The sequence below is a fragment of the Pecten maximus genome, chromosome 15 (genome assembly GCF_902652985.1).
Source record: "Pecten maximus chromosome 15, xPecMax1.1, whole genome shotgun sequence".
In the NCBI taxonomy this organism is placed as follows: Eukaryota; Metazoa; Mollusca; class Bivalvia; order Pectinida; family Pectinidae; genus Pecten; species Pecten maximus.
Window position 1 is genome coordinate 31,320,079 of NC_047029.1, and position 108,871 is coordinate 31,428,949.

Genomic DNA, 108,871 nt, shown 5'->3' on the forward strand with positions numbered 1-108,871 from the left:
AAAAGTAGTATATTTAACTTAAATCACCTTAATTTGAATAAGGTCCCATTCACTAAAAAAATGACTATATGAGGTGTAATGATTACTTTATAATAAATACATGTTCGCCACACTCCCATTCCATCATACTAACACTGGATGGACCAAATCTGTCTTTTTTTAAATTTCCGTGCGTTTTTCTGTCCCGACATTTGGTGCAAAATGCGGCCAAAACGAGGAAACGCGAAAAATAAGACGACGAGGGAGCGTGGCAGATACGCGAAAACGCGACCGTCGTGATTTCGCATTCCCGCGCAAGGAATCGTGATAGTTCAATCATAAAATTACAAGCCAGGTAGAAAATTTGACTTTTTTTTTTCATCAAGGTTATGTTAAGATAAAATTGCATGTATACTTCTAGTCTGCGGCCGGATACGGGGATATGCTCAGATTTTAGCAGGCATATCACTTTGAAGAGTTACCAAGCTATTTATAAAAAAAAAACTAACTCACCAAACTTTGAAACCAAAATCTGCACATCATTACAAGAGAAATCACAACTCTGGCCAACATTTACTAACTTTTAAGCTGGATGAAGTTGAGGAGTTTAATTACAATGTCTTTCAAAGTAAAAAAAAAATACTAGATGACAATAGCATCACAGTGAGACATGTAAGTATACGATGGACTGACACCAATGGTTGTTGTTGTTGTTGTTGTTGTTTTCAAAACCTACAGATTCCAGACTTTCTCAAAAGCGGAATTGCATACCCAATACTGGAGAAAAGAAAAACATAGAACTGACTCAAATTCATAGGAAAAAATCACTCACAAAATTTGTTAGCAGACTAATGGAAGCGTTTCTACAGGTGGCCGTGGGTTGCTAATTCCACAGGTGCTTGCATAGAAAGTATCACTTTTTTTTTTTTTTTTTTTTATATGACAGCGGTATGTGTAATGTGTAAGAGGGAAGGTTGGCAACTACGCCACGAGCGAAACGGCACCCCATCTCACTTCAATCGACTAAAAAACACATTTATTCAAACTGACACGGCGCACACTATATGCGACCGTCATCAGAAAACATTCATCTTTAACCTACCGTGCCACTCAATACGAATTGTTACATCCAAAACACAATAATCCGTGAAAACATCGCCGAATTCCTCGCTCAGAACGCCATTTCTCAAACGGCTCCCTGAGCCTGTCCAGATTCTTCATTTACATACGGGGTTCAAAGGTCATGCGATTATATGATCGTCAGTCGTCAGGTGTAATTTTGGGGGTCATCTCCGCATGCATTTTGTCCGGAAAATGTTTCGGCTCGCTGAAGAGTTTCGTCTAATTTACGACTAATTGAAGAGTTTCGTCGATGAACGATGATTTATAATCAACGTTAGATTACCATGCACCGTATATGACAGTATACAGCAGGCGCGGAACCAGGAATTGGAAAGGGGGGGGGGGGGGGGGGGGGGAGTCCAGTAATTTAGTGGTAATGTGGTAATGCGTGCACCATAGGCGGGAGCCGAATTTTTTTTGGCGAGGGGTCTGGGGGCCAAAATTTCGGAACAAAATTTCGGAAAAATGAAATGATTAAATGATTATAGCAAATTTTGCAATCTTTCGAGAATAAGATTTTCGATAAGTGGAAAGGGGGGAGGGGGCATAAATTGATTCACACAGAACGTCACTATCGTATCGTTTTCTAAATAATGAAATAATTGTCACAAAGGTAGAACAAAATGCTTATTTATTGATTAACTTTTGTCAGTTTACTGAAATCTGGACGAACAAAAAGAAAAGTGAATCACGAATAAGACGGTCATCAGGTTACTGGAACGTATACATGTGTACCAACATTACTTACTTCAGACCAGTTCATTTATTTCTGCACATTTTACAAATATCGTGTCGTCGTCAAATACGAAAATCATACTTCAGACCTGCCAAACGATTTGTACGTTGTGATCTATGATGCATCATCAATTTATTTACATTTCCCACAATGTTAGATTTAATGTTTGCTAGAAGTTCTTCGAGTTCAATCAAAATTTTATGAGTACATCTATCACTGTATGATTATCGAAATATTGAGTTCCTTCGGTCATTTTGTTTTAAACCCCTTTTTATTCAAATTTTCGAAACAGTATTACTTTCTTACTTGATTTCGGTTTTAATACACTCGATATCAGTTTGCCCCTTAATGTCTACAATCAGGGGCGGACACAGGATTTTAAAATAGGGGGCGTGCGAAATTAAAGGGAGGAGGCGGGGGGGGGGGGGGGGGGGGGGGCGGTGTCTGCGGGTACTCCCCCTGAAAAAAAAATAGCAGGTAAATGCAAAATCCTGCATTCTAGTGTATTTCACGATAGATTCATACCTGGTGTGTTTTATAAAAACAAGTATATGAGAGATGTTTTTTAATGATTTTATATTTTTATTTCGCTGATTGATACGGGAATTCGTTTTTTAAGATACCCTTACTTTGACAACTTTAGGGGGGAGGGGGCTTTAAATCCGCCAGTGACAATGTCAAAGAGTTTAACGCATTGTAAAATGTATTCTTTGTAATACTCATTATCCATTTATTCCACTTTACATCGCTCGCATATATAAAATTTAACTTATTGATGAATTACCTGATTAATTGAGTGTGTAAGCAGCAAACGCTACTCTAATAATAATCAAGCTGGCTGAAGTACTTACAGAATTATGAAACTGAATTAAAATGAGAAAGAAAAGGGAATACTTGAGGGGGAAGTAGTGGTTATTTTGTGTCAACGCCAGACTTTTATAGTATTTTAGGGCTAACGCCAGAATACCCAGAACAACCTCTTATTCTTATCGGTATTGTGTGTGGTATATACATTTTTAACTAGTCATGTAGGGGTCCATTTTTTAAAAATTGAAGATTGGCATAGCCCTAAATAGATGGCAAGTACAATAATAAATCAAAATATCAAACAACTATCAGCTATTACCCCATCAAAATTTTAACTTCGAAAAATTGCAACTGATATTGCTTGTTCATGGTATACGTATAATGTCCCGGCCCTGTCTTGAACAAGTTATTGAGCACCGTTATATGCAATCTTTTTGATTGAAAACGAAGTTCAACAACTACCGAAATGATGCAGTTGAAGAAAAGGAAAGGACGATCTCATCACTGCATGGCATTAAAACATGCTATCTTATTAGTCCGTGATATCGCAAACGACGTCCTGTGCATGCACCTGTAAAATAAAATATGCCGAGATGACCCCAAAAAGTTCACCTGGTGACGGTCGCTTATATAATCGCATGACCTTTGAACCCCGTATGTAAATGAAGAATCTGGACAGGCTCAGGGAGCCGTTTGAGAAATGGCGTTCTGAGCGAGGAATTCGGCGATGTTTTCACGGATTATTGTGTTTTGGATGTAACAATTCGTATTGAGTGGCACGGTAGGTTAAAGATGAATGTTTTCTGATGACGGTCGCATATAGTGTGCGCCGTGTCAGTTTGAATAAATGTGTTTTTTAGTCGATTGAAGTGAGATGGGGTGCCGTTTCGCTCGTGGCGTAGTTGCCAACCTTCCCTCTTACACATTACACATACCGCTGTCATATAAAAAAAAAAAATCAAAAGTGATATTTTCTATGCAAGCACCTGTGGCTAATTCGTGCCGCATATAGCTCTGACGGACGGCAAAATGTTTTTGATGTTCTGTGGCTCATCAACAACTTACTAAAGATATTTGAGAAAAATCCGCTGGGAGCTAATTTGAACATCGATTCAGTTTAAGCAAACAAAAACAGCCATTTGAATCTTGAACGACAAGTAAGGTAACTCCCGGACACTATGGAAAGGAATAGCAGGTGTGGGCAGAGTCTCTCTATCTAACAGTGGCACCACAGATGTTGTCAATAACCGTACATTATTATACACTCTGACGGGCCTACTACAAACATGCGTCGGTCATCCCGTCTCGGGAATGATCTTCAAAATCTTGAAACAACTGCTAATTACTGAAGCAACTACAAATTCGGCCACTCTCCAACTTCTAGGACACCGATATTAACAAAAAGATTATTAAGACATTTTGCAATATGCAATACCATCAGTAATGACTAATCGGTGGAAAGTGACATTGTTATGCGACATCTAGGAATGAAAAGTCCCTGATCAGGGAGCAGGTTCTCAAAGGTTCACCAATCGCTAATCATTTCGGTATTGCTGGGTGTAAATGCAAACAGGATACAATACAATTAATTGCTCACAGCTAGCTATTTTATCGGATATTGATGAAACATGACTAAATGTCGACGTCGTTATTTGTTGCACTGATAACACATTGGGACAAATCCTCCAGAGAGTATTGCTATTCCGCATTGAATTTTACTGTTCGGATTTCATAGTAACATTATCGTCCAGAGTTGATTTCACTCAGAAATAATTCTGTATGTATTTGTACGATATTTAAAGTTCAGCGTTTGGAAATTTGAATGAAACTTCCTGTTATTCTCTCATATAGCAAATGTACAAATTATTTCTAAATTTTTAATTGATTGACATTTTAGGTTGTTTTATCTGCTACAAATGTACGCAGGGATCTGTCTATGTTTGCTGTCATGCATCCCTTTTCTATATCATCATACGTATAATATAATTACTGCTAGTTCAAAGTCATGTGAAAAGTAGCACCATTATTGAAATCATTAACTGGTAGCAGACTATAAAAACGCCGAACCCGAGTACAACATTGCCAGATATAACTCACAAAAGTTATAATACATATAGAGTGATTTTTAATGTGCAAAAAATAATGGAAAATTATATAAATTTTAGCCCCTGTGCTCAAGTAGTGATGATTCATCCGGTTTTTTTGTTTTTTGGTTTTTTTTAATGGTATATTATCACGCTCATACGGAACTGCCCAGAGACGCTGGTCAGGAATTGACGTGTTGATTTTTGGCGAGACACATTGCCTTAATCAGTGGCTATTATCATCGCGGATTAGAGTGATTTTGGAAGAAATGGTTAAACTTCGTTATATTTGGCTTGTTTCTTTAGGATTTTTCTGCATTTCTAAGCATTGTTCTTGTTTAGATAAATATGTGAGAGATTCGAAGGATGTTTTCAACAAGAAATATGGACAAGAGAAGAATCCAGTATTTGACGTTGAAAGGAATTTTCCTCTAACTCGTGTTCATAGATCACCGACCTCAAAGTCAGAGACGGAATGTCCGAAAAAGTAAGATATATTGTCATTCTGGAGGCAAAAATGGAAACTACAAAAAATGCAAACACTAAGAAGGCTGCTAAATTTCGCACCTTTTTTTTATTTTACACCTCAAAATATTTCATATCGAACAAAGAAACATTCTGATATCAATACAAGAAATTGAAATTAATCTGTGTTTCATTATACAGCTGACTATGTACACTTTGCTTTATTTTTTGCATTATGAACATGCATTTCCAGCTACTAAAATTGATAAACATTTTATATGATTTATAAAAACAATTTTTATATCAATATGAAGGAAACTGAAAAGTATAACAAAACGTCACGTTTGCTGAGACGTTTTTCTCTAATGTGATGATAAAAAAAATCTGCCTTTGAGAGTGTACTGCATGGTATTAAGGGCTACTAATATATATCGCATGTCTTTTTCATATGAATGCATGCTATTGTGGTTAATGGTATTTAATTTATGGACGCAGGCTTTATGTTTTTATATCCATATCTGACAATACAGTTATATACATGTACATCATATGTACATACTCCCAATAGCTTTAACATTTACAACTTGACATGGTTTTTGACATCATAGATTATAGATTGAAAGTGTTCGTCCAACAGTTGCTCGAAGTGCCTGAATGAGCTTGCATTTACAATTTGAACCAGAAGATTATTCCAAATATCTATATTTCTAAATGTAAGAGCTTCGCCTTAATAGTTCTGTGTGACATTTATATACGAGGGCTTATTGATATGTTGTGAGCCTCATATTGAAGGATTTGAATTTTGCCGGACATAATGTATTACTTTTCAACATAACCCCTTCAGTATCTATACACTTTTGCCAGCGGCCTCAATACCACTTTTATAGAAATCATTCTCTTGACTGTTCAGAAAGTCATCCACTGCATGTTAGGGTTAGTTTAGGGTTATGGTGCCGGAAATAACTGTTTTCAGTTTTCGAAACAGATAAAAGTCTGATGTAACGAGATCAAGTGAATAAGGCGGATGCTCAACCATTTAAAAGCCACAATCGCGAGTGGCAGCCATGGCTGTGACACACTCTTTCACCCTAACCCTAACCCTAACCCTAACCGATTTTGTCCATTTTGCAAAAGCCGCTTGTCTTGTTTACTTTCAGAGTGCTACCTCGTCGATATAAATTAACCAAAATGAGACCAGTCCTTGGGAACACGGCCCTATGTAGTCAGAGAAGAGTGGGACTTAAAAAGAACATACTTGAGTACCTCCTTCAACACGAGGCTCACAACTTATCAATCAGCCATCGTATTTTGATGTTGTGACCGCGAATTCTTTCTTTAGCATCAAAAGTGAACAACTTTGAGATGACTCTTTAAACGACTTTACCACATGGCCGCTGTTTCCAGTAGTACAGTTATACTCCATATCAGTTATCATTTCCTCTCCATTAGTTAGGACCTGTTTAAGGAATTGTTTACTTTCCTTGACATCTTGATAAAAGTGGTTATCTGTGAGAAGTTGTTTATACCTCATGTAATAAGTCGGGGAGGGGTGTTGTTTATACCTCCTGTAATAAGTCGGGGAGGGGTGTTGTTTATACCTCCTGTAATAAGTCGGGGAGGGGTGTTGTTTATACCTCCTGTAATAAGTCGGGAGGGGTGCTGTTTATACCTCCATAATAAGTCGGGGTGGGGTGTTGTTTATACCTCGTGTAATAAATCGTGGAGGGGGTGTTGTTTATACCCTCTGTAATAAGTCGGGGAGGGGTGTTGTTTATACCCTCTGTAATAAGTCGGGGAGAGGTGTTGTTTATACCTCCTGTAATAAGTCGAGGAGGGGTGTTGTTTATACCTCCTGTAATAAGTCGGGGAGGGGTGTTGTGTATACCTCCTGTAATAAGTCGGGGAGGGGTGTTGTTTATACCTCCTGTAATAAGTCGGGAGGGGTGCTGTTTATACCTCCATAATAAGTCGGGGTGGGGTGTTGTTTATACCTCCTGTAATAAGTCGGGGAGGGGTGTTGTTTATACCCTCTGTAATAAGTCGGGGAGGGGTGTTGTTTATACCCTCTGTAATAAGTCGGGGAGGGGTGTTGTTTATACCTCGTGTAATAAGTCGAGGAGGGGTGTTGTTTATACCTCCTGTAATAAGTCGTGGAGGGGTGTTGTTTATACCTCGTGTAATAAATCGTGGAAGGGTGTTGTTTATACCTCGTGTAATAAGTCGGGAAGGGGTGTTGTTTATACCTCGTGTAATAAATCGGGGAGGGGTGTTGTTTATACCTCGTGTAATAAGTCGGGGAGGGGTGTTGTTTATACCTCGTGTACTAAATCGGGAAGGGGTGTTGTTTATACCTCGTGTAATAAGTCGGGGAGGGGTTTTTGTTTATACCTCCTGTAATAAGTTGAGGAGAGGGTGTTGTTTATACCTCGTGTAATAAGTCGGGGAGGGGGTGTTGTTTATACCTCCTGTAATAAGTCGGGGAGGGGTGTTGTTTATACCTCCTGTAATAAATCGGGGAGGGGTGTTGTGTATACCTCCTGTAATAAGTCGGGGAGGGGTGTTGTTTATACCTCCTGTAATAAGTCGGGAGGGGTGCTGTTTATACCTCCATAATAAGTCGGGTGGGGTGTTGTTTATACCTCCTGTAATAAGTCGGGGAGGGGTGTTGTTTATACCCTCTGTAATAAGTCGGGGAGGGGTGTTGTTTATACCCTCTGTAATAAGTCGGGGAGGGGTGTTGTTTATACCTCCTGTAATAAGTCGGGGAGGGGTGTTGTTTATACCTCCTGTAATAAGTTGAGGAGAGGGTGTTGTTTATACCTCGTGTAATAAATCGGGGAGGGGGTGTTGTTTATACCTCCTGTAATAAGTCGGGGAGGGGTGTTGTTTCTACCTCGTGTAATAAGTCGGGGAGGGAGTGCTGTCTCTACATGCTGCAATAAGGTTGAGATGAATGATGTTTTTACCTCCAGCAATAAGGCCAGTGTTGTTTAAATCGCATGCAAGTCGTAATAAGTTTCTCCGTTTACAGCGACGTCATTTATCGCAATGTCCACATCTCGCCATTAATAATCACGTCATTTATTACCAACCTCTCCATTAGTAGTGACGTTCGTAATCGCAATTCCAATCTCTCCTTTAACAGTGACGTCATTATCACAATTCCTACCTTTCGTCTTTAGTAGTGACGTATGTTATCATAATCATAACCTTTCGCCATTAGTGATGCCATTTTTCTTTTCCTATAGAAAGAGGCAGTAGCCATCCTGAAGAAACGGTTAACTGTCCAAAAACCTTCTGCGAGCATGTGAGTTACAGGTGCAAAGTACAATGTCCAGGATTGCAAAAAGATAGAGGATGTGGTATGCTATGCTAATTTAACAGATGTAGTTATACAATTGACACAATGAATACAGTACAAAAGTATATTAGATTTTTTTCCTTTTGATTTATTACATGGCTTCATTGTCGTCTGCACAAAGTTACTTTTCTTGATAAAATGTCTAAAATATCTTGAATAAATTCCTTTCCTATGAGAAAGTAACTAAAAATTATGAATAGCCATACAACAACCAAGAAAGTAGCGGATAAGATCAGATTTTTGACTAATTTTAGTATCCCTCAACTGTGTGTGTTATTTTGGAGACGTCAGCGAAAGAAAAGGCCAAGCGATACTTAAAAGTATGTTTTAATTAAAACTTTCTACAATAAAATTTTGTGTAAAATGGATGCATGTCAAGTCGGTCTCTGGGCAGACGCCATGATTAAGACGAGATTTTCTGCCTTTTAGAGCTTCACAACTGCACTGGGAGCTACCACTGCACCTCAGCACTCCAACATATCATACCGATTACACAGATTTGTGATGGAACTGACCATTGTCCTGAAGCAGACGACGAATCCACATGTGCCAAATTGTGCCCGCCAATTTGCTCGTGTATTGGTTTAACGATCATCCTTAACGATATCTCCCTGGCTACTTCAAGTTTTTTCAATGACATTTCGAATGTATCCTTCGGCGTCAACAGGAGTGATTTGAAATCTCCGGGTTTTCTCCTATCCCAATACCTTAGTTATCTAGTCATAACTAATTTGAATGCATTGTCTGGTGGATTCCTGAATGAGCTGTACAATCTAAAATCTCTTGATCTTTCTAACAACAGCATATCCTCTCTCTCTGATGAAGTTTTCAGGGGATTGTCAAGTCTTGTATCACTAAACTTAACATTTAATAGACTACAAAATATATCCGTTGATGTGCTTGACGGATTGACAAAATTAGAGAAACTCGACCTTTCCAGCAATCAGTTGACGTTTCTACCAAAGAAGTTGCTCCAAGGATTGTCTTCACTTACGTTTCTTGATCTTTCCTTCAACCAGATATCCGTTCTACCTGATCCTATGTTCCGCGATTTGTGTCGTGTTGTATACATCTCTGTACACTCAAATCAAATTGTGAACCTCCCTGGTAATATATTCAAGGGGCTAGCTGAGCTTACTACACTAGTTCTGTCCAAAAACAAACTAAACCGACTCTCCAGAAAATTATTTGATGGATTATCTCAACTCATTGAACTTGATCTGTCTAAAAATAAAATAAAACGTCTACCGGATGGCGCGTTTAGTGGAATGGCTGAACTTACAAAATTGGATCTGTCTAACAATAGGATTAGGCGTCTTCCAAGGGTCGTTTTCAATGGACTTAATGAACTTTCTGACCTGGTCCTGGCCAATAATCAGTTAAGAAATGTTCCTGTTGTTGTGTTTAGTGAACTTTCTGTTCTTTCTAATCTTGATCTGAGCAGCAACCAAATTGAATTCCTTTCCGAAAACGTTTTTGCTGAACTGTCTGAGTTGACCAAACTTGTTCTATCCAACAACAAAATCCTATCTCTTTCTGATAATGTGTTCCATGGACTATCCAAACTTACAGAACTGGATTTGTCTCATAATAAACTTACTCTTCTCCCAGAGACAATTTTCCGTGAATTGCCTGACCTTAATGAACTAGTTCTTTCGCACAATATGATTGAAATGTTGCCAACTCATGTATTTAGTGGGCTGTCAGTTCTTAATAACCTTGATTTATCTAACAATAAGATAGAAGATCTCAATGATGTCGTATTCAACAGCCTTACTGAACTCACCCATCTCTTATTGGCTGACAACTTAGTTCGGATTCTCTCTGATAACGTGTTTAGAGGCTTGTTGGGGCTTTCGACACTGGATTTGTCGCATAATTCAATAAAACATCTACCCAATGCTTTGTTTAGTGGATTGACTAGACTTACTAAAATAGTACTGTCAAATAATCTGATAAGCTTTCTTCCCGATTCGTTGTATGGATCACGACGTTATGAGCCAGTTTTACCAAACAAGAAACTACGATCGCCTTCCGGTGCTGTGTTCCGTGGGATGCCTGAACTTGCTGAATTAGACTTGTCTTACAATAACATATCAATTCTTTTTGACGATACCTTTAATGAACTGCCCTTAATTACAAAACTTGACTTGTCAAACAATAAATTAACTGTTCTGCCAGATACTCTGTTTCATAACTTATCTAAACTTACTTATTTGTACCTACATGGTAACCGGATTGAATTTCTACACCCGTACGTTTTTAAGGGATCTAAAGTTGAGCTAAAGATACTGGATCTGTCTAATAATAGTTTAAGGGCTATCTATGATCGAACGTTCTCAGACATGTCTAAGCTGACCCACCTCTATCTATACACCAATCAGATCAAAGCTATCGGTAAGTATGCGTTCACAGACTTGTCCAACCTCACCGAACTAAGTTTGTCGAATAATAGGATCAGGCGCCTCTACTATACTTTATTCGACGGTTTTTCTGAACTTACAAAACTCGATCTGTCTAACAATAACATAAAACTCAGGGCTTATTACACATTTAAAGGAATGCCAAACCTTGCCGAATTCAATTTATCGACTAATTGGATATATAAATTCCCTGATAATGGATTTAGTGCGCTGTCAGAGCTCACTAGTTTGGATCTGTCTTCGAACTACATTGGGATTCTCCCCAAAAATGTTTTCAGAGGACTTTCAAAACTTACCAAGCTGTTTTTGTCACACAATAAGATAAGAATTAAACCAAGTATTTTGTTTAATGGATTACCAAAGCTTACCGAGTTGGATCTAAGTAGCAACCGTATAGTACGTTTTCCAGAAACTGTTTCATACTTCATGGGACTGCATGAGCTTTCTCGACTTATTCTTTCGAATAATGGAATAAAACGTCTTCCGAATGTTGTCTTCCGTGAACTGTCTAGACTTAACAAATTGGTTCTCTCAAATAATAAATTATTCATCCTTTCAGATGGTGTTTTTCATGGACTGGCAGAGCTTGTTATACTTGATCTATCATACAACAAAATAACCATTCTGACGAATGACGTATTTCTCGGATTGTCAAAACTGACCAGTCTTTCCCTGCAAAATAATAAGATTAAGACTCTTCCTGAAAATTTGTTTCGTGGATTACCTAACATCTACCAACTCAAATTGTCTTATAATCGTATATCTGCCCTCCCTGTTAGACTCTTCAAAGGCATGAATGTTATTCATCTCCATTTAGAAAACAATTACCTTTCCTTCCTTCCCAATTTGCCATCTAACCTAACATTTCTCGACTTATCGAACAATGATCTTACAAGTTTACCTCCCGGAACATTTATCAATAACAGTGAATTAATTCTTCTAAATATTCTAGGAAACAAAATAGAAGTTTCGAAGAATGTATTTGAAGGTTTGGTAAATCTTGACACATTGTTGACTGATACGCCGTTCATGTGTTGTGTTAAACCGAAATCTGTCGCAACCAATAAATGTTTACGGACATCAGTTAACACCACGGTATCAAAACGTGACGCTATATCATCATGTGACGCCTTGATAAGTTCAAACATATTAAGAGCATTTCTATGGATAATTGGCGTGGCTGCTTTCATCGGAAACTTGGCCGTCATACTCTACCGCACGTTCATTGACAAAGATAACCTTACAAGAAGTTATTCCCTTTTTGTTTTGAATTTGGCTATTTCGGATTTTCTGATGGGAGTATACTTATTGATAATCGGAATTGTTGATGCATATTACAATGATGTTTACGCTTGGAATGAAGAGAAATGGAGAAAAAGTGTCGTGTGTACAACAGCTGGGATTTTCGCCAGTATATCTAGTGAAATGTCGACGTTCCTTATCTTAATGGTAACAATCGACAGAGTAATTGTCGTGGTGTTTCCAATGTCTCGTATCTCCCGCTGGAACATCTCATGGGTACAGGCTACCGTTGTCTCGACTTTCTTATGGATCATTTCTCTTACACTCGCAGTCATCCCTGTTGTTACTGTACCGTCTTATTTCAAAGGAAAATATTACTCTCAATCTGGGGTATGCTTAGCACTTCCACTGCAAAAAGATGCACAGCCAGGCGCGGGATATTCCTTTGCAGTATTTGTTTGCCTAAACAGTTTGGTGTTTATTATCATAGTCATAGGTCAGATTTGTATTTTAACAAGCATGAGGAGACAATGTACCAGCATAACCTCGCCACAGATCCGTCAGCGAGAGATGACTGTAGCAAGAACCCTCTTCCTTGTTGTTCTTACAGACTTCTTTTGCTGGTGTCCAATTGGCGTCATGGGTAAGTATTTCGCTATTTGCATTAATGATTTATTTATTGTTGGGTTTACCGCCTTGAACACGTCGAGATTTCTCCATGTATATGTCTCCAGCACTGAATATTATATTTGAGACTAGTTGCCTATAACCAGGACAATTTGGTTTTGGTTTGGCTTATTTTGTTTAACGTCCTATTAACATCTAAGGTCATTTAAGGACGGCCTCCCGTGCGTGCGACATGTATGAGTGTGGTGAGTGCGTATGTATGTTTTGGGAGGCTGCGGTATGTTCGTGTTAAGTCTCCTTGTGATAGGCCGGAACTTTTGCCGATTTAGAGTGCTATCTCACTGAAGCATACTGCCGAAGACACCCAGCAGCACACCCCGCCCGGTCACATTATACTGACAACGGGCCAACCAGTTGTCCCACTCCAAATATGCTGAGCGCTAAGCAGGAGTAGCAAGGACAATTTGTCAAAGGACTCAAACAAGACAGCACAGCATGGACGGAATGTCGAGGAGGTAGACAATGCAGACAATAAAAAGACTTGTCTCTGAATTGTAAATACCAGTATATCAGGACAAAATATCGTTAACACGAAATTTTTATTTATTTATATTTACATGTATATATTTAAAATTAACATATACGTTAATATATGTAGAATAGGAGTTCTTGATTCGTGTGTATATTCCTGGATAAGCTGTTATTGATTGGTTTGTTCCTTATAGCCATGCAACAGCTTATGTCACAAGGAGAAGAATTTCAAGCAGATTCCTCCCTTTTGAAGTTGATACATGTGTACTTACTTCTTAATAATTTGCATTCACCTACAAAAATCTGTAGGGTGTGACCTTGCGTGGTGTATGGTATTTCAGCGTGATAGCACTATAAAAGCCAATGGCCCTGTCATTCGTCGACACCTTTCCAATTTCGAATATGACGTTGAAGGTTACGAGTATATAACATTGCTAATAACAAGCGAAATCTTAACAACAGTACAATTATCTAATCACATTGACTTAAACTTGAATTATAATGCTAACATTTTAAAATACATGTACATGTATGTCATTAAACCATCCTTTTCAGGTGTTCTGTCAAAATGTGGAACCCAGATTGCAGATCACGCCTACGCGTGGGTAATGGTGTTTGTGCTGCCAGTCAATGCTGCTGTCAATCCGTTCCTGTATACCATTGCAGCGATATGGCGGAAGAAACAGAGAGTGAGTAAATGTAGTCAGTAAATTGTCCTGGAAATTGATAGAGAATATAAACTGAACTGCAGGATTCATTATTGGAATACATTCAGTATAGCTTTAATTAGTGCTAAGGCATCGATGACATTGGAAAAGAAGGAATGAAAAAAATTACCTGATGATATACGTCATCATGCAATAGCGCCGAGTTGGTACCGATTTTATAGTAAACAGCCAATTATATTTTGTTCGGAGATATCGATACGCTGATGAAGGCAGTTGAGTAGTTGAAATAATTTAGAAAAAAAATACATATATTATATTGTTACTGCGATCTGTGTCTGAACACTGATATGTTGATATGTTCTCTTGTTGTCCTTTTAGGATCTAAAGTCTACAGTCATGACATCACCGAAACATACTTTCCAGCTTCGGTCACCATCAAATGACAAACCAGAGACCGCCATTTGACGAAACTCCGGTGTAAAATATAGGAAGAAGACTGTTTTCCCTGGGTTTAGCTTATTGCGGCCATAATGTACCGTACAAGAAATTAAGAAAATTCCATGGTGATCCGTTACGCGAAAGTTTTGTTAGTGAAAATTACAACCCGCTGAATAATTTCCGTTAAAACTTGAGCCAACAAAAATACACTTTTTCGGTACTATACCGAAGATTATATAATATTTGTTTTAAATGTATTGTTGTTGTTAAAGACATTGTGTTATTACTTTGAAATCTAGTTGTGTTGTAAAGTGGTTATTTTCTTACTTTGAAATATATAAGTGTTGTTACGAGACTATTTTCTAACTTTAAGATATACCTATAAATGTTATTAATGATCATATTTTCTAAGTTTGAGATGAGACATATAAGGGTTATTAAAGATATTGTTTTCTAACTTTGAGATCGATCAGTGTTGCTTAAGAGATTATTTTAATACACTTTGAAATTTATAACTGCTGGGATTCTTGTCTTACATTGATGTATCTCAGTGTATTACATTTAGCCTATCAGTGGTTTTAATGAGAACATATTATTAAACTGATATCTATCGATATTGTTTAAGATGTTATGTTATTACTTGGAAATCTAATAGTGTTGCTAAAGAAACTATTTGTACACTGAGATGTATTAGCGTTGTTTAAGAGATTATGATATATTACTTTGAGATCTATAACTGTTGTTTAAGAGATTATGATATATTACTTTGAGATCTATAACTGTTGTTTAAGAGATTATGGTATATTACTTTGAGATCTATAACTGTTGTTATCGACTATTTTCTTACTGTGAGATCTGTCAGTGATGTTAAAGAGAATTTTCTTTTACTTTGAGATTTATCGTTGTTGATGAAGAGGTTATGATATTACCTCTAGACATAGTATTGTGTTAGGAGGCTGTTTTTCCTTTGAGATCTATCATTGCTGTTTAAGAGATTATTTTCTTATTTTAAGATACTGCGCACAGTATGCCAGATATTTATTTCTTTGAGATCTATAAGTGTGGGTTGAGAGATTTGTTTTATTACTTTTAGACCTATCAGTATGGTTTAAGAGATAACGATATTACATTGAGATATATATATGTGTTGTTTATCAGATTTTATTTACTTTGAGATAATTATATAAGTGTTGTTTAAGAGAGTATTTTATAACTTTGAGATCTATCAGTGTTGTTTAAGAGATTATTTTATAACTTTGAGATCTATCAGTTATGTTTCATATTTTTTATTACTTTGAGATCGATCTGTGTTGATGAAGGGATTATGATATTACTTCCAGACCTATTAATGTTTCAAGAGACTTTTTTTGCATTGAGACCTATCATTGTTGGTTAAGAGATTATTTTCTCATTTTAAGATATGTCAGGTTGTTTTTTTTTCTATTGATTTGATATCTTTAAGTGTGGTCTGACAGATGTTTTTTATTACTTGGAGATATATAACTGTTGTTTAAGAGATTATGGTATTACTTTGAGATATATAACTGTTGTAAAGAGAGTATGGTATTACTTGGAGATATATAACTGTTGTTTAAGAGTTTATGGTATTACTTTGATATATATAACTGTTGTTTAAGAGATTATGGTATTACTTTGAGATATATAACTGTTGTAAAGAGATTATGGTATTACTTTGATATATATAACTGTTGTTTAAGAGATTATGGTATTACTTTGAGATTTTTAACTGTTGTTTAGGAGATTATGGTATTACTTTGAGATATATAACTGTTGTTTAAGAGATTATGATATTACTTTGATATATATAACTGTTGTTTAAGAGATTATGATATTACTTTGAGATATATAACTGTTGTTTAAGAGATTATGATATATTACTTTGAGATATATAACTGTTGTTTAAGAGATTATGGTATTACTTTGAGATATATAACTGTTGTTTAAGAGATTATGGTATTACTTTGAGATACAGTATATAACTGTTGTTTAAGAGATTATGGTATTACTTTGATATACTGTATATCAGCGTTGCTTAAGAGAATATCTTCTCACTGAGATCTATCAGTGTTGTTTAAGAAATTATTTTCTTACTTTGAGATATATCAGTGATGTTTAAGAGATTATGTTATAACTCTAAGATATATCAGTGTTATTTAATAGATCATTTTAGTTCTTTAAGATCCATAAGTGTTGTTTAAGGGATGTTTTTATTGCTTTTTCGATGAACTGGTGAGAATATTTTCTAAATGTACTTTACGTGTAAACTGTGGTTTTAAAATGTGATATATGCCAATAAATTGGTTAGACTGGAACTTTATCTTTTGTTTGATGTTCATTCAGAGCCGGTTGTCGTTCAATAAAAGGAAACTAGGAAATTACAGATTTGTTTCTAGATAGATCTTCCTGAAACGATTAGCTTGTTCAAAGTTTCTAGATATTAGCTGGTCGGGGTATCCCCTCACCAAACTGCCTTCTTCACATGGATAAAACTACTCGGATACGGTAGCTTTAATTATAATGTTACGTGTAACTGATCCTGATGTAACTGGACACACATTCGCTTAAGTTAAAAAGAAAAGAAAAGAAAAGAATGTTATTGACTGCAAAACGTGGGTGTTCCATTTAAAATTGTCCGAGACAGAAAGTCCAAGGTAGGGATTTGTTTTCACTTGTTTCAGGATATGTCCATCTAAGGTATATAATTCGCATTGATGTTTATGCTGTAGCATTTCGGTGTTGATATACGGGTCTCCTTGTAGTAGTTGGCTGTCATTGTATTGATTGAATTACCTGTAAAGTAGACAATACTCCCCAAAGAGGCGTACTGTTAAGCTCACATTGCCCGGTCGGTCGTTGATATGGGGCCCTGGTACTGCCTATTGGTATGCTCCAGAATTCACTGGCACTTTTCCTTCGATGTCCTCTCATATGACACTGTGATGTAAAGGAAGGGAGTATTGATCTAGCTTGAGCTTTTAGTGTGGGACAGTATCAAACGCCTTTGAAAAGTCGAGGATATTCCAGGAGATCGTCCATTGTGCCTGGTACAATTTTCATAGTGAATTTTATGAAATTGGTTGTAATATAAACATTATTAGACATTTTACATTTTCCATTATTTTGGATTTCTTCGTCGTCTAATTTCTCTTTGTAAAAATGTTACACTTACAAATTATTTAATTATATCTCAACCAGCTGTCTGTCTTTTGAAAGTGATATGTATAATTCCCCTTTTCTCATTGTTATCGGATTAAACCGCGCAATATGTATGTACATTTACCTTTTGATGTTAATTAGTTAATTAACTGGTCTGGCCAGGTATGACACCTAGCCTCGGACAAAGGTCAATTAAGCTTATTATCTCACCTGTCTGAAATGTGACCATCTGAGTACTAAAATGCCACCTGTCAATCATTTGTATTAACTCTAGCTTAAATACTATGTGTAAGGTTTTGTAAAATTAATTAGAACCTAGAGTTCGGACTGTACTGGTCGATTTTCGGATATTCCGTAAATCGCCTGCCGACTCCTAGAAAGTTTAGTGTAATAAATACTATATCTTGGACCGTATTTTAACATCTTTGGATTTTATATATATTCTACAAAAATATTACAACGACGGGAAAAATCGTTGTGATAAATTGGTGCGAGAAACCGGAGTAACTTGCCACATTAATTTGTGTAAGTCAAGTTACGTACAAGATTCCTGGAACCTCTACTGCCAAGCGATATTCCCCCAAACAAGAGAAGAAACCGATCATCGGAATCACACGGAACTGGAACTACACCAAGACTGTGTTCGTCATATTTTGGAACTTTCCAGAATAACGTTATATCAGTAAGTCAGGATGACATCGTGTTATAGGTGTGGTAGACACTTTAACTCTAACCACCTGATGCACTGTCCTGCAAAAGGATGTTACTGTTTTCTTTGTGGAAATGTTGGACATTTTTCAAGAATGTGTTTTGCACGGAGCAGACAAAACAGCACAAATTGTGTTACAGGATCGTTTTCTTGGACCAGGCAGCGTCCACAAACGTATCGACGTCCTGTTCCTGTCCGCATATCTTCGGACAGCGAGTCTGTGGTGCAGGTAACGCATCAGAAAAGGAACAAATCTTCCTCTAAACGGCGACGAGATTCCGAAAGGCTCAGGAAATTCCGAGACACGAAACAAGTACTTTCTGTTTTACCATTTTATTATATTTCTACCGATGAATTTGACAACGAATTTCCGAAAGAATCTTCCATCACACATCAGATTACCAATCTCCAATCAAAACTTGTACGTGCAAAGTCAACAATTTCGACTATTTCTGTAAAGTGCGCGAAGCTTGAAGAAACAAACAGAATTCTAGAAGAGGAATGTACGCGTTTAAAAAGTGTCACCATCAACAATTACGTGTCCCAAATAAAAGAACTTGAAAAAGCTTTGGATAATAGAAAGAAAATAATGAAGAGCAAGGACGAGACAATAAACAGCCTTCACATAACAGCCAAAGAAAAAGAACAAACAAGTAGACAGTTATCAAATTTAAAATGGAGGATTTCGGAGAAGGACGAGCAAGTCAAACAGAAACAACGGGTGATTTTGAGCCTACAAAATCAGCTTAGTGGATATCATGGTCAAACACAAAATAACAATTCACGACAGCAACGATCGCGCATATCTTTGGAGCAACGAACAGTTAACTTCCGGCCGAACTTTAGACATACAGTAGTGGACAGCTAAGATAGATTTTAAACAAGTCGCGGGACGCGACTTTACAGGAGCCGGAGGGATATTTCATAGTGAATTTTATGAAATTGGTTGTAATATAAACATTATTAGACATTTTACATTTTCCATTATTTTGGATTTCTTCGTCGTCTAATTTCTCTTTGTAAAAATGTTACACTTACAAATTATTTAATTATATCTCAACCAGCTGTCTGTCTTTTGAAAGTGATATGTATAATTCCCCTTTTCTCATTGTTATCGGATTAAACCGCGCAATATGTATGTACATTTACCTTTTGATGTTAATTAGTTAATTAACTGGTCTGGCCAGGTATGACACCTAGCCTCGGACAAAGGTCAATTAAGCTTATTATCTCACCTGTCTGAAATGTGACCATCTGAGTACTAAAATGCCACCTGTCAATCATTTGTATTAACTCTAGCTTAAATACTATGTGTAAGGTTTTGTAAAATTAATTAGAACCTAGAGTTCGGACTGTACTGGTCGATTTTCGGATATTCCGTAAATCGCCTGCCGACTCCTAGAAAGTTTAGTGTAATAAATACTATATCTTGGACCGTATTTTAACATCTTTGGATTTTATATATATTCTACAAAAATATTACAACGACGGGAAAAATCGTTGTGATACAATTATAGCTGTTTCGCTGGAAAACCCGGAACGAAACCCGCGGTTTCAAGACGTTAAAATGTTGTATTTTTTTTTCTATAATGTTCTTGATGCGTTGGGTGTGTTTACGTAGGTTTCATTAGGCCATCTGATGCCCCTATAGCTCCATTTACGGCATTGAATCCAGTTGAAGATTTAACATGTTTCGATTATGTATTTGAATTTCAAATAATCGTCTGCTGCTTTGAGTTATTGTTGTAAGGACATGATTTCAAAATAGCTTGTGCCAAATCCTGTTTCCAATTCATGCTGCGGTAGGGTGCTAGCAAGTTTGTTCAAATGAACGATCTTGACCTAAATTCAAGGTCACGAGAATTATTTAATAGGATAAAACCTTTAAAAGACTTCTTCTTAATAATCGAGAGGCACAGGAACTTGATATTTGGTTTGTAGCATATGTATGTGTTAACCTAGTAAATACTAGCAGCAATATTAATATGTAGCGGAACTGGACCGGGTCAATCATCCGGCTAGTGTTCGGAGGTCCCGGGTTCGAACCCCGGTCTGGCCGTGAATTTTCCCACTCCTACCACAAATATACCGCTCGGCTAGAGAGATCTTCTCTTTAGCTTGATCGGTTGGGCGTTAGACTAGTAAGTCAGAGGTCCCGGGTTCGATCCCTAGCGGAGGCAGTGATTTAAAATTTAATTGAATCATGCGCTCTGTTACATATGAATGAATCAATGACCTTGACCATAATTTAATTTTGAAAGAGTTGAATTGGCCAAAATATTTAAAAGACACGTTTTCTTTCTGGTCTCTGATACACTTGTTCTTAATTATGTTTACATTTTGTACTGTGTATAAAAAGGATCGCTGGATAGCAGGTGAGCGATTCGGGTCCAATGTGCCCAAGTAAATATTTCAAACATACATGTATATATATATTGACGGACCTGTAAATGTTAATACATATATTGGAAGTATTTGCCAAGGCTTGTCTGAAAACAATATAAAATCACCGGGCCAGTCTTTATTTCATACACGAACAACACCGGTCCAACTGGAGAACCTTACTACTACCGGGCGTGACCGATCCATAATTTTTTTTCTGGCCGCAATTATATAACCGCTAGTACCCAATCGCCGAGTGCGTTTTAAAACTCCTCACTTTTAGCCAATCGGCCAACGCGTTTCATAATTACTCAACTACAATGGAGGATGCGATGCACACTAACGAGAGTGGTGGGGGGTTGTTGATATAGATATCGTATTTACTTTCAAACGACAGTCGTATCGTTTCCCCAAAATGAATCCAAGCTGGAGAGGACGTCCCCCGTTCAACAGGCCACCATTTCTACAACGTGACAGGCCAAATTTCCACGGCCCCAGACCAACAAGAGGAGCCCATGCATATGGCTACCACGAATATGAAGCAGGTTTGTACAGTTTATTTGCCACAAATATTTGAGATTTTAACTAATTGACGAACATGCGAGCCAAATAGACACATATATCGATGGCATAAACATAGCCTTTTTTAATGTAAAGATAAATCCTAAATTAAAAGCAGACCATGGACAGTTTTTGTTACTAAAAATATAGCCCGAGTTTCCTTTGGCCCTGTCACCATGGTGTAGGGCCAGAGCGCACTACTATATGAAAACGTGGAATTATCCGACACCGTTTGGTGTCGCTAAGAATTTGGTGCAAATACCATAAAATCGGGTGTGACATGAACTACCTTACATATGTATGGATAAATGAGATATTTATTTACCCCAGAACACCCATTTAGTCCCGTCTAGGTGTTTTATTCCGTCCGTATAGACCCTCGCTTTACGCTAGTCAAAATTTCATACTTGAATCGACACCATATTGCTAACTATGTACAGCGGCGTGCCAAAAGTATTTGCAGAAACGGTTGCGATGTTGTTCAATGTGGCGCTATCGCCGTTGCGTTTTGGGATCATTCTTTGTCAATCCGCGACTGACGTTAATTTTATGAACACCTGCGTTATCGTGGAAGAATGGCACGTGCCGTGACATCAGTTTCTGTCGTCTGTGTGTCATCGCACAGCTGTCATCAGACGTAAATAAACATGGGTCGGAAGTCAGCCGAGTTGTCTCCTGGTAAAAAAACAAGTCATTGTGGATTTAAAACGGGAAGGACATGGAGTAAGTGAAATTGCTAGATTGTTAGGAATACCCGAGTCTACATGTAGGTCAATTTTAAAGAATTTTAATTCAAGGGGAAGCACCAAAAACGCTTGCCGATAGGGAAGACCAAAAAATCTTTCCACGCGTAGTGAATTACGTTTTTTTGCGGATGGTAAAAAATGACCGTCAAAAAGTTTTAAAAGATGTCGCCCTTCAATTTAACATTGGAAATGTTCCAGAAAATGTGAGTAAGAGAACTGTTAAACGTACTCTTCATAAAAATAAGATTTTCTGTCGTGTTGTGCGGAAACGCATGGTCTTAAAAGATGTCAACCGAAAGAAGCGACTGACATGGTGTTTAGAAAAACGGCAATGGACTGTAAATGAACAACGGAAAAAAGTGATATTCAGTGATGAATCCCAGGTGGTGATTGGACAAAACAACCGGGTTTACGTGTGGAGATCGGCAATGAAGCGTACCGTCGTGAGTGAATGAGTGTCGGAAGGGGACGGACGATTTCTGTTATGGTGTGGGGATGCATCAGTTGGTTTGGACCTGGAACTTTGTGTCATGTACATGGAAATATAAATGCTCAAAAATATATAGACATATTAGATGAAACTTTATGGCCAGTTTTAGCCCGTCATTTTGCTAACCAAAGATATATCTTTCAAGATGGCAATGCCCCTGTCCATAGAGCCCATATAGTGGAAAGATGGAAACATGAAAACGGTATCCTCGGCATGTTCTGGCCAGCTCAATCACTGGACATTGATCAATATTATTGAGAATATTTAGCTCAAAATCAAAATGGAACTTCAAAAACAGGCCGCCAAAATCAACACTCCCGATCAGTTGTTCCAATCTATACTCGCTGTATGGCAGAAATTTATCCACGGAATATGTGCAAACTTTATTTAATTCGATTCCCAGGAGAGTAATGGCATGTATACATTCCAAGGGGCACCTGACCAAGTATTGAAGGTGAATTTTTTTTTTTTTTTTTCAAAAAGCGCTTCTTAATTCCAAGCGAGACAACTCGCACTAAAACGGCGGCCATTTTTCTGCGAATACTTTTGGCATGGCGCTGTAGGTCGCGGGCGGCCTAATTACCCTAATCAGTGCGCAATGGCGCGAAAAGGAAAAAAATACAACATTTATTTTTATATATTTTACCCCTTATAATTTATAAATAATTAATTTTTGAATTTAATATAACAAGTTATCTTTGTTGTTTCTACGTGTGTGTAGTGCTGACACATTGACATTTGTCAACTCAAGGTCATATTTACATTTAAACATAAACATAAACACCAAATCTTGGCAAGCTGATACATATACCTAGTTAATTGAACAAACAAACTTGTCTGCCTTTTGTATAGCATGCATGCATGCGACAGTCAGACACTTTTAAAAGTGCTACTACAACCAGTCAAACAAGCGCCTGTGGGACCCTGTTGACTTATAAAATTATCAAGAAAACAATATCAAAGATTAATTCTGGAAAACTGGAAACCACTACGGAAAATTAACTTATCAATTTTTGGATTTTATGATTGATGTCACTAGAAATGTTTAAAATCGATTAATTAGGTCACCTGAGACAAAGTCTCAAGTGACCTATTCTAATTGCCTTTTGTCCGTCGTCGTCGTGCGTCCGTAAACTATTTACATTTTCGACTTCTTCTTCAATTCAATTCAATGAAATTTGGCAGAAAGTTACTATGGCTGAAGGTCAACCAAAATTGTGAATTATATGGTCCCCACCCCCCAGGGGCCTGAGGGGTGGGGCCAAAATGGTTCAAATTGACTAAAACTTCAAAAATCTTCTTCTCTACTCTCAGATATGGTGGAGTCAAACACTCTTAATAGATGGAAAGGTTTTATGGTGCTTTACCAAAACTGTGAATTTAATGACCCTGGGGTCTCATGTTTGCCCCTGGGGAGGGGGTAAACTTTACAATAGTTTATATAGGGAAATCACATTTTTGACTATTATTTGTTGGATTTGTATTGGAACTCATTCTAACCTGGTCAACATTATCAGCATTGGATAACAGTTTGATGGTATGCATATGTTGGCCCTGACTGACCCCCAGGGGCTGATGGGTGGGGCTAAAAAGGGTCAAATCGACTAAAATTTCAAAATTCTTCTCAATACCTATATAAAATAGAATCAAATACTTTTCATAGAAGGAAGGGTTGTATGGTGTTTTACTTAAATTGTGAATTTCATGACCCTGGGGTCTCAAGTTTGCCCCTAGGGACAGGGTAAACTTTGCTATAGTTTATATAGGGAATTCATATTTTATATAGGGAATTCATATTTTTGACAATCATTTGTTTTATTTCTATTGGAATTTATTCTAAATTTCTTAAAATTATTAGCATGGGGTGACAGCTTAATGATATGCACATATTGGCCCTGACTGACCCCAAGGACTGATGGGTGGGGCGAAAATGGGTCAATTAAATATACTGAAATATTTCAAATCTCAGGTGACCGTTAAGGCCCATGGGCCTCTTAAGCTTGTTATTATAATCGATGATCGGCCCACCACTTATGACTAAAGCTATTAAAGTGGAATACCGCTTCTGTATTATAGTGAAATTATATATTCTTTTTATATAATTAGGATTGGACTTCTCTGTGACCTGAATAACACTAGATAGATGGTGTGTGACGTATGCACAAGGTTTTGATTGTAAATTCTGTATCTACGTATCAGTACATACCAAGTTTAGTCGGTAGAAAAGACTTCCAGTAGATCTTTGAGAGTATACGTACCTATTTGAGTCATCAAAATGATATTTGATTCTTGGGGTTGAAGGCACAAAGATATTTAATATTATGCAATCTTTCAGACCCCTGAGAAATGATTACTATTTGACTTCTGAAAACGCTTAAAGTCAAGGTGGAAAAAAAAGTAAACTGCATGCCCTAGTAGAGACTACTAGAAACATGGACTGGCAAACAAAAGGTTATGGGTTTGGTCCTAGGTGGAAGCACACTACTCGTTTTCATTTCCTGTTACAATTTGTGCTGTTGACAACTCCATTTGGAAGCTAGATAATTGGAAAGCTTTTTTTGGAGATAGAAATTTGGTTGTTCAAAGCTCTTGAAATGGGGAAGTAGCTAGATAGATATATAGTGTGGCAGATTTTGAAAATAGTGTACATTGATATAGTTTTAGGGTCACCATAGGGGGAATTTCCTGTAATATTATATAAACTCATTCAGCAGAACAGCAAACCAGCCAGCTGAGGTTCAATGGTCCCATCCTTGCAATTGGTGGAGTTTTGGGCGAAACCAGTTCATATTGTAATCAATTTATCCAGAGCATGTTGTGATTGACTATTCTACCTATAGCTACTCTTTTTCCAGTTGCAGATGATTGTAAGATTGGTTCTAGTTTTATCTTTTAACAAATACACAAACAATGTAACAAATTTTGTTTTGTTTCCTACATGGGAGAATATATGATACCCCTTTGGTCCATATATTGACCTGAGTACTTTCAGTGCAGGTAGGCATTGGATTGAGGGGAATCTTTATATCTTTTCAACCTAAAACCATTTGATACAGCACTAGCATGATCACACAACAATGTCAATTGTCATGGACACATTTTATTATTAATGCAAAACTATGTTTTCTTCATTTGTTTTGATTTGCTGAAATGGAAAAAAGGTAGGCTGTAATATATATAATGTCAGTAAAGAGGGCCATGCTAGTTCAGTAAGTTAGAATGCTGGCCACATAATCTCAGGTGAAAATCCGAAGTATGTAGTTTGCCACTCCCTTACCATGTTGGTCTGTGCTTATTGCTGTCTGGATGGCATGCGATGAGCCACCGGTATATTGTTCAGTGAGGTAGTCACCAACTACTACAAGGATACCACGGCTCAAAATGACCCTGGATGTTTACAGGGTGATAAACCCAGGAAACAAACATTAATGTCAATGTGATGAAATATAATTATGCAACATATTTTCTTGTGTTGATATAGGTGTTGGTCATGAAAGATATAACGAGGGGCCATATGCGATTCCACCCAGAGTTAGAAAATCAAGATGGTCAGATTCCACAGATCAATTGCCAGATTCTTACCAATATGAAAGAACTGAAATGGCCAGAGGTGCACATCTGCGTTATAGAGCACCACGACCATCTCTATTCCCTCCATCTAATTATACAGACCAGGTGACTCGTCAGTACCCAATGTCAGCTCATCGAAGTAATGAATTCATTAATGATGAGATTCCTGAATCCTACCAAGAACAGAATTCAACTGTCGGTCCTTGTGGATATGATCAGCAAGGACACAGTTCAGCAGATGACAAATCGAGCAATCAAGACAAGGCTGAAGAAACAAAGAATTTGGGGCCAGAATCAGACAACAGTAATCAGAAGAAAAGAATGATGGAAGAAGATTCAAATAAAAGCACTGGCAATATGAAAAAAAAAGTCCGTAAATTCTGTGAAGTTTGCAACATGCTATTCATCAGCCCAGAGGTATGTGTTAATGTTAGGTTATGAAAAACATAATTTATTAGACCAACTAGCTCAAAGGGTTTGGCTATGACCTATCGTGCTTCGCCTGTAATTAGATTTGGGTAAACTATTCACATTTCAAACTTTTTCTCAAGTTTCACTCTTGGGATTGATCTGAAACTTACAACAAATGATCCTGACATGATCCTGACATGATGCTGACATGATCCTGACATGATCCTGACATGATGCTGACATGATCCTGACATCCTGACATGATGCTGACCAAGTGTTGTAATTTTTAGGACTGATGTGAAATCCAAGATGGATGCCATGGCAGCCATCATGGAAAAGATTTTTTCTGACTTCTATTTAAGTTCAACTGGTGAGCTCAAAATTTTGATGAGGATATGTTAAGGAAGGGTAGTAGACAAAGCGTTCTTACCTTTTGACCTGAACAAAAGTTAAACATGGTAGTCACACTTCTCATTGTGGTGATTGATCTGAATTTGCCAGGAATTATCCCTCAGATGGTGATGACCAAGTGGTTCTATTACTCTGGCAAGTCCAAACTCCAAATGGCCATGATGTCTGCCATCTTTAAAAACACCCTGTAAACTTTACTAGTTTGGCTTGCGCCACTGAGCTGAAACACTCTGTAAACTTTACTAGTTTGGCTTGCGCCACTGAGCTGAAACACTCTGTAAACTTTACTAGTTTGGCTTGCGCCACTGAGCTGAAAATCAGTGGTAATTTTAAGGTGCTAGTAGTAGAATTACATTAAACCATGATGTTTTGTGGTCAGATGACTGTTGAGGTCCCCTGGGCATCTAATATTGAAAATATGAAGTAAAATTAATTATTGTTTTTTTGGGTCAATTAATAAGTCATTTTATAATGTATGTTCTCAAAAACTAGAAATTGAAATTATGCATATTTCTATATCAGTATATGTGAATAACTTTAATTTAAAAAAAAAAAATTCAATTACTCAATATTTTCCATATTTGAATTTATGAAACATTGTTCTACACTGTATTTCATTTTCAAATGCTTTGTAACTAACTCATTTAAGACACCAATTAAATATAAAAAATATTTAGTTTTTACCAATTTTTCATCTTAAAAAACTGCTACGACTTCCAATGCTTTTTGAAATTTCTCATTTCCAATTTTGCAAAATTTTAAGTGTTATATGTTTCTCAAAGCTTATTTTAAAATTACAAATAACTGCTGATACATTGACGACATGGTTTTAACATTCAGTTTTTGCATATACAGGCATTAGAAAAACATCAAAGTGGTCTAGTACATCAACAAAAATTAAAAGAGATTGAAGAATCTGAGAAAAAAGAAACAGCAAAGAAAGATGATGATGAAGAAGAAGATGATGATGATGATGATGACGAAGATACGTCCTACTGCAAATATTGTAATCAGTCCTTCACTGACGCAACCGTGAGTTACAAATATTGTAATCAGTCCTTCACTGACGCAAGCGTGAGTTACAAATATTGTAATCAATCCTTCACTGATGCAAGCATGAGTTACAAATATTGTAATCAATTCTTCACTGACGCAGGCATGAGTTACAAATATTGTAATCAATTCTTCACTGACGCAAGCGTGAGGTACAAATATCGTAATCAATCCTTCACAAACGCAGGCATGAGTTACAAATATTGTAATCAATTCTTGTCTGACAGCAGCTTTGTAGGTTGTCCTGGTAACGGATAAACATAACTTTGTAGGTTAGATAGGTTGTCCTGGTAACAGATAAACATAACTTTGTAGGTTATAGATAGGTTGTCCTGGTAACAGATAAACATAACTTTGTAGGTTAGATAGGTTGTCCTGGTAACAGATAAACATAACTTTGTAGGTTAGATAGGTTGTCCTGGTAACAGATAAACAAAACTTTGTAGGTTAGATAGGTTGTCCTGGTAACAAAACTTTGTAGGTTAGATAGGTTGTCCTGGTAACAGATAAACATAACTTTGTAGGTTAGATAGGTTGTCCTGGTAACAGATAAACATAACTTTGTAGGTTAGATAGGTTGTCCTGGTAACAGATAAACATAACTTTGTAGGTTAGATAGGTTGTCCTGGTAACAGATAAACATAACTTTGTAGGTAAGATAGGTTGTCCTGGTAACAGATAAACATAACTTTGTAGGTTATAGATAGGTTGTCCTGGTAACAGATAAACATAACTTTGTAGGTTAGATAGGTTGTCCTGGTAACAGATAAACATAACTTTGTAGGTTAGATAGGTTGTCATGGTAATGGATAAACATAACTTTGTAGGTTAGATAGGTTGTCTTGGTAACTGATAAACATAACTTTGTAGGTTAGATAGGTTGTCCTGGTAACTGATAAACATAACTTTGTAGGTTATAGATAGGTTGTCCTGGTAACTGATAAACATAACTTTGTAGGTTATAGATAGGTGCTCTCTCCTTGGCTCCTGCCTTTAGTACTTGGATACATTAGAGGACTGTAGTCTTTGCTCTGGGCTTTTAACACAGCTATTACATACCTTTGATTCTTATTTTTAAAATGGACTTTTTTTCTGAATTCTGGATTGAACTGTGACAAAATTTGTTGGTGTTTTTTTTTGTAGAGTTTTTATAAACATACCAGGGGTATGCTTCACACACAGAATCTCATGGCAGCGGAGAGTAACAAAGAGAGGGAGATTTCAGAGGAACAGGGCCCTTTCACCACTGTCACCACTAAATCAGGTATATATAAGAAAGAACAGACTGAAAAAGTTGGATATAAAGATAAAAAAAATCCTTCAAAACAATGATACAAGTACAGTACAAGTACCAAAAGAATCTGAAAAATTCCATGATTAATTTTTTTACCCCTACTGATCATGTTGGAGTTCCCATGATAAATGAATGGTCGAGTCCGCTTAAGTTTCTTAAGATTGAAAGTGTTGAAAAATAATGATTTATCAGTCCCCTAGCTACCCGTGAAACCCGGAGGACCATAGGTTTTCTCCCAGTTTGTCTATCTGTCTGTCTGTCTGTCTGTCCACTCAGTTTTCAGCACTTTTCTCAGCCATGCTTCAAGGTATGTTGGAGACGTTTATGTTACTTAATTGTGAGTAGCTACATATGAAGTTAGGAGTTCCAGGGTTTTTGCATTAAAGTCAAGGTCACTGTTACTATTTTTAGCTGGGGCCAATAGTGGATATGTAATGCTTTTAATTAGCAATACTGTCATCCATTATCATCTTTTATCTTCCATGATCACCCATTGTCACACATTGTCACACATTATCATCCATCATCACCCATTACCATCCATTATCACACATTATCACCCATTGTCACACATCATCATCCATTACCATCCATTGTCACCCATTATCACACATTATCATCCATTATCATCCATTATCATCCATTATCATCCATTATCGCCCATTATCATCCATCATCATCCATTAGTATCCATTATCATCCATTATCATCCATTATCATCCATCATCATCCATTATCATCCATTATCATCCATTATCACGCATTATCACACATTATCACCCATTATCACCCATTATCACCCATTATCATCCATTATCACCCATTGTCACACATTATCACCCATTATCATCCATTGTCACACATTATCACCCATTGTCACACATTATCACCCATTATCATCCATTATCATCCATTGTCACACATTATCACCCATTGTCACACATTATCATACATTAACATTCAATATCGCCCATTATTATCCATTATAATCCATTATCACATTATCTTCCATTATCATCCATCATCATCCATTATCATCCATTATCACCCATTATCATCCATCTTCATCCATTATCATCCATTATCCATTATCATCCATCATCATCCATTGTCACCCATTGTCACCCATTATCATCCATTATCATCCATTATCATCCATTATCACCCATTATCATCCATTATCATCCATTATCGTCCATTATCATCCATTATCACCCATTGTCACCCATTGTCACCCATTATCACCCATTATCATCCATTGTCACCCATTATCATCCATTATCATCCATCATCATCCATTATCATCCATTATCACCAATTATCGCTCATTATCGCCCATTATCATCCATTATCATTTATTATCATCCATAATCATAATGTCATGGTGTCACATGCATTGTGATTTTACTGAAGAAAGACTCATATGACATGGATGGCCATCTTGTAGGTCAGTTTGTAGGTCAGTTTAATTTACCGATATGTGTTGTCTGTAAACCGAGCACCTGTAATTAAAGATAAATATGTGTGGGTGACTGGGTAGGAAAATAAAAAATATTAAAAACTTTAAAGGAACTTTAGCTTTTCCTTCACATATATATATTGTATTTAATTGGTTTCCAGCTGCTTTGTATAACTTGTGAGCTAACACCTATCTAACACTAATATGATATTATGAGAATGATCTACAATTTGTCTTTTTGTTTGGACCTATTTCAGCTAAAGAGGAAACCAAAGACATCAAGGTTGAACCTGTTCCTCTGCCGGAGAGAGACGATGAAGACAACTGGATGGATTTGGATATAAAAGAAGAGATTCCACTGGAGGAGAGGGATTACACTCCCGAGGACATTGTGTCAAAGACAGATAACTTTTTACATTGCACGGTAAGTTTCTCTCCTGTAACCTGTTAGGAGAAGCATGTTATCTGTTTCCCAAGATGTAAAATTTACCATAGAAAGCCCAAAGATACCGTATTTATTCTAATAAACGCCCCGGGGGCGTGAAATTTTTCCAAGGGGGGGGCGTTTAATGGAGATCAAAATTTCAGAGTCGGTAAGTTGTGAGATATGTTGTATGTACCCATTTCACACCATAAAACATGTGTATATGTATCCAAAACATTGTAAAACTAAGTGACAAACATTTTGTGTATGAAATTGCAAGAAACATAAACTTTGTTATTTATACTTACGGTAGTTGTACATTACGTACAACATATACATTGTTTGAAACACGGGGTCGAGTGTGTTAAATTGCGTCATAAACCGGTCACGATCCAGTTTACTCTCATCACTTGTAGTTTATTATATCTGCTATCAATCATGTCGGGTTTGAAGTGAAGTTATATGAAGTAAGTTTCAAAATGAAAGTTGTAAACTACGCCGAGCAAAAGGGAAAACATGCGGCAGCTACTGTGTTTAAGGTTGACCGGAAACGAGTGCGGGACTGGTGCCAAAACAAACAAAAACTAAAAAACATTTCTAAAACATCAAAACGCTGTAAGGGAGGAGGAAGGTCAGTAAAATTCCAAAATATTGACGTCCAGGAAGCTGAGGATGTACTGGAAAATTTAATGGGAGGTGCAGTTGAACTCGGTGAAAGTGAAAGTGAATCCACCGGAAGTGATGATGACAGCGAGGTCAGTGGCGCGTATGACAGCCCGGGACATTAACGTTTGTTGATACGATATAGTGGTAGTGTGTATATCGTTACTGAAACTTTGTTTTGTGGTTTGTGTTAGTTTTATGTTGGATATCCTTTAAATAATTACCTCTGGACACACGTGGATGTGCCACGGTAAGTTCTTTTTCTCGAATTGAGGAATTTTCTTTCCAAAAAAAGGGTGGGGGGGCGTTTATTAGGGTGGGGGCGTTTATTAGAATAAATACGGTATGTACTGTAAGATGACTAACTAAGATGAGTTGATTTTTTCTTTAAATCTGATGATGTTTTCCAGTGGGACAAAAAATAAGTTAAACTCGGATAGGAAATTATTTTACTTCATTAAAGGAAAGTGGATAATATCAGGCTAAGTTTGACTGCTGCTCTCTATCACAGATTCTAAATACATAACCAAACAGACAACCAATAGATACAACATCAAATTAATATACAATTATAAGATTTTCAGTTTTAAAATCTTTTTATTCATCCTTTTGCATTAAATATACGGTTTTACAGCAGCACAATATCATTTTTTGAGAAGAGCATCAATGGTGACAATGATTTGGTATACATAACAGTAACATTTTGGAAAATGCGTACATGTATTATATTGAAACAATGTTTAATGGCTAATAGAAATAAAGTATGTATTGAACAATTTAGATAAAGATGTAATTATAAGATTTTGGTAAGGTTGATATATCCATGTATAGACTGAAATCAAAATGCTACAATTGCTTAAATTTTTTTTTTATTTCTGATTATTAGTCTTTTACTGTTATCATTACTTTTTTTTTTATTGAAAATTTAAAAAATGGAAACATTCAAACAAAAACAAGATTTATTTTCTTGTTTCTTTAATGTAAAATGCTAAATTGAAACATTATTTTCAAGAATAATTTAATAACGAAACTATTGTAAACATGGAATGATTGAACTGTTCATACATGGTGTGTCATCAAATTGGTTTGAACGATTTTTCGAGGTCAGATACTCCCTTAGTAATTTCACCGATGTCATTGTGGCCCTTTTGTATTGGCTGAATCCGAGTTATCCGATATGGATTTAATTTCCTCTCCTCTGAGCGATGGGAATTGTGATGTTTTTGGTCATTTGTTGCCCCTGCTTCGTCCATTTTGCCAAGGAGCGTCACGTCGTAACTAGGTCTCCAGAGTGCTTGACTCTGATGAACTTGATGCACCATTCAAGCTTCAAAGTGATATACGGCAGGGATTCCCCTTGAGGTCTATTTATAACCATGCAATACACTTTTTTTACCAACTTTTTTGTTTCTATAGGTATCAAGTCACTTTTTACAGACATCCTCGAGATACAGTTCTAACCAGTCAATGGGCTCGAAAAATCAAGAAAAATAATAATAAGAGATGTTGGTTTGGGTGAAGAGTTTATAACAAGAAAATATATTACTAATATATGCAAATTTTTAAAAGAGAAACTTCATTGAAATTGTAAAACAGTATTGAAGAACCATGCATACCTTCCATATGTAAACACATGTACATGTAATGATAATTAGACATATCATCTGTTATGGTTAGATGTGAATGAAACCGATTCACAGCCATACATCTCTATTTACATTTATTCTGAAGAATTAATAAAATGTTTTGTTGATTTCAGGTTTGCAATGTCACCTGTTCTGGGGAAACACCGATGAGGCAGCATTTGGAGGGTGCTAAACACAGAAGTGTGAGTATATAAAGGCATTTAATATCATCTCACATCTAATACACTATCCCCTGGATGTAATGATTTTTTATTTCACACTTATTTTACCTTGTTAAATTACCAAACATGTATTTAAAAATCAGCCTTAATATTTTTCATCTCCATCACAATATTGTGAACATTTTATTCTAGACATGTAAAACTTACATATTCTATATTTTCATTGTGATAAGATTTAAATATCATGGTGTATTTAGATATTTTAGCAGATAATTAATTCTAGAGGAGACTTTTAATTGGTGTTTAAGACAGCCATGTCATATGTTAAGATGCTGCCAGTAGCAGTATACAACAAAGTTTTATATACAGTGTATCAGACTTGACATACGGGTAAGGTTGGGTACCAGTAGTTGTTGGCTGAAAGCTATGAAAATGTGGTTTGGGTTTAAGTACGAAAACTTTGAATTGTTGTCAGTTGTTGAGTGTGTATGTGATTTGATTAAAAGCCTTTGTCAGAATCCTCTCGGGTGCTTTGTATGACCTGTAGGATCTTCAATGTACTTTGTATACATGTACCAAGGTATTTTAATTTTGAGATTTGTTTGAAGTTGATGATTATTTTGTAATTACCTTTTTGATCCTACAATAAGCCACACCTGTTAAATAAAGTTTTAAATTAGGACTAAAACATGCTCCAGATACATGTATTTTATTGTCCAATGCAATGATGAACTCTCTTACCGGTACACCAATTAAAATTCCAGAAAGGCTTTATATAATTGTGATGTCTTGTAGTAAACCAGCCTCTTCTGTCCTACTTTCAAAGATTATATTTTAGCCTCTGAGCTTATTGAAGAATTAGTAGGGTAATTAGAAACATATTTGATTCAGGTGGTAGTAGTTGTCAGACAGACACACAAGAATTGGTCCACTGGAATGTGTTTTAACTGAATGTGTAACAAATGTGTGCATAAGGATGTGTAATGTGTTAGAGTTGGCTAGAGAGTGAGCCAATGTGTTAGAGTTAGCTAGAGAGTGAGCCAATGTGTTAGAGTTGGCTAGAGAGTGAGCCAATGTGTTAGAGTTGGCTAGAGAGTGAGCCAATGTGTTGAGAGAACGAGAAAATAGTGTTACAATGTGTGTACAATTGCTATACTGTATTGAAAATTTATCTGGTGAGTGTGGTACGATAAAAAATAAAAATAAAAAAATAAAACAGTCATCGTCATTCACAGAAGAAATGACAACCACAGAAAAAGGGTCTACAGTAATTATTTTTGTCCAGCAAAATCTGCATTACTTTCCCAAACTGAAAAAAAAAATCCTGATTTGAAAGAAAATATTACTTCCCTTTTCCTTTGAAGCACAGACTGCTGTAAGTTTCTCGTAGAAATGACCTCTGATATAAATGATATATCTATTTTTGAAACAAATAAAAAGAAATAAAAAGTTGAAAACTGATCTATACTATACTTGTTTAAATTATATATGAAGTTTTTTATGAATATGTTTTGCTATATGAATCAACGAAATTCTAAGAATAATAGAGATTTGTCATAAAGTAATTGTCAATGTGTGAAATCTGCCGGCACCGTGAATATACCATGTATTTATTCTCAGTATGTAATTTGTGTATCTTTTTCCTGAACAGCGAGTCAGGGAATCGTACGTATCAAATTACAGAAAAGAGATGCTGCTTTATAATCATAGTACATTCTAATAAACTTGACAGTTTTTACAAATCCAAAAATGATGTTGACTTTCTGCCCATATCCTTGATCTAATTCTCATGCAAGAAATTTTGTTGAAAATAATGATTATTTAATTGATAAGGTTTAAAAATCTTTAATCTATAACTGTTACAGTTAAATCATTTTTATCAGTGGTTTCATCTGAAGAAATTTAAAGATTTTAGTACTGAATCTCGTCGAATATGTCAACAATACTATAAAATTGTGTGTGGTACTTTAAGTCTTGATGGTAGCTCTATATTCATATTAGGTCTTGTGAAAATGGGGTGATATAGCCCTTGGTCTAGTGGACAAATTTCAAAATTGTAAACACCTGTCAGTACTGAAAGAATTAGGTCAAATGTCAAGGTCACTGATATATTTCATTTGTCTCTATATGATCTGACTGACTGCTGCAGGGATGTCAAACCTCATACAAACTAAAGAAAACATTGTTTAAATCACAATGTTCTCAATGACATGTGTTAGCTCAAATTATTAACTGAAATGTTTGCTGTCGAAAAATTGAATATCCTTTTATCACGGTTGAAGTAACACACCACTTTAACCAAATCAGATATTGAATTGGTTAACTTTGATTTAAATCACATCTGCGTTTAACCAAATCAGATATTGAATTGGTTAACTTTGATTTAAATCACATCTGCGTTTAACCAAATCAGATATTGAATTGGTTAACTTTGATTTAAATCACATCTGCGTTTAACCAAATCAGATATTGAATTGGTTAACTTTGATTTAAATCACATCTGCGTTTAACCAAATCAGATATTGAATTGGTTAACTTTGATTTAAATCACATATATACTACATTTAACTAAATCAGAAATTGAATTTGTTAATTTTGATTTAAATCAAATATGCATTTAACCAAATCGGAAATTGAATGGGTTAATGTTGATTTAAATCACATTAGTTTTTAAACAAATCAGAAATTGAATTTATTTTAGAGGATTTGAAATTGATGCGTTAACCAAATCAGAAATTTAGTCTGTTTTCCTGGATTTGTTATAATAAGTTATATGCATTTAACAAAATCTCCAATTGACACCTACAGGTAAAAATAACCATTAGAACATCATGCTGAGTTAAATGTTTATAAAATAAATTGTTGACTCAAAACTGATCTGTTAGCCAAGACTTAAATCACATCTGTGTTACCCAAATCAGAAAATGAATTGGTTACTTTTTATTTAAATCAAATCTATATTTAACCAAATCAGATATTGAATTGGTTAACTTTGATTTAAATCACATCTGTGTTACCCAAATCAGAAAATGAATTGGTTAACTTTGATTTAAATCACATCTGCGTTTAACCAAATCAGATATTGAATTGGTTAACTTTGATTTAAATCACATCTAAGTTTAACCAAATCAGAAATAATTTTGGTTGCAGTAAATTAAATCAGAAAAGCATCAAATCAAACAGGAATTTAATGGGTTTACCAGTACTTAAACCACATATGCATTTAAACCAAATCATAAATTGAATTGGTTTATTACTGTGGTTTAAAGCCATATACGGTAATACATCGCTGGGTAATGAGTTATACATTATATTCCACTGAGGATCTTGATTGAATAAATGAAATTCACTTCCAGGGTATGTTGTTTCTGTTTTGTTTATTAGTTTGTACCTACATATGTTCATTTATCTACCAGTGAAAACAAACATACATTCATTGAGAGTAAAACACATACATATATGTACTTTCATAGATCATACATTTTCTGTACATTCAATAGATCTGTATCCTTGAACACCGAACACAGTATCCTTAAACACTGAACACAGTATCCTTGAACACCGAACACAGTATCCTTAAACACCGAACACAGTATCCAAACAATGAACACAGTATCCTTAAACACTGAACACAGTATCAACACTGAACACAGTATCCTTAAACACTGAACACAGTATCCAAACAATGAACACAGTATCCTTGAACACCGAACACAGTATCCTTAAACACCGAACACAGTATCCAAACAATGAACACAGTATCAACACCGGACACAGTATCCTTAAACACTGAACACAGTATCCTTAAACACTGAACACAGTATCCTTAAACACTGAACACAGTATCCTTAAACACTGAACACAGTATCAACACTGAACACAGTATCCTTAAACACTGAACACAGTATCAACACTGAACACAGTATCAACACTGAACACAGTATCCTTAAACACCGAACACAGTATCCAAACAATGAACACAGTATCCTTAAACACTGAACACAGTATCCTTAAACACTGAACACAGTATCCTTAAACACTGAACACAGTATCCAAACAATGAACACAGTATCCTTAAACACCGAACACAGTATCAACACTGAACACAGTATCCTTAAACACTGAACACAGTATCCCTAAACACTGAACACAGTATCCAAACAATGAACACAGTATCCTTAAACACTGAACACAGTATCCTTAAACACTGAACACAGTATCCTTAAACACTGAACACAGTATCCTTAAACACTGAACACAGTATCATTTAACACTGAACACAGTATCCTGAAATACTGAACACAGTATCCTAAAACACTGAACACAGTATCCTTAAATACTGAACACAGTATCCTTAAACACAGAACACAGTATCAACACCGAACACAGTATCCTTGAACACTGAACACAGTATCCTTGAACACTGAACACAGTATCCTTAAACACTGAACACAGTATCAACACCGAACACAGTATCCTTAAACACTGAACACAGTATCCCTAAACACTGAACACAGTATCAACACCGGACACAGTATCCTTAAACACTAAACACAGTATCCTGAAACACTGAACACAGTATCCTTAAACACTGAACACAGTATCCTTAAACACTGAACACAGTATCCTTAAACACTGAACACAGTATCCTTAAACACTGAACACAGTATCAACACTGAACACAGTATCCTTAAACACTGAACACAGTATCAACACCGGACACAGTATCAACACTGAACACAGTATCCTTAAACACAGAACACAGTATCCTTAAACACTGAACACAGTATCCTTAAACACAGAACACAATATCCTTAAACACTGAACACAGTATCCTTAAACACTGAACACAGTATCCTTAAACACTGAACACATTATCCTTTAACACTGAACACAGTATCAACACTGGACAAGGTATCCTTAAACACCGAACACAGTATCAACACTGAACACAGTATCAACACTGAAAACAGTATCAACACTGAACACAGTATCCTTAAACACTGAACACATTATCCTTTAACACTGAACACAGTATCAACACCGGACACAGTATCCTTAAACACTGAACACAGTATCCTTAAACACTGAACACAGTATCAACACAGAACACAGTATCCTTAAACACTGAACACAGTATCAACACTGAACACAGTATCCTTAAACACTGAACACAGTACCCTTAAACACCAAACACAGTATCCTTAAACACTGAACACAGTATCCTTAAACACTGAACACAGTATCCTTAAACACTGAACACAGTATCCTTAAACACAGAACACAGTATCCTTGAACACTGAACACAGTATCCTTAAACACAGAACACAGTACCCTTAAACACTGAACACCGCAAGAATATACAACACTGTAATGAAGGAGAATTTGTATTCTAGGATTTATAAGGTGATGAAAGTATGTCCAAGATTCTTTGTACTAGACAAAGAATATTGACCAAGTCTTTCAAATTTGTAAGACAAATTTGAAAATTATTGGTGCTTCTTTCATCAGATTCTTTATAAAGAATCTTTCTTCTGTGAAATTAATTAGTAATCTTTATTTTATGAAAAATGTTTATTGATCAGTGTAATATTAAAACAACATTTTAAAGGTAAGTTGCCAAAAGTTGGTAAAAATGTATTGAGAGAGAGAGAAAGAAGAAAATAAAGAGAAATTTTGTATGCATGTATTTATTTTATCTTTATATATTTGTTTCACACAGAAAGTAACAAAACTAAACGAAGACGACTCTGGTAAGTACTGATTTACATTTTATTTAAATGTATAAACTAATACTGTAGTATGTTAAGGCTGAATGGTGTGTAAAGCTGCAATACCTTTTGAGCTCAACTCCCTGAAGGGAAAGTGAGCTTATGCCATAGTGCTTCATCCATCTGTCGTCTGTCCAGGGCGTCCAGCTTAATTTTCCATTTAAATGACATCATGGCATTACCAAAAGGCATAGGGCAATGATATTGGACCAGCAGCATGCTGGGCTGGAATGGAAGGCTATCGTGTTTGTTCAACAAATGAACTTTACCTATAGCTACTTTCAATGTCACAGGGGTCAAATTTATTGGAATATGAATCAACTTTTCTCAATATCCAATAGGCCGAGGGCAAGGATATTGGGTCATTAGCATGCTGAGATGGAGAGCTACAATGTTTGTTCAAGAGAATGACCTTGGTTTCAAAATTATGGGTTAAAAACTTAAAATTGTTTTGTTCTAAATATCTGAAAGAGAAGGATCATAAATATTTTCTCAAAAGCATGCAAAGGTGAAGGTCTATAGGTTTGGTTTGTTCAGATAAATGGCCTAGATGAATTTTTAAAGTCACTGTGGTTAGATTTGTTAGCCCACCATCATCAGATGATGGGCTATTCAAATCGCCCTGCGTCCGTGGTCCGTGGTCCGTCCGTCCGTCCCTCCGTCCGTCCATCCCTCCGTCCGTCCGTCCGTCCGTAAACAATTCTTGTTATCGCTATTTCTCAGAAAGTACTGAAGGGATCTTTCTCAAATTTCATAAGTAGGTTCCCCTTCACTGAGGGCCCTAGACCGTTCAATTACGTTAAAAAAACGTTCTGTTATATACAATCGTTGATTTATGACAATCTAGTGTTGATTCTTCAAATCAGTGTTCACCCCTCCCGCTACACTGTTCATTTAATATTCTAGCGATCATTCTTCAAGTGTCACCGTTCAGTAATCAGAAAGTATCTATTTTTCACGGACAGCGTTCTCGCGTGAAGGAACCGTGTATACCTCGCGGATGCTGTTCTGTTTGCAGGTCTACCGCTGAATTTTGAATTCGAGTGTTCAGTCTTACGAAATCATTCAGTTCTCGCGACCCACCGTTCAGTTTTGGGCATACTGTTCAGTTTTGGCAACACCATAGAGTTTTCATGACCCACCATTCAGTTTTTAAGTCACTGAGCAATTTATAGTTTTGTTAGCCTCGGGCTAATCTATCGACCAGCAACGCCAGCACAGCCAGCCATACGCATTGCCTCCTACTTTACCTGGACAGCAGTCATGCGTGACGACCTATCTCAGATCAGCGGCCAGGGGAAAGGGGTCATCTCGGCATGCGAACCTTTCAGTGACACCTACCTTACCACTGGTAACAAATTATAACTGGATTATGATTAAATTGCTCAAAATCATTGTTGTATACTCTTCACTATATTAATCAAACGACTAAACCTATGCTGTCATATATGCATCATATTGATTGCACATTGGCAATGCAAAGTGGTAATAAAAATGAGTCGTTTTTTTCATATTGGTCTTATCAATGCAAACAACAATGCACCCGTGATTGAAATAGAATGCATGGAATTCTATGCGTAACAATTGTTCCGTCTCGCAGTATTCGCGCATGAAATGACTAATACCCGGTAATGAAATAACAATGAAACAGATCACTATGCATCGCAATACTACATACCGTAATACATATCTTTCTATTCCAAAATGTTTCTCCTCTTTGCATTACATTACGTATAAAGAAACATGTGTAATATAAGCAAAGCATGAATTATTAGTCTGACTGATGGGGTTAAACGTCTCTGTTCCGGTTATAACGAGATCATGCGTTTGAGACCCTGTCGGGGCACGACTCATAAAAACTATGTTACATGATCACCCCGCTATTCTGAATATCGACCACTTTGGACAGTCCCAAAGACAACTAATTAACGTTAATTTACCTCATCATTACGACCATTCACAAATGGTCAAATTTATCTGGTGTGCAACGAGCCATGAGTAGCTTTCCGCGGCATATCAAGCGTTTTATCTAAACATAAGTTCATTTTATTTGGTTATACGATCATGTATCAGAGCGACATAATATAGATACAGTGAAACCTCACCTCACGACCACCTCAAAATTACGACCACCCCGCTATTACGGGCACTTTTTTTTCAGTCCCGATATTTTCTCTATATATCTTTGTATTGGTCGCTTCACTATTACAACTACCCCGCTATTCCGTATTACGACCACCTTGGGGAGTCCCAACGACCACTTATTAACGTTAAGTACCCCCACAATTACGACCAGTTGGTCGTGTCTAAAAATTTACCTGGTGTGTAGCGAGCCGTGAAAAGCTTACGGTACTGCGTGTCAAACTGGCCATTGGCGTGTATATACGTAATTATCGATCTTTTGTTTAACTACTGACCAATGTAGCGACAGGTAAGTAGAATAGCTGTTTATCTCTTCGCACTGAACGGAAGATAAAATAAACATCCAGTCTTTCGTAACAAGCCAGCATGTGCCGGGTTTTCGTTTGTAGTCCTTTGTTTACATGTTGTATACGGCTCGTTATAATAGAAAATTAGTAAGATGCTACATGTATATACAGCTTTTCAGTGACGCTGCCTCACCACAAGTAACAATTATAACTGGGCTATGATTATAGAACTTCTGGAAATTACTCAAAATCATTGTTGTATACTCTTCACTATCTAATCGTATGACTTCACCTATACCGTCATATTTCATGTACATCGATATACAATTATATATATACACATTAGTTTGATTGCACATTGGCAATGCGGAAGTGGTAATATAATAAAATGTGTCGTTTTCAAGATAGTACAAACTTTGTAATTATTCATATTGGTCTTCAAATGACAATGTAAATTGCAAACAATGAACGCGTGATAGAAATAGAAAGCATAAAAATTGTTCCGTCTCGCAGTATACGCGCATGAAATGACTGATACCGGGCCTAATGAAATAACAATAAAATCGCTTTATCACAATACTATATAATACATATCTTTCTATTCCTCATTGTTTCTTTTCTTTTACTACAATCAGATAACCAGATTTCTTGGAAAGGACCAGTAAATGTTAAGCAATTTAACTATATCTTTATGTAAGTGTATATACATGTATTACTTGATAATATTTTGTTTTAAATGAAATAAACAGATGACAAAGTCGATGCTCGTTCGATTTTATTCAGTTCATTTTTACAATACATTACGTAAAAAAAACCCATGTGCAATGCATAGCATGTGTTATTAGTTTGATTAACGGACTAAACGTCCTTGTTCCGGTTATAACGAGATCACAAGTTTGAGACCCCGTCGGGGCACGACTCATAAAAATTGCATGTCCATGATCATCCCGCTGTTTTGTATATCGACCACTTTGGACAGTTGTAAAGACCACTAATTAACGTTAATTTATCCCATCATTACGACCAATCACATGTGGTTTGGTTTTATCCTTATATGATTAAAACGCGCAAAGTAAGAATGTAAGATTGTTATTTCATATGACTTAACCTATACCGTCATTACTATGTACATCAATATGCAAATATATATATACAATGTATCATATTGATTGTACATTGGCAATAATCAGTCAATCACCAATAAATGTATATTAGTTATGTGTTTACCATTTCTTACTCATTACTATTAAAAGGAACTCGACATCATCACTTTATTTATAAAAGAACGTGGCATTTTATTCACATATTAATATTCCAAATAAATATACCAACAGTTCGGAATAATCTGGTTTATGAGACAAGACGATACATACGTACATTAAGCATTACTTATAACACGTACAACACTTTATTTATAAAGAAATGTGCCATTTTATTAACATATTAATATTCAAATAAGCATACCAACAGTTCTGGATAATCTGGTTTATGAGACGAGACGATACACACGTACATTAAACTTATGCATTATATTCTATACGAAACCAGCTTTTAGTCATGAAGGCCACTTAATTTATTAAAAAAAATAATATATAGTTTCATCATAATCGAAAATAGACTAAATCTCTCCCGTATGAAAACCAGTGTTGGAACCTTTCCCTTGTATTTTAACAAGTCATGGTCACATGGATTACAAACGATTAAATGCTTGAGAAAGATATATACAGTGGAACCTCTATAACCGAACATGCACGGGACATGGATATTTGTTCAGTTTACAGAGGGTTCTTTTTGGAGAAGTTTTATCGAAAATGGCCGGTCGAATTGCGGACATAATTGGTTAGGATGATGTTTTGTTAGAATGTACCCGATTACAAACCGGCACGCACTAAGTAGCCAATTTGGTTTGTCTGAATAATATGAATATTATGAACGTTAATCAATGTATATGTTGCAGATTATACAAGAAAAAGAAATGATTATAACTGCAGTTATAAACAGTATTTTTACATGTACTGCTGCACTTTACGATCGACATGCATTTTGTTACATCCGGTGAATCTTCGTTGTGAGGATTTGAAGAGTTCTTTCATTAACCAAGTGTTACAAGAAAAAAAAAACAACATAAAAACACCCCTTTTTGGACCTCATTTAAAGTAGATGCGAAACTCGCGATCGGGCTTCTAGCTCTACTTGTTTTGAGAAGATGCAAAAATCGACGCGCTTCAATGAAGCGTGGCATTGTTTCTTAATTGTCGTGTTGATTATATAATTGACATACCGTCATAATGCCCCCTTGGGGCATTATTGGATACCTGTACAAATCACCTGCATGTGTATACGGAGGTCCCGAGACAATTATGCTTCACACAATACCAGGTGTTGTTTCAAGGTTTACTGGCCTGACCTCGTGTCATAATCGCTCAGATAAGGCCGGTTTTTCACAAGTAATTTTTGGTATATTATCAGGTCCCGGACTCAAAATCGGCCCGGTGTTCGGAATTCAGAGGGAAGCACTGCATCAAATATCGGATCTCATGGAGATACGGGCTGGTCATCTTGTTTATCAAAACAGCGTAAGGAAATTTTCAGGATGTATTCCTGACTTCAAAACTTAGAAACACACATGATTTTATATAAAGTACATTCATGATCATCTAGAAGAGGCAATGCGTGGGTAACGCGTGTGAAGAAACTCGCGTGTAACTTTTATATGTTACAATACTTAACAGTAGCACTACAATTAGAGTAAAAATGCATAACATATATATATACATTATTATGTTCATTTGTATGAACGCTGTTGAAATTGAAATACATTTCCTATGTGAATCAACAATCTTGTACACTATGTAACGATTTTTATTCTTTAAATGCCAGAGACAGGTTTGTATATATTCTGCAAAATATAATCCTCAATATCTTTAATCTAAATCTATATATTTTATGAAGCATAGACGTTCGAATTTTTTACGTATGAAACAAAATTCAACACTTGAAACTTACCCCAGACTGAACAGGGAGTGTTTTTTAATATGTGTACCTGATATTGCTACAGTAAATCACAGTAAATTGGAGTTTTATATCTTGCGATAAATCAGAACGTCGACATACATTGTAGGCTATGGTGTATATAGATAAAAGTCATCTTGTACATTTTTAACAAGCTTTTATCATTATCTTCATTGTACATTTTTAAATGATGTGTGACAATCAAATAAAATATTAATGTATTGGTATTTGGCAGGTTTTTATTACTATAATAAAGAAGGACCAATTCTGTACAATGACAATTCGCTAGGTATTCAGAGGTGTTCAACCTAATTAAAATTGAGATGGTCATTCTCACTACTGAGAATGGCCATCTAAATTTTAATTAGATTGAGAGGTGTTCGGTTTTCGGAAGTTGCACTGTACGATCATTGTCAGTGAAGCTATCCTGTATTTACGATCTTTGTCAGTGAAGCTATGTAGAGGTGCTTCCCAAAAATTATAACATTAGGCCATACCAATTGATTTGTTCGTGTTTTAAAAAATTGAAATTAAAATAAAATTAAAAATTTACCGCTCCTATTTTCGCGTCGACAAAAAAATGATGAATCCGGAAATTTATTCCGCGAAGTTAAAATTTAGAGAGTCCCTTTCCGGATCAATTGAGCGTTTGAAACGAAAGCTTTAAACGTGTTAAGACAGATATTTCAAGCTTTTGTTTGAGATAGACATTTCTGTCAGATCACGAAGAAACCACGAGGTATTTACATCAATTTCAATGTGTCAAAATGGGTATTTTGTCGTATCTGTCATTACAGAGTCATGTCGTCATAATGTATTGGACACTACGGCAATGGAGCTTGAAGGCGATTTATCGTTCCTTGATTTGTATAATAGGGTGAACGAAACAGTACTTGTTATCAGAAATTCGGATCTCGGGGGCAATCGCCACCCTGCAAATAAAATCGTCATTTCGTCCGCAGAAATGTCCATATCGGTATGTCAAGGTTTAGGGATGAGATTTGCTGAATTCTTAGTGAAACCCCAACACGAGAAAGAGACACAATCTACCAGTGACACGGTTAAAATGTCAGCAATTTTCTGTGCTAATGGAATCCCAAAAAAACGCTTTCTCTTCCATCCTAACCTCCGCCAAACTTGCGATCCTCAAAAACTGTATTGGGTTTTCAATGGTAAACTTTAGTTTTCATTTCCTAATGGTTGGGACCATGCTTTTATTCTCATTAATAAATATTGTTAGATTTAATAGTCCATGCTACCATTTTTTGGAGTTTATTAGTTTGAGATAAGGGAGGGGACCATGTTTTTGTTCTCTTTCCAAAATATTGTAGTTTATTGGTTTCAGATTCTAGTCATTTTGAGACCTGTTGTTTGATACTTTTAAATGCCAATCAAAGTTGCCTTTGTTAATTTTATCTAAGTTCAAATACTATCAATGTTTAAACTTAATATTTAATAAAACACTGTTGATTTTGTTTGAGCAATGTGTTTGTTTTGTAATGGTCATCCCTTGATATTTGGATTTTTATTTTTTATAGATGCACTGACTAGCCAAAATATTTCTTTGGGATATTTTTTTCATTGGTATCCATAAAAGAACATGCATTGCATACAGTTTTTGAATTCAAGCTTAAGCATTTCATCATTCATGGAGTGACCAATCATTGACTTTGGGTATTTTTGACAACTTTTCTACTACATGTACATTACATTGTTTGTAACTTCTGTTGTTGATGTTCTTCTATTCACCTTTTTCTCCTGAGAAGATCCATATATGTAGTTATTATTCAACAACATCAAATAACTAGTTTGAATGATTTAAACATTTGTTGTTGCTGTATTTAAAGAGGAAAAGACATTGTTCTAATATTGCGTCTGTGAAAATTACGTGCTCGCTCCAAAATGTTAGGATTTCAATTTTTTGTTTAAATAAAAAAAAATTTGCTCGCTCACTCCAATTTTAAAATGTAAAAATCCAAGAACAATTTATCAAATTGGTATGGCCTTATCGATAGTTTATTGACATAGCATAGGTACTTATTAAAACCATAATTTTAGCTGTTATTTTAATAATGAAAAAAAACATGTTATTTAGTTCACTGACTAATTTTAATTAATACAAAAACTTATTAAACTTGCAATGATGAAAGTTTTTTTTTTTGTAATTGTGTTATTTAATTATCTTGCAATGATTGAGATCCTTGTGAATTTTCTGTTCTGCCGTGTACTACGTTGCAAATCATGTCTTCTCTTGAAGCAAAACTTTAAATAATATAGTAAACTCAACTCTTAGTGGGTTAGTATACGGATAAACAATTACCAGTCCACAGACTCGTCATACATGTCACTGCACCACAGATGTCTGTGATTTCTGGGGTTCTAATCGACACGCGCCAATAAATTGCTTGTGAGTCGACGCGGTTTGTTCACATCAAAAAATGTTCTGAAGATATGCTTTTACAGGTTGTACGTAAATTGAACTTGAATTTTGTAAACAATATGGGGGCGAAAGTTTGCGTCTCGATGTCGACACTGCATTAAGTGAAATAAAAGGGTCTGGAACCTGAAATAAAGACATCAATCATATCGAATTTACCATAGGAAGGTTTGAGCTGGACTTTGAGGATAATAATGAAATAAAAATTGCAGGTAATACAGCCTGCTTTCTTGAAAATCGAGGTGGTGGCTATGCTGATGACATCCACGCTGATCGTCGCAGGAGAGGTATCAGAAGTCGATAAATATTGAGACATTGGTTGATGTATTGACGTAATTGGTTCTACTACATCCCTTCACAAGGACAACAAAATAAAGACATTTTTTTCTGATGTCTCGGGTCGTACGACATATGATAGCCGAATATAGAACATCATTTAGGCCAAATGTTATACAATTCCTGCCAAGGCTGGTAGCTCGTGTCTGGACTGTGCGCTTGGAGAGATGAAGACGTTTATATAGGCCTAATTAGCATAGGACAGATAATTATTTTGTCTTTGCCGAGATATTGGTTGTCTGGCAGCCTGTTCCAGATAGCTACCAAAAGTGATGACCTCACAGTGTTAAATCAATTGAGCTATTGAACTTTTTTTGGAATAGTTTCATTTTTGTAAAATTAATATCTACATGCAGGTTTGACTTGTACTCTGGTGTTGACAAACAGTTTCCATATTTCTACATGAACAATGTAGACAAATTGTGTTTTTGTATTTCAGTTATACCAAATGTGTATTTTAACTGTAACAGAGTTTCTTATATTAAATTTATTTCAGTGCATCTTCTTTCTATTTGAAACCTGGGACCTCCCAGGTAAAAATCATAATTTGCAGAGGAACAACACATGTAGGCTAAACGCCGGTGGCTAGGTAGCTCAAACAGTTGGAGAGTCCGTCCAGAGTTTGAAGGTCCAGGGTTCGAGCCCGAGTATGGTCCATGTATTTTTCCTCTCCTGCTATTTTAATGCAAAATTGATGGAGCTAAAGCACTTCTCATGGTTACCCAGACACATTGTTTATCAATGTACTGCACTAGACTTTTAATTATTTATTGTAGAAATAATTCTAGGTGAATTTGTGTTTAACAGATACATATCCAGTGTGTACATGTATACTCTCTACAGCTAGTTGGTTAGTTACTGGTCTACCTCCTAACTGACTCCGCCTCTTGCTTGGATTTGTTTCACTGGCTAAAGTAATTGTGTTCTGTCAGGCTGGACCGACAATAATTTCTAATGTGATCAAATAGTGAAAAAAGTCATTTTGCTCTCGAAAAGACAAACAACAATTAACTCTTACCATGTTTAACATACCACACTGCTTGGTACCATCAAGCATATATCATACACTATATCTGCTTCAATGTAAAACTTAGATAACAATATATATTTTATAATCAATTTCAATATTTCATTCAAATCAAAACAAGAGGTCCAGAGGGCCTGTATCACTCACCTGGTTTCATGAGATATGAAACAAGATCTATGCTAAGTATATTAATTGTCACTGGTATTGCTATGTCAATATATCATCAGCATTTATATGGACGTACATGAACATCGGTTTTATTGTAATTCTTAAAATGTCAATTTAGTCAAATTGATCCCTTTTGGCTCAATCATTTGTAAAATTTTGAATCCCCACCACATAGTGATGCTCCCAGGCAAATATGAGCGATATCAATTACTTGGTTTCAGAGAAGTCGTTAATATCAATATAGCCCGATTGACCTCATTTGGCCCCACCGCAGAGGTCCCCAGGGGCCGGCCCCATCATTTGTACAATTTTGAATCCCCACCCCATAGTGATGCTACCTGGCAAATATGAGCCCCATCATTTATACATAGGGATGCTTCTGACCAAATTTGGTGAAATTCTGATCAGCGGTTATCAAGAAGAAGTCAAATAAGTCAATTGTTGACGAACGGACGACGGGCGTACAACGGACCCCACAGGCCCACGGTATCGCATAAGCCCAGCTATGTCCTTCGGACCAGGTGAGCTAAAAATATATATATTTGTATCAACATGCGTATGTTCTGGAGAACAATAAATGTTACCTGAACATTACTTGAAAAACAGTAGAGGGATAAAAATGTGGGTGTTTATTTGTAGTGCAATGTTAAACCCTTTGGTAAGTGCATATCTAAATTACAAGCATGTGACATTACAGTTACTGTTTATAGATTCTGACTTAACTTTATGACAAGTAGCGATTTAAAGGAATTACATTTATTTCCCCTATTGGGCCCCACCCCTTTGGCCCCGTTAGGGCGAGAGTCACCATTTATGCAAAATCTGTTCCTCTTCCCCCTCAGGTATCTCTGACCAAATTGGGTTCAAATCCATTCATAACTTTATGACTAGTAGCGATTTAAAGGAAATACCTCTATTTCCCTTATTGAGCCCCGCCCATTTGGCCCCTCAGGGGTCAGAGTCACCATTTATGCAAAATCTGTTCCCATTTTGCCAAGGATGTTTCTGGGTTTGGTCAAAATCCAATAAGAACTTTTTAACTAGTAGCGATTTGAAGCAAATGTTGACAGACAGACGACGGACGGACGCCGTGGCATAAGCTCACCGGACCTTCGGTCCAGGTGTGCTAACAAAGATACCAGCAGTAGACAGATGGTACATATGGTTCCTTGATTTTGAAGATGTGTTTTGTGAAAAACTGAATGTTGTTCGAGTAGACTAATCAAGGATGTTGTAGACCTGCATTCGAAATACAAAATGTACATGTAAATGGCAGTTATATGCATGTTATTTCCACTTGCACTTCAATTCTTTATTCCGCACGAGTGAGTCTCAACTTTTCTGTACTTTCATGAAAGTTTGTCTTGCAAGTCATATACAGTACTGTACATCAATGTAGGTGTGATTAATATATTTTGAACCTCACCACAAGGATTTAATCCCTATAATATAAGTGAAATAGCTCATAAAGAAAACTAAAAAAAGTCAACATACTGTAAATATTGGATATTATTGAAAGTCAAGTTATTAAAGTTTACCTTTTTGTATTTGTCATCACACCATAGATTAAATTCTAAAGAAAATGTAAATTTATTTTCAAACCCTCTGTTAATAAATAATACATTTTTATTACTCAGTATTAAAGTAAATTAAGACTTTAAATGAGTGTAAAAACTATAGACATCAAAAGATATTTCAATTCCATCAAATGAAAAGTAAAAATATACCCCCCCCCCCCCCCCCCCCCCCCCTCCCCCAAGCACCAGATTTTCAGCATTTTAAGTGTCTGATATGAGACCCCTGACATTTGTTCCCTAAAATGTCTTATAGTATGTGTTGCGGTAAGCTGAAACCTTTCCTAATTTTATTTTTTTCTGTTACCCAGGTAGTTACATTGATAAACTTGTTGGATGGTTGGACAACACTGTGGTAATTCCACTGGTAACTCTTTTGACTTTTATGTAGGCGATAAGGTACATTGTATGGGTCACCTGCTCAACTACATGTGTTTTCCCCAGGTAGTCTTGTTTCCCCTTCATTGTAGAAGTCCTCACGCCCTTCTATCTTGGGCCAACAAGTGATTGATAATATACACATAACTTAATTATTCCTTAATTGTTGAAAAAAAAAGTTTACAATTCTCAAAAAAGGAACTCGTCAGGGTGTCATGATCAGCTCAATCAAAAACTGTACTTTCACTTTCTAGTTTGTCAACACAAGATATACATCATTCAATATATAATCTGAATATGTCTGTGTTAAGGCTAGTAAAAACCAGAACTTAAGGAATTATACAATAGGAAATAATATTAGAAAATTTCATTATGGTTATATGTTCAGCCTTAAAATCTTAACATCTGGAGTTTATAATTGTTATCTTTTCCAGGTCGAGTTATGAATAAATGTACAAATTGGTTTATTTCTCTTTTCAAACATAATGCATAGAGAAAACATATTTACAATATTATATACAATCATTATTCGTGTAGTTTTCGTTTGTAGATATACAGCACTTTCATAATATACATAACTTGTTTTAAGGAGGACAAATAATATTATTGATTATTCTTATAAATGTACACAATTTTTTAAGTGTTTTTATATTTGTAGCATTTGTAGCATTCATAAGTTCATTAAATTTAATTACATTCGGTCGTAACCAAAAATACTTGTCTATATACAAATTTCTTTCTGTAGCTAACTTTGTACATTCAAGTAAGTAATGAAATTCATCACCAATCTGTTGACTAATGCAATGTGGACATTTTCTATCAGTATATTCAATCTGTTGCCATCTACATGTTTCAACAATAAATTTATGATTAGTTGTTCGAAATTTACAAAGAGTGATCCTGTCTTTATCATCTAAAATATCTAAATAATCTTCAAAATTAAAATTATTTTTAAAAATTCTATAACATATAGATTTTGATGAGTTATTAATATCACTTTCCCAGTTCTGTAAGTACTGGTCATTTACTCTTAGCTTAATAACATGTCTAATCCATTATTCCATAAATAGCTCATTCCACATTCGTTAAGTATAGATTTAACAAAACTGACATATGTAACAGGCCTATTTTCAATATGAAGACAGTAACAAAGGAGTTTGTATAAAGTTATATTATATTTACTATCTTTAGAATGTGTCAACTGTGACCAATATGATATTAATCTTGTTTTAACTGATATTGCAAGTGGGGTAATACCTAACTCCCCATATATCATGTAATTTGGAGTACTGTCTTTTAATCTAAGTAATAATTTACAAAATTTTAAATGTACACGTTCAATTGCTTGGATATGAATGCTCTTCACGTCACTCGGCACGGTCGGGCAGCCGATCCTTTCAACTTTACGGCAAGCGACACCTCGCGTGGCCTGCTTACCTAGCGTGAAGTCGCAGGTTTTCAGGTAATACCTTGATTGGCAATACTTAAGGGATGTCCAAGTCACAATTAAATAATCATCATGAACACTAGTTATATGTGAAAATACATGTACGATTTCTTCGGTTGCCATACCGCACGAATACAAATATTGCATGTTATTTATACATTGCCGGGGTCTAAATTTGCAATCGGCTGTCTCGTGAGTGGTGTATTTTGGAATGTAAAAATAACCTGAATTAACGCTAAAAGATGTGGCATATATTAAATCACGGACGCATTCTAATGATCACGCATACAATCTAATAACCTAAACGTGCTTGTTGATCAAATTTAAATCTTGGCATTTTTTCTGGGCCGGTCATCGTGGTCGAGTCGTCGCGAGCTTTCAATGGAGTTTACTGGAAAAAAAACTTACTTAACGTTCTTCCAGAGACGTATATACCTGATATACAAATCTCTGGTTCTTCATATGACAAGTTCGAACTATCCGAAACGGTGTCAGTAATAAACAGCCAGAGTTCGAACTATTACTTGCTTAAAAAAAAAAAAAAAATCATTCTTGTCTTGTACAATGTAGATTATTTTTTCCTATTAAACTTAACATTTTGTATATGTTTTTGATATCCTTATTGTACATGCACATGACATTATTTTGTTTTTGCTGTAATACTGTGGGCCGCAAGGCTTAAAGTGAATAAAAAATAAAATACAATCTCTCAAAAGCGGTGACATCGGCAGCTGCTAGAAAGTGATCAATGGGCACCATTCTGACCTGTCAATGCCCTAATTAGTAAACAAAAGATTACTTTTAACAACCTCCTAGTCCAGGCAGTTAATCACATAATCTGTTTATTTGTCACCGTGTGGCAAGGGTGAAGCCGTTCACGGCTGGCTACACACCAGGTATTTTGAACATATGCGACCGGTTTGATTAGTTATCTGATTGTTGTAAAAGAGAAGAAACAATAATGAATAGAACGATATGTCTTATGTAGTATGGCGATACACAGTGATCTGTTTGATTGTGATTATCTGTTTGATTGTTATTTCATTAGGCCTGGTATCAGTCATTTCATGCGCGAATACTGTAAGACGGACGATTGTTACGCATATAATTCAATTTCATGCATTCTATTTCTATCACGGGTTCATTGTTTGCATTTAACATTATCATTTGAAGACCAATATGAATAATTGCAAAGTTTTTACTATCTTGAAAACGACACATGCATTGCCAATGTGCAATCAAAATGATGTGTGTATATATAATTGTATATCGATGGACATGAAATATGACGGTATAGGTGAAGTCATACGATTAGATAGTGAAGAGTATACAACAATGATTTTGAGTAATTTTCAGAAGTTGTAGAATCATAGCCCAGTTATAATTTTTACCTGTGGTATGGCAGCGTCACTGAAAAGCGGGCGTGCCGAGATGACCCCTTTTCCCTCGGCGCTGATCTGAGATAGGTCGTCACGCATGACTGCTGTCCAGGTAAAGTAGGAGGCAGCGCGTATGGCTGGCTGTGCTGGCGTTGCTGGTCGATAGATTAGCCCGAGGCTAACAAAACTTTAAACTGCTCAGTGACGGAAAAACTGAATGGTGGGTCATGAAAACTTTATGGTGTTGCCAAAACTGAACAGTATGCCGAAAACTGAACGGTGGTTCGCGAGAACTGAATGATTTCGTAAGACTGAACACTCGAATTCAATATTCAGCGGTAGACCTGCAAACAGAACAGCATCCGCGAGGTATACACGGTTCCTTCACGCGAGAACGCTGTCCGTGAAAAATAGATACTTTCTGATTACTGAACGGTGACACTTGAAGAATGATCGCTAGAATATCAAATGAACAGTGTACCGGGAGGGGTGAACACTGATTTGAAGAATCAACACTAGATTGTCATAAATCAACGATTGTATAAAACAGAACGTTTTTTTAACGTAATTGAATGGTCTAGGGCCCTCAGTGCTTGGTGCCTAGTTATGCATATTGCTTTTTGAGACCAATCAGAAAACAACATGGCCGACAGGCAGCCATCTTGGATTTTGACAATTGAAGTTTGTTATCGCTATTTCTGAGAAAGTACTGAAGGGATCATTCTCAAATTTCATATGAAGGTTCCCCTTGGTGCCTAGTTATGCATATTGCGCTTTGAGACCAATCTGAAAACAACATGGCCGACAGGAAGCCATCTTGGATTTTGACAATTGAAGTTTGTTATCGCTATTTCTGAGAAAGTAATGAATGGATCTTTCTCAAATTTCATATGTAGGTTCCCCTTGGTGCCTAGTTATGCATATTGCTTTTTGAGATCAATCCGAAAACAACATGGCCGACAGGCAGCCATCTTGGATTTTGACAATTGAAGTTTGTTATCGCTATTTCTGAGAATGTACTGAATGGATCTTTCTGAAATTTCATATGTAAGTTTCCCTCGGTGCCTTGTTATGTATATTGCGTTTTGAGACCAATCTGAAAACAACATGGCCGACAGGCAGCCATCTTGGATTTTGACAATTGAAGTTTGTTATCACTATTTCTGAGAAAGTATTTAAGGGATCTTTCTGAAATTTCATATGTAAGTTTCCCTTGGTGCCTAGTTATGCATATTGCGTTTTGAGACCAATCGGAAAACAACATGGCCGACAGGCAGCCATCTTGGATTTTGACAATTGAAGTTTGTTATCGCTATTTCTGAGAAAGTAATGAATGGATCTTTCTCAAATTTCATATGTAGGTTCCCCTTGGTGCCTAGTTATGCATATTGCTTTTTGAGATCAATCCGAAAACAACATGGCCGACAGGCAGCCATCTTGGATTTTGACAATTGAAGTTTGTTATCGCTATTTCTGAGAATGTACTGAATGGATCTTTCTGAAATTTCATATGTAAGTTTCCCTCGGTGCCTTGTTATGTATATTGCGTTTTGAGACCAATCTGAAAACAACATGGCCGACAGGCAGCCATCTTGGATTTTGACAATTGAAGTTTGTTATCACTATTTCTGAGAAAGTATTTAAGGGATCTTTCTGAAATTTCATATGTAAGTTTCCCTTGGTGCCTAGTTATGCATATTGCGTTTTGAGACCAATCGGAAAACAACATGGCCGACAGGCAGCCATCTTGGATTTTGACAATTGAAGTTTGTTATCGCTATTTCTGAGAAAGTAATGAATGGATCTTTCTCAAATTTCATATGTAGGTTCCCCTTGGTGCCTAGTTATGCATATTGCTTTTTGAGATCAATCTGAAAACAACATGGCTGACAGGCAGCCATCTTGGATTTTGACAATTGAAGTTTGTTATCACTATTTCTGAGAATGTACTGAATGGATCTTTCTGAAATTTCATATGTAAGTTTCCCTTGGTGCCTAGTTATGCATATTGCATTTTGAGACCAATCGGAAAACAACATGGCCGACAGGCAGCCATCTTGGATTTTGACAATTGAAGTTTGTTATCACTATTTCTGAGAATGTACTGAATGGATCTTTCTGAAATTTCATATGTAAGTTTCCTTTGGTGCCTAGCTATGCATATTACATTTTGAGACCAATCTGAAAACAACATGGCCGACAGGAAGCCATCTTGGATTTTGACAATTGAAGTTTGTTATCGCTATTTCTGAGAAAGTAATGAATGGATCTTTCTCAAATTTCATATGTAGGTTCCCCTTGGTGCCTAGTTATGCATATTGCTTTTTGAGATCAATCCGAAAACAACATGGCCGACAGGCAGCCATCTTGGATTTTGACAATTGAAGTTTGTTATCGCTATTTCTGAGAATGTACTGAATGGATCTTTCTGAAATTTCATATGTAAGTTTCCCTTGGTGCCTTGTTATGTATATTGCGTTTTGAGACCAATCTGAAAACAACATGGCCGACAGGCAGCCATCATGGATTTTGACAATTGAAGTTTGTTATCACTATTTCTGAGAAAGTATTTAAGGGATCTTTCTCAAATTTCATATGTAAGTTTCCCTTGGTGCCTACTTATGCATATTGCGTTTTGAGACCAATCTGAAAACAACATGGCCGACAGGCAGCCATCTTGGATTTTGACAATTGAAGTTTGTTATCACTATTTTTGAGAAAGTATTTAAGGGATCTTTCTCAAATTTCATAAGTAGGTTCCCCTTGGTCCCTTCTATTGCATTTTTGGACCAGTCTGTCCTGAAAACAACCTGGCAAACAAACAGCCATTATCGTTAAATCTCAAATTTCTTATATAGCTAGGATTCCCTTGTTTGAAAAGTACTGGAGGGATGTCTCAATTTGCACAGATTAGTAAAATGAAGGGAAAAGTAGAGAAAAGATCAATCTGACATGGAACCTATGAAGATCATTCAATGGTGGGCGCCAAGATCCCTCTGGGATCTCTTGTTAAAATATTTAATTAAATGCTCATGAATATCAGAGTCCCAGAATTATACTTGACATGTAGGAATTTCTGAGAAGAAAAGTTATTAATTTAGTGTTGTAGATATCACTTTATAAGCTGCAGACCAAGTGAGCGATACAGACCAACGGGACCTCTTGGTACACCTCAGAGCCACAAATGCATAAAATGTCAATTTTTCTGTTTCACATGGTTCATGAAAAAAAGTCATCCTTTTTGCTTCTCAAATTTTGATCTGTATTGGAAATTTGTATAACCTTTTCATTCACCTCCATTTTTTTTAACTCCGGAGTTTGAGAAAACATGTAACAATTCAGTAGGATATTCATCAATGGTTAAAATTTACGGAGATTATTAAGTGTTATTGTTTATTTTATCCCACTATGTGTGACATTTGTATAATTATGTAGACAGATATTCTTTCCAGCTCAACAGTTTCCAGGACACAATTACTACTGGAATTGCGGTTTGTGTGTAAATATGTGGGAAACATCATCACTTTTGGTGTATCTCTACATATCATGCAAACATATGTACCAACATGTTTAAAACATCATCACTTTTGGTGTATCTCTACAGATCATGCAAACATATGTACAAACATCAGTAAAACATGATCAATTTCTGTGAACTCTTAAGCCATCGGCAGCATGTGAAAATGTGTGTCAAACATAAAACTGTCTGCATTTCAGACTACCCTTATAATTAATTATACCCCCGCAACGAAGTTAGGGGGGGGGGGGGGGGAGGTATACTGGAATCAGGTTGTCCGTCCGTCTGTCTGTAGACGCATTTTGTCCGGACAACTCCTCCTAAACCGATGGGCCAATTCCGATGAAACTTCACACAAATATTAATGATCATGTGTAGATGTGCATGCCACTTTATTTTTCTCAAAATTATGGTTGCTATGGCAACTAGTCACTATAAACAGGTTTTCCGATAAGAACAATAACTTTAAGTTTGTCCGGACAACTCCTCCTAAACTAAACGGCCAATTTCAATGAAACTTCACACAAATATAGAGGACCATGTGTAGATGTGCATGCCTTTTTATTTTTCTTCAAAATTATGGTTGCTATGGCAACTGGTCACTATAAACAGGTTTTCTGATAAGAACCATAACTTTAAGTTTGTCCAGACAACTCCTCCTAAACCGAAAGGCCGATTTCAATGAAACTTCACACAAATATAGAGGACCATGTGTAGATGTGCATGCTTTTTTATTTTTCTCAAAATTATGGTTGTTCTGGCAACTGGTCACTATAAACAGGTTTTCCGATAAGAACCATAACTTAAAGTTTGTCCAGACAACTCCTCCTAAACCGAAGGGCCGATTTCAATGAAACTTCACACAAATATAGAGGACCATGAGTAGATGTGCATGCCACTTTATTTTTCACAAAATTATGGTTGCTATGGCAACTGGTCTCTATAAACAGGTTTTCTGATAAGAACCATAACTTTAAGTTTGTCTGGACAACTCCTCCTAAACCAAAAGGCCGATTTCAATGAAACTTCACACAAATATAGAGGACCATGTGTAGATGTGCATGCCACTTTCTTTTTTTCAAAATTATGGTTGCTATGGCAACTGGTCACTATATTACTGGGTTATCTTAGTTAGCCTCTAATTAACAGTTCCGATTCACCATTGACTCGTGCAGATTGCGGGGGTATTAGTCAGCCATCCTGGCGACAGTTCTAGTTTATTGTGTCCTAATTAAACCACCAGAAAAAAGAGACCACATTAATTTAGTTTTAGACATTACGAATAGTAAATAAGTCAGATATTTTGTTTCTAAATTAAATTCATGGTCTTAAATGTGGAGTTCCTTCCAGATAAAGTGGTCTTGCAAATATGTTTTGTTCAATTTGCATTTCCATGGAAAAAAGTGTTATTTTCAGTTTGTTGAACATCCCTTATATCATGATATGATGATAACATAACACAAAATTACCCAAAGTCTGATTAGCATGATTAAGCAAGAGATTTTGGAACACACAAGCTTAAACTATCAGATTACACCTGTATTGGGCTTGGCCAAACTTGAAGAAATTTGACACAGCCTAGCGTTAATTAGCAGTGTTTTCAGGAGTTCTTTTATTTTCCAGAATCATTTCAACAAATATCGTCATGGTAACAAACAAACTGTTCTCATATGTGGTATCTTGTCAGCTGCCAATTACATCTCCGATTTCCACAGAACCTTGTACATCACATGTACAAGACAGATTTAAAATGTGTTGAGCAACATTCATCAATGTTACGATGTCTTACCCAAAAAGTGTGGTATATTGCATATGTACGTGGATATATGCAAAATTATATCTCACAATTTTGGGATACTTTCTTTTTTTATTGACTGCCAGAATTTCCCATTCCTTGTTTTTCAGAGAAGTGAATTAAATAGCTTTCAGAAGAAAAAAATTCTTGTTCAAGAAATAATATTTACAATAAAACAATTGGATATATTTTTGCATCGTGTTTTATTTGTGAGTGAAATTTGCGACAGTATACACAAAGTGTACGTAATTCCTAACAATTAATCTCTCGAGATATTTCTTCATTTTCTTTCAAGTTTTTTTCATTTTTAAGTCCAGGAAAGATTTTTTTTTTCTTCTTTTTTTTTCATTTGACTTCTATACCAGAATATTTTGTATGATTATAATGTGTTTAAAAAAAAGTATTCATTTTCTTTTACATCTTTTTGTACTTAATGTTTCTCTTAATATCTTATATTTTTTAAATTGAGTTTTCAAATTATTTCGATTTTTTATTAACGTCAGGATGCCTTTGGCACCTGCCGTTATAGTCGTGGGTAAATGTTGTTAATCACACATTTGTTTCCGGCTAACAACTTCTCTTTTCTGTAATACAAATGATATTCATCCGCAGCCACATATAGTTCCTATTTTAACACAGCAATTATTGACACGATTTAACCGATGGTTCCCGTGTTTACTGCAATTACTTAAAATGAAATATGAATTTTCGGTGTTCTAAACTATTTTAGACTATAAATATAAACATTTTCCTCATCAGTATATGCAATTTTGTTGGCGTAGGATTACGTAGTTCTGTCGCAATCCTGCCTTGAAAACGAAAGTAAAAAAATTCAGTTTGATCGTCGTGGAAATTTACATGCGTCCACAGAGAAGCTGTCCACATGTCTTAGACTCATAAAAGTTGTTCATCCTGAGATCATATGCAGGAACATTTCATATAAGCCTAAAACCAACCGTGTTTACGTAGTCAAATGTTTACAAATCTATAAATAGTTCTGCAGCGAAACAGGGATAACTTCAGCTGTCACGTGACTAATCACGTGATCATCAGCCAAAATGGCGGTTATGTCTAATGTAATTAAACCAGCGACCGTTCGCACTTTCATATTTTTTTGTATGTCGCTAGAATACGCAAGAAATGTCAACAGGAATTGAAGGCAAGTTGTAACAAACTACAATGTCGTTTTTCATGAGGATTTTGTTAAATTAGATTAAATAATAATCTAACGATTATGATCCGTGACTGATGTACCACAGTACTAGCATTTTGTTTGTCAAAACTGTAGGCCTATATATGTCTCGTCGGACAGCGTGACCGACACCGCGACCGTAGTTTTATATCGGAGGTGAAATATGCATTTTCGATGTTACTAGGGGTAATAAAATAGGTGTTTGCTAGGCCTAATTAACATCTTATGGAATAGATAAAAAAAAAACTTCGGGTGTGTACATCTTGGATTATATCTCTGGTTGTACAGTACATGTAACTGTTAATAAACCGTCCTTCAGTTGATTTTTTTTCAAGTTTACAAGCAGCTTTACTGATTCAGAAGTACATGTATATCAATAATCTTCCACAAACATTAAATAATTAGGTCAGAGAAAGAACTATACTCAGCTATTGGAAACATACATGTTTTCTTTAATATATATATAATAGGAATAACCAGATTAAGACATTTCATCTAATACAAATGTAGCTGTCTAACTATAAATTCAATTTTAAATTTTTTATTTTATGACCTCAGACCCTGACGTTTCTCAGGGCCTTTGGCCCTTTGATCCTATTTAGTTTCCATATATGATTTAAGCACTGATTTTGATATTATGAGTATGATTTTTTTTTTCCCTAAAAACATTCACTCTTAACATTACTGTGGAAGTTAATATACTCTGTTATTGTGGTTGAATTTTCAGAGGAAAAACAGTGAAAATTTAATAAAAAGTTAAAATAAAATGAAAATTCATAATCTTGGTATTGTTTGCGTGTTTGTTTTTATAAATTATATATTTCATAAAACTGTTTCTATCTGGTAACAAACCCAGCATTTCTATTACAGGTTGATAAAAATACTGTTTTATTGTCCGGTAATAAGCCCACCATGTCTGTTGCATTTAGTAAACATAATGTTTCATCATTCTCTAATAAGCCCCTCATTACTCCTACAAATATTGGTGAAACAGTAGATATTTCTACCATATTATCCTAAAATAAGCTCAGGGTGAGATCACGATAACTTAAAGTAGAAGGTGGACTTGTTGCAAAACAATGAAATAATTTGTTAGGAATTATAAACAACTGCAATTAATGTTGATTGGCTTATTGCCAGACATGGACATATTGCTGGATGGGTGTTTTATATAATGTGCTCTAAAGATTGATCTATTCGTTACACCATTGTAATTTCAAACTGTCTCAACGCTAATCCCCGGCAAAAACAGGATTGGGGTTCTTTCTTCTGTGTTTGTTGAAGAGTAGATTGGAGTATGTTTTGAATGAAGAATTGCTGAGAATGAGAGAAAACATTGAAATTGTTGTTGGGAATTATATCTGTATGTATTATGTGTGTTTTAAAAGTTCTGCAATAAGTCATTGTGGAAAACTTGTGAAACCTGATTTCAGTGAGAAACCTGGCTAAACCTGATTTCAGTGAGAAACCTGGCTAAACCTGATTTCTGTATGAAAACTGGCTAAACCGGCTTTCTGTGGAAAACCTGGCTAAACTTGATTTCTGTAGGAAACCTGGCAAAACATGATTTCTGTGGGAAAACTGGATGAATTACTGATTTGAAACCTGGATAAACTGGACTTTGTGTTTGACTTCAATGAAGCTGGTCATAACAGACTTTGGATGAAACCTGGCTTAATGGACATTTTGGAATTACAGCAGTATATTGAGAATTTTTGTATTGAGATGAAACATCACTGAATTTGATTTTGATATTACAGTGGTGATACTGCTATAATTTTGAATCCTAACTATTGCAATATTGATGCTTTAAAATTTTGATTTGAAACAGGAGTTATTTTTAGTCATAATTTTCATTGTATCGTTATATTTCCAGACATCTCAAGGTAATATGTTTTACACTGTTGGAAGGAACAGGAAAGTTAAATAGTTCTTGAAGGAAAAAGACAATAAAAGTCAAACTTTATTGTTGAATGCAACAAAAGACATAACAGAAGATTTTTGTTTACTCAAAATAGTCTATGAATTACTCTTTAAGATTAATCAAGATCCTGATAGCTTGAAGGGAATTGATCAGTATCCTATAGATATATTCAACATTTAATTGTTTTTTGCTTTCAGCTGTGGTGTCCAAGACGAAGGCTAATGAAACTCGGCCCAAATTGATTGACGTATCTATAGAAGCCATGATCACTAAAACTCTTGAAAAAAGCAATACTTATTTAATAGGTTAGTCATACAGATCTATCTGGTACTCCATATGTCTAGATTCATCTGATTCAGCAATAACAACCATCATATGTCATCAAGTACCATGTGACTTGTGGCAATCATTCGTGCATGAATTCCTTTGTTATGGTATTCTTTCACAGCATAATATAACCTACCTTATATGTAAGAAAAATGTTAAATGTGAAGTTTAATTTGACCCTGCAGTAATATGATCAGAATTTGACCCATGATATTATTCTGGATGAATGACATTGACCTTGACTTAAATCTGTACAGCTGACCTCAGTTTTACCTAGACGTATGACCTTCACCCTTGATAGATGAACTTGACCTATATATTTTACCTGGATGACCTTGACCTAAGAGTTTTACCGTAGCATATGACCTTGCCCCTGAATTATACAATTGGATCAATTGTAGACATTGACCCAGGATATTTCCCCAGACCAACGAGTGACCTGGATGAATGACCTTGGCCTTAGTTTTTGACATAGAAAGATGACTTTGACCTGGAGTTTTATCTTGATGGATGATCTTAAAGGACACTTCTGATGCAATGTAACCATGTGTTTACTGTGTGTTGTTGCAGGCCTACAGTATGTGACTGAATTCCAGCCCGAAGAGGGGAATCCCAGATACGTTTGTAACCTGTGTGAATCCAAGTGTGATAAGAACACTCTACTTAATCATCTATCTGGTGTCAAGCACAGGATGAAGTACTTTGTAAGTAGTCCACTGTAATGCTGTTGACCTATTGAGGACACCTCAGAATTTTTAGGAAAGATTTATTTAAGATTCCATAATTATTTTATCTAACTACAATTTCAAAAGTAGTACACTATAATGCTTTTTGATCTATAAAAGACACCTCAGAATTTTACGAAATTTTCCTTTCTGTAATTTTTGGGAATTTCGTAGGTACTACTTTTTCATTTGTTATTTGATGTTCAGATTGATACGTTTAGTTTATCTGGCAAGGTAATTGTTAGTATAATTTGTTAGATAGATTGTCATGCTACTGTGTCCAGGTGTGGAAATTTAGTGTGATGACACTTAAAATCCTGTCAAAGATTTTGTTTTAAGTCTTTCTGCACAGTTGCCCTCTATAGTTGACAAGATTCCGGGCTCCCTTCTTCCCTGGTAATGACTATACTCGACACGCTATGCTGACTTTATCTAAATGTTGATTTGGTGGAAACAGTAGACAATGCATACACTTAATCAAATAAAATAATAATAAAATAATGCTCAAGATTTACGAAACAAAACAAATATTTTGATAGCTGAATTAGTGTTGTATGACCAGATGACTTATCTTCCATCAAATTAATAATTAATATATTGTTTGAAGACATTTGTTGAATTTAAATAAGTTATAGAAAAACAGCTTAAATCACTCACAATGATCTGTTATATCCCTGAGTAATCACTATTTTCTGTGCAAATTGTTACGTTTGCCTCCTGGTTTGTGCAAGGGGAGTTAACTCATATACACTCTAGTTGATGCGACATTGGAAAGTCACCTCGAGCTCTAGAGTTGATAAAAACGGCCTTCGGCCATCGAATACTGTAGTTAGTCTCATATTTTCCAATTGGAAATCGATAAGTGAAATCTCTGATTGTTTTTACATTCGATACTTAAAATGAAAGTAGAATACTTCCGATTGGTTCGTCATTTCTGAGAAATAGGCCACACAAAAATGGCCGTGCTGGTTGAGTTGGTTGAAGTGATGATGAGGCGAAACCTAACGTTAGCTTGTTTTTACAACAGATCAGATTCCGATATCAATAAAGAGGTTGCATGTTTTAAATCAGCTGATAGTGAAATGCTTGTACAAAGTATATAACAGGAATGTGCGATTCAACAAGTCACCGGAACAGATATGGTAGGCCAAGTCATCGGGAAAAAATTTAATTTCCGAAACGTTTTTAACGAAAGTTGTCTGGTCTCTAATCAGGATACAGATCAATTATTACAAAGAGAGAGAAAAAACTGTTAATTGAGTACATTTTAAAAACTTTGGAACCAAAATAATTCGTGAGAGTAATTCACAGGAATCTTATATATTAAAGTGCACTCTGTCCAATCGGATATTTGCCAAAACCAACCAAATAATTTGGTCCCAAAAATTCCCTTCTTTATTTATAGTAAATGAACTCTGCATAATCTAGACTCTGTCTATTCTGAAATCCGGCCATATATTCCGGCCCCATTCCTTCTATATACTAGTAAATCTACTCTGTATAAACCGGCATCGGCCCTATTGATGTTTCCCTGGTAGTGGTAGCTTTCGGGGCTCCCGACGAGTGTTTATACAGTTGTAATTGCCGCACAGGTATATTATTAATTGACCATTAAACGTCACTGTCCACAGGGGGCCATGGCTGGATAAACACCTAAACAGTTGTTACGTAAATAAAGAATGCATTTTTGTCAATTTGTACCCATAATGTTACATGTTTGTAAATGCTGGCTGGCTGGCTTACCCTTTGCGGACCTCACTACACGAACGTACCCGGATGAGGAAGTCGGAGATGATGATGACGACATACCTTTTGTATTACTTTGTTTATATTATTAACAAACATGGATCTCGCGACAGCCGCCAACATTAAGGACCAATCAGAAATTGAGGCTAATTTCTCAGATTGGCAATCTGCACTTGAAGAAAGTGTCAGATCAGTTGATTGTTCAGACTCAGTGGAAGGCCTCTTAAAATAAACAACAATCAGTGATTGTTTTCAACCGATGTAACGTACACATAGTGTCATATTGCCAGTGTTAAATTAAACTATGTTATTCAATTTAAAGTTTGTATATGCATGAATAATGCACAATGACATCTTCTTTGTAATCTTTTATTCATATTTTTTTGCATTCAACACCGATATAAAAATAGAATCTCTACAATCCGGAACTCTCTACAAACCGGCTTTATTTTGTGGTCCCAAAGGTGTCCGGTTTAGACAGCGTGCACTGTATATATATATAGGGAATTGCGATGTGGTTTATCAAGAAACATGAAGAATTAAACTTAATCATAGTATGCCAATTCAAGTGAGGTTTGAAAACGTAATTCTTCACTGTTCATCTCAAGATTAACGTAATCATAGCCTTTTTAAAGTAACTTAAATTCCTTAAAATGACAGGATAATCATCAGTAAAACATTTAGGAATGCACTTAAAAACAATAAAAATGTCTTCTTATAACATGCCATTTTATATTTATATAATATTTGCTTTTCTCCGTGCACAGCACCTAGGGTGGCCTCGACACTTGGATTTTTTTTGCCAATTCTCTTTTTAACTATTCAGAAAGCCCTTGTTTTAATTCTCCATTTTTCTTTTCAGAAATTCAATCATAATGACATCTATCAACATCTGAATACTAACATGAATAGCAAGAAGAAATCTGACTTGAATTTAAGTTCTGAGGCTTTTGCAGCGGATATTATAGACAAGTACGGTCAACAGAAGGTTAAAGTGAAATTGGAAATTAGCCAAAGGTCTACAATGGTAGCAGAAGCCATCCTGAAGCGCAGTGGTGTAGATGTTACGGATTCTTCAGTGGCAGACTTTATCAAAAGTGGGTAAACATTTGTCCCAATCCACAGAAAAAGTATATTGATTTAAACTTGATTAAGCATCACACTGCTTTCTTTAGAAAGTTATGATCCTATAATTCTCATAGGATTACAAACAAATTGAATAGCATGCACTGTTATGATTGATATGACTGCAGTCCTGTGAGAATTATTATATAACTTTCAGAAGTAGGTAGAATAAAACTAAATGTTTTTCCGTTTAAAATTTAAATTTAACAAAGTTTCTCTCTTAAATCCAATCTGTTAAAGTGTTATTACATTCTAAAGTCAAATTCCACACTGTCAGTGGGACCTGTTGTTGTCACGACTGGAGGTCACTGTTTCCACACTGTCAGTGGGACCTGTTGTTGTCACGACTGGAGGTCACTGTTTCCACACTGTCAGTGGGACCTGTTGTTGTCACGACTGGAGGTCACTGTTTCCTCACTGTCAGTGGGACCTGTTGTTGTCATGACTGGAGGTCACTGTCTCCACACTGTCAGTGGGACCTGTTGTTGTCACGACTGGAGGTCACTGTTTCCTCACTGTCAGTGGGACCTGTTGTTGTCACGACTGGAGGTCACTGTCTCCACACTGTCAGTGGGACCTGTTGTTGTCACGACTGGAGGTCACTGTTTCCTCACTGTCAGTGGGACCTGTTGTTGTCACGACTGGAGGTCACTGTTTCCACACTGTCAGTGGGGCCTGTTGTTGTCACGACTGGAGGTCACTGTTTCCACACTGTCAGTGGGGCCTGTTGTTGTCACGACTGGAGGTCACTGTTTCCTCACTGTCAGTGGGACCTGTTGTTGTCACGACTGGAGGTCACTGTTTCCACACTGTCAGTGGGACCTGTTGTTGTCGCGACTGGAGGTCACTGTTTCCTCACTGTCAGTGGGACCTGTTGTTGTCGCGACTGGAGGTCACTGTTTCCACACTGTCAGTGGGACCTGTTGTTGTCACGACTGGAGGTCACTGTCTCCACACTGTCAGTGGGACCTGTTGTTGTCACGACTGGAGGTCACTGTCTCCACACTGTCAGTGGGACCTGTTGTTGTCACGACTGGAGGTCACTGTCTCCACACTGTCAGTGGGACCTGTTGTTGTCACGACTGGAGGTCACTGTCTCCACACTGTCAGTGGGACCTGTTGTTGTCACGACTGGAGGTCACTGTCTCCACACTGTCAGTGGGACCTGTTGTTGTCACGACTGGAGGTCACTGTCTCCACACTGTCAGTGGGACCTGTTGTTGTCACGACTGGAGGTCACTGTCTCCACACTGTCAGTGGGACCTGTTGTTGTCACGACTGGAGGTCACTGTCTCCACACTGTCAGTGGGACCTGTTGTTGTCGCGACTGGAGGTCACTGTCTCCACACTGTCAGTGGGACCTGTTGTTGTCACGACTGGAGGTCACTGTTCCTAGCAAAAAATATAATTCCTGGAAATTAACACAAACTCGTCAATATAATTTCAACATTTAAACAATATATTTCACTGTGATGATTTACACGTGTTTTACAACATAATTACATAAATTGTTGCAATTAAGTTACATTGATCTATCTGCTTTGTCTTACTCTGGTAGAATGAATTTCTGTGATGTCCAAAAACATTTCGCAACAGTTGTGAAAAAAGTTTGACCAGATTGAAGCATGCCAGGGGTCTTAGGCATTTCAAACCAGGTCAACAAGTGTGATTGTTATAAGTTTACGTATATAACTTGTTGTAAAATAGATAAAGTAAATGTTTACATTATATTAAGTAGATTTTGTGCCTGCTTGGTATAGTGACGTCATATAAAACGTCATCATTAAGTGACAACATCAGGAACATTCTTCATCATATCACCAGTGAGAATTGTGGGAGGTGGGAATTATGATGGGGGGACTATGAGGTGGGAATTACAAGGTGGGAATTACGAGGGGGGAATCACAAGGTGGGAATTACGAGGTGGGAATTACGAGGGGGGAATCACAAGGTGGGAATTACGAGGGGGGAATTACGAGATAATCTGATAACTTTCCATTTAGGTTGGTAAGGTTATATAGTGACAATGCGAAGCAAATGGAAATATACTTGTCTTTATTTACCCCAGACCAAACAATTTGACTGGTTGGACCAATAAAATCAGTTGAAATAAAGATTGTGATCTTTTTAGAGTGTTTCGCAACATAATGCTAGTTGTATGAAACAGATTTGTCGGAAAACTCTTCCAACAGATCTGTAATGTAAACAATTATATTTGATACCAGCTGCCTGTTCTGCTTATAGAAGTGTAAAATATTAATCCTTATGTGCTCATTTCAGAGAAGAAAGCACTGAAGCATGTTAGAAATGAGGATGACAGCGATGGAGATGTTAGTCCGCTGAAAAAAATACCTAAACAGGAGAAAGTAGAGCATGAACCACAAGGTGATGTAAGTACAGCCACAAGAGGTCGTGGAAAAACCTTAAAAGGTCGGGGGAAAACCTTAAAAGGTCGGGGGGAAACCTTAAAAGCCATCAGAGAAGGAGGAGATCTGTCATCTACCACAAGTGTTGGGAGAAAGCTGAAGAGTTCGGCAGGGTATCCATACCAGTTAGGAGGAAGAGATGAACACGAGGATCCAGAAGAGGATCCATATTTAAGGGCAAGGAAAAGAAAGGAACGATACGACTACGATGATGATGAGAGTTTTTGGAAGAAAAGACAGGTTTTTGATTACGGACATCGTGATACGTCACCAACGCCTAGTGAAAAGCAAGTGTTTGAGTATGATAACAAATCATTGCCAGGAGGGAAACAAGTTTTTGATTATGACAATAAGTCGTTAAGGCCAGGAGAAAAACAAGTTTTTGATTATGACAATAAGTCATTAAAGCCAGGAGAAAAACAAGTTTTTGATTATGACAATAAGTCATTAAAGCCAGGAGAAAAACAAGTTTTTGATTATGACAATAAGCCGTTAAGGCCAGGAGAAAAACAAGTTTTTGAATACAGCAATAAATCATCGAAACCGAGCAAAGTACAGGCTTGTGATTACAGTGAAACTTCCACAAGACAAAGAACAAAATTGGTGTTTGATTATGACGACACAGAAGAGATGTCAGATGAGGATTACAGAGACGAATCGTCTTCTCCAAATAGTGAGACAGAGATGTTTGATGTAGATTACAGGGACAAATCGTCTGCTACAAAGGGTAAGAAAGAGGTGTTTGATATGGATTACAGGAAAAAAACGTCAAACATTGAACAGAAACAGGAGTCCAATTTTCAGAAAAATCACAAAGGTCAAAGTCATAATGAGGACAAAGTGAATTCGAAACAAGTGACAGCAGAAGATGATTTCGCGGAAAGTGAGAGACTTTTTAGGGAGTTCATGAAATGGAAGAAGGCAGCAGCTTTATCCAGCAGTAGTATTGATCCTAGTACCACTGTCACAACCAAGACCAGGTAAGTTGGCAAACGAGTATTAACTCAATAATTTGGCATGAATGATTTTAAAATTCTTGAATTTGTGTCTTCGGTAAAGAAAATCTTGTTGTTTTTTTAATTTTGACAAACTCTTCAGAAATTTGCAATGATATAATATATAACTTATATAATCATCTATTGGTTGAAGAAGTTGCTCTCAGTATAATAATCACAAATTAAGTAAGCAGATCAATATGAAAATTTTTATTTAACATATGCTGGTTTCTATAATGTCCGTAAAGAATGGTAATACCTCGGACAAGTTCAAGTTTCAGGGTTGTGGGGTCAAGATCAAGGTGACTGTTACTATTTTTAAAAACTCCTTATCAGCACTAGCGGCTTCATTTCCTAGGGATTTTGATAAAACTTCACACAATATTAAAGGACTAGGATATCTTGGACTGAGTCAATGTCAAAGTCATCTTTACTATTCTGAGAAAGTCCTTGTTAGCACTCATGGCTTCATTCCTTGAGGGATTTTACTTAAACTCCACACAATAACAAAGGACTATAATATCTTAGACGTGTTTAAATTTCAGATTTGTTGGGTAAAGTCACCATTAATATTTTTAGAAGTTTAAATTTCAGGGATATTAGGTTAAGGTCAAATTTCACTATCGTTATAAATCATTACAGTGTTATTGACCAGTAGGGGACATGTATCGCTTTAGCTGTGTTCAAACAGAAAACATAAGATGTAAAACTTCACGAGACACTCTTTATTTATATTGATTATTCCCGTCAACGATGGGTCGTATTACGGTATACCCTGTGCTGTCCGTACATCCGTCTGTTAACTTTTTCCTTGTTAGCGGTCTCTAGCCTTTATTTATCAACAAATTTTTTTAAAACTTGCTACAAATATTCTATGGCACAATAGTTCAATTGTGTTCAAATTCATGTTACAGAATTCCGTGATATTTTTAGCAGAGTTATGCCCCTTTTATTGCCAGTTATAGGCATTGTGTAGCATTTTCTCCAAAAATGTATATGAGAAAAAAAAATTAAATACAGGAAATTTTTGACATCTCAGATGTTCATCCTTAAAGAATACATGTAAATTCATTTGTAGTTGATAAATGTTTGTCTATGTTTACAGTGCAATTAACTCCCAGACAACCCTACCTCCAGTTACAGGAACTCAGCCTACAGCCTCAGGTAACATAATTATGTATTCTATATTTAAATGTGTGTGGGTTTCTTGTGCACCTACATGTAGATCTGTTCATTTCATATTCTCACCAAAGTATCATAACATCAAGCTCTAACACATGACAAGATTTGTTAATCATCAGGTCAGAGGTTGCACATTACCACTTTCAAAATAAAAGCTTTGTAGGCGATATATTACATGAACCTCTGGAAAGCTTTAGTTCACACCATAGTATCATAATGCCAAATTCTATGCCTGATTAGATATTCTTAATCATCACTCGGTCAACAAGGCTAATAACAAGAGAAAGCACTGAAGGGATCTTCCTCAAATTTCACATGCAGGTTCCCCTTGGTCCCTAGTTATGCATATTTCATTTTGGAACTGATCGGAAAAGAACATGGCCCACAGGCAGCCATCTTGGATTTTGACAATTCAAGTTTTTAACGCTATTTCTCAGAAAGTACTGAAGGGATGTTCATCAAATTTCATATATAGGTTCCCTTTGGTTCCTAGTTATGCATATTGTGTTTTGGGACCGATGGGAAAACAACATGGCTGCCAGGTAGCCATCTTTGATTTTGACAATTCAAGTTGTTATTGCTATTTTTCAGAAAGTACTGAAGGGATCTTTCTCAAATTTCATATGTAGGTTCCCCTTGGTCCCTAGTTGTGCATATTGCATTTTGTGACCAATCAGAGAACAACATGGCCAACAGGCAGCCATCTTGGATTTTGACATTGAAGTTTGTTATCACTATTTCTCAAAAAGTACAATAGGGATCTTTCTTATACTTCATATGTAAGTTCCTCTTGGTCCCTAGTCGTGAATATTGTATTTTGGGACCGATCGATAAACAACATGTCTGACAGGCAGCCATCTTGGATTTTGACTATTGCAGGTTGCTCCTGCTATATTGTACTATATCAAGTTATTAAATGCTTTGAAAGAAGAGTGAAAGAAGGAAAAAGAAGAGAAAATATCAGTCTTTCATTTGACTGATATAGATCATTCAATGGTAGCTATATAGGTGCCAAGATCCCTCTGGGATCTCTTACCAGTGAAACGTTATAATTATTCATTCTGATATTTTTCACTAGTGACAAATGTCACTTTTTCTGATTTGACCAATCATAAATTTCATTCGTGTGGCTAATATTTTGATATTTTTCACGAGTGCTTAGCATGACATACATTTCAAAAATATAATAACAAAATATTAGCTCCAATCCTGAAGTATATTTGGTATTACTGAGACACTGTTAGATATTCTCTATGTATTTGGTATTACTGAGACACTGTTAGATATTCTCTATATCTATGGGAGCCCTTGCTCTTTGTGCTATATTTGATATGTTTGTTGTTCGTTACAGTGACAAGTCAAGTTAACATCCCTGCAGCACCCCATCAACTCATCCAAACTATGCCTATGATCCCAGGTTCTTCTGGTCAAGTTCCGTACCAGTTTTTGACACCACCTCCAGTTCATCCACTTGGTCAAGTGCCACAGCAACAGCAGACTCAACCTCTGGTTCAACCACTTGGTCAAGCTCCGAACCGACATATGGTTCAACCACTTGGTCAAGCTCCGAACCGACATATGGTTCAACCTCTTGGTCAAGCTCCAAACCGACATATGGTTCAACCTCTTGGTCAAGCTCCAAACCGACATATGGTTCAACCTCTTGGTCAAGCTCCGAACCGACATATGGTTCAACCACCTGGTCAAGCTCCAGTTCAACCGTTTATTCAAGCTCCAAACCAACATATGGCTCCACCTCCAGTTCGGCCGCTTGTTCAAGGCCCGCATCAACAGCATAGTCGACCTCCAGTTCAACCATTCGTTCAAGCTTCTCAACAACAGCATACTCGACCTCCAGTTCAACCACTTGTTCAAGCTTCGCAACAACAGCAGCTTCAACCTCCAGGTCAACCACTTATACGTGCTCAGAACCCACAAGTTGTTCAATTTTCCCCTCAACAGTTTGCTCAAGTTCCAGCCCCACAGCCTGTGCCACCCCCTTCCAAGCAGCCTGTTCCGTCTTCAAAATCAAAAAAGCCTGGAGTAAAAGAAACAGAGGTCTGTCATTTAAATAAAACAATTTATTGTTAGCTCACCTGGTCCGAAGGACCAAGGTGAGCTTATGCCATACCGTGGCGTCCGTCCGTCCGTCAACAATTGACTTCTTCTTCATAACCACTGATCCGAATTTAACCAAATTTGGTCAAAAGCATCCCTATGGGGTGGGGACTCAAAATTGTACAAATGGTGAGGCTGACCCCCCAGGGGTCTTAGGGTCGGGGCCAAAAGGGGTCAATTTGGCTAAATTGATATAATCGACTTCTCCTCGGGAACTAAGCAACGGATCTTGCTCCTATTTGCCTGGTAGCATCCCCTTGGGGTAGGGATGTAAAATTGTACAAATGGTGGGGCTGACCCTCCAGGGGGCTGAGGGGCGGGGGTAAACAGGGTCAATTTGGCTAAATTGATATAAACAACTTCTTCTCTGAAACTAAGCAATGGATATCACTCGTATTCGCCTGGTAGCATCTACTTGGGGTAAGGATGTAAAATTGTACAAAAGGTGGGGCTGACCCCCCAGGAGGCTGAGGGGCGGGGCCAAAAGGGGTCAATTTGGCTTAATTGATATAAACAAATTCTTCTCTGAAACTAAGCAATGGATATTGCTCATATTTGCCTGGTAGTATACCCTTGGGGTAGGGATTCAAAATTGTACAAATGTTAGGGCTGACCCCCCAGGGGGCTGAGGGGCGGGGCCAAACGTGGTCAATTTGGCTAAATTGATATGAACAACTTCTTCTCTGTAACAAAGCAATGGATATTGTTCATATTTGCCTGGTAACATCCCCTTGGGGTAGGGATTCAAAATTGTACAAATGTTGGGGCTGAACCCCCCCCCCCCCCGGGGGCTGAGGGGCGGGGCCAAACAGGGTCATTTTGGCTAACTAGATATACATAATTTCTCCCCTGAAACTAAGCAACGGATATTGCTCATATTCGCCTGGTAACATCCCCTTGGGGTATGGATTCAAAATTGTACAAATAGTGGGGCTGACCTCCCAGGGGGCTGAGGGGCGGGGCCAAACAGGGTCAATTTGGCTAAATTGACATTTTTAGAATTTCAATAAAAGCAATGTTCATGTACCCATATAAAATGCTTATGATATATTGACATAGCAATACCAGTGGCAAATGTAGTTAAGCATCATTCTTGTTTCATATCTTATGAAACCACGTGAGTGATACAGGCCCTCTGGGCCTCTTGTTGTTAATTTTATTAACATTTCATGATTTAAAATTTAAATTGCAAGAAAAGTTTCTGTAAATTCTATGGTTAAGTACCTATTAAGTTGATATCTGGTTGTTGTGGAAAGGCTTCTGAATGGTCCAAATTTACATTAAAGTCCAATTGTGATCAAATTTGAGATGTAGGTAAATTACCATATCTATACAGTTAAATAAGCCCACCCATCACTGTAACAGTTTATCTAAAGTGTTGGTAAATGTTTTGGAGTTTGCTCAAAACATATCAAACTGACAAATCAGAACAGATGAGACATATAATTTTATATAATTCTTGTTGTTTTTTCATCGTATCTTATCATTAGTATTAATATGTATTGACGAAGACCTACTCTTGGTGTTTCAGGAAATTCCTGAGAAAGTCAATGAAATGCTTGGAGCTCTGGTGAGTAAGATATTCTTTCATTTCTTCTGCAATGTAATGTAAAGCTTTTGATAATTCAATCTGAATCATTCTCAACCTTAGAATCCATTTTACACTGTTTGATACAAAATTTAATTTCTCATTTTTATATAAAACCTGGATTAGAATCGTATATTCAACCAATAGGTACTTTGCTGCCAACACCAGACACTTCGGCGGATGTCTGGTGTGGGGACAGAGTGGACCTTACGTAAAAACATGAAATTCTTCACCATTTGATTCTCTTAAAGTTTTGGGACAAAGTGTGCAGACAACATAAAGCTTCTATGATCTAACACCTACATTACCTACCCTAAAATCTTGATAGTAAGCTGGTATTAAAATAAATATGTCTCACAAATAAACCACAGATTGCCTAAAGGGAAATGTGTCTCGAATAGAAGATTGAGTTTGAAATTGACCATGCGATCCGTAATAAATATAAATAAGAGAGATAAGTTGATAGAATGGATTTGTTGTAAAATCAGTTAACATTTATGTGTTGTAGTCCCAGACTCTGATTAACAGTGAGGACGAAGCTGCCATGGCTCTCCAAGTGTCAAATACTCTAACTCAGGCCTTGTTAAAGTTCCGCTTGATGAAGGCTCCTGTACAGGTACGTACCACACACCATGACATACACACAGTGGCTCCTGTACAGGTACTTACCACACACCACGACATACACACAGTGGCTCCTGTACAGGTACGTACCACCCACCACGACATACACACAGTGGCTCCTGTACAGGTACGTACCACACACCACGACATGCACACAGTGGCTCCTGTACAGGTACGTACCACCCACCACGACATACACACAGTGGCTCCTGTACAGGTACGTACCACACACCACGACATACACACAGTGGCTCCTGTACAGGTACGTACCACACACCACGACATACACACAGTGGCTCCTGTACAGGTACGTACCACACACCACGACATACACAGTGGCTCCTGTACAGGTACGTACCACACACCACGACATACACACAGTGGCTCCTGTACAGGTACGTACCACCCACCACGACATACACACAGTGGCTCCTGTACAGGTACGTACCACACACCACGACATACACACAGTGGCTCCTGTACAGGTGCGTACCACACACCACGACATACACACAGTGGCTCCTGTACAGGTGCGTACCACCCACCACGACATACACACAGTGGCTCCTGTACAGGTGCGTACCACCCACCACGACATACACACAGTGGCTCCTGTACAGGTACGTACCACACACCACGACATACACACAGTGGCTCCTGTACAGGTACGTACCACCCACCACGACATACACACAGTGGCTCCTGTACAGGTGCGTACCACCCACCACGACATACACACAGTGGCTCCTGTACAGGTGCGTACCACCCACCACGACATACACACAGTGGCTCCTGTACAGGTGCGTACCACACACCACGACATACACACAGTGGCTCCTGTACAGGTGCGTACCACACACCACGACATACACACAGTGGCTCCTGTACAGGTGCGTACCACCCACCACGACATACACACAGTGGCTCCTGTACAGGTGCGTACCACCCACCACGACATACACACAGTGGCTCCTGTACAGGTGCGTACCACACACCACGACATACACACAGTGGCTCCTGTACAGGTACGTACCACACACCACGACATACACACAGTGGCTCCTGTACAGGTACGTACCACCCACCACGACATACACACAGTGGCTCCTGTACAGGTACGTACCACCCACCACGACATACACACAGTGGCTCCTGTACAGGTACGTACCACCCACCACGACATACACACAGTGGCTCCTGTACAGGTACGTACCACACACCACGACATACACACAGTGGCTCCTGTACAGGTACGTACCACCCACCACGACATACACACAGTGGCTCCTGTACAGGTACGTACCACCCACCACGACATACACACAGTGGCTCCTGTACAGGTACGTACCACCCACCACGACATACACACAGTGGCTCCTGTACAGGTACGTACCACCCACCACGACATACACAACAGTGGCTCCTGTACAGGTACGTACCACCCACCAAGACATACACACAGTGGCTCCTGTACAGGTACGTACAACCCACCACGACATACACACAGTGGCTCCTGTACAGGTACGTACCACCCACCACGACATACACACAGTGGCTCCTGTACAGGTACGTACCACCCACCACGACATACACACAGTGGCTCCTGTACAGGTACGTACCACCCACCATGACATACACACAGTAAATTAATTTACCATTAATAACCCTTAAATGTACCAGTTTTTGGATTTAAATAACTTGATATTATTTTATTTTCATATTCAGTTAATAGTACATAGTGTCTAGATGTATTTGTTTTTACGATATTGTTCAATTACAGACTTTTGGTTAGGTCAATATTGTGTTAATACTGACCTGAGTGATAGAATCAAATATTGACTGATGGCAGTTGATATAACACCCCATATTGACCGAATCAAAAGGCGTTAATATTTACATTAGATATGATACTTGTTTGCAACAAGTTGGAATTGCATTATATTAAACTTGATAACAGGAAATTTACACTGGGGCATTTGTTGTGATGTCAATGATTATGAGGTCATTAACGAAATATTGACTAAGTGTTTGAAAATAGAAACATCAGGTCATTATCACAATATATTGACCTCCACATGACTATGTTTTACCCAATGAGAATTGAGAAAAATCTGATCACCTCAGTATTATATTGCAGTGTACCAACTCATAGCTGCTCTTACCTTGTAACTCTTATGTTACTAAAATAATGTTATACATACACTAAAGGTAAAGATGGGTTTAAAAGTCATTTTCCTGAAAAAAAGAATTACAGAAATCTGAATGCTGCCGTCTGATATACAGATTGTATAATGTTGTAGATGGGAAAATCCACCAAGGGGGACCCCCAGAGCCAAGCCATTCAGGAACAGAATACAATGATGAACCAGCTTGCCCAGCATCACATGCAAAACATGGCCAAAGAACAGCAAGGCAAGAGCCATCAAACAGACAATAAACCCCCGAAATCTTCCCGCGTCGAGACTTTTCCACCTCCTATGGCTAGTGGTAAAGTTCCTGCCCATCTGGTGTCTCCGCAGTCACAACCTGGGTTTGTACCATCTTCTACCGGACCGATGTCACGGAATCAAATACAGAACACTGGACAGTATACTGAACCACGGTTTCCGATAGGAGCACAACAGTCACAACCTGGGTTTGTACCATCTTCTACCGGACCGATGTCACGGAATCAAATACAGAACACTGGACAGCATACTCAACCACGGTTACCGATAGGAGCACAACAGTTCAATGCTTATAGCTTAAAGGGGGAACGAGGGGAAGTCAAAGAAGAGGAAATGAAAGCATGGAAAGAATCGCTGAGGAGACAGGCTTTGGCTAATGCTCAATCACTTCAACAGCCTCCTCTTCCTCAGGAAATGCCCCCACCACCACCACCTCAACATCCCTACCCAAAGAAACCATTACCTCCCCTCCCCAAGGAACCACCACCTTCACAGAAACGTGTGTTCCGATCTCCAGTCTGCATGAAAGTGGAAAATGTCAAAACCAGGGGAAAACAATTTCAGCAACCTCCCCAACCTCCAAATCATTGACAACCAAAAAGCTGATACATCTCAAAACCATACTCTCCCAAAAGAGGATGGACTCTAGTCGTAAAACTGTTCAGCTGTGAGTCGCAGGTCGACCAGATGTGAATGATTATGCTATCGGACAGTGACATTGTTAACACTAAGCATCCAGGTGTAGTGTCGGACACCCGGGGGGGGGGGGGGGGCATGAATTGATGAAATAAATATTCATTTTATTAATACTTGTATTTTTTTTGTGTGATTACAGCCAAAATGATTTGGCATTCTTAGGGGCTGCTCATGCTTACAACTAAATTACATAACTAACACTATTACATGTATATAATAAAGTTTGACACGCTACTACAAAAGATATACCTAAACAGTTAAAATACTAATGATACTATTGGGGCATGCAACCCCCAAGCTAGAGAGATACCTAGCTTAAACGATCTCAAGTCACAGAGTAAGCAGCTGGTAGCTAAAGCAGGCAGCTCTGCTAAGACTGTTTCAGATGGGGCAACCCCCAAGCTTCAGTGATCCCAAGCTTATCATCTACATAAGAAATAAATACACAAAATATGATATAATGAATTGGGGGCAAGAAATTCCCCGAATTTACAAGTCTCACTCTACTCAATAAAGATACACGTACTTTTAATACAGCTAACTTGAATAAACAAGACTCAAGTTTTTTAGAGAAACAACCAGAGAAGAGGCTTGACTCTGTCGAACTCCAGAGAAGCAGCTTGACTCCAGGTTTTTCACAGTGAAGATAGAAAATGGAGTTATCAAACTTAGAGAAGAGGCTTGACTCTACTGAACAGCAGAGAAGCGACTTGACTCTAAGACGTAACTAAATAAATGCCTGACTTAGAGAAGAAACTTGACTACTGAACAGCAGAGAAGCAACTTGACTCTAAAGAATTAATACTGAATAGGTCCTACTAGAGAAGAGGCTTGACTCTACTAAGCCATAGAGAAGCAACTTGATTCTAGTATCCCTGTAGAGATGAGTAAAATATGCTACTACATAGTTTTAAATGAATAAAGTGATTTTAAAGATTGACAGTATTGGGGGTAAAATTCCCCAGGAATTAAAGGCCAAAATGAAACGAAATATGTAAAAATATACATGAATTACTATGAGTGAGAGCCCTAGGCTAAAGGAAACTCTTGAGCGATTCAATTGACACTAATTAATGATAAAGATACCCAAACTCAAGCCAAATTCAAGAAGGAATGATAGAAATTATTACAATTATAACAAACTATATTCTAAACATAGTAATTAACTATAAAGTTTTGGGGGTAAAATTTCCCTCGGAATAAACTCAGAGTGATAATAACACGGCGTGTAATGAATTTATTTCTGTGAGTGAGATCCTCTATAACTAGTCCGTACTAAGAAGAGGAACCCAAAAAACAATGTGACAACAAATGTAATAGAATAAAAGCTTAAAACCAACAGATGTACAATGAGGTACTGTGAGCCGGCTGCCCCAACCTGAATCAGGGAGGTAGGTTTATCCAATGCTCAGACCAGCTGTTGTCTCACAATGAGGCCATAATTACCCCTAAACAATAGAGCCTGACACAAGTTTAAAAATAACAAAAAAAACATGTAATAAAATATGTAATGGTAGTGGTAAGCTCCAGACCGTACAGTGGTAGTGGTAAGCTCCAGACCGTACAGTGGTAGTGGTAAACCTGTAAACTCCAGACCATACAGTGGTAGTGGTAAACTCCAGACCATACATGTACAGTGGTAGTGGTAAACTCCAGACCATATAGTGGTAGTGGTAAGCTCCAGACCGTACAGTGGTAGTGGTAAACCTGTAAACTCCAGACCATACAGTGGTAGTGGTAAACCTGTAAACTCCAGACCATACAATGGTAGTGGTAAACCTGTAAACTCCAGACCATACAGTGGTAGTGGTAAACCTGTAAACTCCAGACCATACAATGGTAGTGGTAAACCTGTAAACTCCAGACCGTACAGTGGTAGTGGTAAACTCCAGACCATACAATGGTAGTGGTAAACCTGTAAACTCCAGACCATACAGTGGTAGTGGTAAACCTGTAAACTCCAGACCATACAATGGTAGTGGTAAACTCCAGACCGTACAGTGGTAGTGGTAAACCTGTAAACTCCAGACCGTACAGTGGTAGTGGTAAACCTGTAAACTCCAGACCATACAGTGGTAGTGGTAAACCTGTAAACTCCAGACTATACAATGGTAGTGATAAACTCCAGACCATACAATGGTAGTGGTAAACCTGTAAACTCCAGACCATACAATGGTAGTGGTAAACCTGTAAACTCCAGACTATACAATGGTAGTGATAAACTCCAGACCATACAATGGTAGTGGTAAACCTGTAAACTCCAGACCATACAATGGTAGTGATAAACTCCAGACCATACAATGGTAGTGGTAAACCTGTAAACTCCAGACCATACAATGGTAGTGGTAAACCTGTAAACTCCAGACCATACATTGGTAGTGGTAAACTCCAGACCATACAATGGTAGTGGTAAACCTGTAAACTCCAGACCATATAATGGTAGTGGTAAACCTGTAACCTCCATACAATACAGTGGTAGTGGTAAACCTGTAAACTCCAGACCATACAGTGGTAGTGGTAAACTCCAGACCATACAATGGTAGTGGTAAACTCCTGACCATACAGTGGTAGTGGTAAACCTGTGAACTCCAGACCATATAATGGTAGTGGTAAACCTGTAAACTCCAGACCATACAGTGGTAGTGGTAAACTCCAGACCATACAATGGTAGTGGTAAACCTGTAAACTCCAGACCATACAGTGGTAGTGGTAAACTCCAGACCGTACAGTGGTAGTGGTAAACCTGTAAACTCCAGACCATATTATGGTAGTGGTAAACCTGTAAACTCCATACCATACAGTGGTAGTGGTAAACCTGTAAACTCCAGACCATACAGTGGTAGTGGTAAACTCCAGACCATACAATGGTAGTGGTAAACCTGTAAACTCCAGACCATATTATGGTAGTGGTAAACCTGTAAACTCCATACCATACAGTGGTAGTGGTAAACCTGTAAACTCCAGACCATACAGTGGTAGTGGTAAACTCCAGACCATAAAATGGTAGTGGTAAACCTGTAAACTCCAGACCATACAATGTTAGTGGTAAACCTGTAAACTCCAGACCATACAATGGTAGTGGTAAACTCCAGACCATACAATGGTAGTGGTAAACTCCAGACCATACAATGATAGTGGTAAACCTGTAAACTCCAGACCATACAGTGGTCTTGGTAAACCTGTAAACTCCAGACTGTACAGTGGTAGTGGTAAACCTGTAAACTCCAGACCGTACAGTGGTAGTGGTAAACCTGTAAACTCCAGACCATACAATGTTAGTGGTAAACCTGTAAACTCCAGACCATACAATGGTAGTGGTAAACCTGTAAACTCCAGACCATACAATGGTAGTGGTAAACCTGTAAACTCCAGACCATACAGTGGTAGTGGTAAACCTGTAAACTCCAGACCATACAATGGTAGTGGTAAACCTGTAAACTCCAGACCGTACAGTGGTAGTGGTAAACTCCAGACCATACAATGGTAGTGGTAAACCTGTAAACTCCAGACCATACAGTGGTAGTGGTAAACCTGTAAACTCCAGACCATACAATGGTAGTGGTAAACTCCAGACCGTACAGTGGTAGTGGTAAACCTGTAAACTCCAGACCGTACAGTGGTAGTGGTAAACCTGTAAACTCCAGACCATACAGTGGTAGTGGTAAACCTGTAAACTCCAGACTATACAATGGTAGTGATAAACTCCAGACCATACAATGGTAGTGGTAAACCTGTAAACTCCAGACCATACAATGGTAGTGGTAAACCTGTAAACTCCAGACTATACAATGGTAGTGATAAACTCCAGACCATACAATGGTAGTGGTAAACCTGTAAACTCCAGACCATACAATGGTAGTGATAAACTCCAGACCATACAATGGTAGTGGTAAACCTGTAAACTCCAGACCATACAATGGTAGTGGTAAACCTGTAAACTCCAGACCATACATTGGTAGTGGTAAACTCCAGACCATACAATGGTAGTGGTAAACCTGTAAACTCCAGACCATATAATGGTAGTGGTAAACCTGTAACCTCCATACAATACAGTGGTAGTGGTAAACCTGTAAACTCCAGACCATACAGTGGTAGTGGTAAACTCCAGACCATACAATGGTAGTGGTAAACTCCTGACCATACAGTGGTAGTGGTAAACCTGTGAACTCCAGACCATATAATGGTAGTGGTAAACCTGTAAACTCCAGACCATACAGTGGTAGTGGTAAACTCCAGACCATACAATGGTAGTGGTAAACCTGTAAACTCCAGACCATACAGTGGTAGTGGTAAACTCCAGACCGTACAGTGGTAGTGGTAAACCTGTAAACTCCAGACCATATTATGGTAGTGGTAAACCTGTAAACTCCATACCATACAGTGGTAGTGGTAAACCTGTAAACTCCAGACCATACAGTGGTAGTGGTAAACTCCAGACCATACAATGGTAGTGGTAAACTCCTGACCATACAGTGGTAGTGGTAAACCTGTAAACTCCAGACCATATTATGGTAGTGGTAAACCTGTAAACTCCATACCATACAGTGGTAGTGGTAAACCTGTAAACTCCAGACCATACAGTGGTAGTGGTAAACTCCAGACCATAAAATGGTAGTGGTAAACCTGTAAACTCCAGACCATACAATGTTAGTGGTAAACCTGTAAACTCCAGACCATACAGTGGTAGTGGTAAACCTGTAAACTCCAGACCATACAATGGTAGTGGTAAACTCCAGACCATACAATGATAGTGGTAAACCTGTAAACTCCAGACCATACAGTGGTCTTGGTAAACCTGTAAGCTTTAGGGACTAAGGGGCTCAGCCAAAAAGGGTCACATTGGCTGAAATTTCAAAATCTTTACAAGACCTAGATGTGGTTGAATCAAATACTCTTCATGAGTAGAAGAGTCTAAAGGTGCTTTGTCCAAATTGTAAATTTCATGGTTTCACATTTTCCCCTTAATTTAGAGTGGCTGAAATTTACACACAAAACATCAAAGGAAAATCACATTTTTGAGTATAATTTGTTTCATTTCCAATGAAAATGATTCAAATTAATTAGAATTATAGAATTATGGGGAAGGGTTAAACATTACTGATTTTTATACAGTACATGTTTATAAATAAATTGTAAATACAAAGAAGATAGTTACATGTTTAAGACCATTCAGCTCAGGCCCATGGGCCTCTTGTTGATTGATTTACTTGAAATTTGGTCAAGATGTTAGTTCACAAAATTAGATACCAATGTCAAATTAAACATCCAAGGTCAAGGTCATCATGGAGCAATATTGGTCGAAACAAGGAGTAGGCTGACTAGAGTCAAGATCTTTTGGTCCAAGGTCAAGGTCAAATGTTGTTTTAATGATCAATATTTTGTTATGACATCAATAGGTAAAAAGTCAATGTCAAATATTTGTATCTTTAAACATTTCATTTTGACATTACAAACATGAAAAAATGGTTTGAAATAATCAATGAGTTAACCCACTTAAGATCAAGGTCACTGACTCAAAGGTCAAAGACATTTGGGTACAAAGGTCAAGGACAAAGTGGATCACTATGACCCTATCCTTTAAAGGGGGAGGTATTTGAGTGTAAAATAAAACAAATCACAGCTACCAAATCAGTATCATACCGATATTTAGAATTGTGTTGCATCATAGCACATGTATCACATATATTTCTCTTCCTTGTCATTGATTTTTAAGTTAAATGTCAACCTCAGTGGAGGCTGAGAAGTGGGCCAGGCTGTTCTGTCATGATTGTGTCCTTGGACAAGACACTTTACCTTGATTGCTCTGGATGGTATGTGATGGGTCTCCCATATGTTGTTCACTGAGGTAGTCACCAACTACTACAAGGAGGTTCTGGCTGCCCAAGGGAGATAAACCCAGCAAACAAACAAACATACAAAATAATATCAAGTCTTTACTTGGAATCAAGATTGTTATAAACCACAAGAACACAGAAATTTAAAAAAACAAAATGTTTTATTTTCTACAACACCTTGTACACACATCCACACTTTAGTCATCACCAACAGAAGGTATCACACCACTGTTTGTAACATTGGATAAGGATCCATGTCAGTTTTTTAATCAACAAAAATACACACTTATATAATTAATTATAACGAAATAAATGTTGACCCGATATTAGAAGAAACAGTTATTTGAAAATGTTCTTGTAATGTAAATGAAAATTTAATTTAATAGATTGTTTTTAGACTGATAGCAGCCATGGCATATCATCAGACTAATATCACCCTAAGGTGACAGTACCCAGTCGGATCATCAGACTAATATCACCCTAAGGTGACAGTACCCAGTCGGATCATCAGACTAATATCACCCTAAGGTGACGGTACCCAGTCGGATCATCAGACTAATATCACCCTAAGGTGACAGTACCCAGTCGGATCATCAGACTAATATCACCCTAAGGTGACGGTACCCAGTCGGATCATCAGACTAATATCATCCCAAGGTGACGGTACCCAGACTGATCATCAGACTGATATCACCCTAAGGTGACGGTACCCAGTCGGATCATCAGACTAATATCACCCTAAGGTGACGGTACCCAGTCGGATCATCAGACTAATATCACCCTAAGGTGACAGTACTCAGTTGGATCATCAGACAAATATCACCCTAAGGTAGCAGTACCCAGTCGGATCATCAGACTAATATCACCCTAAGGTAGCAGTACCCAGTCGGATCATCAGACTAATATCACCCTAAGGTGACGGTACCCAGTCGGATCATCAGACTAATATCACCCTAAGGTAGCAGTACCCAGTCGGATCATCAGACTAATATCACCCTAAGGTAGCAGTACCCAGTCAGATCATCAGACTAATATCACCCTAAGGTGACAGTGCCCAGTCGGATCATCAGACTAATATCACCCTAAGGTGACGGTACCCAGTCGGATCATCAGACTAATATCACCCTAAGGTGACGGTACCCAGTCGGATCATCGGACTAATATCACCCTAAGGTGACAGTACCCAGTCGGATCATCAGACTAATATCACCCTAAGGTAGCGGTACCCAGTCGGATCATCAGACTAATATCACCCTAAGGTAGCGGTACCCAGTCGGATCATCAGACTAATATCACCCTAAGGTGACGGTAGCCAGTCGGATCATCAGACTAATATCACCCTAAGGCGACGGTACCCAGTCGGATCATCAGACTAATATCACCCTGAGGCGACGGTACCCAGTCGGATCATCAGACTAATATCACCCTAAGGCGACGGTACCCAGTCGGATCATCAGACTAATATCACCCTAAGGCGACGGTACCCAGTCGGATCATCAGACTAATATCACCCTAAGGTGACAGTACCCAGTCGGATCATCAGACTAATATCACCCTAAGGTGACGGTACCCAGTCGGATCATCAGACTAATATCACCCTAAGGTGACGGTACCCAGTCGGATCATCAGACTAATATCACCCTAAGGTAGCAGTACCCAGTAGGATCATCAGACTAATATCACCTTAAGGTGATGGTACCCAGTCGGATCATCAGACTAATATCACCCTAAGGTGACGGTACCCAGTCGGATCATCAGACTAATATCACCCTGAGGCGACGGTACCCAGTCGGATCATCAGACTAATATCACCCTAAGGCAACGGTACCCAGTCGGATCATCAGACTAATATCACCCTAAGGCGACGGTACCCAGTCGGATCATCAGACTAATATCACCCTAAGGTGGCGGTACCCAGTCGGATCATCAGACTAATATCACCCTAAGGTGACGGTACCCAGTCGGATCATCAGACTAATATCACCCTAAGGTGACGGTACCCAGTCGGATCATCAGACTAATATCACCCTAAGGTGACGGTACCCAGTCGGATCATCAGACTAATATCACCCTAAGGTAGCAGTACCCAGTCGGATCATCAGACTAATATCACCCTAAGGTGACAGTACCCAGTCGGATCATCAGACTAATATCACCCTAAGGTGACGGTACCCAGTCGGATCATCAGACTAATATCACCCTAAGGTGACGGTACCCAGTCGGATCATCAGACTGATATCACCCTAAGGTAGCGGTACCCAGTCGGATCATCAGACTAATATCACCCTAAGGTGACAGTAGCCAGTCGGATCATCAGACTAATATCACCCTAAGGCGACGGTACCCAGTCGGATCATCAGACTAATATCACCCTGAGGCAATGGTACCCAGTCGGATCATCAGACTAATATCACCCTAAGGCGACGGTACCCAGTCGGATCATCAGACTAATATCACCCTAAGGCGACGGTACCCAGTCGGATCATCAGACTAATATCACCCTAAGGTGACAGTACCCAGTCGGATCATCAGACTAATATCACCCTAAGGTGACGGTACCCAGTCGGATCATCAGACTAATATCACCCTAAGGTGACGGTACCCAGTCGGATCATCAGACTAATATCACCCTAAGGTAGCAGTACCCAGTCGGATCATCAGACTAATATCACCTTAAGGTGATGGTACCCAGTCGGATCATCAGACTAATATCACCCTAAGGTGACGGTACCCAGTTGGATCATCAGACTAATATCACCCTGAGGCGACGGTACCCAGTCGGATCATCAGACTAATATCACCCTAAGGCAACGGTACCCAGTCGGATCATCAGACTAATATCACCCTAAGGCGACGGTACCCAGTCGGATCATCAGACTAATATCACCCTAAGGTGGCGGTACCCAGTCGGATCATCAGACTAATATCACCCTAAGGTGACGGTACCCAGTCGGATCATCAGACTAATATCACCCTAAGGTGACGGTACCCAGTCGGATCATCAGACTAATATCACCCTAAGGTGACGGTACCCAGTCGGATCATCAGACTAATATCACCCTAAGGTAGCAGTACCCAGTCGGATCATCAGACTAATATCACCCTAAGGTGACGGTACCCAGTCGGATCATCAGACTAATATCACCCTAAGGTGACGGTACCCAGTCGGATCATCAGACTAATATCACCCTAAGGTGACGGTACCCAGTCGGATCATCAGACTAATATCACCCTAAGGTGACGGTACCCAGTCGGATCATCAGACTAATATCACCCTAAGGTGACGGTACCCAGTCGGATCATCAGACTAATATCACCCTAAGGTGACGGTACCCAGTCGGATCATCAGACTAATATCACCCTAAGGTGACGGTACCCAGTCGGATCATCAGACTAATATCACCCTAAGGTGACAGTACCCAGTCGGATCATCAGACTAATATCACCCTAAGGTAGCAGTACCCAGTCGGATCATCAGACTAATATCACCCTAAGGTGACAGTACCCAGTCGGATCATCAGACTAATATCACCCTAAGGTGACGGTACCCAGTCGGATCATCAGACTAATATCGCCCCAAGGTGGCGGTACCAAGTCGGATCATCAGACTAATATCACCCCAAGGTGGCGGTACCCAGTCAGATCATCAGACTAATATCACCCTAAGGTGACGGTACCCAGTCGGATCATCAGACTAATATCACCCTAAGGTGACAGTACCCAGTCGGATCATCAGACTAATATCACCCTAAGGTAGCAGTACCCAGTCGGATCATCAGACTAATATCACCCTAAGGTGACGGTACCCAGTCGTATCATCAGACTAATATCACCCTAAGGTGACGGTACCCAGTCGGATCATCAGACTAATATCACCCTAAGGTGACGGTACCCAGTCGGATCATCAGACTAATATCGCCCCAAGGTGACGGTACCAAGTCGGATCATCAGACTAATATCACCCTAAGGTGGCGGTACCCAGTCGGATCATCAGACTAATATCACCCTAAGGTGACGGTACCCAGTCGGATCATCAGACTAATATCACCCTAAGGTAGCAGTACCCAGTCGGATCATCAGACTAATATCACCCTAAGGCGACGGTACCCAGTCGGATCATCAGACTAATATCACCCTAAGGTAGCAGTACCCAGTCGGATCATCAGACTAATATCACCCTAAGGTAGCAGTACCCAGTCGGATCATCAGACTAATATCACCCTAAGGTGACGGTACCCAGTCGGATCATCAGACTAATATCACCCTAAGGTAGCAGTACCCAGTCGGATCATCAGACTAATATCACCCTAAGGTGGCGGTACCCAGTCGGATCATCAGACTAATATCACCCTAAGGTGACGGTACCCAGTCGGATCATCAGACTAATATCACCCTAAGGTGACGGTACCCAGTCGGATCATCAGACTAATATCACCCTAAGGTGACGGTACCCAGTCGGATCATCAGACTAATATCACCCTAAGGTGACGGTACCCAGTCGGATCATCAGACTAATATCACCCTAAGGTGACAGTACCCAGTCGGATCATCAGACTAATATCACCCTAAGGTAGCAGTACCCAGTCGGATCATCAGACTAATATCACCCTAAGGTGACGGTACCCAGTCGGATCATCAGACTAATATCACCCTAAGGTAGCAGTACCCAGTCGGATCACCAAACAAGCATTTTGTTAATCTGTTAAAAATGATTATATCAGAAGAATACCGAAGGGTGTTTCAAAAAGCAAATTGTCACCGAAGCTCACATGAACTATTTTTATAATGCTCCGACGTCATCAATTAGTGATTCTGGTTTTTCTCGTTTGTCAGTACCCAAAACGGATCACAAACTGAATTTTTCAATATTGTGCACTTTTTTTTTGTAAGTGTGCCATTATTTAAGAATTATCTTTGGAATTCATATTTAGAAAAGAATTTGTTTAGTCAAGATTTTTTCTTTCAGGTGAAAACATAATCATATGCCTCGCACACACCACTTTTTAACAACGTAACAACATTCAACAATTTGTTAAATCTGTTCATCTACAGACAAAAACATTATATCGTTAAGCATGCCGAGACTACATATTTTTTATTCATGCATGTAAACACAAGAGTTTATTTAAAATTGCTTTTTGTGAAAAGTGATCCGATTTGGGTACGGATCTAATTTGGGTACTGTCACCTTAGGTGAAGAGATGTTATGTGTGGTTCAATTCCCAACCGGGGCAGTTAGCTCTCCGGAGATCACAGAATGTCCTCTATCTACATGTCTGTGTCAGAACACTTATCTAAATGCTCCCGATAGTAATTGTTGGGCTTCCTACTTGATTTTCAGCATGGTATCCACCAGCTACTACAATGAGAACACACCTTAAATTACCCTGGCTGTTCAGAGGTCCACAAACAAATTAATTTTAACCAAAAGAACTTTATATAGAAAGCACAATACTGCTTACACAGCTGCTATACAAACAGGACCCTGTGATTCATGTAAGCCTTTATAAATGATTCAGCAAAAGTTGTTCATCATAACCAATGCCAATATCAAAGTTGCAGTTGCTGTACAGCTTGCATTGAAGAACATTTATGGCTTATTATTACATCTAGAAAGTAAATCTCGTTTTCCAGGGATGAGACAGAAAATAACATGACTAAATGAAGATTTGCTGATGAGGTTTCAATGTACACAGAAAGTGTCCATACTTGTGAGGTTTCATTGACTGTACAACAAAAGAGCCCAGACTACTGTACACAGAAAGTGTCCAGACTTATGAGGTTTCATTGACTGTACAACAAAAGAGCCCAGACTACTGTACACAGAAAGTGTCCAGACTTATGAGGTTTCACTGTACACCGAAAGTATTCAGACTAATGAATTTCACTGTACACAGAAAGTGTCCAGACTTATGAGGTTTCACTGTATACAGAAAGTGTCCAGACTTATGAGGTTTCACTGTACACAGAAAGTGTCCAGACTTATGAGGTTTCAATGTACACCGAAAGTATTCAGACTAATGAATTTCACTGTACACAGAAAGTATTCAGACTAATGAATTTCACTGTACACAGAAATTGTCCAGATTTATGAGGTTTTGACAGTAACAAAGACTGAATGCATTGATAAAAGGATGGATTTTTTTGGAAAAGAGAAAATCCAAACCCACATGCAATGCATTCAAATTAGGTGTAGGGATGTAGCATTTATGACTTTTGATATAATTTATCTTATTCCAAATACAAATCTGAAGAAATGAGTATTCTGTTAAGCATTCATGTTTACTTGTTACTTATGGTTTCTGGCATGTACACACACAGACAAAACATAACTAGTCCACTACTTATGAGTATTAATGACAATTACTATTACAGTGTAACTAGGAATTGTGACACATTTTCATAATTATTGAAATTTAAATACACATGTCAGAGAGTCAAATTGATTAACAGGAAAATCTATTTAAGACAGCTGATAGAAATTTAAATATCCTTAGATCAGTGTTTTTATAAGTAGTGAGAATATTCAGTTTTTATAAGCACTGACATGAAATCTGAACATGTTGTAAATGCTTGGCCTTATGTAACACCCTGATACAGTGGTTTTAGTGCTGGACATAGGATCAGTGTCTCTTACAGAGGTGGGTATGGATATTCATTAACCTGAAGGTTGTAATATTAACTGTCACCAAGGTGAGGATAATACATGTATACTAATAGGAATAGACATCCATATTCACCAATGCTAAAAAGTATTCAATAATATATATGACCCAATGAAATCTAGAACCAACAGACTATTTATAATTATTGCACAATATTTTCAGAAAAAAAAACAAAATGCCATTCCAATTGCTCATGTTGCCATGGTGCTGCAGTGTCATTTCCAGCAAATTCCAATGTCTGATGTTGACTGCATGTGAAGACAATGTCACAAAATATTGATTCCACGGAGGACTTTCGTTCAACCACTTACGATGGAGCTACAAAATCAATAAGAAGACCCTATTACCCCCGGTATATGAGTTTATATCTTATACCAGATCTCTGAAAGGAATCAAATTTTTCATTTCATGGAGTCTGTGGCGATGTGAAATGAATTTATAAGATTCAGAGTTGAAATTCATGTGAGAAACTCATGTAAGATTCTATTTATCATATATACTTAGCTATTTTTGCAAGCATTCGTAAAAAAAGTATTTTATCAGACAAATGTGTAATTTAAAATAGCAATATTTTCTTCCCATTTCCTTTTTGATGACGTCATGATACGTTGCAATGCAAGACAGCATCACGAAGCAATGACATCACAAATGAAGCAATGAAAACCGGCCAATCACAGGTTGGCTAGAAATTATTTGTGTACACATAACAGAATCTATGTAATGGTGTCATGACACTGATTTTAGGGTAGTTATCAAGCGATAAAAGAATTTAAATAATGCATACATGTATCTATGACAGCAAAACCTTTGATAAATGAACAAGGATCCATGTCACATCCGAACTAAAAACAGCCACACTAACACAAAATATAAACTAATTTAACATACCTGGAATGTTGTAATGTTGAAACGTCAACTTCAATATGATTGTAACAAATATAAATAATAAATAAATAAAACAATAGCCAGTTATATACACGTATTAATGTTACATTCTGCATTCAGAAGTGAAATTACAAGTTATGAATATGATAAAATCATAAAAATGTACCTGATGATATAACATGTTAAAAAAGACTGATAGTGTTAGAAAAGTTAATAAATTTTAACTTCACAAGTCATAAATAGATACTGCTACATGTATACTTATTTATCCCACAAAAAGCCCAGGGTCCCAGCATGTAAACTTGTATGACTAAAAGTATTGGTGATGGGCTTATAACCGAACTGGCTTATTGCCAGATATAGGCTTATTGTCAAACATGGGTTTATTGTCACACATGGGCCTTCTGCCAGACATGGGCTTATTGCCGGATAAGCACAGAGCAATATTTATATATAAATATAAAGTTACAGTTTTCCGGTCAAACTGAGAAAATTTTGACTTTGTCATGTAATACATTAAAACTAGCACTTTTAAACAATTCAACAACAGTAACTAACAACATTTTTTCAAAATTATCTAAATATTTCATCTGAGATTTAAATGAACTAAAGTATGTACTTAGCATTGTCACAAATGAGTGATCTCAAAAAAATGTAAGCCTTTCAATTTCGTACCTGATCATAACTTCAATTTCGTACCTGATCATAACTTCAATTTCGTACCTGATCATAACTTCAATTTTGCATTACTTATAGTCATTATGCTATGCTGGTCAAATTGACTTTGTGTTTCTGACGAAATCTTATCTGTCCAACAGATCGAAATCTCCAGCAAAAATTATTACTCCAATAGACAAATAGGTATAAACCAAGATGGCTGCCAGTCATTTACCTAATTTGGAAGAAATGTCCAATGATGATTTGGACGAAGTTACCATGTTTTTTTTTGGTTTAAAAGTTATGGTCTAGACAAGAAATTTTGTAAAATTTGCACTTATTTGACCTTTGACACTGAAGTTATAAGGTCACAGTGACCTAACGACAGAGCACTGCACATCAGCTTTAAGTGATGCAAGTATCTAAGTTTCATAAACATATCTTCCAACGGTTCAAAAGTTATGGCCCTGACAAGTAAATATTAGACAAAGGACCACTACCAATATAATATGTCTCTTTTCATTTGAAGGGAGACATAAAATAAAACACATGTATAAGATATAACAATTAATTTGACTTATGATGATAGAGCACACAATGGTTGTGGTCACTGTAGAACTTAAATAGACATCATATCAAGAAATTAATATCTAGCTTCATTTCCTCAACTAACCACAAAAATATTTAAATCTATAAAATAGATTGTAAACATAAAATTGTGAAAAAAAGAACCCACAAGTATTTCATGTATACAAAATGTTGTATGCCAAACAATCCCATATTCACAGGATTGAGGCAATAATTACAAGTATTAATTCACAATATAACCAATATTACAAAATAAATATTTGTCATTACTCTCAAATTCAGCACAGAAATAATTTCCTTTCATGAAAAATCCTCATTCACGATTTTGATAACAGTGAAACACACTTAATTTGAGCATATCTGGAACAAACCTGGGTTTCTAATATACCAAATTTGTCCACGGTAGTCAACAAGAAACCTCGACTGACTCAAAGTAGCGGTTGGGCTGGTTATTACAAGATAGTGAAACAGTAATTTTTAACAATGATATGACGTTCATATGTGAATTTGGCATACACTGGCCATGGGTGTTCAATTAAATGATATCATTATAGGACAATCAACAGGAAATTATGTAAAATACAAAATAGTGACAATTTATCAGAAAAAAAGTAGTTTCAGAACATCTAGACATTGAATTCTTATTACATGTATTGGACAAAGAGGATCTCAGAATAATTTTCTTTTTACAGAAGACGGACAATTTCAGACTTTGATGGTTCTTGGTAATACAGAATTTTCCTCAAACAAAAATGCCCAAACCGTAATTGTTTCATCACATCATCATCAGGAGAAAGATGGATATTTGACTAGGTTCAACTTGTAGCCTTCACCGTAATCTATCAAGTCAAACACATGTTATGTGTTGGTATTATTGTTTGTACAGAAGTTCAGAGGCTGTTCTTCCTTGATTCTATCCTTAGCTTCATCACTTATTTCACACTTCTGCCGAAATTCTACCTTGATAGACTTTTGTTTTATATCGGACTGTGAAGATGCTTCCATCATTGTACTGTCAGGCAAATGATTCTGCTCTCGTGAAGAATAACATTGACCGTTTAAATGACCTTGACTGTTTAAATGACCTTGACCTTGTAGATGAGCTGGTAAAAGTCGGTTTACATACAGCTTACTGTTGGCATGGGCTGCCATGGGTAATGACTGACCGCGGAAAGAGTCAGAGAGGTCTGAAGAGGAAAGACTAGAAGAATTTTGACCTTGTAAACTCGGAGGTAGATGCGACATATTTTGTAATAGATGAGTCGAGAGGCTAAACGGCGACATGTGACTAGGTGGAAAGTTTGCAGCTTGTAAACTAGCATCAGTTCTGCTTGTAGATGAGGTAACTGTGTCCATAGCACCAGGAGCCTTTCTGGAGAAATTTGATTGGCTAAGCATTTTCTTTGCTGGGAACCCTCTTGCACGTTGATTCTGAAACCAGATGGTGATTCTATCAACAGGGGCACCAAGTTTCTCAGCAAGTAGTGCTCTGGTTGACAAGTTTGGATTTGGGTCTTCCTCAAAGAACCGACACAGAACCATCAACTGGAATACAGTGAACTTTTCCCGGCGACCAAACCCATCCTTGGGACCCGTCTTCTTGTATTCTGTAGGAAAGAAACAAGATATTTATTAGATATTATGATGTTGATGTTATCAATTATATATATAAGCTATAGCATATATATTGTATTATACATGTATAGTCTTCACAGATAGAATCCATCACTAGTTTGCTAATCTTGGCCTAAAGTACATGTACATCTAGTGAATCTTATATAAACTACTAGCCATCTCGGAGTTAGAAGCATACAGTTTTAAATTAGTAAACAAATTAATAGTTTTAAAGCCACTTTTCATAAAATGAAAATTCTGACAAAATTACAAAAATATGTTGAATGAAAGAATATATACCCTAATGGTGATATACATGTAATGTAAAAATCATTAATGCAGTTTTCATTAATTGCAATTAAAATTGGAAATCTACCCACTGACTACGGGGAATCTCTAATGCAATGCTCCACTCTCTATAAGTAAATGAGCCGCGGAAAATATGTCAAGCATGCGCAAACTGGTTTGTTTTCAAGAATGAAAGAATGGCAATCAAAAAAAAAAAAAAAAAAAAAAAAAGAAGCCAGATGTACTGTTGCGGCCACGAAGACAAAGGAATGGGCAAAATTACAGTATTATCTACGACGTACACAGTCAATGTGAGTCCGGAAATATATATCAAAGATGGGCTAATGTGGAAATCCACAACGATCTGAGAGTGACAGAAACTATTCAGCATTAGATAAACAGTCCTAATCTTTTCTGTTTATCATACGGGAGTGTGCAGGGTTGATTCACATTCTACATTTCGTATTTTGAATCGTTTATTAAATACTTTACTGATGAATTATTGACATAACTGAGAAGTTTTGATGGAAATAATATAACAGGTCAATATGAGATCAAACTTGTTTTGTTTTAAAATAAATACAGTTTCAAATTTATAGCTTAGTAAAATCGTTCTTCTACTCCTAGAGTATGATGACCTTACCCTTGGTTTTCTGTAGAAGAGACATTGTGTGTTTTTGTTCATCTGTACTGTCCAGCCATCGTCGCATGCGTACATAGGGAACCCGGCCACGCGGACTCAGCTCGTGCCATTGTTTGTTACGACCTTTGTCCAACAGGAAGCTTAGATTCCCCTGACTGGTTTTCTCCATGATATTCTTAGCTGCGAACCGCTGTGAGATACCAAATTTCTCCAAAACATCTTTGAATTCTTTAACTGTACTTGGTATATCAACTTCACTCTGAAACACATATTAATTATGTTAATGCTTACAGAAATATTTCAAAAGTATGGATTTTAAAGATATATACGATTGTATAAGTGAATTGGTTCAAACATTTGAAGTTACCGGTATGTACATCAGCTTGTCTTGCTAATGTTAAGGTATATATACATACCAGTGATGAAAAATACCCTGCCAACTATTGGGTTTGATTTAGCAACTTCTAGCTTTCTTACTAATCACACAGCATCCTACCACAGAGCAGGAGGAGGATTCCCAAACCATGATACCATACCATAACTATACTTGGTTTGGTTTGATTTATTTTGTTTAACATCCTATTAACAGCCAGGGTCATTTAAGGACGAGTCTGGTTTTGGAGGTGGAGGAAACCCGGAGTACCCGGAGAAAACCACCGACCTACGGCCAGTACCAGGCAACTGTCCCACTTGAGTTTCGAACTCACAACCCAGAGGTGGAGGGCTAGTGATAAAGTGTTGAGACACCTTAACCACTCGACCACTGCCACCCCCTCATAATAATACTGTTTTAGAATACTCCGTAGAAGACAACCACAAGTCAGGCTTCTTTTGTTTCAAAGAAGCCTTATATAGCCTACACCCTTGGAGAGATCAACAATACGCTGTCTGTATAACATACTGGAGCTTGAACAAGCATTGCAATGTAAACCTGCTATATATCTTTAAGCATACATCCTTTACACTAGGCTTAATGGAACTTCCCACTAGACTGACTTATATATATACTCTCCACTTTTTTATGATGTTAACACTAAAGGTTTATAATTATAACTCCCAGTCACAGGGAGGATAATACCTTTGATACCTACACAAGTTCATATCCTAAATATTACAAAAGAAGATGTGGTAGGAAGTAAAAACTTGGACACCAGTCTCCTGACAATATTGACCCCAAAAGGTGTAATATAAAGGCCGGGTAAATCTCACCCCTGATGAAGTGTTGAACTGGTCCTGAAGTTGCTGGTAGATATTGTGGAACTGGCTGAGCGGTTCTCCGCCTCCATTTTCTGTTTCGTCCAATCCGCTGTCCGGAGGTAGGGGATCCTCCTGAAGGTCAATATAATGTTAACATTTATGTAATTCTCTCTATTATAAAAGTAATGCACTGTATTGTAAGGAAATATTAAATACTGGTTTTAATGTTTGGTTTTTTATTTAACGTCCTATTAACAGCCAGAGCATTTAAGGACGTGCCAGGTTTTGGAGGTGGAGGAAAGCTGGAGTACCCGGAGAAAAACCACCGGCCTATGGTCAGTACCTGGCAACTGCCCCACGTAGGTTTCGAACTCGAAACCCAGAGGTGGAGGGCTAGTGGTAATTAAGTGTCGGGACACCTTAACAACTCGGCCACCGCGGCCCCTCCTGGTTTTAATGTAAGAATATTACCATATTCATCCTGAAATAAGCCTCCCCCTTCACCTAGTGTAAAAGTTATGTACCATATTTATTTATTCTGAAATAAGCCCCCCTCACTGCCTCCTAGTGTAAAAGTTAATACCATATGTATTCTCAAATAAGCCTCCCACCTCTCCTAGAGTAAAAGTTAAGTACTTACTCTCAAGTAAGCCCCCATCCCCCTCCACTAGTGTAAAAGTTTAGTATTGAAATTCTAATTTTGGGAGGGCTAATATTTGTGAACGACTTAAGATTTAAGTTAAAATCGTCTTTTTTTTAAATCAATGATACTGCATGAAAGGGGACTTATTTGTAGGCAGGGCTTATTTGAAATAAAGCATTAAAACAGCATATGTACAATACATGTACATTTCGCTATATTATGAAATACACAATTAGCCAACATTTTATTAAAAAGAACTGTAGAGCATGCCGGGATTCCTGACGGTTGTGTTGTTCAAGTTTTTCAAGACTAAGAAAAGCACATTGATAGATCTTCTTTGGACAAACTGATAAATTATAATATTCACTTGATCTCCAATTTCCTCCAGACTAAATTGGATACTCACAGGTTAAAAAGCCAACTAAAAGATTCGAAAAGATGAATCATGGTACATAGAGATCTAGATCAACACCTTTCAAAGAACAGTTTTTAATCCTAAGCAGATCATTATCAATGAACAAGTTAAATTAAACCATGCAACCAACAGCAAGAAATCAAGAATTTCTGAAGCGTATAGATTGAGCATATCGTCATGTTACTGTGTCTGTAACTGGAAGCTGAATAGCAGTTAAAACCCAGAAATATTGATCGGACTTTGGACAGCAATGTATGAATAACTCTGTGCGATAATTATATAATATTACCACACAAACACAGTTATTTTGTTACACGTACAAATGCATATCTACTAACGGCCCTCCTGGCTATCTGGATTAAATATCTTTAGATTATTTTGGTAAATTAAAATGCATTTTACTTGCAAAACTTCAGAGGTGTATATAATTATAATTTTATAATTCAAGTTACTTCCTTATTATACACATATTACACAATAATTCTATGTAATTTCATGAAACAGAGAAAACATTCTAATATGCAGATTCTAAAGAAATATGCATATCGCCAGCAATGATGTACATGAACATATGCATGAACCCAATTAAAAGAGCTAAATGAAGCAGATTAGCAGCCTTAATCAACTATAGCTACACAATATCTACATACAGGTGTGTCAATTAAAAGGTGTCATATATATACTTAATCAGTACTCCATTTTACCACAAATAAGCCCCCTCCACAAATCTGCAAGGACGGAAGATGCTCACAATTAAGCCCCCCCCCCCCCCCCATGTCCTTATTCAAGTTGTTGTGCAAGTTTTTATGGACTGTGGGCCAGAAACTATAGTTTTATTTAGCTAGGTGAATTAATTATACTCTTGCCCATTCACATATTTAATAAAATTAATTTTGTCTACATGTACTTGCTTTCTCGAGTAACACTGAGTTTCATTCCATACAGTGCTATATAGCGCTGACATGAGTATACAATTGTCTATCTTGGCATTACCAATGATTAATACTGATGGTATCACGGGGATTTGACACAATATGCCAACCCCATATTGTTTGTATACATATATATATATAGCTATGTATCATGTCTACAGATTGTGGGGTTAGGAATTTGTGCCAAATCCCTGAGGTTAACTTCTACAATATGTGATGACCTCATCAAGACTCGAGTCACATGGGTCAGCTGTCACTCAGAGTGATATTGTCTTTATAAATTATACCTCTCCGGTCTAACACCTCAGCTTCAACATCTGTGTATGAAACCTTACAGATAATCTGACAATATTCAGAAACATTTTTGTAAAGAATGATTATAATCGATGTTTAGTGATACTTTTTATGTCTTTCCTGAATAAATATTTACTATATTATCAAAGTTCCCTTTGGTGCCATGTTTCATGAAATATCTATTATGTAAGACAATGTGCTAGAGGGGACTACATGTAGGATTATCATAAAGGTAATATAATCTTCCATATTCATTGTAATTGAGAAAAGATGATAAATTGATGATCAACTGCTTTCATAAGAACATGCATGCAGCTACTGCTTGTAGATAAAACAGAAAATGTATTCGACGTGAAAGAAATTATAATCGTAACTCAAAATTGGTAAACAATGGGAAGTAAAGTTTACATGGGCCAGTAAGCGTGAAAAGTATATTGGGCTGTGTATGTAAACAAAGCGATTCAAATTTGTGTCCAAGACCATTTCAAATATGTATACATATAGAATATCTACATCTAAATATGTTAACGGTGTTATGATGAACTGAATTTCATAACAATCAGGGCCTATATTCACACATTTGACACATTGTTATATTTATTACTATTTCATTAATTTATTCGTTAATTAGCTACATTAATTACAGTTTACCGTGACATATATAGCTCACTTTGGAATACCTATGTCTAAGTATACCGATAAAGAAACTGGATGTTTCAAATGCTTATGGTCGAGACTTCTAGTTACCAGCTGATCAGTCTGGTACAAGGTAATAATATTTGAGGCTCCATACGGGGAGTGTTTACTTGTGATCATTAGTTTAAATTCCAGTTTGTCCAATATAATTCCACAACAATTGTCGTTAAATATTTACCTCCATAGTTTCTCCCTTCATCTGAGAAACTTGCTGGACCCATGCTGCAGTTCTCTCTAGGGCCTCAAGGTTTATCGGTGTATTTTCCATTCTCGCTTCCGTGGTTTGGTTTTAGATACCCCGTCGGAGGCCCCTCTTTGTACCTACTGACACGGAATATTCACTCCACTTTGATGTTGCCGCACTGCCCGTATAGGTATATTCTGTTACATACACAGGAAATTTATAGTCCCGGTGTATCATACGTACGCCTTACAACGGGAAATATTAAAACATTGTGATTAAACTTGAATATTCCGTTGTAACGACAGCCAAACGTGAGGTTGGTTTTCCCATGGACGAATCTCTTCGGTCGCATAACAAATAAACACAGCACGATTTGTTTTCTCTCGTTCGCCCACAAGGTGGGGCCGTGTTTCGGTGTCGAACGTCCCTGTTCGGTGATCCAGCCCCGAGGGAATGGCGTTCGTCAGCCAATCAAATCCCGTCAATCGATCACACTCAATCACAATCAATCACCAATCAACTGGGCTCGCGAGAGCGCGCCCCACTCACATATAGCGCCATGGCGTGTCGCGACAGGCTTGCATAGTGTGTTGGGCACAGCGGGTTTGATTGATCGAGAAAGGTTTTAAACCGTGGAACGTGTGACTCGAATAGCTGATGAACACTTTATAATATTTTGCCTAGAAGTGATATTTAGACAAGAAAAACGTCCAGATTTTGATGTTTTTCTCGTAGTACTGATGTACTCGGTATCTGAATTACATTTGTATATATATACCAAACGTGTATTTATAGAAATTATGTATTCTCTACCGTAAATTACCTTTATATGATTAACATATAGATATGATACTATTTTTGTGAATTGGAAAGAAAAGGACTTTAACAAAATATCTGAAAGTTATCAAATGAATTTTGTATTATGTAAATTAGTTAGAAACTGAACGGATGATAATATGGTAGTGTACATATCGTAAATTACTGTACTTGATTTGTATCCGAGTTTTCTGACTCCCGACCTAGATAATATAAATAAAAGCCAGATAATTTGAATAGCAATATATCTCATCTTCAATTCAGTATATATATATCACATACTATGTCTGTTATCCATTGAATTCGCCCGTGTAATATTTTTACATATGTCAGAAGTGTAATATATATCCTAGAGCGTTTTTATTGGCTGCGCCAGTCAAAATCGACTGTGATGTCATAATATAGACATGACGTGACGTCATAAATTGTGAATGGCGCAAAAACTTGATAAACCTTGTCAAAATGTCATTTTTCGGGGTTATGTGAAACAAATGCCTTCAATGTTTTCATTTGATATGAAATTTTATGAAACTCGTTTCGAAGTTTTTAATTTTGTTTACCAAGGCTCTTAAAAATGAAAACTTCTTAGGCTGGTTCTATGAAAATTTCATTTGAAATGAAAACTCATTCAAGATCCTATGTATTTCTGGATAATATGGCTAATCAAATTAGACAATGATAAGTAGTTATATATATACGGGTGCTGATTAAATGGCGACAAACAATCAAAGCCACACAAATTTAATTAAAGTCAACCGAATAGTCACTTCATTGGTAACAAGAAATATCTTTAAAAAGGGTAAACGGTATAGTTTTAATGCTGATGGTTATAATGTAAAACTGCTGGTGAAATTAATTAACGAATGAACGAATGAGTTTCAGCACGGAAAACAAAATTATATCGGTTTGAATCATTTTAAGTGATAATAAGACTGCATTTGATTCAGGAATATAATTGTATTAATGTGTCGTTTGAAAAGATACATTCACTTATTCAGCTTGCATTCAATCTTAACTTTGTTTCGTTTTCAACTGCATATCTGCATTTTGTATTTACCGCTACATTGACCAATCACACAAACTTCATCTTGACCAGTAACGCCACCTGTCGCGTCATATCCGGGGCCAAAAGAATATTATACGGTTATGCCAAAAAAAAAGCCAATCCAAGAAAATCAAGCCAAATCTTGGAAATTTCCTGATTTTTAGTTAAATTGTATGAGTTGTCTCCCTTCCGCCTTTTGATAAACCATTGCTCCGATTTTTTTCCTCTCTCCAAAAAACATTCGCAAACCATTCTAAACATTTTTCTTGAGACCAACCCGAAGAGAAAATCGACGGGGATGTATATATATAGATATAATATGAATTTTAAAAAATGTTGAAAAGGGTAGACAGATAATATAAACTTAATTTAAACGTGTCGTACAATAATGTAATCTGAAATTATCTTCAATTCCTCTTCTCATTTATCTCGTGTAGAAATATCTGTTATGTCAAACAAGGAATTTATTTCCTGTACATTGTTGTCTCCAACAGAAACTTGTGCAAATTCCGTAAAACGATCTTTTTAGGAAGTTCCAACCATTGAGAATCTGAAATGGAGATTGAATTGCACGGAATTGAAACAAATACAATTTTGCGTCAAAAGGCATAGTGTGTGATGGGGTGAGATAAGAATGAAAATTTGCGTCCAATTCATCAGGTATAACATTTATTTGAAATGTTTAATTCAATGGGATATTCATGATTTTCACTACAACCCATTGCAACCCCCAAAACAACACAAATGACAATCTTTTGACCCAGGGATTCCACTACATAATATGTATGCATCTATTTGCTGCTATGGATAATCTCTAGACTCGGCAGATACCTACAGTAAATAAATGGAATTACAGAAAAAACCTAAGGTATGTGTCCAGGCTATAAACATGTATACTGTTGGAACGGTAGAGCGAGTTCGGCTAGAATATTGACCATCAACTGACCGCTGAGTGAGTGACCAGCTAGACTGACCAGTAGGACTATATAGCGATTGACCACTCGGGTCTATTGCAGACACGCCAGCAATCATTCTTGAACACGAACAATTCATCTCTGAGACAGATCATTCGAGGCTGATCGGTTAATCAACCGAATAAATCTATCGGCTCAATGAAAGTCAATCAATGTGTTTCTTATCGCTGCATTTTTTTAATGTTCGATCTTCGTTTTCCACGAAGTTCGTGTCCAATACAATACATTGTCTGACAGAGGATACCAGCCTCTAGAAGTAAACGTGGGGAAATGGCGGTCTGACTGGTTTGAAGTCGTGTTGATCACACAGAAGGATTAGGACGATTTATACATTGTTGCACGGGTCTCTCGTGACTGTAATTTCTATGGTCTATACCATCATTTCTATGTCTATACCATCATTTCTATGGTCTATACCGTCATTTCTATGGTCCATACCATCATTTCTATGGTCGATACCATCATTTCTATGGTCTATATCATCATTTCTATGGTCTATACCATCATTTCTATGATCTATACCGTCATTTCTATGTTCTATACCATCATTTCTATGGTCTATACCATCATTTCTATGGTCCATGTCTATACCATCATTTCTATGGTCTATACCAACATTTCTATGGTCGATACCATCATTTCTATGGTCGATACCGTCATTTCTATGGTCTATACCATAATTTCTATGGCCCATGTCTATACCATCATTTCTATGGTCTATACCATCATTTCTATGGTCGATACCATCATTTCTATGGTATATACCATCATTTCTATGGTCCATACCATCATTTATATGGTCTATACCATCATTTCTACGGTCTATACCATCATTTCTATGGTCTATACCATAATTTCTATGGCCCAAGTCGATACCATAATTTCTATGTTCTATACCATCATTTCTATGGTCTATACCATCATTTCTATGGTCTATACCAACATTTCTATGGTCGATACCATCATTTCTATGGTCGATACCGTCATTTCTATGGTCTATACCATAATTTCTATGGCCCATGTCTATACCATCATTTCTATGGTCTATACCATCATTTCTATGGTTGATACCATCATTTCTATGGTCTATACCATCATTTCTATGGTCGATACCGTCATTTCTATGGTCGATACCATCATTTATATGGTCTATACCATCATTTCTTTGGTCGATACCGTCATTTCTATGGTCTATACCATAATTTCTATGGTCTATACCATCATTTCTATTGTCTATACCATCATTTCTATGGTCCATGTCTATACCATCATTTCTATGGTCGATACCATCATTTGTTTGGTCTATACCATCATTTCTATAGTCTATACCATCATTTCTATGGTCGATACCATCATTTCTATGGTCTATACCGTCATTTCTATAGTCTATACTGTCATTTCTATTGTCTATACCATCATTTCTATGGTCCATGTCTATACCATCATTTCTATGGTCGATACCATCATTTGTTTGGTCTATACCATCATTTCTATAGTCTATACCATCATTTCTATGGTCGATACCGTCATTTCTATGGTCGATACCATCATTTATATGGTCTATACCATCATTTCTATGGTCGATACCGTCATTTCTATGGTCTATACCATAATTTCTATTGTCTATACCATCATTTCTATGGTCTATACCATCATTTCTATGGTCGATACCATCATTTATATGGTCTATACCATCATTTCTATGGTCTATACCATCAGTTCTATGGTCTATACCATCATTTCTATGGTCTATACCATCATTTCCATGGTCTATACCATCATTTCTATGGTCTATACTATCATTTCTATGGTCGATACCATCATTTATATGGTCTAAACCATCATTTCTATGGTCTATACCGTCATTTCTATGGTCTATACCATCATTTCTATGGTCGATACCATCATTTGTTTGGTCTATACCATCATTTCTATGGTCGATACCATCATTTGTTTGGTCTATACCATCATTTCTATGGTCGATACCATCATTTCTATGGTCTATACCGTCATTTCTATGGTCTATACTGTCATTTCTATGGTCGATACCATCATTTCTATGTTCTATACCATCATTTCTATGTCCACACCATCATTTCTATGGTCGATACCATCATTTCTTTGGTCGATACCATCATTTCTATGGTCCATACCATCATTTCTATGGTCTATACCATCATATCCATGGTCTATACCATCATTTCTATGGTCTATACCATCATTTCTATGGTCTATACCGTCATTTCTATGGTCTATACCATCATATCCATGGTCTATACCATCATTTCTATGATCTATACCGTCATTTCTATGTTCTATACCATCATTTCTATGGTCTATACCATCATTTCTATGGTCTATAGCATCATTTCTATTGTCGATACCATCATTTCTATGGTCTATACCGTCATTTCTATGGTCGATACCGCCATTTATATGGTCGATACCGTCATTTCTATGGTCTATACCATCATTTCTATGGCCGATACCATCATTTCTATGGTCTATACCGTCATTTCTATGGTCTATACCATCATTTCTATGGTCGATACCATCATTTCTATGGTCTATACCATCATTTCTATGGTCTATACCATCATTTCTATGGTCCATACCATCATTTCTATGGTCTATACCATCATTTCTATGGTCTATACCATCATTTCTATGGTCTATACCATCATTTCTATGGTCTATACCATCATTTCTATGGTCCATACCATCATTTCTATGGTCTATACCATCATTTCTATGGTCCATACCATCATTTCTATGGTCGATACCATCATTTCTATGGTCGATACCATCATTTCTATGGTCCATGTCTATACCATCATTTCTATGGTCGATACCATCATTTCTATGGTCTATACCATCATTTCTATGGTCTATACCATCATTTGTTTGGTCTATACCATCATTTCTATGGTCTATACCATCATTTCTATGGTCTATACCATCATTTCTATGGTCTATACCATCATTTCTATGGTCTATACCATCATTTCTATGGTCTATACCATCATTTCTATGGTCTATACCATCATTTGTTTGGTCTATACCATCATTTCTATGGTCGATACCATCATTTCCATGGTCTATACCATCATTTCTATGTTCTTTACCATCATTTCTATGGTCTATACCATCATTTCTATGGTCTATACCATCATTTCTATGGTCCATACCATCATTTCTATGGTCCATACCATCATTTCTATGGTCGATACCATCATTTCTATGGTCCATGTCTATACCATCATTTCTATGGTCTATACCGTCATTTCTATGGTCGATACCGCCATTTATATGGTCGATACCGTCATTTCTATGGTCTATACCATCATTTCTATGGTCGATACCATCATTTCTATGGTCTATACCATCATTTCTATGGTCTATACCATCATTTCTATGGTCCATACCATCATTTCTATGGTCTATACCATCATTTCTATGGTCGATACCATCATTTCTATGGTCCACACCATCATTTGTTTGGTCTATACCATCATTTCTATGGTCGATACCATCATTTCTATGGTCCATGTCTATACCATCATTTCTATGGTCGATACCATCATTTCTATGGTCTATACCATCATTTCTATGGTCGATACCATCATTTCTATGGTCCATGTCTATACCATCATTTCTATGGTCGATACCATCATTTCTATGGTCTATACCATCATTTCTATGGTCTATACCATCATTTCTATGGTCGATACCATCATTTCTATGGTCGATACCATCATTTCTATGGTCCATACCATCATTTCTATGGTCGATACCATCATTTCTATGGTCCATGTCTATACCATCATTTCTATGGTCGATACCATCATTTCTATGGTCTATACCATCATTTCTATGGTCTATACCATCATATCCATGGTCTATACCATCATTTCTATGGTCTATACCATCATATCCATGGTCTATACCAACATTTCTATGGTCGATACCGTCATTTCTATTGTCGATACCATAATTTCTATGGTCCATGTCTATACCATCATTTCTATGGTCCATGTCTATACCATCATTTCTATGGTCCATGTCTATACCATCATTTCCATGGTCTATACCATCATTTCTATGGTCTATACCATCATTTCTATGGTCTATACCATCATTTCTATGGTCTATACCGTCATTTCTATGGTCGATACCATCATTTGTTTGGTCTATACCATCATTTCTATGGTCGATACCATCATTTGTTTGGTCTATACCATCATTTCTATGGTCGATACCATCATTTCTATGGTCTATACCGTCATTTCTATGGTCTATACTGTCATTTCTATGGTCGATACCATCATTTCTATGTTCTATACCATCATTTCTATGTCCACACCATCATTTCTATGGTCGATACCATCATTTCTTTGGTCGATACCATCATTTCTATGGTCCATACCATCATTTCTATGGTCTATACCATCATATCCATGGTCTATACCATCATTTCTATGGTCTATACCATCATTTCTATGGTCTATACCGTCATTTCTATGGTCTATACCATCATATCCATGGTCTATACCATCATTTCTATGATCTATACCGTCATTTCTATGTTCTATACCATCATTTCTATGGTCTATACCATCATTTCTATGGTCTATAGCATCATTTCTATTGTCGATACCATCATTTCTATGGTCTATACCGTCATTTCTATGGTCGATACCGCCATTTATATGGTCGATACCGTCATTTCTATGGTCTATACCATCATTTCTATGGTCGATACCATCATTTCTATGGTCTATACCGTCATTTCTATGGTCTATACCATCATTTCTATGGTCGATACCATCATTTCTATGGTCTATACCATCATTTCTATGGTCTATACCATCATTTCTATGGTCTATACCATCATTTCTATGGTCTATACCATCATTTCTATGGTCTATACCATCATTTCTATGGTCTATACCATCATTTCTATGGTCTATACCATCATTTCTATGGTCTATACCATCATTTCTATGGTCTATACCATCATTTCTATGGTCCATACCATCATTTCTATGGTCGATACCATCATTTCTATGGTCGATACCATCATTTCTATGGTCCATGTCTATACCATCATTTCTATGGTCGATACCATCATTTCTATGGTCTATACCATCATTTCTATGGTCTATACCATCATTTGTTTGGTCTATACCATCATTTCTATGGTCTATACCATCATTTCTATGGTCTATACCATCATTTCTATGGTCTATACCATCATTTCTATGGTCTATACCATCATTTCTATGGTCTATACCATCATTTCTATGGTCTATACCATCATTTGTTTGGTCTATACCATCATTTCTATGGTCTATACCATCATTTCCATGGTCTATACCATCATTTCTATGTTCTTTACCATCATTTCTATGGTCTATACCATCATTTCTATGGTCTATACCATCATTTCTATGGTCCATACCATCATTTCTATGGTCCATACCATCATTTCTATGGTCGATACCATCATTTCTATGGTCCATGTCTATACCATCATTTCTATGGTCTATACCGTCATTTCTATGGTCGATACCGCCATTTATATGGTCGATACCGTCATTTCTATGGTCTATACCATCATTTCTATGGCCGATACCATCATTTCTATGGTCTATACCATCATTTCTATGGTCTATACCATCATTTCTATGGTCCATACCATCATTTCTATGGTCTATACCATCATTTCTATGGTCGATACCATCATTTCTATGGTCCACACCATCATTTGTTTGGTCTATACCATCATTTCTATGGTCGATACCATCATTTCTATGGTCCATGTCTATACCATCATTTCTATGGTCGATACCATCATTTCTATGGTCCATACCATCATTTCTATGGTCGATACCATCATTTCTATGGTCCATGTCTATACCATCATTTCTATGGTCGATACCATCATTTCTATGGTCTATACCATCATTTCTATGGTCTATACCATCATTTCTATGGTCGATACCATCATTTCTATGGTCGATACCATCATTTCTATGGTCTATACCATCATTTCTATGGTCGATACCATCATTTCTATGGTCCATGTCTATACCATCATTTCTATGGTCGATACCATCATTTCTATGGTCTATACCATCATTTCTATGGTCTATACCATCATATCCATGGTCTATACCATCATTTCTATGGTCTATACCATCATATCCATGGTCTATACCAACATTTCTATGGTCGATACCGTCATTTCTATTGTCGATACCATAATTTCTATGGTCCATGTCTATACCATCATTTCTATGGTCCATGTCTATACCATCATTTCTATGGTCCATGTCTATACCATCATTTCCATGGTCTATACCATCATTTCTATGGTCTATACCATCATTTCTATGGTCGATACCATCATTTCTATGGTCCATGTCTATACCATCATTTCTATGGTCCATGTCTATACCATCATTTCTATGGTC

General features: G+C 37.1%; 3 protein-coding genes across 5 annotated transcripts; 2 read left to right on the forward strand and 1 right to left on the reverse strand.

Annotated features, from left to right (window-relative positions):
• The first annotated feature begins 6,381 nt into the window (after positions 1-6,381).
• Positions 6,382-15,186, forward strand: LOC117343386 (leucine-rich repeat-containing G-protein coupled receptor 5-like). Its single transcript, XM_033905727.1, has 4 exons — positions 6,382-6,415; positions 8,984-12,862; positions 13,933-14,066; positions 14,424-15,186. The coding sequence occupies exons 1-4, from the start codon at positions 6,382-6,384 to the stop codon at positions 14,508-14,510; spliced, it is 4,134 nt and encodes a 1,377-aa protein (XP_033761618.1). The 3' UTR covers positions 14,511-15,186.
• Positions 15,187-21,050: 5,864 nt separating this feature from the next.
• On the forward strand, positions 21,051-78,096 carry LOC117343429. Of its 2 annotated transcripts, XM_033905771.1 has the most exons (17): positions 21,051-21,296; positions 26,030-26,535; positions 27,796-27,972; positions 29,137-29,257; positions 31,004-31,170; positions 33,593-33,661; positions 39,363-39,393; positions 62,224-62,331; positions 62,924-63,057; positions 65,687-65,921; positions 68,230-69,355; positions 70,476-70,534; positions 71,904-72,013; positions 72,134-72,610; positions 74,202-74,240; positions 74,767-74,874; positions 77,183-78,096. In XM_033905771.1, exons 1-17 carry the CDS (start codon positions 21,167-21,169, stop codon positions 77,918-77,920), a joined length of 4,335 nt encoding a protein of 1,444 aa, XP_033761662.1. In that variant the 5' UTR covers positions 21,051-21,166; the 3' UTR covers positions 77,921-78,096. The 2 variants fall into 2 exon arrangements, with proteins under 2 accessions (XP_033761662.1, XP_033761661.1); XM_033905770.1 differs by having other exon boundaries at positions 71,904-72,610.
• A 5,905-nt stretch (positions 78,097-84,001) lies between these two features.
• Positions 84,002-100,150, reverse strand: LOC117343124 (homeobox protein cut-like 1). 2 transcript variants are annotated; one of them, XR_004535962.1, is made up of 5 exons: positions 99,555-100,150; positions 96,409-96,528; positions 95,200-95,458; positions 92,133-94,261; positions 84,002-92,084 (listed from the first exon to the last, which is right to left on the reverse strand). XR_004535962.1 is itself a non-coding variant. In XM_033905436.1 (4 exons), exons 1-4 carry the CDS (start codon positions 99,642-99,644, stop codon positions 93,513-93,515), a joined length of 1,218 nt encoding a protein of 405 aa, XP_033761327.1. In that variant the 5' UTR covers positions 99,645-100,150; the 3' UTR covers positions 84,002-93,512. The 2 variants fall into 2 exon arrangements, 1 of the variants encoding a protein (XP_033761327.1); XM_033905436.1 differs by having other exon boundaries at positions 84,002-94,261.
• Between the last annotated feature and the right edge of the window lie 8,721 nt (positions 100,151-108,871).

Bases quoted from the DNA above. Each gene is read 5' to 3' on its own strand.
- LOC117343386 (XM_033905727.1), top strand. From the start codon at position 6,382: ATGAGACCAGTCCTTGGGAACACGGCCCTATGTA. The intron at 6,416-8,983 runs GTCAGAGAAGAG...TCTGCCTTTTAG, and splicing joins TGGGAACACGGCCCTATGTA to AGCTTCACAACTGCACTGGG. The intron at 12,863-13,932 runs GTAAGTATTTCG...CATCCTTTTCAG, and splicing joins GTGTCCAATTGGCGTCATGG to GTGTTCTGTCAAAATGTGGA.
- LOC117343429 (XM_033905770.1), top strand. From the start codon at position 21,167: ATGAATCCAAGCTGGAGAGGACGTCCCCCGTTCAACAGGCCACCATTT. The intron at 39,394-62,223 runs GTAAGTACTGAT...TTTTGCTTTCAG, and splicing joins ACTAAACGAAGACGACTCTG to CTGTGGTGTCCAAGACGAAG. The intron at 70,535-71,903 runs GTAACATAATTA...TGTTCGTTACAG, and splicing joins AACTCAGCCTACAGCCTCAG to TGACAAGTCAAGTTAACATC.
- LOC117343124 (XM_033905436.1), bottom strand. From the start codon at position 99,644: ATGGAAAATACACCGATAAACCTTGAGGCCCTAGAGAGAACTGCAGCA. The intron at 96,529-99,554 runs GTAAATATTTAA...ATTGACCTTCAG, and splicing joins TGAAGGGAGAAACTATGGAG to GAGGATCCCCTACCTCCGGA. The intron at 94,262-95,199 runs GTAAGGTCATCA...TCTTTCCTACAG, and splicing joins TCTTCTACAGAAAACCAAGG to AATACAAGAAGACGGGTCCC.